This window comes from Passer montanus, unplaced genomic scaffold (assembly GCF_014805655.1).
Source record: "Passer montanus isolate IOZ18808 unplaced genomic scaffold, ASM1480565v1 scaffold93, whole genome shotgun sequence".
NCBI lineage: Eukaryota > Metazoa > Chordata > Aves > Passeriformes > Passeridae > Passer > Passer montanus.
Genome location: NW_024374701.1, coordinates 2,285,466 through 2,427,462, shown reverse-complemented (window position 1 = coordinate 2,427,462; position 141,997 = coordinate 2,285,466). Strand labels below are relative to the sequence as shown.

The 141,997-nt window shown below is 46.5% G+C and overlaps 4 protein-coding genes across 15 annotated transcripts in view; 1 reads left to right on the top strand and 3 right to left on the bottom strand.

The window, feature by feature from the left end:
* MAGI3 (membrane associated guanylate kinase, WW and PDZ domain containing 3) overlaps nucleotides 1-42,911 on the bottom strand; it is a 54,035-nt gene extending 11,124 nt beyond the window's left edge. For 2 of the 4 annotated variants that reach the window (XM_039695808.1, XM_039695811.1), the window contains exons 1-16: nucleotides 42,510-42,911; nucleotides 20,426-20,542; nucleotides 18,880-18,999; nucleotides 17,249-17,458; nucleotides 15,783-15,957; nucleotides 14,911-14,990; nucleotides 13,466-13,523; nucleotides 12,343-12,437; nucleotides 11,559-11,747; nucleotides 9,609-10,208; nucleotides 8,554-8,585; nucleotides 6,648-6,801; nucleotides 6,048-6,139; nucleotides 4,176-4,368; nucleotides 3,285-3,470; nucleotides 1,361-1,546 (exon numbers count right to left, since the gene is read on the bottom strand). In XM_039695808.1, the coding sequence (XP_039551742.1) occupies nucleotides 1,361-1,546; nucleotides 3,285-3,470; nucleotides 4,176-4,368; nucleotides 6,048-6,139; nucleotides 6,648-6,801; nucleotides 8,554-8,585; nucleotides 9,609-10,208; nucleotides 11,559-11,747; nucleotides 12,343-12,437; nucleotides 13,466-13,523; nucleotides 14,911-14,990; nucleotides 15,783-15,957; nucleotides 17,249-17,458; nucleotides 18,880-18,999; nucleotides 20,426-20,542; nucleotides 42,510-42,831 (2,809 nt within the window). In that variant the 5' untranslated portion in view covers nucleotides 42,832-42,911. The remainder of the gene's footprint in view (nucleotides 1-1,360; nucleotides 1,547-3,284; nucleotides 3,471-4,175; nucleotides 4,369-6,047; nucleotides 6,140-6,647; nucleotides 6,802-8,553; nucleotides 8,586-9,608; nucleotides 10,209-11,558; nucleotides 11,748-12,342; nucleotides 12,438-13,465; nucleotides 13,524-14,910; nucleotides 14,991-15,782; nucleotides 15,958-17,248; nucleotides 17,459-18,879; nucleotides 19,000-20,425; nucleotides 20,543-42,509) is intronic. The other 2 variants (XM_039695810.1, XM_039695809.1) reach the window with 2 other exon arrangements.
* A 20,498-nt stretch (nucleotides 42,912-63,409) lies between these two features.
* Nucleotides 63,410-85,705, bottom strand: LRIG2 (leucine rich repeats and immunoglobulin like domains 2). 3 transcript variants are annotated; one of them, XM_039695789.1, is made up of 18 exons: nucleotides 85,669-85,705; nucleotides 82,056-82,127; nucleotides 81,493-81,567; nucleotides 80,867-81,001; nucleotides 80,218-80,361; nucleotides 79,947-80,090; nucleotides 79,034-79,177; nucleotides 78,657-78,800; nucleotides 76,435-76,515; nucleotides 75,535-75,606; nucleotides 75,327-75,395; nucleotides 73,717-73,880; nucleotides 72,151-72,471; nucleotides 70,808-71,089; nucleotides 69,112-69,561; nucleotides 68,489-68,638; nucleotides 67,322-67,603; nucleotides 66,224-66,432 (listed from the first exon to the last, which is right to left on the bottom strand). In XM_039695789.1, the coding sequence occupies exons 3-18, from the start codon at nucleotides 81,561-81,563 to the stop codon at nucleotides 66,224-66,226; spliced, it is 2,862 nt and encodes a 953-aa protein (XP_039551723.1). In that variant the 5' UTR covers nucleotides 81,564-81,567; nucleotides 82,056-82,127; nucleotides 85,669-85,705. The 3 variants fall into 3 exon arrangements, 2 of the variants coding, with proteins under 2 accessions (XP_039551724.1, XP_039551723.1); XR_005626171.1 differs by lacking the exon at nucleotides 66,224-66,432 and adding an exon at nucleotides 68,262-68,366 and having other exon boundaries at nucleotides 67,473-67,603; XM_039695790.1 differs by lacking the exon at nucleotides 69,112-69,561 and having other exon boundaries at nucleotides 63,410-66,432.
* A 15,742-nt stretch (nucleotides 85,706-101,447) lies between these two features.
* LOC120495862 (translation initiation factor IF-2-like) lies at nucleotides 101,448-102,693 on the bottom strand. The gene is made up of 3 exons (XM_039695777.1): nucleotides 102,639-102,693; nucleotides 102,040-102,414; nucleotides 101,448-101,944 (listed from the first exon to the last, which is right to left on the bottom strand). The coding sequence occupies exons 1-3, from the start codon at nucleotides 102,691-102,693 to the stop codon at nucleotides 101,448-101,450; spliced, it is 927 nt and encodes a 308-aa protein (XP_039551711.1).
* SLC16A1 (solute carrier family 16 member 1) lies at nucleotides 101,594-117,186 on the top strand. Of its 7 annotated transcripts, none has more exons than XM_039695714.1 (6): nucleotides 101,617-101,635; nucleotides 105,849-105,951; nucleotides 110,178-110,433; nucleotides 113,795-113,938; nucleotides 114,401-115,264; nucleotides 115,677-117,186. In XM_039695714.1, the coding sequence occupies exons 3-6, from the start codon at nucleotides 110,217-110,219 to the stop codon at nucleotides 115,940-115,942; spliced, it is 1,491 nt and encodes a 496-aa protein (XP_039551648.1). In that variant the 5' UTR covers nucleotides 101,617-101,635; nucleotides 105,849-105,951; nucleotides 110,178-110,216; the 3' UTR covers nucleotides 115,943-117,186. The 7 variants fall into 7 exon arrangements, with proteins under 7 accessions (XP_039551651.1, XP_039551648.1, XP_039551655.1 ...); XM_039695715.1 differs by lacking the exon at nucleotides 101,617-101,635 and adding an exon at nucleotides 103,142-103,242; XM_039695717.1 differs by lacking the exon at nucleotides 105,849-105,951 and having other exon boundaries at nucleotides 101,594-101,635.
* Nucleotides 117,187-141,997: the final 24,811 nt, after the last annotated feature.

Sequence of the window (141,997 nt, the reverse complement as noted above, 5' to 3'; positions counted from 1 at the left end):
GTCCTTCCAACCCAAACCAGTCTGTATTTGATGACTAAAAGCTGCAGAGAAAACATATCTAATTCAACCAACTCAAACTTCAGTTGCTTTATAAACATCACCCACGGCAACTGCTTTTAAGTGTGTCCCTTCAAACTGGAATGAACCAGATTTGATAAAAATAAAAATCTTAATAGAAAAATAACAACTTATAGAGGTCTCTCCACTTCAAGCATTAACAAAAAAGAATATTAAGTCTTTGAAATTCTGTATTACAAGCTGAGATGGCATGTTAAATATTTGCAATAAATGTGAAATTAGAGAATCATCTGCTGACATTATTCACAGCCTGGCTCTAGGTATTTCTTATTTCAAAGGTGAAGACAGACAACTTTCTGACAAAATAATGATAGGGAGTTTAATTAAACCCGTAAGCAGCATTCAAGAAAATGCAGGGCAGGAAAACAGCTTTTCTCTCCAAATTACAGGATTGTATATATTTATACTTTTGTTTAGAAACAATACCACAGTGCATGCAGTGTTACATGGGAGTTGTCATTAAGTCACAGTCCCCAAAGACGGGACTTTGCAGTCCCCAGGACTCACTTTACTATTCAGGTGACACAGCACGTTTTGCAGGTGCAAGATTGGCAGGAAAACCCTGTCAAGGTTTTTTTCCCCATGTGGTGGGATGTGACTCTTTTGCAAAGGGGAGCTTTGGCAGACAGAACTGCAGCATGTTTCTGCCGCAGGGATGCAGCATTAGGGAATTTGTGTGTTTTAACATGGGAGAAAGCAAAAACTCATGGTTTATATTGAGAGATTTGGAAAGCAGGAGGCCCTGTGGCCTTAGAGCAGGGACAGAGCATCCTGGCAGCACTGGCCTCATTGGGTACAGAGCTCTGGCAGCACCTGCAGCAGCAGGAGCTGGGCCCCTGAGCTGGGGAGAGAAGATTTTCTCACTAAGCATGATCCTGTGGCCGCTGCAGCCCCCTGAGGGGTCATTTCTCTTTGGCTGGAGAATACAAGATCTAGACAGGATGTGTCCATGTTAGCAGCATTTTCTCTCTCTCACACATGAGACTTTCTCTCACTTTTCATTGCGTTGTTAATAATTTTAGCTCCTTTTTGGGTATAAGCACCTTGTTGTAGCAGCTCCTCTCTCTGTCCCACCTGCCTTCAGCTCTTCCAGAGCATACACATGAGCTTCCAACTTATTCAACTTCCAGGAGCTGATGATCCCCATGGGTCCCACTCAACTCAGGACAGTCTAAGATTTACTCTCCTTAATTTCCAAACATCTTCAAATGCTCCATTTAAGCCAATAAACTTCAGGAGTGATTAATACCCAACTTTGATAGTGTGGTAGCACCTTCCTTACCTTCCTCAGCCACCACTGTGAGGGTCACCACGTTGCCTGCATCCTTGATGAGCTGCACAATGCTGTCATGAGAGAGCTCCACAATGGACTGGCTGTTTACTGCTGAGATTCTATCACCCACCTTCAGCTTCCCACACTGGTCAGCTGGGCTTCCCTCGATAACCCGCCCGATCTTGTGAGGAATCACTAAGAAACAAGAACAGGCACAGCAACACCATAAGTATTCACAGAATTAAGGAATATCCTGAGTGGGAAGGGATCCACAAGGATGAAAATACAAATCCTGGCCCAGCACAGGGCAGTCTCAAGAATCTTACAATGTGCACATCAGATAAGCATCACATAGACCCAGAACTGCCAGTCACAGAATCACAAAATATGCCGAGTTGGAGGGACCCACAAGGATCATCAAGTCCTGGCACTGCAGAGGACATCCCAAAATCCAAACAAATCCCACCCTGTGCCTGAGGAGTGTTGTCCAAACACTGCTTTAGCTCTTGCAGCCTTGGGTCTGTGACCACTTCCTTGAGGAGCCTGTTCAGTGCCCCATCACCCTCTGGGGGAAGAACCTTTTCCTAATATTCAACCTAACTCTCCTCTGGCACAGCTCCAGCTGTTCCCTTGGTCCTGTCACTGGTCACCACAGAGCAGAGATCAGTGTTTGTCCCTCCTCTCCTCCTCCAAAGGGTGAAACTGCTTGTACAGGACAAACCAGCAAATAATGAAGAATGCTTCATTGTGAGTGAATGGAGACACTAACCCAACTGCATGGCCTTGTCACCTACAGAGTGCTGTGCATGAAGGAAAACATGGGAAGGAAATGGATCACATCTGCAAAGGAATGAGTGAGAATATGTGGCCCTGGAACGCACCAGAACAGTTGGTTTTACCATATATAATGTAGTTTTCCATTTCATGCATTGACCCTGACAGACAGTGTGGGCTCAGAGAGAGTTATGGACATCCACTGTAACACAGAGATTCGGATGCATGGGCAAACTCTTCTTACTTGCAAACAAAAATTAACCCTTAAACACACTTCAAAAATATATCAAACTTCTGCTGGGGACTGATTCAGAGAGGTGAGGACCTGAGAAGAGAGCCTGTGCAAGGCCAGCAAGGTGCTGCATCAGCTCTGCACAGACTGGACTGCTTTTCCTGGTCTCTGAGATGAATATGCACTTGTAATAATTGTCTCAAATTTCCTCCAGCTCTCCAGGCCTGGTTCCTTCAGTTCACCCCAGAGTGACACTGTGCCCGGCACAGACTCCTCCAGAAACCAAAGCTATGGGGCCAGAATGGACAGACTGGAGAATAGAAGAAATGTTATGAGAAGTAGAAGGAAAAAAGACCAATTTTAGTTCTTTCCCCAAAGACGAGCACAGAGGCAGAACTAGAGACAACTATTCCTGAGCCGTGTCCGTATCTCACAACTGCAATACCAGACCAGACTACTTTTTCATGTTGATGATCTTTCTAGACAAACACACTCAAAGACAGTTCATTGTTTTCCACCAAACACTGTACACTCTACTTCCTCAGACCCCCAAAATAAGAATTTTTACCTGATTAGGTAATATAAAGCAAAGGTTAAACTATGCTTCCATGAAAATGCCAATGAATTAATGCAACATCACTACAGCCTGACAAGTATCTGCATCCTAAATGCTGCCCTGGGACAAGTGCACACTCTTGGGTATGGGTGGTTTGAGATATAAATTCCCTTTTCCCCATTTATGTCACAGCTGGGTGAACAAGAGCATAAATATGAAGAAAGACAGACCAACACTCAACTGGCTGGGCTGTGCCAGTGTGCGTGAAAGCTGACTATGAGGGAAATGTCAGCACTGCACGGGAAGAGATATCTGTGGAGAAGCCCCAGTGAGGTTAGGCAGAGGCAGAGCCACCAGGACATGGCACTTACCCCCTGGAGGAGGTTTGTTCTTGGAGGTGAGAATGACGAAGCCAAATCCTTCATTCTCTTTCCGTTGCAGACGGACATCGTAGACCTCTGGGCATGGTTGGTTGGCAAAGTCGACACGGCTCAGCCGAGGAGAGCTGTTCTGTGTCAGGACAGGTTGTGGCTCCTCCTCCTCTGCTTGCTTTTCCCCTTGCAGGGAATAGACAAACAACAAATAAGAAACAAATCACACAAAGCAACTTCAGCATAACCATGAAGCTCAGCTGTCAGTACCAGCACGAGGTGGCAACAGCAGCTGCTAATGAGAGCAGGGGGCCCTTGTCAGCTGTAAATCCCACACCAGCTTTGTCATTCATGGAGTCAAAAACTAATCTCCTGTAAAGTGTTTATTTGGACACTGATCTAAAACTGCAGCATCTCAAGATCTTGCTCTGAAACAGCTCTCATTTGAATACAGTTCATCTTCCTACACACTAACGCTGAAAGACTTGAGAATACAGCATATGGAAGGTGTCCCTGCCCATGGCAGGGCATGGGACAAAATGAGCTTTAAGGTGCCTTCCAACCCAAACCGTTCTGGGATGTTGAGAAAACAGACTGCATTATAATGCAATTTCCATAGCACTAATGGCTGTTCTAACTACTACCTGCAAAAAAGTTTGAAGAAACCACCCTTGCATCGTAATTTTCAGAGCCTTACCTGTGTGAGCAGTGCAAGCTAGTGAGCAACAGAGTCTAAGCCTATTAAATTCTGCTTTTCTCCATTTAAGAGTTATAGCTGACCCTCCTCAATCTCAGGCTGCTCAGCCCCAGTGCAGTAATTAAGTTCTAGAGCAGCTTCAGCAGACTTGATTACAAGCCATAAGTGCTCTTTCTAGGCAAGCAGATACCTACCACTGAAGAAGATCTTCCTCCGGACAGTGAGCAGCACCTGCCCATTCCGAGCGGCACTGGTCATTAAATCCAGAACTTGCTTGTGTGACTTCCCTTTCACAGGGACTCCATCAATGCACATCAGCTCATCTGCTGCACGCAGCCTCCCGTCCTTTTCCGCTGCTCCCAATGGGATTATGGCTCCGATATAAATCTGTGAGCAGAGTCCAGGAGTTTGAAAGGGAACGTGAGTTGATCAGAACACACAGTGGTTGGAATCCAGGTGAAACTGTGCAGAAGAGGTCTTTTGGGGAAGACTCTTAAAGACTACCTCACTGTCCAGCTCTAGCAGAAATGCAGCCAGCAATTGTACTCTGCACAAGCTGATCTAGTGGAGACAATCCGGAGTTTCAAAGCATCCACTAAATACTTCAAAAATCTTTAATCTATACTTTTGTCAGTTCCTCTCTCTTGGGCATGTTTTCCAGTTTATTAGAAAGCTCAGTTTTTTAAATGAGCACACACCATGTACTTACCATATATATAATTTCCTAGACATTTATGACACAAAAACCTCTGACGTTCATTCTATTTTTATTTTTTTTACCAAGACTGAGGAAGAATTACTGGGGAAGAAATAAAAGCTTTTGAACAAACTCAAGTTTATTTCTGAAAAGTTGCTTATAAACAGTTCCACATTTCAAGATGCTTCAGCTCTCAGCTTTTGGTAATTAGATAATGAATTCAAATATCAACAGTTCTGCCTATCCCCCACCTCAAAAAGTGCTACTAAATATAATACAGAGAAGAACACGACACTCAATTTCACATGCTACAATCACTTTAAACTAAATTGAAGATTAAGGGTAACCACAGCTAGTACTGCTGGAGGTTAAGAATGGTGGGCAGTTCATCAGTACAGAGCACTCAAGACATCAGCTCCACACTTCCTAACAGCTGTGGGTGTTATGGAAACCAAACACCACAAATGCTATAAAGTGCAACAGAAGTAACATTCTCTGGGTTTGCTCTTTACTTTAAATGCATGTTAGTGAGGGAGGAAGAAAAAAAAAAAAGACTAGCACTGGATCACAGCTGGGAATGGTAAAACTGAACTCCTTCACTGTAATCATAAAACAATCTATGCAGATCTATTCCGAAAGCTTTTTCTCTCCAGTTAAACAGCTTAAAGAAAGGTTCCTGATATATAGTACAAGTCTTAGAGCTTCTTCCCAAAGAGAAATGTATGCATGTTTGAAAATAGAGCAGAGTCTCATAAAACCTGCCCTTGGAGAACAGACCATCCAGGGGTGTCTGCTCTGGCATTTGCCCAACACCGCCTCTAACACAATGCATGCTTAAAAATCCAGTGAGAGAAGCAGGGAATAAACGGGGTGTGTCACTATCTCAAACCTCGTTTCACTGGGCTGAAAGGAAAGGAACAGCCTAATGAAATTTTGACTGGAGGAGCAACTGCTTCCTTCCACTCAGCTGCTTCCCAGGATGCGCTGCTGTGCACAGCTCACCAGTGACTGATCACCACTGGGATCAGGTGACAATGGACAAAGGCTGGGGACCAGCATGGCCCTTCCAAGGGCTCCGAGACACAGCAAGAGCTGTAGAAACACCACCACTGTCCTTGGCCCGACAAAAAATGTGGCCAAGGATGGGCTCGGTAGTGGGAAGGGCACAGAACCTTGGAGACTGGAGTCCATGAAGAGGGGAAAAAATAAAGGTAATGGGGACAAATTCCTGATCTCTGAAAGGCAGGTAGCACATTGATCAATTTTGCCATCACTGAACTGCCTGGATGGGATTATGGGAAATGAGGATAACAGAGTAGGATCATTCCAACAGCAATACTATGAGATAACTGTGAGCAGTTTCACTTACAGGCTGATCTGGTCCGTCTCCACCAAGCACCCGGAAACCAAAGCCTGACTCTTGTTTTCTCAGGAAAACATCTAAATCTCTTGTGTTTGGAGCTAAGAAAAAAAAACAGTATTTCAAAATATGCAAGGAACTATCTTGGATTATTGAGGGATTCTTGAAGGCTTATGCTTTGGTGGTACACTCTTGAGTCTTCAAGTGACAAAACACAGTAATCAGAAATACAGTGATAGCCTCTTTTCAAAATGGTATCATTAATTTTCAAAGCAGAAATCTCAACTTCATCTGTGCAGCAGACCAGGATAAAAGCCACTCTGTAACACAACTCAGAACTACTTTTATAAGCAGGTTTGCTGCAGTTTACTTCAGAACCATCCTTGACATTATTTCTGCAATTAATTGTTTTACTGAAAATACGGTTGAAACATACTTTATTTTTTTTAATTTTTCTGACAGCTGTTTGAATTATGCATTACTTGAAATGTTTTATCCACAGCAAGTTAACAAACTTAGCAACAAAGTCCCAGTAGTCTTACTGCACATGCAACAAAAGAAAAATTCCTTCATAACTGAGTATTTTCAAGTTGAAGATGATGTACTTACGTTTGTCCTCATAAATTGTCTTAGACTTCAGGTATACTTCAGACGGGTCCAGTTTTGGAGAGCCTGGTCGCACAGCAGAGGGTGGGAAGGGCATCGGCTGCGGAATGGTATCACTGACAGCTTCCAAACTCCCAGAACTGTCCTGCTTGTCCTTCTGAAACAGCCCACAAATAAAAAAAACCACATTATATAAAGGCATGACTACACTTTTGGGTGCAAAGACAATGAACACCATGCAGAAGAAAGACATAGGAAGAAAGGAACAAAATTACAGCTTTTCCAGTGGATATGTCTGACCAGAGTACTAAAGTCTTTCTCACTGGTACATGAATTTCTACTGGAGACTAGGCTTGGAAAGAGTTTGAAGTGACTGATGCTCAGAGAGGAGTGAAGATGGGCAGATGCTGACAGTTACCAACACATGGGATGAAGTGGGGCATAAAGGACCAATCACATTTGGAGAAGACACCGAATCCTTGTCAGGGTCCTGCCAGGCTCTGGACCACAATCCAGCACCATAGGCACACACACTGCTCCACAGGCACTGCCTCCTGTCCTCTGCCAGGCTCCTCTCCACAAGCACCAGAGGTGCTCCCAGCATGAGCTGTTTGCTGGAACAATATACATATGGGGCAGGAGGACACACCTGGGTAGTGTGAGGTATTAACAACTTGCTATTTGCCTTTTCATGATCTGACAGCTGCAACACTCTTGTTCATGAGGCAAGGACACCAAACATCCTTGTGGTCCCTCATCTACATCCCCAATCAATTATGCAACAAAATAACTCTAAACATTTCTTCTGGGCTGCAACCCAGCCTGGAAAACTGGCACATGGCAGTGCATGCTAAACCACAGCAGGAGCAGAACAGACGTACATCTGCCCTTTCACCAAGAGCAGAAGAAACTGCCCGGAGCCATTCAGCAGTCTGACACTTCTTGTATGTTTATAAACACAAGAACTTGCCCTTTTAAAGTTAATTATTTTGCCACGCTGCTTAATGCCACTGAGCATCGAGCACTCAGTGGGCTGTTGCTGCTGTATATGTGCTGGAACAGAATGCCAGTCCCCAAGTCTAAACTATTTTTAGCACATTGCCCTGGGGTCCATGCTGACAGGGCCAGGGCCCTCCAACTGCAGGGATTTCTGCTCTGATTTATTCAGTGCAGGCAGGTGGATGCTTGCAAGGAATTGAATCTGAAGATCTTACTGAGCACAGTCATCTTTGAGCATGCTGAACATGTGTGCTTGTGTCATTCCACTGCTGGGATACAACTAAGGTTGCACTCAAACAGCAGGATAAAGATAGAAAGAGAAGTTACAGCTGTGTTCTGATAATGGGGTTTTCATAAATTGCCCCGATATGTTCTGTACAATAAGCAATTTTAAAGAAGTATCTGTGTTCGATCAGCCTAATTTACAACAGAAACCTCCAGAATAAACATAAGCATTAATATCAGCATTATTAAATCAGAGGTTGTTCTATAAAGACCAAGGATTCTTTACTGAGCTAATATATATTAAAGATGCCCTGACACATCAAACTTCCAAGAGCAATGAGTATTGAGCTAGGAACGTACAGCTCCATAAAGACTTGCTGAAAATATGGATCCAAAGATAAGCATTTCCAGAAGGGAGCACTAACCAGCCCATTAATTCTATGCGAGGATTGAGAAGAATCAAAGGATCATAAACTTCCTTTAGGAATTAAAAAAAGAGATGCCATATTTTGTTTCCCTTTTAATGGGTACTCTTAACAGCAGGTACTTTGACAAAGAATTTATGCCTACCAAGTAGATGTGGTTTTGCTAAACCATCTTGCAGGTTATCACAGGGACTAAAATCCAGAGGAAATGAGATTACAAAGCAGGTCAGAAACAAGTTAAATACATCACCAATACTCACTCCTTTGGCAGCTTTAGTAGGGGAGGGTGGACCTGAAGAAAATAGAAAGTAGCTTTAACAGCAGGTTACAAGAAGTTTCAACAACATTTCACCAATATAACTCAGCTGCCTCTGGGGTAAAAATAACAGCAGCTGATTCACAGTGCTTTTAAATGGCAAAGTGACCAAAACCATCACTTTAGCGAAGTCTCAATTAGAACTGAAAGCTGTACAACAATGAAAAATATCTATTTCTCTTTCTTCTAGAAGCTGGTCAACCAAGTCACCCCTCAGTTCATAGGATAAGGAGACTCATGAATTTGTCTGAAGGAATTTCACTTGCCACAAAGAACCTAATTATTTCCTTAGCTGACTAAGGAATAGTAGTATTTACACAGAAAAAGATCCAGAGATTTTTTGCAAATGCCAGTGGCTGAAGTCAGCATTACAATAAAGCCTGAAGGGACACTGAGCAGCCACAAGCTGCCTCATAATCCATTCAGATTCAGCTTCCTTTGAAAGACACACACTATCTACTACAGTTTTTGGGGAGAAGATGCATTCTGGTCTGTGACTGACCATCAAGGAAGAGGTGTGAAGATGCAAAGGAAAAACCTGAATTTTTTCTGCTATTCCCAGTGATCAGCCCCACCTCTTTGCTAATGCTTCTTCCCATCTCCTGCAATCCCCTGTTCACTACAGACACAGTTACTAGAATATATTTGGAGAACCCCACAAAACTCAGTCCATCATATGCTTTGCATTATACTGGAGACCACGTGTTTGCTTTAGCACTCCCCGGAGACTTGGAAGAGACAGAGCATAAACATGTCACCATATAATTGTTGAGGAAAAAAAAAACCTGAAGAAAAACCTAACTAAAACTTCGAACAAAACCCCAGCAACATGCTCTCACCCTAAATGGTCAGGGGTATAAATCAAACTTAGAACATAATGGCTCAGAGATATAATGAACTGCTGCTTAGCTGTCAAAACTGGACACTATTTAGATATTAGACTAAAATAGGACTTTTAAAAGCTTATAACCTATATGACAACTGCAATTTTGTCTGTACCTCCTCTTAAGATAAGCAGGGGCACCTCCGCTCCTACTGGAAACTGCTTGAGCACCTCCACCACCTGCAAGTGGGTCAAGTTCTGCACATTCTGATGGCAAATCTCCTTGATGACATCCCCTTTCTGCAGGCCTTGGCACCACTGGCTGTCCAAAATCATCTTCACCTTCTGGCCTGTGGGACTGTCTGCAATGGCAAACCCAAAGCCTTTAGGGCCTTTGACCAGAGGGATGGTGACCAGCTCTGGCTGAGAGCCTCCTGAGGAGGCAAAGGAGACCCTCTGCTCTGCTGAATCCACAGAAGGGCCGTTCAGGCGACCGTTGACCAACACTTTCCCATTCTGGTCCAACACAACTGTTGCTGCTACTAAATCTTGGCTGGACACGGAAGCATCTCCCTTGGCCACCGGTGGGCCATTAATGACAGGCGTGGCTGTCATGATATCCACCACGGGGTCTTCATTGTCATCAGGAAGAGGGTACCCACGACACAAAGTCATGTTCACATACTGATTGATGGGAATGAGCTGAAACATCTGGACAACATCTGCATGGGTATGGCCAAGGACACAGCTTCCATTTATGTCCACGATGACGTCGCCTGTTACAAAAGAAATTTTGACAGTGTCAAAAACAGAAGCAAAACCTTCAACAAAAGCCTACCTTGAAGAAATCACAGTGCTGTCTTCAAATTAATAACTAGTGTCTGAGATATTACCTCATGTCTAATATTGCCAAAAAGCATAAAGGATTTCCTCTTTGCATTTATTCTATTTCATCTCAGGACACAGTGCACTAAATATATAAAGTTTAATCTGCAGCAGATTTAAAAAATGATACTGTACAGTCATGGGAGATGAAGCAGAGCACGCACACTACAGCAAGCAGATGTCTTCTACTTTAATTCATATTGCAGAGCATCCTAAACCCAATGCAGAATAAATCGGATTTTTTTGGCCCCGTGTGTATTTTAGGACTGGCTGAACTTAAGCTAGGATTGTGCACACACACGTGCTCCATACTCTTACAGCTGCCACATGTGGCTGCGAATACATTTCCAAAATGAAATTATGTGGGCTTCAGATCCCAAAACCTTGTTCTGTGTTTTCATAATTTTGATTGAAACTTTGCATGTGATTTACAATATGTCCTGCAAACTGTCCTATCCCTTTAATGCCCAGGCATCAGTAAAACAGGATCTCTCTTATTCCATGAACTACAATCGGAATAGCTGCACATCTTTTTATTCCAACAGTTCTGCAGGATTGTTTTCATTTTTGCAGAGGTGGAAAATGAACCACATACAAACAAGTTCAAACAATACATCAGCAACAAAACAGGAAATTGTTCCATTTTGTAAGTAAAATACTATTTATCATTCAAAGTATGAATTCTTTTACCCATTTGAAGAGTTTGTGTTATACGTAAAGAAGCATTTTGCCCTTTCTAATATGCAAACCAGATGTTATGGTAAGGTTATAGGTAACTTAATTACACATGTAATAACTATGAAAAAATATGCAAGTCTTCATGGGTTGCTCATCCCTCTTCTCTCCTCACTTGTCCAGCTCACACAACTTTGCTTCCTCATTCCTGTGGGTTTTAATAATCGGTGTCATGGTTTTGGTAGGAACAAGGCAAAACAGACCAGGATTCAAACAGTATTTTTACGTCACTTACAGAGAGGAAAACCATTCTATGAATAAACATGAAGACAAGTGTCTTTGCTAAAGCAGAAGTACTGAAGCCTTCAGAAGGGCCCTTAAAGTCAATTTTCATCTAGAATGCTGCATCTTTTCCTTTTCAGCCACTGCTCTGCACAGATCTTTCACAAATATGAAAATATTTTATTTAGTGAGGATGTGGATGGAGTCGTCCAACCTCCTGTGCCTCAAAGCCATGTTCTCCAAAGTATCCCAGGAAACGGAAGTTTACAGAAATAACACTTGACCTGGAGCAATTCTTCCATCTTGTGCAGCGGGTCCATCTTTTAACACATTCTTCACCTGGAGAAATTCATCAGGCCTGTCCCCTCCGATGATTGTGAAGCCGAATCCCATGGTACTTTTTTTCAGGGATGTCCTTATAAGTGCTCCAGTAAGCTGGGATGGATCTTGAGTGAAGACAGACCTCCCTGGCCCTTTGGAATTATGGAATACAGAGTCAGGAGGGCAGGAAACCAGGGTTAATTCTGGTAAGTTTTTTGTTTATTTTTAAGGTGTCACAAAGGTTAATGATTTGTTTATTGTTGCTCAGCTTCTGAAGCAGTCTTAAAGGATAAACAAACAGACAGGATAGTGCTACACTCATTTTCCAGCTGAGTTCAGTGAATGGAAAAGAGTTTTTCTGAACAGGTTGCAACAGAGCTGTATGCAAACCTCCCACCTTAAATTCCCAATTTTTATCCTTGAATACCAAGCTTAAAGTAGATCAAAAGCATAAGTGGAGCTTTACCTGCACTTCCGGATGGCTCTTCTAACCCTCCATATATTCCAAAGCTGTTTATGACAACCAGCTTCAGAACAACCAAAATTATTTAAAAGCAGTCTTAGTGCCTCCGTTAAATTTTAACATGAAAAAATCCCTCAAAAAATCCAAAAAATAGTGGAGGGTAACACTGTAATGGCTAACACAAATACAAGGCTGATGCACTCATGAATTCCAGAACTGGATTTTTACAAAGCATACTTGCAGATAAAGATATATGTGACAAAGAATACAATATTCAGTGATACCTGATTTGGAAGGGCCAGCATCAGTCTGTCCTAGCTGCTTTTTCCTTTTGGCTTCCAATACTGGATTTTCAAACTGAGTTTTCTGGTTAATATGACTGCAGGCATACAAAAGGTAGATCAGGATTTCAACAGCAAACATTCTGACCACCTCCCAAAAAAGACAACCCCAAAAAATACATCTACAAACACTATTTTTTATTATGTCAGATGAATGCTCTGGAAAAATGAACAAAAAACCTCTCATAATCAATACTGAAAGTATGTTCATTCTTTCAGCAGCTTACTTACTTTGAGGCAAATCAAATTTTACTTCCTTTAATCACCAGGCAGAGTTGATCTGAGCAAACCTGCTTTTTCTCTTGACCCTTCTACCTATACTGTTTACAGACTCAGGCATCAACTTTTCCCTAACAGATGACAGAGAAATACAGCATATGAGGGGAAAACCAACACATTTGAGCATAATTCAAATACCTTGGTTGTGCTAAGTGAAAAATGTTTGCTTGTTCTCTGAAGCTACATTTTCAACTCTACCATTTTTCTTCTCCATGGTTAAGGAGAGATTTAATTTCCTCTGGCCTGAAGGAGATTCAAAAGAGCTCCTGTGGCAGTTTAGTGGTTATTGACTTGGCTCTTTGAAGACAGCAATGATCTACAAGTTATTTTTATTCTTTTAAAGTTATCAGATGCCATTCTTAAGTCAAGTGACTCTGTTTTTGTTAAGCTAAGAAAATGACATCAGCTCATTTCCATCTATAAGTTATTTTGGTTGCAACTTGCTTTCCTTCCCCAAATGAAAAACAGTCCTTAAGTCCTTAAGTCTGTGGATTTTCCCACGTGCCAGTGCTACCAGAAGTTTGTGCCATGAGTTTGTGACCCCAGAGCTGTTTTTCCTGCATACATTTAATAGTTTCACAGAATCACAGAATGTTTTGGACTGGAAGGAACCTGAAAGCCCATCCAGTTCCACCCCCTGCCATGAGCATGGATACTAGACTAGGTTGCTCCTAGCCCTGTCCAACCTGGCCTTTCACTGCATTACAATCTCTGCTTACTGGGGATCAAGGACTTCAGAATTTCATGCTCAATTTTTATGTATGCCAAATCAATAATTAGCACTTACTCAACATAATATGTCCCATATTGAGGGTCTTCTATTTTCTCCCATCCATAAGGAAGTTCTGCAATCAGAAAGACCGAATTCTCCGTAACAAGGGAAAACTATCCACAAATATCAGTTTTTATTAAAGAACACGTATGCTCATGAAATATATGAAGAAAATACAGGTCCCATTTTCTCCCCTGATGAAAGGTAAAAGCCTGTTCCAGGGAATCTGAAGCCCTGCAATTCTTACTTTTTCTTGCACTAAATGATGAGCCTTGTATTCAATGAAATCACACCACTTTAAACATATAAGAAACGTCAAGACCTGTTTGTACTGAAAATTACATCCAAAAGGCTCCTTTTCTTATGGCAAATTCAGCGTCTGGTAAGAAAGAGCCAGCAGCTCATGACTGAAGGTAATAAGCAGTTACCACAGAGGTCAGCTTATCAAGTTTATTGTTCTAGTTATCTTGACCATGGAAATTTAAATATTAGAATAATTAATATAGACAGACAGACATTTTAAGGATAAATTTGCCCTGCAATCTTGTTTGAGGCTGCCTAAGTTTGACAATAACAGGAATTTCCCCAGCATATGACAGCATATGACACCAATTACTAATACCAGTATTGTTCCACAGGGTCTGACTAAAGACACAATGGGTCTATTAATTTAACTATTGTTTATTTGGATATCCTGCATCTCTGTTTAAAGAGCTGCATGTATGTTTAACAAGCAGCAGTATGCAGCCAATGCTCCAGCTGGCTTCATTATGGACACACGTCTGTCAGGCTGGGCAATTTTGGAGGATGACAGGTCATTCTGAGCCTGCTTCAGCTTTTGGAACATGTCAGGCATTTGCTGAAGACAGACCTACCTGATACTTTTTTCTAGCAGACTAAATTGCCCAACTGTGTAGCAAATAGTTGCAGAAATTACCTGCCTGGAGGCTACTGACCTGAAAGTCTTGAAGGAATTTATATCAGTCAGATTGTTCCCTTAGCTTCTGCATTCAAATACTATGTCACATGCAATAGTTATCATTAGCAATAGGCATTTTGCCATACCTTCTTTGTTATTCCTATATTTTGTTACTTATGGACCTTCTCCTGCCATATTCCACCTATACAACAGTTTCCAGTGAGATCATCACTCATGTGGAGCTTTCTCCTTAAGAATGACACTTACTGGAACAAAACATCTCACATTCTGCTCAGGAATGCAGATAAACCTTCCATCTGGCCAGATTCCACTACTCCAGGGAAAATACACCACAGACTTTCCCAGTCTTACGTAAATTCCTAATGCCACCAAACAGGGGACACTCAGCACTATGCTGCCAGCTCCAGAGTCACATCTAGCAGGGAGAAGCTTCTACCACAGAAGTAATAGACTGTATCCAGCTGGGATAAACTCATACATTTAGCAGTGACAGGTGATAAATGCATTCTGAACATCTCACCTCCATCTTCACAATCTTCAGGAGCTTTGGCCTTCTTACAGAGTCGGGGATCAAGCCATGTGGTTGTCTTGGTGTTGTGACTGTGGAGCAGAACACATGCCAGTAAGAGAACTCCCTCACACTGAAGAAACTTTCCTTCAAGTATTTACTTTTGTAGAAAACTGTAGGCTTCAGATAATACAACCTTTATTTGTGCCTCAGTCACATAATAAAATGCTAAAAAGAAAAGGCACCAGCACGCTGGAGACTCTCCAGGGCATACAGGAAGTGTTAGAGGCACGGATCCTCCCCCCAGCCCCCAAAAGCTCATATGGGAATAACAGCTGTTTCTACCTGATAGGAAAAAAAATATTTTTAGCCTCCTCATATGCTAAATTCTCAGGAAGGTTTCTGTTTCATTTTTGCCTTAGGATTCATAAATGAGGCAGTTTTACATGTGCACACATGAGCTACTTCCCTATCCTGGGCTTTCATCTGGTCTATTTGTATTTTGAAACATCCATTCCCAGTCAAGGAACAAAAGCAGAGAAGAAAAGCTAAACAGGGTCTCAAATTTCAGAGAAATTTGACACAGAGAAGGTTTCTATGTCACACTTCACTTAGCAATACTCATCCAGCTTTGTATTTGTGAGATACAAAACTTAGAACAAACAAACTGAATTGCAGGTGGAACCATAAAATCTTCCTGCACAATTCCTGGCAATTGTATCGAGCATGCAACATTGAAGACTATGAGTAAGGAATGTAACAGCAGGAAAATAGTAAATTTCATAAAGAAATAGAAGCAGCAAGAGAAGAAGAGAGGTGAAAGAGCAACCTTTTCCAGAATGCAGCCACCAGCACTGCTCTCCTCCAAGGAGCGAGTTACTCACTCGATGAAGTAGATCATGCCAGTGTCCGTGTAGGCCATTTCCCAGTTCTTAGGTAGTGGTTCCAGGGTCTCATCCCTTGACAAATAATTTCTGAAGTCCATGTTGCTGCTTGTCTGGTTGTAGCTGGGAACAGGTTTCATCCAGTCAGGGGAATCTGAATGTTTTTCTTTGTTTTCTGCAGTTGTTCAGGGAAAGTGTTTGTCAGATGCTTATGTTGTTTCTCACAAAGAACCACCCTCTTAATCTGGCTACGAGTGGATGTCAAACACGTCCCTGTATGTGATGTGCATTTTTTCACCTTTTTTTTCAGCTGTGAACTTTGAAAAGCTGACATGAAAAGACTGAACTCTGCTCTTCCCCTGCCAAACAGAATTAACCTTGTATTATGTGTCTGAGCCGACTTTGAAAAATCAACACTGGCAGAAATCCAAGTTGAGTATGCTCTGTTGCCATTTCTACAGAGAGAACAGTGTTTGTAATGCCATAAAGCAATAAAAAAAAATCCCACTAATATTCCTCAAAGAATCAGAAGGAAATGTCGAGAAGACACAAACTGCCAGTAAAATAAACCACACCTTCCTACAAGCCACAACTAGAAAAAAGATCCCAAAAATTCCTGCAGGAATCTTTAAATAGAAGCCTATACCCTTCAGAACCGAGGTTATGCTTGATACCCTCTGTGACACGATGATGTCCGTGACCTTCACCCAACCACCAGCCTGACCACTGGCCCCTCTGTGGTGTTGCCAGCCCTGAAGATTACATGATTAGGTCAGGTCTGGTCAGTGTAACTCTGTGCTAAACAGTCATACACAGGATCAGCTGCAAATGCAATGTGACAGTTCCTCTCCACCACCAATTCTCCCCTCTCCAGATGAGTAACCATGACAAAAGGAAAGTAACAGCAACCAAGCAAAAGGAAAAGGGCATCTTGCCAATCCCAGAAAGGTCCTGGTGGCCACTGCTCCAGCCTCAACACACTTGGTTTTGTTTCTCTCCACAAGCTCCCCCTTAGGTGGTTGCAGGTTGTGTGATAGCTCCCCTATGCAAAATCATCTGAAAATTTTACAGAATGAGCCAATGTTGCTCCTTCAACCAATCACTTCCTTAAAATCTCCTGTGTACAAATACTTTTCCAGAGTAACATTTGCAGGGTATGAATTCTACTCTGTGAAGGATTCTGTTATTTCAAGAGTGGACAGATTTTTCCTTCCAGCTTGTGTAACTGGCCCATTTCCAGCACCACATGTTCTTGACCAAGCAGTGCATTTTATGATGCAACTGCACATCTGGCTGGGAGAACAGCTGGTTCTTTTTAAAAGGTCATCGCAAAATCAAGTAGAAGCACCAGCCTGAACAGAAACTGTCTTCATACTTCACCAAAACTAAGGAAGCATGAATGTTTTTTGTATAGCCCTTATCCATTCATACAATACTCCAGGGAATTTCTCCCCTTGTCAACCAACCTATCCCTCCGCTGCCATTAACTGCTTCCTTTTCCTCCTCTTCCTCCTCTTCAGGGAGAGAACTTTCCATCCTTTGCATTTTGCTGACAGATGTGGTTCTTTTCCTCTGCGATTCAGTATCAAAATCATTGTCAAAAAGAACTTGATCCACTGGATCTGGCTGAAAGGGGCTGGGCTCTGCTGGAGGCTTTGGAGTACCATAAAAATTACCTGAAAATGAGACAGAAATCAGGGTCACTGAAGCACTGATACTGCTGAAGGTTCTAGCAGTGGCTGTTACCAGTTTAGTGCCCACGCAAACGTATTTTGATGAAATTTTTAAGCCTCAAAGAAGACATCAGCACTACCAAAGCCCAATCAACAGTCAAAGCCTATTTATTCATACACTGACTTCTTGCTAATGCAGCACTAGTTGTCAGAAAACAAGAGGTTACCTGAAAACTTTTATCCTGCTATAAGTTTTCTAAAGAAAAAGATGGATTTGGAGCAACAGAAATACTGACGTCAAAAAGCAAATTAATTTTATGGAGACACGAGGTATTTATTTCCATAAAACCAGTTAACAAGTAACTTGCAATTTTCTACTGACAATACACTAGCAAAACAAAGATGTTGATATGGCTTAATATCAACACCTTCATATCAATATGTTGATATTTTTACTTCAGAAAAAGGAACAATTTTTTCCTTCAATATTTTAATCTAAAATACAAAGGAATGATCTGCTGTTTTCTGGAAAAGAATTTCAGCAACTGACCTTTCTCCTGACTGCTCATATGATTTTTATTAGGGAATTGAGCACAAAGCAAGGAAGCTTCCCAGAATTCCTGCTGGGCTAACTTTTGGAGCCTGGATATGGTTTTGACCATGTAAATACATATAGAAGGAAAACCCTTCTGCAAATATCAAGCAAGGGCAAGGCTCAGAGAGAGGAGAGCCAGATACAGTGCAGCTCAGGAATAAAAAAAAAAGAAACTACTAGTTTAGCCTAAATTTGCTTAGGAGATTTCCACAGACTGGACAATATTAACAGATAGTGTGGGATAAGGAAAACAAGAGGCACAGAGCCTTTCACAGGATTGTCTACTTTTGATATATGTTCTTCTTTTTTTCACCATCTTCATTACCATGTTTTTCCTCACCACAATTAACAAAACCAACTTTCATACAGATTTGGACAATCTGGTCTAGTGTTGTTCAGCTTTTCACTGAAAAATGCTTTTGATTCCCTGCTGGGACAGAATTTCTCTTGCGTTGTGTCTCTTGATGCACATCTGAGAGAAGAACATGGCACTGTTCTCTGACATGTACACAAAATTGACTAAATTCTCTTATATTTTTAACAGGCACAGACAAACCTTTTTAGAATGCTGCCCAAAAATGCAGCAGTGAAAATAATCTGGTGGGATTAAGAGTGGTTGAAAGGACAATCTGCAGATTATGAGAAAGCTTTAAAACAAGATCGCTCCTCCTCTTCACAGTAACCTAAAAATAGACTATTGTCTCTCTACTCCTGTCATGACCATCAAGTAAGCAAGAAAACTGGTACCACAAGGAGCTACCCTTGGACTAAGATCCTGGACACAAGTACTGGGTCCTTATTCCCATTCCATTAAACATCACTGACATACCATCATATGTTCCACTTTCTAGTAAGGCTCCACTTTCTTCCAATGCTTTAAACTGCTCAACAGGAATGAAATTATAGTCTACCCCAGGGACCTCCCCATCTCTGGGAGCCCTTGTAGTGCCTGCAAAGACAAAGAAAACACTCTTATAAGACACTTAAGTGCTGTTTGTTACCAAATGCCGCCTGCTGTACAGTTCAGTAAAAACAATGTATTTTCAAATCTTTATACAAAGATGATGTCGCTCCAGTAAGAGTTAAAACAACTGGTGAGCAAGGGAACAATAATGTATAAAAACTGAGCCAGTTTTTATACATTATTGTTCACTTTACACAGGAACAACACTTCTGGTATTGGGGGGAGGAGGAGAGAAGCAGCTAGGTGAGGTGGCAATTAAAAGAGAATTTTTTCTTATGGTCATTGAACCAAAAACAACATTTGTGGCAGCTGACAACACCTGGGCCACGCAATTCCAGTCTGGGATTCTGGGAACAGCTGTGGTATTTTATTTTAACCCAGCTGTAGGAGGCTGCATCTTTCCCTATTTCCACCAGCATCAACTCTCTAATTTTCAATGAGGTCATCATGACTAAGCACATTTGATTTTTGGCCCACCAAATCCATAACTCAGCACAGAATTTATTTTTTAACCTACAATTCAGTAATTCAACCACACTCCAACTCCTGGCTGTAAGTAAACTTCATCAGTAAATTGCTGTGTTAATGCAGAGGTTCTCAAAGTGTTTTGTATATGAAAACAGGCCTCCCATAGTTACAACAGCTTAATTAAAGCTCTCCTGACTGATTCATTACTATTCATTACTGCCTACAACCTAATAGCATTTTAAAAGCATGTATCATTTTTTTCAGGCAGCAGCATGAAAAAGAGCCAGTAAATAAAAGCTAGTAATAGTGAAATGCAGTTTAAGAAAGCCACAAACTGTCAGGTGTGCTCAGAAAGAAGACAGCGGAATTCCTGTAGATACAAAAACGTTAGTGCAATGAATATTTAAACAGCCAACGATGAGCCTCTTTAATCAGTCTTCTCAGGATGAGCAAAAGATCTGCCTGTACATTCTGCCACTGTCACCCCTTCTGCACCCAACCCCTCCTCCCACCCTCCTGGCAACTGCCCTGCTCTGCCAAATGCACTTGACACTCAAGGTCTCAGTTTGCTCTTTGTGAAGAAAAAACCCCAACACATTGACAAAATTCAGGATGTTTTGGCACGGCTTGATCATGCTGAGAAAGATTTATTTCTTGTGGTGGCTGGGATCACTCTAACAACTACTGACAAACTTGTGAAGAGCAACACACAGATATTACTGAAACAATCTGAACTTTGAATTCTCAAGTTTTTGCCGGTTTTCAGTCCATACTGGCTGCACCAATTCATATCAACTTCAGATGCAAAGCTACTGTTGCAAAGCCAGAAGTCTCCACTACAAGGTAAAACTAAATCATATTAAGAGAGAGGGCATTTCAAACTCACAAATTACGTGGGAGTTAGCAGGAACAGATGAAATGAGGCTGATCTTTACATACTTACAAGGGATGGTTCTCAAATAGAGATTGTCTCTGATCACTTGCTGCAGTTTGTGGTCTATCGAGCCCTTCTGGAACTGAAGGCTCAGGTAGTGGCGCAAGTCCTTGTTGATGACTTTTCCTTACCAAAAAAAAAAAAAAAAAGAATAAATTAGAATAATTTGTAAAGTGGGATCTCACAATAAGAATTGTGTTTCACTGCTATGGAAGTTTCAGAGAAAGCATGGAATTGGAAGAGTTGTGTTGTTTTAAATACAACAGCCTTGATGGAAAATACCATTTTGTGCTATCAAATCACAGAATCCCAGAATGGTTTGTGTCAGAAAGGAACCTTAAAGCTCATCTTGTTTCACCCCTTACCATGGGCAGGGACACCTTCGACTATCCCAGGCTGCTTCAAGCCCCATCCAACCTGGCCTTGAATGCTGCCAGAGATGGGGCAGCCACAGCTTCTCTGGGCACCCTGTGCCAGGGCCTCACCACCATCACAGGGAAGAATTTCTTCTGGCACAGTGGTTTTAAGCAGAGGTGACTAACAACCATTCCCCCTCATCTTCCGAACAAGACAGTGACAATATTCTGGAATTGTTTGAAAATCAATATAAAGTATTAAAATACAAAACCTATTACCAAAATTCAAAGTCTCTACAGACAAGAAACTATTTCACTGTATTTTGAAGTAGTTTCCATTCAATTTACACCTTCTCACCAGTCACCTGACTTCAATATTTTGTTACATGGGAGCTTGCATTCTTCAAATAATAAAAAGAAAATATTTCCTTTTTAAAAACATTGTGTAATAGTTGGGTTTTTTTACAATTATTCCTTTGCAATACTTCTGTCAGGTATCATTAGTGAATCTGTCAAATCACTGGAGAACCATGGCCCTCCAGCACACAAATAACTGAGTTCTTGTACTACTGCCTCATCCTTCAGACAGGAGGGTACAAACCAATCTTTTGTACCCTGTCAGCCTTCCAGAAAACACAGTAAATAGGGTTCAGTGACCTTGGTAAATTTAAGTTACGTACTACAGCAGAACACTCAGGGCTTTAGGGAAAAAGCTCAACCTTTGTCTCCAAACCTAGAGCAGGAGATGGGCAGCAGCAGATGGATACTGGTGTAGCACAACAGCAGGGAAAAAGGCTGGAACAGACAACTGCTCCTGTAAAATTACATCACCAACAGGTTATGAAATGCATAAACCTGCCTCAGAAGTATTGCTGATAGGAGCCTTTGAAGCCTGTGAGCTCAAAGTTGCTGAGGAGACCACCTCAAACAGATCACAGACCCCCACAGCAGTCCTCATACAAGGCCCATTCACCTACATCTTCAATCAATTATTGTAGTTACATATATGTCAAATTTGGAAAAAATCCCAAACCATCAAAACCCTCCCACGACTAACCAAGTTTTCCCAACATGTGTCACTTCTGCAAAACTGGCTGCATGTTTTGGTTGTGGCAAGTTTATACTTTCCCTTCCCTTTTAGCCAAGGTGAGGGCATTCCACATCTTGTTCTCAACTCCTGAACATGACCTCAGCAACCACCACTCACCAACAACAAACTGAATTTCAATCCACACCCTCTTCCCTCCAAACAAAACTGGGTCTTGATGAGTATTTCAAAGTGGAACCAAGACTACCTATCAGCCCTTCAGTGAGGTCAGTGATGTCCACAGATTAAGCAAAACACACAAAATCACCTTAAACTCTCAGATAAGGAGAGAATAAGCCCAGCACACCCTCTGAACAAGCAGCAGATCCTGTGCTGAACACAAATCCTGAACTCCAAATGAAGTCAACTTCTCACCTCCTTTAACAGCGTCATTTATTCAAAAATTACTTCCAAACACACAAAAAAAAATTTTGCAGTATTAGGACACCACCTCAGCATTGTCCTTGTGGCTGTCCAGCAGTCACACAAGCAACAGCAATTCCCACTAATGCAGTTCTCCACCCAAACCCTTCCTAGGAAGTCACAGCAACTCCACAGTCCATACCTCAATTCCCTGCTTTACCAGCATGAACTGTTCCTCATAAAACTTTGGATTTGCTTCCTGCAGCATAATGAGCACAACATGTCATGGAATACAGAAACAAATGGGGTAATCTCCAGAAAGAAAAGTATTTTCCATTTGTTAGTACAAATTACTTTATTCTTTGTAGACAAGATAGTTCCTCAACATTAAAAAAAAATTTTTGCTGCTAAAATGGTCCATTCATTTCCTTGTCAAAGCCAGATATGCACTTCAGCAATCGCAGCATATTTCACTTAGGCAGATCAATACACTTGCATTTTGCTGAGGCAGATAGATCTGTTCATCAGCTACTTTCAGAGTACTGCACATTGGAAAAATCAGACAATATGTGAGAATCTGTTCTGGGTGTAGAATTACAGACTTTATTTACTCACTGATCTTTCCCTCTTCATGTTTAAAATTTTAAAAGCTTATAAACCCTTTTCAATAAATATCAACTCAGTTTAAAGACAAAATAAAGGCAAGGCTGCTACTAAGGATACACCAATATTGAGGGGTTAATTTTAATATTAAAAGCTTAGAGACTACACTATACTGTGAGACCAAGATGACTAAATTGAAGACTGACAGGATTGCCTAGGGAAAACAGAGAAAAGTCAAACAAAATAGTGGGCAGAGGAAAAAGTTACAGAAATTCACATAGAGAATGGTGTGCATTAGAAAGCAAAAAATAAAGTAATAGTAAGGATGCTTTAGGCAACCTCTGGCAAAAGTCAGATTATTTTCCTGCCAGGAGCTGAACATGCTTCTTTTACATTGCTTCACGCAGGCTTTTAAGAAAACCTCATGTACCAGCCTCTCCAAAATGACCTGATAAATGATGGGTTGGTGTTTGCTGTGCTGCTGAGCCACTTCTAAAGGATAACACGGGCAACAAAGGGACCAGTCGAGAGGAATTATATACTTTATACCACTCAGGTTCTGCCAGATGAACAGGCACAAGCCTCTTGTTTTCAGTTTTAATTTAAATTAACCAAAATAACCTGTTTAGATGAGGATATGCACACTGGAGTTGGGGGAGGAGAATTAAGTGACTGCAGGAAAAAAAAAAGGCTCAAGTGCCACTGCAATAATACAGAGCATTGTGAGTTAGGGAGACAAATTAAGGGGAGAAAGGGGGTTGGGGCTATGGCTGGTTTCTGGGTCCCAGTGCACGTAGCCAGGGCATGTCCAGCCTCTCATCCACCAAAAAACAGCCCCCACAGGTCGAGGACCGGGCAGGGAGGAGCTCTCCCGGCCCAGCCCGCAGTGATCTGCTGCCATCTCCTGCTGATCCCCTTAATTCCACCCCCCAAGTCTCCTCACTCCCCTCCCCAGGGGAGTTTGAACAGCACAGGGTGAAAATTGCAGATATTACATACTGCAATGCAATTTTGTTTTCTTAGAACATAGCAGAGGAGAAATGTAACCAGAGTATCACCACATACATTCAGAATTCCACACTGTGAACAGAATCCCAGAATATCCAACAGCTCCGCTTAGCTCTATGATAGGTTACATAAGCTGTGGCAGCCATAGGCCACCGACTATGAAAACTCCAGTGAAACACATGTTAAGAGCTATAAAGCAGCTCCATGGCTTCACTCACAGTCTAACTAAAACAGGAATTCTCAAGGCTCATCAAGTAGAAAACAGTTACTGTTTAATTAAACTGGGCTGTCAATACACCCACTGAGATTAAGCAATTTTTGGTGTGACTGAGCAAAAGAAATGTTCAGCTCCACAAACCAGGGATGCAGTGTTAGGAAAACCAAGCTAGAATTAGCGTGTAATACATTAGCTTTATTATATTCCCCAGGAACTATTAACATACGATGATTTCATATAAGTTCCACATCTGAACACATGCATTCAATGAGGACAATGAATGATTTCCAAGCATGCAAGAGAATCACTGTATGAAATATGGAGAGGCTGGAAAGATCCAGTGGTGACACAGCTGTCAGTACCTGCCATCCTTCACCTGCAAGTGACACTGTGACCTGGCAAATACACACCTACACTCTCAGCACAAGGAGAAGGTGGGAGGTTCAAATTATTACAACTAACACAGAAAAGAGACTAGATCATTTTGAGAATGTCCAACCCAGTCAGCAGGTGCTTCCTCATTTTGTGGGTTAGAAGCATAGATAGATTCCTGTGCAGAAGCATGCTTTTTCTTCAGGAAAGGGGGCCCACAGCCCTGGGATTTTTGAGGAGAAAGGCTGAGACTAGCAGCAATGCCTGGCAGCTTGTGTCCCAAGCCACCAAGGGCTCCATGGCATGCTCACACTGAACACCTCCCAGTCTTCCTCCCAGGTAATGAAGGTAGGAATCCAAGTTGGGACTCGGCCTGTGGAAAAGAGGAGTTCCCTAAGAAAATCCAGGCCACTTTGGGAGGTGAGGTGACAACCATGCCTGGACCAGTGACCCATGTGGGAAAAGAGATCCTGGCCCCTTTATGGACTCAGGGTAATTTCTGCTCATTACAGTATTAATAAATCATTTACCAGACTGCTCAATATACTGACAGGGTGTTTACAATACTAGTGAAAGAAATGAAAACCTGTTTATCAAGATTAAGGAAATAAGGTTATACCACAAAGTCCATTACAGAATGTACAACCCAGTTGACTTCGGGGATTTTCTTACTTTTGTCAGTAAGAAAATCGACTCCAGAACCACCAATAACTATGAATTTTGACTTTTTAGGCCTCCGGATTTAGATCACTCATTACGAAAAACTAAGAGGTATTCAACACTGGCCTTGACAGAATAATGCCTACACATCCTCAGTTGAGGCGGTGACCAATTCAGAGAGACAAAGTTTCTCATTCCACATTCTTGAATATTCCAGCATTCTGTGCTGTTTCCTTGAAATCTTACAGGGTTGTAAAGATTCTCCCAATAATCCTAGCCACTCTAAGTAAACCAGTGGAAAACTAATATGATTGTGTTTGCTCATGAAATTCTATCATTAAAGCATTTCAAGTTCTGAAGATAACTAAAGTATCCTTTGAAAGGCATGTCACCAAAACGTATTTGAGAAACAAAAAGGAGTGGCAAGTCATGCACTGTTTATTTCAAAATACACCTGGAGCTGAGAGGGACATGTGAAATGTAAACAGTGGGAGCTTGGATGCAATCCTCCTGGATTTTAGTTCCATCTGTATAGAAAAAGTCAACCGTAACAGAAGGCTCTAGAGCATGAGTATCTATGGGTGGGTTCCTGATCTGCCATGAAAAAAAATCTAGCTAGAGCTGTCAGTGCCATTTGGGCGGTGTATGAAAATAGCACTTGGTATCCAGTTAACACTTGCCATTGTTCACAGATGTACCAGAACCACTGAAGCTTGGAAGTGAAGAATAAGCCTGAAGTGCAGGACAAGGGCAAATGGCTTCCCACCGCCAGAGGGAAGGAATTCCTCCCCATGAGGGTGCTGAGGCCTTAAGCACAGGTTCTCCAGAGAAGCTGTGGCTGCCCTGTCACTGAAAGTGTTCAAGGTCAGGTTAGACTGGGCGTGGAGCAACCCTGTCTAGTGGAAGGTGTCCCTGCCTATGTAATGAGACGATCCTTAAGGTCCCTTTCAACCTGAACCATTCTGGGATTCTGTGATCCAGCACTGCAAAACCAAGAGGTTCTTAACCTTTTGCCACCTACCGTGAGCTCATTTCCCTGCCTGCCCCAGTGTATCCATGGGCAGGGTGGGGGGACACTCTCCTGCACCCACAGAGGGCAGCTCTGGTCAAAGCACAAGCAGCAACAAACAGCTTTTCTTTAAAATCACCTAAACACACAAGCACTCAGCTCACATGTCAGAACACATTCTAAGCAGGGAGAGCACCAGCAGAGCTCCGGGCAGATGCCTGCCCCTTCCCTTCCATCTGCTCCTGGGACACAGCCATATCTCTGCAGGGCATCCCCAGCCAGCACATGGCCGGGTGTGGTCATTCACCACTTCAGAACTAAGGAAAAAGTAGGAAATTGAGACCAGCAGCATTTGGAAATCCCTATGTAGGGCAGCAATACTACTCAGTTACACATCTCTAGCACGGACCTCTACTTTTCTTCTCTGTATCTTGTTACATCTGTAACATTCTCAGCCTGTGCATGATTTTCACAGAAAGGCAGGATTTTAAGTTGGTTTTATGCCCTGCACTGGCAGCAAAAAATCTTGCACAGCCTAATGAATTGCCTACAACCTTAAGGATTTTTTAAATGAAAATGATTTTTAGTAAAGTAGTTCCAACTTTCAGACTCCAGCTTCACACACACTAGCATTAGATATTATTACAGTAATACATCACACACACACAAAAATCCATTAACCATGGGAATACAGTCAGGAGAAATACCAGTGACCAGGGTTTACTCTGATAATGCCAAGTATTTTAATAGTCTATTATTAAATAGGAGAACAGCAAGGCTCAAAGGTCTGTGCAGCTGTTTCTGATACAAGATCAGACACTGAAGGATATACACAGAACTCAAGTAATTTAAAGTAATGAACGGGTTTCAAATAAAATGCAAACATAACTATTTCCTTCAACTTAACAGTAGGGAAGAAAAATGCAAAAGAACTTTACAAAGGGGAAGTTTGACCTTTTTTATTATATACGGAGACTTTCTTCCCTTTAATTTGATATTTTCTTAAGAAGTGAAAAAACACTGAACAGATTAACAATGTTTTGCCTATTTATAAAGATTTACTGTATTTTCAAAAATGGGGTAAACTGGCCCATGATTTCCATTTCAAGTCAGATGCATTGACAGTGATGGTAAAGAACAAGAATCCAGATAAACTGCACCCTGTGAGCCTCTGCCACTGTCAGATTTGAGACAGAGAAAAGGATTTACAGGGATGCATGGAAAAATCACTGAGCCTGGGAGCTTGAGACCACTCACAAAAACCAAATGTGATTCGCAAGATCTAATTATGACTCTCGAAGTGACAAAGGGACATAAAGCACAAGAGAAAACAGGCTTTTGACACCACAACAGCAGATTAATCAAATACACTGACCAGAACATAACATGGAATTGTCAAGGTTGGAAAAGAACTCTAACGTCATCAAGTCCAACCATCAACCAGCACCCACTATGTTCACCACTAAACCATGCCCTCAAGTGCCACATCGACATGATGTTTCCTAGAAGGCTTTCAGGGATAGTGACTCCACCACTTCCCTGGGCAGCCTGTTCCAAAGCTTTACAACCCTTCCCATAAAAAATAATGTCCCAACACCTAATATAAACCCTGCCCCCAGTGTAATGCGAGGCCATTTCCTGATCATGATCTACTCAAACCACCATGCAAGTGATGGAGCTGGTACGGCAACACATCAATGGGTTCAAACATGTTAAAAAGATGTTACAACACTCTAAAAGATCAAAACAACAATCAGAACTTGTAATACAAAGACACATAAAAAAATTAAAACACAAAATTGTTTTAACAATAGCACTTTAGTAAAACTTCTTAATTATGCACTCAAGGCCTTGCTAAGTTTTAATCACTGTGCAGCTCAATACACTACAGAGGCTATTTTGGGTAAGTAGTATCTGTCACTGCTACACTTGTACTGTGAAGTCGAATACAGAGGCTTACAACCATGAAATGAGTCGTCTGTAGCTGTCACAGGTTACAGTAACACATAAATCATTTAGTCTACTCTTAATTGAAAAGTGGAGTACCAAAACAAAGACAAGTAACCTGAACAATGGAGATGATTTTCCTAGGGTTAACTATGGCTTGTTTTTCACAAATAAACTTCTATTCATTCCCTTAAATTTACAGTGTGAGATTTTAATTTATTCACACTAGAGAAAATGCTTTACTGAGACAGCAAACAAACCCATTTGGTCTGGAAAGCACAATTAACATATCCAACTGAACAAAATGTTACTTGAGTCCCCAGACTATTCTAATATTAATGCTTCCCTTCGGAAATCTCCAGCTTACGTGCAAATTCAATTTAATATTATTCCATGTCATACCACAACAAGGGACTGCACACAGGGCACCTGTGCAGGTTAACCTGTCATAGTGTTTGGCAGAAACTGCTAATCCTTCTGTCTGTCCAGAGAGTGCATCACGTTTCAGCAGTGACGTATGTCTAACATACCGCATCTCATTGCTTAAGCAGCGTGCAGCTCTACAGAATAACACGCTTCAATCACATCCCCAAAGAAAAATGTCCTTGCAGCTGCTCCCTGTTACACAAGCCATTTAATCTACTTGAGAGTTGGCACTGCTTTCCCAACAGAAGGGTACGTGTTCACATGCCAAGACCTTTTTTGAGTGTTCGGATCAGAACAGAATTTATGCAAATCACAGACAGGTTTATTTTTAGTCTGCTTTCAATAGGAAGCAAGATATGCAATTACACTCTGCATAATTTCTAGGCCCACTAACCTATTTCAGTACTGAGTTTGGCAGGCCAGGAGTCTGACAAAGATACTCTGTTGACAAAGATGCTGCATGCCTGTTCTCCTTTGAGCAGACAAACCTGTGGGGTGACCATCCACCATGGAAAACAGAAAATGTTCCCAGCAGAGGTGTCCTCTAGCTGTGTCAGTGAGCAACAGCATGTGGACCGTTGTAGCTGGACCTATAAACTAATTCACACAACAGCAAATTGGGTTTTTAAATACCAGCCCCATCCTGAACATCGCTGCTTTGCACTGCCTACAAGTGTAACCCTTTTGTAATACATCATTCCCATACAAGAATGTCACCCAAGGGCATTTTAGTGGCTTCTCAATGCCACTTTCCCATGAGACGCCCCCAAGGTCCCACCACCACAGAGGCCCCCTGAGCACAAGGGTAAAGGAGCAATTCCTGCTCCGACAAACATGAGTCATTATGCAACCTTTATGAAGGAATTAGATCTTCCTGCAACCAGCTTTTCAAGGAGCCTGGGAAAACCCAGCACTGCTGCAGGGTGGGCTGCAGCATTCCCAAGGGACAGCTGATGCTTCAGGCTGCAGATTGCACTGCTGTGACTCACCACACTCTGAAGGACTCACAGGAACCCGAAATCACCAAGATATTTGTGCCAGGGCAGCACTCCTCTGATCAAACCCACAGAAGTGCTGTGTTACAGCACTATTGATTAGGGACGTTTCACAATTTGGAAAACAATCCCCCCCACAGAGCTCACTGCACAACACAGGCAGTCAGTGAAATCACTGGAACTCCAGATGTGCATCAGCCATGACTAATGTCAGTGCTTGACTCACACAGTTCACATGGCAATTCTACCCCAGGGGATGCTTTACTCAGTCTAATGCAACACCCAAGAGCCAGGGGCACACCAGTGTGCAGCACAGCATCCCACAAAGAGCAGAGACATTGATCCACATTGACCTGTCACACCTATGAATCCCTCTGGTGTCACTGCATGAACTCCATTTCTATTATAACCCAATTTTGCAGGGAAGCGTCTGTTTACAATCTTTATCACAGGCTGTTGTTTAAGTAATCAAGTAAGAGAAAACCATTTCCATACGTGCTCAGTTAATCATCACATAATATAAAAAATGAAAGGAATTTCTCTTTCTGTTTGCACAAGATATTCTATTATTTCATCACTATTCATTTAATAAGACTTATTTTAGTTATGGAACCCAGGATTTTCAATTAACTGTGAAAGAGTGCTCTCTCCAAGGAGTACACATGAGGAGCTGGATGCCAGCAACAGAGGAACTGCTCAGCCTCTGAGATCCAGCTGCTTTCTAGTGAAATACAAGCACGCTGGACTTGCCCAGGCAGTGCTGGCACACCCCACCACAGCCCTTCCCTGCAGAAACCCAGGTCACAGCAACCAGCCTGGCAAAAATACACCAGAGGTGCTGACTCCAATGCATGTCTGGGAGTGGTGCAGGATCCTACTGACAGCCACAGCTGCCAGAGGCACTCACCTCACTATTTGGCACAGTCATTGGAATTTCTAACAAACCCAGCCAGCTGAGGCTGACAGACTTCTCCTCATTACTGATGCAGCACTTAAGTTGAAAATCCACGCGCTTCCCCATCATCAGTTTGCAGGAAAACATGTCTAAAACCAGTTCTAAAATCAGCTCGGCTGACCTTGGTGTAACTTACCACAATACAGTCAGCTCTTCAGGAACACAGGTGGTTGAACTGATGCTGCCAATGTTTAATGTTCAGAAATTTCTTCTTTTTTTCCCTAAATTAATATTATTATTTCCGCATGCTGTATTTACTGTTTTATGTATGCCTCTGCCTGCCAAGGAATTGTTAACTAATCACAATGATATTCATTTTGCTAGCACACAGCTGGGAACTTGGTTTTGCAACATCTGTTTCTCAGCATTTCTTCTTCTTATCTATCTGTAGTTAGCAACAGAAGTGTCTCAATGGAGGATGACAGCATGTGGAAAAAGAAGCTGGTAACCAACAGCTATTAAAACATAAACCTTCACAGAATCACAGAATATCCTGAGCTGGAAGGTACCAACAAGGATCATGAAGTCCAACTCCTGGCCATGCATACAACCACCCCAATGTAACAGCAATATGGTGATCTTCTTTCAAGAGATACTTTTGCAATAAAGTGTTCAGAACACCTGCGTTCAAGAGATTGGCAGATTAAAAATGGGCAAATAACCTATTCATTAAAAGGATAAATTTGATTTTCATAATCAGAATTTACTGAACATTAAAAGAAAACTTGCTCTTTCAGTGGTCAATTGTATAACGAATCCAGCTCTAGCTGGCATGTGTCAGTATTTCCTCACCTATGGAGAGGTCATTCCACACAGGGAACACCACAGCTGTATTTCCAATTATTTTTAACTTCAGAGCAAACTTCTTTCTCTACTCTATACAATAAACGAGAACTACTCAAAGCAAGAAAAATATCATGGGCAACAAATCCACAGTAACTTCATTTTCACTCTATGATTTCCAGCATAAGCCATGTACAAACATACTTCAAAAACCTAAACCATCTGATTTTAGAAAATCCTGCAGGGCCATGGCTGTAGTGAGGGTACAAATGGTACAATCACTCATGGCCATCTTCAAAGATACCTACTAGACCTTCTCCAAGTACAATAAATGACAAAATAAACATTTCAGCAGTGAACAAGAATCAAAGTCTAGAGAACAGGGCAGCAAACAACTGCTCCCCAGCAGATGTCTGTGACAACTGTCTGGCTGATACGCCATTAAATTAAGTGACTAACTTGCACCAGTTGCGCTGCTTCAATTAAGACTGCCCAGAGAACTGCTGCAGTCACCATCCCTGGAGGTGTTTAAAAAACATTTTTTAAATGAGGACATGGTTTTGCGGTGCTGGTTGATGGCTGGACTTGGTGACCTTAAAGGTCTTTTCCAACCTTAACAATTCCACAATTCTGTAACTTAATGTTTGTGTAACCACGTTTGGCACAAGGTGATTGCTGTAAGCAAAATAATAATGTTGTTTAGGTCATGAGGCAGAAAGAGTCCTCAGTTACAAGAACAGAAGTTCCAATGCATTCAGACTGCAGTGCATTCCACTAGGGAAACTTGCCAACCAACATCTGTATGGAGCTGTCTCCAAAGGCTGGAGTCATTTATATTTGCTTAAAGAGCTCCCTAAATTAAAGACTGACACAGAAATGGAATCCTCGAAAGAAAGCACTTCAAATAAAGAGACAGCTTTGAAAGCACATCCAAATCCAATTTCTGTTCACAATTCGCAATCAACCAGAGGCAGCTATGGCTGTGCACCCCAACAGGAACACCCAAACTAACAGCACAGAGTTTGTTCCTGTATTTATTGCATCATTCCTTTCCTATCATTCTTGTGTGACTGTATAAGTTCTGCAGTAATCTCTCTGAAATGCTACATGATCATTAGAGCACAGAGCTTGTTACCCACATAGACTTTTTAAAGCACTCCCTTTTCTCCTCACTTGCAGGACACACACAAACCTGAGGGTAAGAGTTTTAAAAGGTTACATTTTTGTCTGAATACCAGTATATGTTATATATCAACTGACCAATGTAATAAAACACTCAGCTAGGTGATAAAAACCCACCCTGAACCTACAAGCGTAAGAATTACATTGGGCAAATCTGACAGCAGGCACCTGTTCTAACCACATTAATCATTTCATAAAACTGCGACTGGAATGGAGTCAAGATCCTTCGCAATTTTACTCTTCATATTGAGTCAGAATCAGTCAGCAATTACATAGCGAGCACTTGATTGCTACTAAATAAATCCATTTAAATTCCCAAATTCATTGTTCAGTGCCCATTGGCAGATCTACAGCAACAGCAAAGAAAAGGAAACAGACATCTTGCTGTTCAAATAAATCATGGGATGAATAGAGATTAGCTTGTCTTTACCTGCCAGTTTAAATTCTTACTAAGAGACTTAACGAGGCTTTCCCAGAGGCACTGTCAGAGCAATCAGGTGAAGCCAAGGCAGCACATCCTCACCTGCCCAGTGCAGGGCACCCAGAAGGTTTACGGTGCCAGGAGGGTCTGACTGGAGAGGGCTAACTGCATCATTTGTTACTCTAAAAAATAACGGTGCAAGTCCAGCATGCTGGTTAAGAATAGTCTTTGCACAGAAAAATTCCAAATATTCTCTGCTTCTCAACATAATTTGCCACAGCACTGAGGTCCAGCTAAGTTTGCAGGCATTGGTCAAATTTTCTGCATTTGAACCAAGTCCACATTGTTACCTCAAAAAGCAGATTTTATTTTTACCTCCACTTATTCATTAAAAATAAGAAAAGCCTTGCAGTTTGCATTTAGAATTTGAGAAAAGCCTTGCATTCGGCATTTATAACTTAGACTGCCAAATAACAACAAATGCCGAATCTTTTCAGATCACTTCAGTCTGAAGTGAGCACCCACTTCTTGTGTCCCAATTTCAAATTCTTTAGGTAACACCAAGTTCTGCTGAAGAACTGGGTGGTTTTTTTGAAAACACAGTTTCTGTCCTTAATATCCAACATCTCTGCAGCCCTGCACACCAGGAAGAGCAGCAGACCTCTTAAGAACATAGTTCAAATAGAAAAAAAAAATATATATATATGCCAAAAGGCAGGAAATAAGGATTTCAAATGAATTTCCTGCCACCCAAAGGTAATTCAATAAAGCAGAAAGTGACTCAAGTCCTTTTTCTTTTTGCTGCATTACATCCACTATAAGAAACAGCTCATAGAAAGAACTTCCTCATGTAAAAGCTTTTTTACTATTCCTACAGCATGACACTTCACATTAGAGATCAGGTTTTGATGTCTGAATGGAAGAATACCCTATTTTTAGTAGATTTTTCACTGAGAGAACAACTGTGGACACACTACCCGCACTTGTGTACAAATACAGACTGATGAAAAGGTTCATGAATACCCCAAAGATGCCATCCTCCAATGCCCCCGACCGTCTGCCAATGTCTGATAACAAATAACTCCATTTTAAGCAGTGTCCAACACCACAGTTTAAATAGGGGCTCATCTACACAATAGTTTTCATGCTCCCTCATTTCAGGTTCCCTCCCTCTGCAAAGGCCAGAGAAAGTAAATACTGATTCATACCAGACACACCTGTCTCGCCTGTATTTTGTTACAGAATTTGTAGTAAAATCTGACTGTTGCAAAATCTATTAAAGCTATGCAAATCACAGCATGGTAACACAGTTTTCCAATATCCACAGAGTTCCAATCCTCAGTATTTCAGATAAGGAATTGCTGGAGTAACACAAATGCTTGCAATGCTTCTTTATGAGGCAAGTGCCAGCTCCAGTGTTAGACAGCTAACAGCTGGAAACGAAGAGCTGTGAAAATAAGTTTAAAAAATTTTCTAAGAACATTGTTTCAACAGTAAAAATACTTCTGATTTACAAACAGTTGTAGCTTCAGGTTCAAACCACAACATGAGTTTAAATAAACCCAGGGCAGACCCTGAACTCACCAGATCTGACCAACATCTATCAACAGGGAGACACCAAAGGCCAACCTGAGCTGTGGCCACAGGGCATCTCACCTGCTCTCTGGGCTGCTCTGGGGTTCAAAGTTATTTCCAACTCACGACACCCAAACCTGGACATCAGCTTACAGGTGATGTTATTTCTGCGCTCCTGTTGGCACTACGCAGGGGCCTGGGGCACAAAACAAGTTGTCATCACACTCTCCAACACCTTCTGTGAGCTATTTACTATGGCAGAAGAATAAAATGAAAAATTCAAATGAATAAGGCCATTTAGCCACCCAAACAAAGTCACAGTGAAGCGTTCCCAGTGTGGTACCTTACGGCTGAGCCGACATATGTAACTTTTCTCCTAAGTTCCTCATTTCCATATTGACAAAGTGACAGGAGGTTTAAGAGATTTATGCCATAAACCTAAACTTAATTTTGAATCTGGACACTTCAAAGGGGTTAAAAGACATCCTTGGCTGTGGAGGACACATATTCTGAAACATTTTGCAGAACAGAAAAATATACCACTCAGTACAATGTAAATAACATTCACTTCACTGCATTTATTTGCTACTCTGAAGAACATTACAAGTCCCACTCTAATGAATTCCTTTAGGTACTACCAGCTTCTCCTAATGAGCATTAATTAAATTTTTCCAGCATCTCTACCTTCACCACAGAAAAGTAATTACTCACTGCTGCCCTACAGAGAGGGAAATAAAATCCACAGGATTAGGTTTTTTTTTTAGAGTGAGTAACTAGGGCAGAGAGGACAGCCTGCAACTTAAGAGTCAAGTTGTGTAGTCCGTAATTCCACAACATGACCAATACTTCAGGCCCGGGATTGAGGAAAACTATTTTCCTGCTGCCTGCAAATAAACCACTAAATAGGGTTTAATAATAGTCCCCAGGTTTGTCAAGGACATAACTACTTGCCTTTTCAAAACGTATAAGAGGACACAGCACAAGCTATTACCTCAGCTGTTCCGCATGGTTTAACCCCCAGATGCACACACCCATCCACAGTTCATACCATATCTAGCAGGGCATACATTTTAAAAATATATTAGTTGTATATACGGCATATTATTGCCATGTAAAACAAAAAGTACATGCATAAGTGGCATCTGAATATGTCAGATCTTAAGTCATAGAACCATACAATCATTACAGCATAGTCTGGGTTAGAACAATTTAAAAAAAAAAGTGTTTGTTTTTTTTTAAACAAGGACCAACACTTGCTATGAAAGAAAAACACAGCAATTTTGTTGTCAAACTTATGTCATGAGTATTTTTTAATACACCAGACACAATTCATTGAAGTTCACATTTCAAACATCATCTTCCAAGGAAGCACTGTCAACTAGAAGGAAAACCAAGGCAATACATCTCTCAATACATTCCTTAGCACTGGAACACCACATTCGATTACTTACTGGTACTTTCCCTGGATGGCACCCACAGTACCAAGCAATTTTCACAAACAAGTCCTCCCTGCACCAAAGCATTTCCAATCTAATCTCACTGAAAGAAGATTAGTGAAATTACTGAGAGATAATAGTTGCAACAACAGAGGTAAAAATACTTCCCTGGTACTTTTGGTCAGCTGATTTTTGAGGATTCTTTAGAGCAATAAAGGATGAAACAAGCCATTAAACATAATTCCCAGGGCTCTGACTCTCTTTTACATAACAGGATTCTGAAATTCCTCCACTGACCCCCCCCCCCCCAAGTACATGCATTAGGAGGAAATCATTTCTACAAACCTAAAACTTTAAAGCTTAGTTATTTCCTGATAGTTCTGTGGTTTTAGAGGAAATAAACTGGATGTTAATCCTCTTGCATTTAATGAATAGTACCAGCAAACTCTGCTGCTTTTTGCTGCAACAAGGTCATGGCAAACCTGGTGTATAACCAAAGCAAAGTTGCATCTGCAGGCAATGAAATCTCAAAGAGGGGGATGGCTTAAGTAGTTTGGGTGTTATTATTGTCTATTTGGGGAAAAAAATGTGTCAAAATAATTTTTATATTCACAGAATTAAAATTGCAGAAACATTTCTTAGATTTTTCATAGAAATCACTTAGAGGAGGGAAGTACTTAATCAGCACATCAACTTACACCAAGTTCAAATTATTTATCAATGGGTTTATGCTTTGGTTTTTAACAATGTCGGCAAAATAAGTAAGTTACATACATGCACCTCTATACTCAGCTGCAGGACAAAGCTGGTAGGCAAAACCAGCTGCACAAACACCAGAAACATGCCAGACACAGCACATGGCCCTCACTTCTCCTTCAGTTACACTTTTGCTGTGATCTTCCAAAAATTCCTGTAGGGAAAAGGAAATCTTATATGAAAACAGGCACTTCTGCTTTGTGCTGCTAATTGGTTTTTAAGAGAGTGATGTAAGAGAGTGATTTTCCTGCCCAGACTCACTAAGTTTTATGCTGAACATCCCTCTTCTGATATATGTTGTGTGTCCAGAACTCACAGCACACACCCAAAATACCATGCATGCCATTTCCTAAAATTTGACTAAATTACACAACTACTGAAGAGACGCAATACTTTTACAGGGATTACTAAACTAGACAGCAAACCACCCAGCTCTTTGTATTTTTGAGTAAATTCTTTATGTAGTTCTGCTGAACAGAAAGTGAGAGGAAAAACACAATACGAAGATTACAGACTTGTGTTGATCTGCTACATCATCACAAAAATCAGAATTACTAGTAATTTGTCATCTCTGTTGTTAATTGGTGTTTGAATTTGTGTTAAATTGATCTTTTTTTTTTGGGTCCTCCGTGGATCATGATGGAAATGGGATCTTCTCCCAGGTGCTATTTCAGCAGAAGTTGGATAACATGGCTTCCAATCTGATCAGCTTTAAAAACAGGAGCAAGTACTTTAGGTGGAAAGTGTAGTATCTTAGGAAGGGTGTTTGTCAAGGAGATACTAAAGGCGCTAATGGTGACAAGGGAGTTGTAAAACCTGTGTAAAGCTGTCTCCAGTTGTTTAGGGTGCAGATGCAAGTAGTTACACCCAGTCATGTTCTGCCATTAGTCCAGGTGCAGCTTTCAATATGAAACACAATCACAGCAAACTCTTGTACAGGCTTATATCACTGTGCTTATGCAACCTGTTAAAGTAATGGTTTCGTGTGGAAATGTGATTCTGTTTGCAAAGCACAGGCAGGTTGTTAGTTGTAATTCTGACGGGAAGCTTTAAACGTGTGTTTTCAGGGCTACGTTTAAAAAAGCTTGCTTGAAGCTACTTTTCAATATATATGATTCTCAAGCCTGTAATTTTTATGAATTGGTGATTGTTCTCAGTTGAATGCAACTTCTTCAAATTGAAAATCCCTAGTGTGTTTACTATCCATCCTGTATCGCTCTTCACTTGCTGACTAGTGTAGTTCGTATAACTTGATCCATTGTAAACTATTTTCCTGAGATACAGTTAAAAAGTAAAATCATTTAAGTTCTGAATTGTCATGTCTCTTAGTTACATGTAAAAAAAAAAAAGTAAAGCTTGTAGTTCTGTCAGATCATGGTGTACTCGAATGGTGGTTCTTACTGTGTTCTACTTCAGTGCTGTTTCATTATTACCGTTGGTACAATCAGCCTGGCAGGTGGTGACTGAGTATCTGGCAACTCAGCCTGCAGAAAGAGGAACTTGTAGGTATCAGTAGTTTTTCTTACTTTAAGTCTCCAGTCTAGTTTTGGCGTCACTACTGTGAAGAAAGAAGGAACTCAGGGTTGTGCTGATGAGTATTTCAACAATCCCATTTGCACATACAAACATCTTTCTGCCTAATTCCGAATCATCATAGAATCACCATCCTAAAATGGTTTTAGGTTTTAAGAGACCTTAAAGACCATCCAACTTCAATCCTCCCACCAAGGGCAGAGATACCACCTCTAGATCAGGTTGCTCAGGGCCCTTCAATATGCATGCAATCATAGATTTTATGTAATCACAGAATCACAGACTGGTTTGGGTTGGAAGGGACCTTAAAGACCATCAAAGTTCTATGCCTAAACCACATTTCTCCAATCTCTGTCCAACCTGGCCTTGAACACTTCCAGGGATGGGACAGCCACAGCGTCTCTGGACAACTTGTTTCAATGCCTCACCAGCTTCACAACAAAGATTTTTTTCCTGATATCTAATCTAAACCTACTCTATTCCAGTTTGAATCCATTCCCTTTTGTCTTATCACAACTTGCACTTCCAAAAATATCCATCTTTCTTGTAAGTTCCTTTCAGGTACTGGAAGGAAAGTAGGCATCTATAGAGGATGAACTTAGCACTCAAATACCATGGATATGACTAGAACATTCTATTTCACTAATGGAAATAGAAGACCCTGCAGCAGTACTGGCCAGTTACAAGGCTAATGCCCTAATCCAAGTAATGCCAGACAGGGAAGGTCCTTGAGCACACAACAGCCGTTGAATGCATGTAAGCAGGCAATTAGCTGAAAACCAGCACTACCCAAGCATGGCTAAAATACAAATGGCCTGATTAGGATGAGCTGGCCCCTGGCAGCTTGTGTGCACATCCATACAGATATCCCACTGTACAAGCTGCCCTAGCTCTCTGTATGGCTGCTTTGCTCATCTAATCAAGATGATGATGATGAACTACACATAAAGAGAGGTATGGTTATCATCTCAAAGTTCATCTAGAATTTAAGTTTTATTTAGACAGCTTAGATCCCAGCATCAGTCCCAAGTGCCACTGGCAGATTATTCAACACTGGCCTTCCACAGACTATGCTGAGTCAATCCCTCTCCATAACGGACCTGTGGATTTTCTGGCTAGTCTGCACACACCTGAGACCATCCTGATGTGGGACATGATACTCAGCCTTGGCACACTGGTCTTGTTCTCCCTCCTCAGCTAATCAGGCTGGACATCAGGAAGAACTTCTTCACAGAAGAGGTGATCGAGCATTGGAACAGGCTGCCCAAGGAGGTGGTGCAGGAGGTCTTTAAGAAAAGACACTGTCCTTGGAGGTGTTTAAGAAAAGACTAGAAGTGGCACTTAGTGCCACAGCATTGGTTGACAAGATGCTGTTAGGTCATAGGCTGAACTTGATGTCTCAAAGGTCTTCTCCAATCTAGCTGATTTTGTAATTCTGTAATAAAGACATAACAAGAATGGGAAGGACAACAACAAAATGGTCCATCATTTGTGATGTGCAGTTAACAGATGGCATTCAAATTAACATTCATATCCTTCAATTGTCTTATCAAACAAGCCTAAACAGCATTTTGAAATTTCCATTTTAAATTTTCTATGAGCTTGCAAGAAGTATCACAGATTTTACTGCTGTCAACTAAAGCTGTTACTGCCTTTAATGAGGGAGTGACTATTTTATGACTTGAACTAAAGCAGTCCAGATCCTGCTGTCCAAGGTCACCTGCACAGACTTCACCTGGAAGATGGAATACCAAACTCACCCTTTAAAATGCACAGGCAGACAGTGAGCATCAAGACCTTAAAAACACCCTACAATTCAGATGCAAGGAGACAAATCCCTCACTGTCAACCCCTGACACTGGATCCCCTCAGACTTGTGTCCCAATAGCACTCAAGCCTGAAGAACCAGGGGGCACACAAAGGTCTACTGGCAGAGCACTCCATGCCTTTCAAATGATGGTTTCAGTTTTGACTGAGAAAAATCATGAACACAGGACCTTGAAATAAAGTAACACAATTACATGTCTTTGAGAATTCAGACGTATTATGTGCCTATCAGGGACCACCAGCTCCTGGCTCTCACTCCCTCCATCTCAACCACCCACATGGTCCCATGCACCTTCCCAGATGCCTTCCAAAACTTGGCAGGTTTGGATGGCTCTGGATCAAAAGGGAAGCCAAATTCAAAGTCACAGGTCTTCACAGAGAATGCCTTGTCAACAACTTTCCTAATAACATATACCCTGACTGGAAAACTGCCACTGAGCAGCTGTGGCAGCCTTGCAAAAAAACAACCAAAAACTAGTATGTTTTAAAATACTGATTCAAGGACACTACATCTAAAAGAGAGAACGACTACAAAAATCATCTGATGTGGTACATATGTTTCAGTATGGGAAAATTTGCTGGATCTGAAGATTCAGTTTGATCTGTTCCAAAAGTTACATAAAATCAGCACAAAAATGCTACTTCTTTTTGAACAACTCACCAGCAATGGGTTTACAAGCTCTGGATGACTATGCTAAATAGCACAGGTCCTTACAAGACTCCAGCAGCAGTTTTCCTTTGTTTAAAAAAACCTTTCCTCTGTTTTAACCAGTTACTAAGCCACAGGAGAATTCTGCTCTTGTATTTTGGCAGCTACGCTGCCACACCATGCTCACTCAGCAAGATCCTCATCCAAGTCAGTGATACCTTACTGAAAGCCTACTTGAAAATCCACCTCACCAAAATGCTCAGATTTGATTAAACCAGCCAGTGAAAGCAGCCCACTCTCCTCATTAAGTGGTATTGGTTCACATGCCCAATAGTCTCCTTCTCTTCTAAAACTCAAATTTTAATCAACTTGCTGGAATCACCAACCAGCCTGTGTTGATCTTCTGGACCCTTTTCTCATCAGTACTCTATATACCCCACTCCCATTCCTTCCACACCACCTAGAATTTAAGAAACAGGTAACACTACTGTTAACAGTCGATACCTGGAAGTCCTCATGAACATCATCTGGCTCTTGCCATTTTCTATTGCTAATTGCAGCAATTACTTCTAAATCTTTTCTGCCAGTTTTGATATTGCTGTTATAGAAATTCCCGAGCACAAGAATATTCCTATTTCACTCCACAGGAAATACAAGAAATCCCTCTGAACTATAGTTTCATCTTCCACAAGCTTTCTCTTTTAAAAAGAGATTATTTTCTATCTTAAACAATTTGTCCCTCTTTTTAAAATCCTCTTAGTTCATATCTGACTTGCAGCTGTTTGTTCTTTTCCATTTTCTCCCTTCAGAAAGGATTTACAATTTTGTAAATTAAGACCTCTTTCAAAACCTACCAGGCCTTCTATAGGTACTTTTAAGATGCGCGTCTGTTTCATTTTTTTGATTGTTGTTTTAATTTAGCAAATTATATGAATCAGGACCAACAGCACAGTCTCTATATGGAAGATGACTTTCCATTAGTGGTCAAACAGGGAAAACCTGACTTAAAATACGTATTATGTGAAGTCAAAGAGCACCCAGCAGTTACCAAAGAAGAACAAGAGAAGTGTTAAGCAAAGAAGCTCTATGAGAAATATTATAGACCCCAATCATAGAAATACTGATATCCACTGGGATTCAGAGAAAAATATTTTTTCTCAAGACACCTTCTTATAAGGCAGCAGGCTCACATCTGGGTTGCCTGACCAAAAAAGCAGTAGGTACCTCTGGAGCTCATGAATTAACTCATGCCACTATTCAGCATTAATCTGACATTTAACAGACACGTTGATAAATATGATTTCACCACAAGCATTAGTTAATTGAGGTGTACTCAGAAATAATACAAATCTGTGGAAAAAAAGAACAGCCGGAGTTTGTTCTCAGGGTTCTTTATCTCTGCCAAATGGGAAACCAACAGGATGAAGCGATGGCACTCCGGCGCTCCATCCCGGCCATTCTCCACCCACCCTCGACCTCTGCAAGCAGCGGATTATATAAACACCACGGAAAGCACCTCGGAGAGGAGGACGCAGGCACCGGACCCTCTGAAGGCCGTTGAGTCACCCGGAGGCCCGCGAGGGTCACACCCGCGCAAACACGGCATCGCAGCGGCGCGAAGCCGGGCGTTCCGGGCGGGGAGACGACCCTCGGCAGAGGCCACCGGGACGGGACGGGACGGGGGAGCGAGCACCGTCCCGGGGCCGCCTCTTCCCTTACATCACGCCGCTCGGCAGCGGCGCCTTCCCGAACCCGCGGAAACTTTCCCAGCGGGGCACCCGCGCCCCGGATTCCGCCCGGTTGCCTCCGGGCGCCGCTTCCCGCCGCGGCCCTCCCGCCGCCCCGCAGGGCGCCGGCGCGGCCGGGCCTACGCGCGGCCGGCTGGGCGGCGGCGGGAGGGCCTCGGTCCAGCTCGGAGGCGGAGGGCGCTCACCTGGGCGCACGGTCTTGAGGCGCACGGGCTCCCTGAAGTGCCGCACTACGGCTAGCGTGTCGCGGTGCGTGAGGCCGCTCACCGGGGTACCGTTCACCTCCAGCAGCACGTCCCCCGGCGCTGGCGCCTTGCCCGAGAGCAGCACGGGGCCCGGCGCGCCCTCGCCGCCCGCGGGCAGCCGGCCCGCCAGGTACGGGAACTCGCCGCGCTCGGCGCCGCCGCGCAGCAGATCGGGATCGGGGCCCGCTGGGCCGCCCCAGGACACCACGCACTCCTGCACCTTGCTCAGCCAGTGCCGCTTCTTCCGCAGCGTCTTGGACATGCCGCAACACGGGGCGACGCTACCCACCCCGCGCTGCCGCCGCTCCCGCCCCGGCCGCGGCTGCTGCCCGACTGCCGCCCCAGCCCCGCCTCGCCGGCCTCACCCCTCCACGCTCCGCCCTTCCCGTCTCCGCCGCGCGCCGCCGGCCTCACTGGCCGCGCCCCTCGTGGCCTGCTACGCCCTGGACACGCAGCTGGCGCCCGGGTGCTGATCGCAGGCCGTGTGGGTGCCGGGCCGGGCCGGGCCGGGGCATGTAGGGGGCTTAGAGCCGGCCCGCCGGGACCCCCTAGGAGGTGCGGCAGGTTCCGGATGTGGCCGCCTGGCCGGAAAGGGCCCCTCAGGCAATGCCTGCCTGGGCCGGGATATCCCCTCAGCCAGGAGTTCCCCAGCCAGCGCCTTTTGCCGCAGGGTCCACTCTCAGCGAGGGCTGAGGATCTCTCCTCAGGCAGGAGCTGCTCAGTCAGTGCCCATCCCAGGCAGGGTCTCCTGTCAGCCAGCATCTCTGTCAGGATCTCTCCTCAGACAGGAGCCCCCCTCAGCCAGGGCCTTACTCCAGTCAGCTCCCGCCTAAGGAAGAGTTTACCTTCAGCCAGGGCTATCCCTTAGCCAGGAGGCACCCTTGGCAGCTGGGTGTGAGATAGGTGTGAGAGCTGAGGTGGGGTGTCCATGATCCACTCTCATGTTTGCACTTAGTGCCTGCACAACCAGACAGGCAGAGAGACACACCACTCCTGTGTATTCCCAGCATTCCCACGGCTACTGCCGCTGGAACCAGTTGGTTCAAAGTAGCTTGAGCACCTCAGGCCAAAGCACAGCTCAGAACAGTGGGTACAATTTAAATATAAACAGATGCAGATACTTTTTCAACTGGAAAACACAAATCCAACGGGTTTTCTCTTCATATGAGCCTGTTTATTTAGCTGTGATTCACAGATCTCAGCACAGCAATTAACTCATGCCAGGTGCAGATTACACGCCAGGTATGTGACATGTACATCCTAGCATTTGGGAGCACAGCACAGCTGCTAAACAAAGGAAACACTAAAAAGTATGAACTACAGGAAAGTTCATTCAAAATCAGTGTCACTGCATATGAGCTAGAAATTAATTCTTTGAAAGCTTTCTGGTTCAAATTGCAAATTTCACTTTTTTTTTCTCTTAATCAGAGGCTGAATTTCCACCGCAAATCTCTTGTGATGTCTACAATGTTTTAGAAGTGTCTTGAAGGCTCCAGCTGTGCCCAGTGGGCTGAAGTCCTTAAGGAGCAGCAGGGCTGCAAAAAAAACCTGAGTCCTGAGAAAGTATAACCTTGCCACTGTTTGCAAATAAAGAGGTATGACTGGAGCTTTCCTTTCTGTAGGAGGAAGTGAAGAAGCTGGTGCCTGCAGAGCCTAAAGAATATTTGCTGAGTTGTAAAACAATGGATTTTTGTTCCCATTGCTGTGTCCCTGTGTTCACCTCAGTCAGGACAACACAGTGTGTTAGAAGTATCAGATTTCAACACTGCATTTTGCAACGATAAATAGCAGCAAGTGGAACCACTAAGAAACCTGCTCATAACAAAAACCAGCAGCTGCCAATCCACTCTGCTGTTGGCATCAGCGCACATAGAATGCCATAAGAAGAGGATGCTAAGCTCTGCCACATCAGAATGAAGGACATAATCTGCTTCAAGGCAGCACAGCTTTTGGTGAGAAAGGAAGCAAAGTTTGTTTATCATACTGCCAAAGTTCAAAGGCAATCAAAACAGCAAAAACATGTCAAAACACTGTTTAATTAGTGCATGAAGACATACTTTCTCAGAGTGGTTAGAAAAGGAATTGTGGTGTTGCGTTTGGACTCCTCTGAAGTCCTTTTCCTCATGCCCAGTGCCTGCTATGTAAATCTTGGTGTGATGTGTAGGTCAGTAGACTTGTGCGTACAGGGAAGAGACCCCCACAGAGGCAAAACAGTCACACAACATGTACAAACACAAAATAAGAACATCTTCATCCTCAGCAAGGATGACATGAAAACCAGTTGTACTGATACACAGCTGGCATTTGTTTATGCGGAAGGGTGTTATTTCCTATTTTCCTGGTGACTGGGCACACAAGAGGTCTGTCTGTCTCACAACACCACTACCTGACCACGATGTTTTTACAGCTTTTGGGAGAACCAACAAGTGATGGTTAACTCCACTGCATTAACTGAAAAAAATCTCAGTTGCCAGGAAGCAGCAGTGGGCAGTGTTCTTCCCTAACAGAGCCCTCATCTCAAACACAGGGTAACAAATTATTCAGGAACCTCCATATCTCTGAGGAAGCACAAATAAATCACAGTTGAATAAGAGTGCTTCAAAGCCAGGCACTTGCTGTTCTGTTGACAGACATATCCAGGACTGTCTATTTGAAAATTGTGTGACCCTAAGAGACATTTATCTGAAGACAAACTTTTAAACATGTCATAAATTAAATTGTACAGGAGCAGAAGCTGCCATGGAACCAAACCTTACCAGAGAATTTTGTAAAGCTTAGAGAATAAACCCCAGCCTCAAGAGAAGCTTCTGTCACCCTGGGCAGACTAATCCCTGATGTCTGCGCTCCTCACCTGAGAAACGAGAATGTATCAACCCAGCAGGCTGTAGATGGGGATCAATGCATGCTTCACTGATGCAAAGCTGCACCATAAATCTGCCTGTATTTCATAAACACATCAGCACAGCAGGCAAATGAGAGACAGTACAAGCAGGAATAGCATCCACGCAGTAGTATATCCTTCTTTGCTCCTCTTTCACAAATAAATAGCCACTCTTAAGCACTACTACAATGCTGAGAACTACTCATCATTGCATACAGTAGAATCAGAGAATCATAGAATATAATAATCAAGTCCAACTCCTGACCCTGCACAGGACAACCCCAAAATCCTACCATGTGCCTGAGAGTGTTGTCCAAACACCCCTTGAGCTCTGGCAGCCTTGGGGCCATGACAACTGCCTGTCCTGAGGAGCCTTTTCAGTGCCCAACCATCCTCTGGGGAAAAGAACCATTTCCCAGTATGCAGCTTAAACCTCCTCTGACACAGTTCCATGTTGTGCCTTCAGTACTACTGTCACTGGTCACCAGAGAGCAGAGATCAGTGTTGAATGTCTCCTCAGTACTTCTGTAAACAGCAAGAGTGCTGGGCTGGGAATTTTAGATGTTTCAACCAAGATTTTACAGTAAATCAGATAGTAAATACAGATCCTCTGTATGCCGCAATTTTCCAGCTGCATATTCAACATCATTTTGCACCTGAAACATCACAAATCCTTTTAAACTAGCACTCATGAAATGAAAGACTCCTCAGGTGAAGGAAGCTCTGTAATCCTGCGACAGAGAATATGGGAAAAAACTGACAGAAAATGGTTTGTTTGTTTGTTCGACACAAACAACTGCCAACAGGTTAAAAGCTTGGGCAAGGGACGAGTCTGCCCCTGACCTGTATTGTACTGCTTTGTACAATGACAGCAGTGTTCAGTTACCCTCAAGCTGGCCAAAAAAAAAAAAAGCGGGGGGGAGGAGAATGACAAATAAGGCACTTCTGAAACAAGGGGAATAATTTCCGAGAGCAGGTGTCATTCAGGGATCTGCAGGACATGCAGTCATATATTCTCAAGCACTTTTCATCTTTGCTGTTTCCTCTGTGCCTCACCCACAGGAGTCAAAACTTCCAGAGTAAATTTAAAAAGTAACTACAAAGATTGCTCCACATTTTAGAGTTAATGAGATGAACTAAGAGGACTTGTCAGTGTGAATAAAGAAGAAACCTACACAAATACCCCTCTGCTACTTGCTCTGGGACGCAGATGATGTGATCAAGCACCGCTGATGCCAATGAATGCAAAGAGGGGATAAAGACCCAGTCAAACACTGTGGGAAGAGTCACACAGTTGTACAGAATTACAGCATGTGTTTGAAGTCTACATTCACTTGACTTCTATAGAAGAGGATGAAGGAGGAGCAGTGGAGTGTTAGGAAGTGAAAAACAAGTCTCCTTCCCTGCCCCTACATTTGGAGGGAGCACTAGGGTTACCTGTATGTGCATCAGTCTTCTCCTGGGATCGCTCCCTGGTGTTTGAGGTGTGATTTCAGACTGACACAGCCAACCTTTCTTTGACTGCTATTGACATCACTGACTTCACCACTTTGTCAGTCTTCCAACTGCTTGTACCTTCCAGAAAGCCTCATTTGAGCAGATCAGCCTTGCCCAACATAAAGACAACTGCCTTCATTATTCTGAGCAACAGCTCATGCAGATCTGGTTACATTACTTGTATAAATCTATATGATTAATACATTCCTTGTCTTTCCATGACTAGTATTTAAGCAGCAGCATGCAAGGGTTTACACAGAGTTATTTAGAAAAGACTGTCCCCATTCCTCTTTTTGAATGTTAATAATATAGCTAAAGTCTCAGTAGATCTGTCATAAAAATTATTATCAAAGGAACCAAGATAAGTGCAGAATTATTTGCTGTTTAGAAAATCCAGACACATCACAGAAAGGAATAATAACACAAAATAACTTTGATAAAAGTTTTACAGAGAGCATTTTTTACAGCCCCAGCTGAAATTACAGCTATATTGAATAAGCTGCTTACAAAGGCTTTAAGTTAATTTACATTTTAGTACAGGAAGTAGAATAATGCACTCTGACAGAAAAAAGTTCACCTCAAGGCAGAGGTCACCCAGCTGTTGCTACAATAGAGGCAGAACTTTGGAAAAAATATATACCTGGGGTTCAGAGTTCCTTTGGGTTGGCAACTCAGAGCTCCCCATGCTTGAGATTTAAAAGTCTCCTTATTTTCTGTTGCTTCCACAACACTCTTGCTGAGAGGTTCCATGGCTGAGCATCCACTGAGAAATTGTCTTCCCACTGCACTGTGTCCAGTTCTGCATTGGGTTTCTCCCTTTCAGCATGGTTTTCAGCACATTGTAGAGGCAGTCTCAGAACCAGAGCTTATGTACCAATGTCACCCTTCCTCTGAGAACACTGGTGACACACCTTTCTCTATGTTATTTTTTTGTTATTTTTTCCTCCTGTATCAGCCAGACAAAAATCCTTCCACTACATTATGAAGTCCATAATTCTGGAGCTCCTGTCCTATTATAATTTAGTTATTAAATTATTGTTCTAAATACAGGGAAAGAGTTTTTCTAGATTCTTTTTTCTCCTGGCAGTGTTTGTACAGCAACACATGCCACTGTAGCCAAAACCTGATTAATATTGCTGAGTTTTATTAATAAGTTATTTACAAAGGACCATTTGGGAGTAAATGGGATCGAATAGAAGCTTCATAGGTTTACCATTATACTCCACCATTATAATTTAAAGGCAGCTTCTTTTGTAGTCATTAATGAATAATGACAATATGATAATCTTCAAAGTTCACCATTCCAGCACCAACCTTTCCTCTGATTTATAACGAAGATGTTAAAGTTAATTTCCCTCTCACAAGGCAGGGACTTTTCTTTCTTTGCTGATGCATCTGTTTTACAGATACCACTTCTCAACTCCCACTGCTGGGCTCAACCTCACTGAAGGATGAGGAGAGGGAGTACATGGTGCTTCATCTTTCACTGTCAGCCCTCAAAACCAGTTTTGCAATAAAAGAAAAAAAGAATGTGTCCTGTTGTTAGATGGCTCCTGTGAGTTTGGACACTATCTGTTATTGACATAAGGGTCAGGAATCATAAAATCATGAAATCATTTAGGTCAAGTCCAACCATTAACCCAGGACTGCCAAGACAACCACTAATCCTTGTCCTCAAGTGCCATATCTACATATCTTTTCAGTCCCTCCAAGGATGGTTACTCCACCACTGCCCTCAGCAGCCTGTTCCAGTGATGGACGACCCTTTTGATGAAGCAATTTTCCTTAGTATCTCATGTAAACCTCCCCTGGTGCAACTTGAAGCCATTTCATCTCATCTTGCTGCTTTACTTGGAAGAGGAGAGAGTAATTTAGGTTGGAAAAGACTTTTGAGATCCTTGGGTCCAATGTCAGGATCTTTCACTGGTCTCCAGAGTATGGTGTGATGCTTTTCATTTTTAGGTGAATTAAATAAGATCCCTTAGGCAAAGTTGTGCTCCCTGCATGTTAGACATACTGAAATGCTTCCATAGAGAAGCTCTTTGATATGTCTGACACCCAGACTCACACTGGGCCTGCCTAAGTGTCATCCTCAAGAATGCCCTTGTCCCTTTAAACATTCATGTGCTCTTGCTTCTGCTCATGCATTTTTATTACTAACAGGTTTCCCAGCTGATAACACAGCAGTGAATACATTATTCAGCCTGGATTGCTGACTTTACTGCTGGTTGTCTCCGTTACAGCAACATCCTCCAACACTTATGAGTAGGGATCTCAAGATTCATCTGAGTGTCCTGGCAGAATGTGGCTGAAGCTGCAGGCCTTAATGGGGGAAGGCAATGGGATGGGACCAGAGGCAGGGATCTCTGACCGGACTCCACTCAAACAGCGGAGCACACAAGCCCAGGTCCTCCAGTCCTCTGTGAGACCCAGGAGATGCAGGGGAAGCAGGAGAAGCTTCTTGGGGCTGAAATGCCACATGTGCTTCTTCTATTACGTTAGAGAGCTGCTACCACTGTGTGCCACATTCCTTTCTCTCTTCTCCCACATGAACCGTGAACTGAGCGATTACCTCTGAATTGCACTGGGGGGCTGTGAACCTTAATTAATTTGTGGGTTTCAGTTCTTTGTGCTTTCAAAATTCAGTGTGCTTAATTCCTTCATTACTTCCTAGTTAATAGCATTATTTATTTGAGTCAGAGTAGTCCCCACCAAGACTGTGCGATGGTGGGTTCCCAATTCCACATGATATGCTGGGCAGGTGCAGACTCTCTGTCCTCCCTAACACTAACTAAAACAGGAAACAATTAGGTTAACTATGAGGAAGTAGTTCTTTCCTGTGAGGCTGCTGGGGTCCTGGCACAGGTGGCCCAGAGAAGCTGTGGGTCCCCCATCCCTGGAAGTGTCCAAGCCTAGGTCATACATGGCTTGGAGCAGCCTGGGATAGTGGTAGAGTTTCCTACCCATGGCAGGGGGTTTGGAATGAGCTTTATGTCCCTTCCAACTCAAACCATTCCAGGAGTCTGTGATCACCCACCAGTGGGCCTGCAAAGGCCCTCCCCAGGTGGGTTTGTGTCCATGCATAGCTGTAGGTTGGGAAAAGATGCAGGAGCATGCACTGTCATCCACGTGGAAGAGGAATCCATGTTCGATGAGTGGGGTGATACAAGAGGAAGCTGAATTGCAAGCAGCCTTCATATCCAGCTGCTTACAGAGACCAAGCAAGACAAAAATTAAGCAGGCCATTAAGCAGCACCCCAGTGGATTAACATTGTCTGTCTCGCTTGCACTGCAGGATTTCAAAATTCCTTTGAAGTTTGCATATTAGAAAATCACTTTCCAAGACACATAACTTTGAGGAACAGCTGACTAATCCTTTAAGATTTAATGAGGTTAACTAACATGCACAGTTTTTAGGGAGCTATTGTTTGTATTTTGGTAGCAAACATGAAAAACATTGACAATAAGAAATGTTCTGTAAAGAGCCATAATGGAAGCATGGCATAATTTTGGTAACTTTTGTAGAAGCTTCAGGTCTCCATAGAGCACAGGTTGGGCTTCTGATCTTGTTCAATTATAACAATTAATAGTTAACAGAACTGTTTGCTTTTAACTCTCACTGAAGTCAATAGGATTACACTTTTCTGTTCTCCAGGTTAATTTATGGTTTTGTAGTTTCTTCTCTGACCCTTCGGGAACTCCTTCCATGGACTGGCAGAACATCAGCAGTGTTTTCCAACAGCTGGGGCTGGTGGCAGGGGGTGCCCAGCACTGGTCTGGCATTGGAGCCCACATCCCACTCTTTGCCCAGCAGAGCCCAACTCTGTCCCTGGCAAGGTCTGGCACTGAGCCCTTCCCCTCTAAGCTCCTGGAATAACTATAGAATAGAATCATAGAATCATTAAATTTGGAAAAGACCTCCAAGATAATTAAGTCTAGCCTTCTCCATTTGGAAGGTTGGTTGTGGACTACTTGCACCTCAGATGCCTCAGGATGGAACAATCAACTTAGTTTGATATTTACAGAACACCAAAGTTGCATGTAACAAGCTGACACATAAATTCATTAGGATGCAATTACAGTGATCAGAATGTAGGCTACTCAACTATTTTAGCAAGAACACGTAATTAACTGCAGGTTCATGTTGAATGCTGCCTGTGCCATGAAGCAGGTTCCAAAGATTGGTTTGCATGGGTAAACACACCAGCAGGATTTTTCCCAGAGCACAGCCTCTGGCTGAAATGCAGACTGATGGAAAACAGCAGTGGCTGGATTGGTGGGAGACAAGCCTGAGCAAGACAAGAGGAGCAGAGCATCTTGTCCATCACCTAGCAGCCCAGCTGACAGAGCTGGAGCCTCTAGAGATGTGAGCTCAGTGCATCAAAACTCATTGGGTATTATCACTGCTGCGCAGTTGCTGCCTCATGGTAAAACAGCATGAATATTAAAGGGTTCTTATAGCTTCTTTGGAAAGATCTGCATGCTATGGCTTATAGATCATAGTGGTGCTGGGAGAAAATAGAACGATGTCAAACTGCTTGCCTGTTGCTTATTTGTAACTCTCCCCTTCAGCTCATGGGAGCCTGGACACTATTCTGGAGAAATAGTTTCCTCAGCATCTCTTCCACTTATGAATTATTTCATGGGAAGCTTTGTCCTACTAATGAGTGGAAAATTCAGTGTGCAATTAATATTTGTCACCCTCAGGCCTTCACAATCCTTGTCAAAATATACATTACACCAATAAAAATTCCATACAGAGCAGGCAGAGAGGTGGCTGTTCAGGGGCTGTGCATGGGGAGAAGGAAGAGAAAAAAGACAATAAACCTCTTCAGGATTTACAGCATACATAAAGCAGGAGAGCATCATGTGCATGAGTGGCACAACAGGACCTGGGAGCTGTGGCATAGAATCCTGTGTGGTGAGGAGCAACCTGGCCTGGGAAAGGAGTCTCTGCCCATGGCAGGGGTGAGGGAATGAGCTTTAAGGGCCCTTCCAATCCAAACCATTTCACGATTCTATGAAGTTAATTTTGATAATTGCTGTCCCTCATTCCCAGGGCAGTGCCATGGGGTGCATGAGTTTCATGTCCCTGGTCCCATTCCATTGTTTTAAGAGGAAGCTTCTGCAAAGAGCCTGATCTTCCCTCAACTCATTTCTAACTGGAATTTAACAGACCCCCGTCTGCCAAATAATAAATAGAAACCTTTACATGCAACACTCTGTCGGTTAAGTAGAGCTATAAACAAAGCCTAAATAGGAGCTGATTTAGGGAACAAATTCGAGAAGGCAATGCTGCCATAGCTGCAGCACATGGGTGGGATGAACCACACATCCCCATATAGTCAGGTCCCCAAAAACCAAGCCTACTGCCAGACTTAAAGAGCTGACATCAAAAGCTTTCCCCTGTGGCAGTGAAGGGAAGGCTCTGAAAGATTACCGAAAATGCCTTATTACAGCAAAATAGTGTGGCTCTGGTTTTCACTATCACCACTCTGTGGGGAAAGCCCAATGTGGTGAAGCTGGTGGCACAGCAAGGGCAGGACCAGCACTGGCAGCTGTGTTGTTCCCAGAGAGAGCAGAGCCAGACATGCTCACAGACTTCCCAGGCCAGCCTGGGAACCAGCATGCACCAAAGCGGGACAGGAGCCCGTGCACCGACTTGCCAACAGCTGGAATGGGGCTGGCAGAGACAGGAGAGCCGCAGCACCTCCATGCAGTGGATCCGTGGGCTGCTCTGAGCTCTTTACACACTACTAACTCATGTATTTCCCTGCTGCATAATTCATACCTTTTTAGCAGAAGATAAAAACTTCATAACTGTTAATGTGCAACTGTTTATTAATGTGAGTCTGCCAGACAGCCCTTGGATTCAGAAGGAGCTCTTGAGAAAGAGCCAAAGTCTGTCCTCTGTAAGCAGATTTTTTTTGAAAGCTCCGAGGCTGGTGGGTACCAGTCTCTAAACATTCCTCCAGTGGCTGCTGAGCTGCTGCTTCATCCTGGTTCCTCTGAAGAACTTGGAGCATCACAGAAGCAGAAATAAATAAATAAATAAATATTTTCCTTTACTCAAGGTGAGGTGCTGAATGTGCTGTATCGTTCATGTCTCTCTCCTGCAGTCAACCAAGCACAGACAGGAGATAAGAGCATTTGTTCCCACAAGGAACAGAGAGGATGAAAAACAAGGTTTCTGTTGTGTTCTGTGCAAGGTTGTTTATAATGCCTGTGACTATTTTTAAGCCTGAGAAATGAAGGGCTGCCAGCTGCAGCCCGCTCTTGAGGGAAGGTGCATTGTGTTCTGGAGCACTGTCAGGTGAACCAGAGCAGACACTGGTTACCCGGCAGCCAGCACGGGCACATCGGTTACACCATCCTCCCCGTCCCTGTCCTTGGCAGGAGCCTGGCTGCAGGCACTGTCCTGGCAGGTGGCACCGCACACCTGCCACTGGGGTGACACCAACATTCACAGGGACAACATAATTTCAAAAAACCTTCCCAAAGACATTGCTGGGGGGAAAAAGGCAGTCTCTAGGTCTAGAGGATGATCAAGGTCTGCTGTTGCTGCTGTCTGTTCTGTAAGACCATGTCTGGTGGTATGGAGACATGGGCAGGATGAAGGCATGGGCAGGATAGAGGCACGAGCAGGCAGGAGTATCCTGCACCTGCTGGAGCAAAGCAAGGATAGCTCCCTGTAAGGCTGCCCCGGGGGCCAGGGATGGAGAGCAAAGCAGAGAACATAGGAAATACTCCAGCTCCTTTGGCAAGATGAACAGCTAGCCTCTTCCAACCTCTTACCCCACTGCTGGCACATAAGAATTCTTGGATGCTGACAGCAGCTATTTTCAACAGCTTCTGACACAGTGAAGTGAGAAATCATTTCCCAGAGCCAGAATCTCTCTCTTGAGTGCTTTGGAGAGATCTGAGGCTGCCCAAACTCATGCTATGGAGTATCATGGACACTGAAATGGGCTCCCTGGAGAAGTGGTCACAGCCTGACAGAATTCATTGAGCATGTGGACCATGCTCTCAAGCAGATGATGGGGTTTTGGGGGTGTCCTGTGCAGGGCCAGGAGTTGAATTTGATGATTCTTATGGATCCCTTCCAGTTCAGTATTGTATGATTCCAGGATCACTGCAGTGCCTCAAACAAGCTGTACCTCTGTAAGGAGCCTCCCCATGGCAATCCCAGTCACCACCAACACAGCTCTGCCTGGCTTCCCTGAGGAAGCTCTGTCATTTCCTGGAGGTTTGATGTGTGTTCATCAAATTAAGAGGGATTAAAAAGAAATGAGTATCATAAATACCCTAAGCAAGTCAGATCTATATTGCATACTGTCAATAAAGATAACATTATTTAAATAATAAGTTCAGAACTTTCACCTGTAAATTAAATCTTATTTAAATATATGCTGATTATGAGGCTTTGTTCTAATTGTCTTAATTATGGGCTTTTCATGTCAAGAATCTGTAGAAATGAAAACACTCATAAATGACAGCATGTAACAGCAATAGCTGCACCTGCTGGCACTTGGACTGGGCTGTCAAGGTGAGGAATTAACTGATTCCTGGGGAGGGCATGGTCAGTGGTGGGTGTGCAGGGAGGCTGTAGGGCTGAAAATGGTGTCTGCACACACCTGTCACATGAAGTGATGATGGGATCTTGGACAAACTCCATTCATCGTTCCCATTTGTATAGCTCCCATCCTAGGAGCAGCCACAGCTGCTCTGGGCAACCTGTGCCAGGGCCCTAGCACCCTCACAGCCAAGAATTCCTTCCCAATATCCCAACTACCCCTGCCCTCTGGCAGTGGGAAGCCATTCCCCCATGTTCTATCCCACTGGGTCCTTGTCCAAAGTCCTTCCCCAGATCTCTTGGAGCCCCTTTGGGCACCAAAAGGGGGTCTAAAGTCTTCCTGGAGCCTTGGAGCTGCTCCCTTGGAGCCCTTTTTGTCTCCAGGCTGAACACCCTCAGCTGTCCCAGCCTGGATCCAGAGCTGAGGGGCTCCAGCCGTTGGAGCATCTCAGTGGCCTCCTCTGGCTTCGCTGCAGCAGTTCCACATCTTTCTGATGTTGGTTCCCAGAGCTGGAAGCAGCTCTGCAGGTAGGATCTCATCTGAGCAGGGCAGAATCCCCCTCCCCTGCTGCCCACACTGTGTGATCAGCCCAGGGCTCAGGGTGGTTTCGGGTCCCAGCACATGTGGCTAGTGCATGTCCAGCACCCCCAGGTCCTTTTGTCCACAGCTACTCCATGATATTTTGCTGTGACATTCATTGGGATGATATGTCATTGGAGTGTCCTGCCTGATCCTCAGCACAGTGTGTGCTCAGCTGTCCCACTGCCTTTGGAAATGCCCCTGGAGAGGGTCTCTGCTATGCTCCCAGACTTGCAACCCATTTTGGAGAAAAGCAGTGAGCTGAAGGGTAGGCTGGCAGGCAGATTCAGGTTGTTTTTCTTTTCTAGCTGGACATATGGATACAGGAAATCTTTAGAGACCTTGAAAAGGAAAAGTACCTCCCTTTGCATTGCTAAACCGATGGCGTAGCTGAGAGCCTCTGAAGGGAGAGGGAAGATGAATGACATGAGGCATTCAGCACCTTTTCTTACTGTGCAATAGTCTTGAAATTTAAAAAGTGAAATATCAAGGCATGTGCAGGTGAAGGGGAATGGCCAGTCACGCTGAGGACATTTGGAGAAGTTTGTTATTATGTAAAGCAAACTGGGGAAAGGTTAGCAAATACCACTGCTTCCCTGGGGAGCCCTTCTCTTGCCAAAGTCATTAGTGCACTGGCAGGATAACAGATCCTCTCTGCTAATTCTCTAGGTCATAAGCAAATTAAGACAGAAAAGCTGATCTGCTATCAATCTACATTAGGCACAGGAGTCCAGCTCACCTGTCCAGCAGCTGCTGGTTTATGGAAAGTTTAAGGCTGAAATATGAAAGTCTTGTCATTAAACTGGGCCCATTTTCCTCTCATCTCTGGCAGGCTGGGCATGGAGCTCTAGGACAGGGCTGCACAGTTCTGGCACCCCTCGGGTGAGAGCATGGCACAGGCAGAGTGATTTCACAGAGGGTGCCCCAGGACCTCCACCAGTGCTGCTTCATCTCTTCAGGGAAATCCATGGCCATGGTGTTGTAGCTATGGTCCATGTCCAGGGGCTCTGGGGTTGCAGCCCCACAGGGAGGGCTTGGATTCAGCCAGCTTGTGCTCACCTCAGAGTCTTGGTGCCAGCTTGCAGTAATGCAGCTTGTGATTTGGAAAGGGACAGACCAGGGAAATGTTGCTCATGGGATGTGGGAAACTCCTTCCCTAGGCAGGAAGGGGTGAATGAGGGTAGGAGGAGGCAGAGTTTTTGTTAGAAGCAGCCCAAGTATCTCCCAGTGTGGGCCGAAAGAGCTTTTGATATCCTCAATATAAACTGTTTGGTGACATTAAAACAACCCACTCCCAGGGAGGATTCAGCCCAGGTCTGCAGCTGCTTCCTCTATGGACACACCACTCTATGGGTGAGTACCCTGGGCATGGCAGGTGCTGGGAGAGTGGTCCTCTCTGCCGGGGCCATTCCATGGGTGCTGTGAGGTTTAGGCTGGATAGTAGACAAAGATTTTTCCCCAGAGGGTGCTCGGGCACTGCCCAGGCTCCCCAGTGAATGGTCACAGCCCCAAGGCTGCCGGCACTGCAGAAGCATTTGGACAACGCTCTCAGGCACAGAGTGGATTTTGGGGTTCTCCTGTGCAGGCCCAGGAGATGATCCATGCAGGTCCCTTCCAGCTCAGGATATTCTATGCTTCCATGATTTCAAACAGAAATGGTGCCAGCAAAACCTCCAGAGTCACATTTGCAGTGAACAAAAACACCCACCTGCCCACAACACAGCATTCAAATCCTGCCTTTAATCTCAGGTTCCAGTAACAACTTTCTCACCATCCAATTACTTGTCTTACAATTGACATAGAAATATTAAATTCCTAAGAACTAAAGCGCTTTGAAAGTATAACCTACTTTTAAAGCAGAAGAGATTTATAGTGGAAGCATTTACTTTCTAGTCCTTGACATTATCAAAGTCACTGATGCCTCATCAGCAGCTCCATAAATGAGGCCTCCAAACACACAATGTCTGGTTGCCATTTTCTGGGCATTGTTTTCTGGCTGAGCCCCTCTGACTGTGTGGCAGGTGACAGCCCTGTCACCATCCCCTATGACTCTGAAACCACGTGTGGCCATGGTGTGCCCTTGGCATCCTTCTGCTGTCACACACTGCCTGGCACAGTCAGGTCTGTCCTGCACCCCTCTGACCATTGCTGAGTAGCAGAGGCAGCTGCTGGCACTGTGGACTCACTGCTGCCAGCCACAGCATCCAGAAAACAGCTCAAATGGAAACTGGGGAATCTTTGCACTGGAGCAAGCACCAGGCTTCTGGCAGCAGCAGCAGCAGTGGCAATGGTGCCCTGGTCCCCACGTCTGCCTGGCCCTAGCCCTCATCCTAAACTGCAGCACTAACCTACATGGAGAGGCATTAACTTTCACTCCTGAAATAAGGTGCGATTGTTTCAGTTGGGCATATAAGGACACCAAGTGATGCTAATTACCCTCTAAAATATGAATAGAATTAAGCCAGAGAAGCAGAAAATTACCTTTGTGGGAGATCTGCTGCAGTTTAACTGAACAAGGATGGTAGCTGGATTGGCAATGAAGAATTTGTCTTTTAACAGCAGTACACAAGCACCTTGACTATCACCCTGGAAATCATCCAGACTTTTAATTAGCCATTAACTCTTCTCTACACATTCAGCAGTGTTCAAGGAGACCATTGTGCTGGTTTCACACCTCTTCCACAGGCTCCTCAGACTGCCTCAAGGCACTTTGTTGATCAGTAATTGCTTCCGATAGCACATAATTAATCACTGATCAACTCTGCTCCTCGAAGCCTGCCCAAAGATCGTAGAATCACAGGACAGTTTGTGTTGGAAGCACCATCAAGCTCATCCCATTCCACCCCCTGCCATGAGAAGGGACACCTTCTGCTGGACCAGGTTGCTCCAAGCCCTGTCCAACTTGACCTTTAGCACTTCCATGGATGGGGCAGCCACAGCTGCTCTGAGCAGCCTGTGCCACTGCCTGTTCCAGAGATGAGCAGCAGCCTTCCTGGGAAGGCTGGCTCCTGGAGCTTTGCCACCAAACCAAGCTCCAGCCCCACTCCTGGGGTGTGTGCATTGGTGCTGCTCTGTGCCAGTGCTCCTGCTTTGCAGAAGGCCCCAGGTCCCCACCAGATGTGATGGTGACAGGACTCACGAAACACACTGGGATCTGGCCTAGGTTTACTGCCCTGCAGCCCTGAGGAAACCTGCTCTTCAGGACGTGCTCCTGCTGCTACACAGTCCAAGCTCTTTCTGACCCCAAATCCTTCCTTTGCACAGATCTCTTCTCTGGCTACTGCACCCAAAGAAACCTGAAACATCTGTGGAGGAACTGGAAGCCAAACAGGACAATTTTGGGGCTCTGCATGGCTAGCACGTGCACAGGGGTGTGCCACAAGCAGCCAGTGACAGCCCTCAGCACAAGTGATTTTCAAGACTGATGAGCCATGGCGATTTGAGGTTCTCACCCTTCAGATCACACCACTGAGCTCAGGGCTGCACCCAGGACACACCCCCCCAGCACAGCCCACTCGGGACTGGGCTTCCTCACAGAAAGCTGCAGGTAGCAGGGAGTTTTATCTAATGCAAAGCCACACGTATCCAAGACCTCAGGGAGTTTCTGCCCCATCTGTTCCAGGCAGGTAGGAAGTATACAGTACTGTGCAGCTCCTGGGACTTTTAATGGTGATTAACAATCTGTTCTACTCGGGTATTGGTGGTAAGAGGTTAGGAAAAGCTGTCTGTCAGGATCTGGAGCAAGAAGGCCACCAGAATGGCTCTGATGTGGCTGCAAATGCCCCTGAAATGAAAAAGAGCCATCTCTCTCAAGGGCTGTTGCCTCAAGAACCTCCTGCTTTCCCTATTGCTCTCTGAAGTTCACATATATAAAACCTTTTTGTTCCCATCAATGCTACTCCTGGATTTATGCTTATATGAAAAGCTCATGGAATGTGCTGTGGGAACTGAAGACTTTTAAAAGCAATTTGAGAAGCAGTGCAGGGAACGTGGTCCCGAGAACTGCTGCCACTTTTCTCCCTGCTGTGCAGGACTTGCTGTACCTGCAGCACTGGCTGCTTGTTCCAGCCTGGTTCCAGCTCTCTTCATTTACCAGATGCATTATTTACCAGCCTGACATTTAAAAATCAGCTCATTTAAAAATCAGATTTATCAACAAAAGAGTAGTGCTTGCTGTGGTGGCTTCCAACAAGAGTATTTTGCTGGGCTTGTGTTGACTTGGCAGTTTTCTGCCCAGTTCATCGCCAAAGGGCACTAGCACAGAGCCCTCAGCCCCTTCCCAGCCTGGGTGCTCTGCTCACAGCACCACTGAGATATGGACTGCCTTGGACTTTGGACTTCCACCAGCAAGCCAAGCAGGAGGAGGCCCGCACCAAGGGAATGACCTTCATGGAAGCACAATGAACTCAGTGCTGCAAGAGCCTGGATCCTGTTTGGGCAGCTGGATGATGTGCTCAAGGACCATCAGTCTGTCCTGCCCCACAGCACCCACAAAGCAGGGTTAACAGTTTGTGACATGTACCAATGGTGGCAGCAGGTCCTGGTGGAGGGTCCCAGGATGCAGCACCAGCACCAGGGGTGCCATCCCTGTGCCCACTGTTGGCAGATCCCTGTATGGCTGTCTGGGAGAAAGGCCAAAGGAACAGCTGATCATTGGCCACGCTCCTGTGCAGCACAGGAGGGTATAAATATGTGTAGGAAGATTCAGGCAGTTCTTGTAAAGCTGCATCCTGGAATGCACCACCTGCCCTGTGCCTCATGGCTCTCCGAGCTGCCACTTCCCACACCAGGGAGCAGGGTCTGCCCTGCTCCTCTTGCTCTGCAGCACTCCAGCAGTATCTGGTCGGTTGTACACAGCTTTGGGAGTAGGAACAGCTCACACCAGCTGAACCATGCTGCAGGAACTGTCCTGGTGCCAAGGAACTTTTAGCACATCATGGGGCTTGTCTTTGAGCCATGCCTCCAGGTGACACACTACTCACCTGCAACAGGGACAAGCACAAAGTGGGAAAGCGGTTGCCTTGCTCCCTGTGAGGTGCAGGATGAGAAGATGGGATGCTCCAAGCAGCATCAGACTCTTTCCTGCAGTAGGTTTCTCCTCCGTGAGAGGTGCCTGACAGGAGTTTCCCAGCCTCAGATCCACCTTGCTGCAGCATTGCTTGGTTCTTTTTGGCACCTGCTCGGGCCAGGGGCAGGCTGACTTCCCTGGGAGCACCCACGGGCACTGGCAGGGCTGAGCATTGCTCCCCAGCTCCTGCTCCAGCTCACAGTGGAGTTGTGTCCTCCAAAGGCAGTGCTGCCTTATCAATAATAAAAGGCAATTTCCCCAGACAGAGCTAGGAGATTACTCAGCCCTTCATGCACTTCATCTGCAGCTGACAAGATGGGAAGGACTTTAGGAAGATGCAATTTGACAGTAACACAAAACAACAACGGCATTAAGGGAAGAATAATGGCAAAGGCATCTGTCAAAAACCTTGTGTTCCTTAACCAGGAGCAAGAAATCAGAACAGTCAGACCCAAGCAGAAGCTGAAAGGGAGGGCAGGAGCACAGCAAGGAGCCAGGTACCACTGCCCATGGGGCATCCCGACTACTGTAGGATCTGAGCTTCAGGATGTGGTCACAGGGAGGATGAGAGGACCCTGGTGTCACCTCAGCCAGCTCAGAAACTTGCCAACTCCATGGCCACAGAGCCCAGGGGAGGGAAAAGCACCACTGTGCATGACACAAGTAATGTTCCACATCCATCAGGGCAGGACCTGGTGCCATGAGCCCACAGGATCAGTCCCATTCTACAGAACTGCTCCTCACTGAGTTCAGCCAGACCTTTCCCAAGCCAACATGCTGCCAGGGATACTCTCAGCAGGCTGCTAGCTATTAATGGAGCAGGGCACATTTATTTCTGCATCTCAAAATCCCCTTTGGCAAATCACAAATCACAGCACTCTGCTCAATAGATGCTCCTGCAGCACCCAGCATCAGGCAAATGGTGTCAGTGATAACTCTGCAAGGACAGAAGAGATGTTTCCAACTGCTGGAGCGAATTACATTCATAAGTCTTTAGAAGGTACATTAAACCTAATGTGAAATCAAACCCTCCAAGTAATGAGCAGAGCAGTTATCCTGTGTTACATGCAAGTTATGTGCAAGAGGATCTTGTTCAAAGAAGATCTGCCTTTGCCAAGAGATGAGCTGGAGAGAGGATGCCCTGATCTCTGCTCAGGGCTCCTGGCGTGGAGCTTTAACCATTTCCTCAGCCCAGCTCTAGCTCTTGTGAGAGAAATCCTGACGTGAAACCACCAGGAGATGGAGAGGGCAGAGCAGGAGCGACCCTGCGGCTGTGCCTGTCAGGAACCACTCAGAGTTCAATCAGTGCCACGTCCCTCACAGAGCAGATAAATGGCAACTCACTGGGAGAAAATGAGATAAACAGTGGACTTAATAGCGCTCCATTGCCCTCCAAATAGCAACCCCAGCCAGGACTGCCTCTGGGCACAGCAGGAAAAGGCCCTTGGATTAAAGGACACTCTCTGAGGTTGTCCCTTCTCTGCTGTGCTGTGTTTCAGCCCATTTCCATCCTGGTCAGCTCAGAGCAGATCCAGAACCTGACAGGCAAAAGGGAAGGTGCTTTAATGAAGCATCCAGTATTAAACCACTGAAGGATTAAAGAGAGGAAGAACTAGGATCCTCCACAAAATCCTAGTCGTTAGTGAAGCCCAAGGGTAAATGCAATTGTTTTCTGTTTTTTTCCTGTCTTTGATGACCCAGTTTTTTACTCTCATCGGCACCAGGCTTGCGTTAATTTTTAAATATGCTTGGGTAACTGAGAACATTAACTATTCATGATCTTATCTGCAATAGCTGTTGGCTCTGACACTGTGCTAGGGAGAGCTGAACTTGCCTGGGAAGGCAGTAGCTGGTTTTTCCTGAGCATCTTGTTGAAATGATCACAGGGGTGGGGTTCCATAACACTCCTGGTTAAATCAGGGCTTGTGGGGCTGGGTGGGATCATTGAGGCCGTTCTCCTGCAATTGAGGTGGTTTGGAAATACTTAAGAGGACACAAAAAGCTGGGATCTGGGGAATGCTGTGGACACTCTGAATGCTTCAACTTCAGGGAAACCCAATATGGTTTATAAATATAAGGGGGTCCTCCTGAGGTGGCAAGTGACTCTGCTGTCCCCTGCCCAGCCAGGTAGTGTCCTAGTCCAGGCAGAGGCTGAAGAAATCCTTGATTATCAGGAATGTGAGCTGATAAATCAGAGTCATGGAATGTTTTAGGTTGGAAGGGACCTAAAAGCTCATCTCATTCCACCCCCTGCCATGAGAAGGGACACCTTCCAGTAGACCAGGTTGCTCCAAGCCCTGCCCAACTTGGCTGTGGACACTTCAAGGGATGGGGCAGCCATGGCTGCTCTGGAAAATCTGTGCCAAGGCCCCAGCAACCTTGCAGGGAAGAATTTCATCCTAATGTCTAATCTAAGCCTTCCCTCATCAGTTTAAGGCCTTTTCCCCTTGTCCTGACACTGCATGCCCTTGTGCAAAGTCCTTCTCCAGAATAAACACGGAGGTCAGTGTGTCCAGGGTGGGGGGAAGAAGGCACATGCAGCTCTTGGGAGCCCGAAATTTCCCTGGGTGTAAACATCTCTGACAGCAGCAGCAGGGCATGAAGCAGCTGCAGGAGCTCAAGTTAACCTGGGAAAACCTAGACGGTGCTGAGATCTGGGAACAGGTACAAGAGTGAAGATCACAGGACAGCACAGGAGAACAAAGGTGATTAATTATCACATGAACCAGCAGAAGGCAGCGGGAGAGAGAGGGAGTTATTCAAAGGAATAAAAAGTTCATGCTGGTTTTCAGGAGGGATTGGGCTAGTAGCATCTCCTGCAGCTGGCATATGGGAGATGCTCCCACCAACTTGTGCTAACAGTTCATTGCTGGAAAGAAAATCTCCTTTTCAGAGGGTCCAAAGTGCAGGAGGGCAACACTGGAAAAGCAAGAGAAAAGTGTGGGGAGCACAGAGATCTGCAAGGCTCCTGGCCCAGAGTTAACACTACCAGGGAAGAACCACCCTTCCCCTGTTTTCCAAAAAGGGTACAGGTACTTTGTGCAGGAAAACTGAAATGAGAATCACAGATTCAGAGAATGGTTGAAATGGAAACACCCTCTGGAGATCACCTTGTCCAAATCTCAGAGTCTCAGGACCTTGTCCAGTTGGCAAAGTTTACTCTTTTTCCCCCTATGAAAATTAAATAATAGGACAAAATAGAATTACTCAATTTGCAAACTAACCGAGTTACACTGAATGGTCAATGTATACAGCATTTTATTGTTTGGACATATGTTACAATGGACAAACATATATTACATATGCTATACAAAATATACATTCTGCTGTGAAAAAAATATAAATAGACAATAGGAAATAGCAAGAGGGAACACAAGCAGCTTTGCTCTTGCTGCTTCTGACCCTCCTCACTTCCTGTACCGGTAGTGCTTTGGCATTGATTGAGGCAATTGCTTGTTTTTACTGAAAAAAGAAAGGCCACTCTGTCCCTCTGCAAAGGGAAAAAAAAGACACGCACGATTTTCTCCTCCAGGTCTACCAAAGAAGTTTTACCACAGTGCAGCAAAGCATCACCTACTTACAAGCATCAGCTATTTACAACCAGCTTATGGATTTTAAATGCTCATGGAAGGATGCAAATGTCTTAATTCAGGATTCAGCTTTTATAGGCCACTCTCTCACAGAAATCAGAGCAGCTTTAGCTGCACTCTCTGACAGCCAGCATAGTCCTGGTGCAGACAGCAGTGATTTTAAAGCCCTGGCCCAGGACAAGCAGGTCTCACTTACCTAAAGGTGAGGAATTCTCTTGCTCCAGAGAGTTGCACCCCAAGTACTCTCAGGGTCTGGACAATGCCAGCTGCACTGTGACAGATCTGTGTGAGCTCAGCTCCCACGAAGCAAGAGAGGAATGAAAGAATTAGGAACAAGCATTTGCCCAAATGGCGATGAGAGCAGCAGCAGGGATGCAGTTTTCCCACTGCTGGGAATCACAGATGCCAGCAGCACTTTGTCCCAGTATCCTGAGTGACTACTGGCTGAGAGAGCAGCACAAAATGACAAGATTTTGCTGCTGCTGTAGTTTCATGGCGTGACCTTTTTCATCTGGACTTAAACTGATTTAAAGTGCCTAGTCCCTGCAGCAGGGATCACTTTGGATTCAGAATAAGCACTGTGCCTTAAATGCTGTCTGGGAAGGAAAAGTCTGGAGGAAATAAAACCAGAAAGAAATGAACTGATAATAATTAAAAAAAAAAAATCACCTGTCAGAATCCCAAAATTTACAGACCTATGTTTCTCTCTATTTTACCCAAAGGTCAAGGACAATTGCATCCCCTTCCCACTAAAGCTGCTGTCTACCAAAGCAGCCATGCTGGCTTTGAGAGTATGGGAAGAGGCCTTAAAATATTTACTCATTTGCAACAATTTGACTATTATTCCTGTCCAAAGAGCCATGAGAAAAGCACCATTAGTCCCAGTGTTTCCCCACTCATGTACTCAAATACTTCACCACAGTCTAAATTCTGCTGTGATCCTGCACAACTAGACCTGACAACTGAGTTGCAAACCTTTCAGTCCAGGAATAGATCAATGGGAATTCTCACATACCTACAAATGAGCTGGGCCAAAAAGGGGTTTCTGTCTTTATAAAAATATCACACAGATGGTTTTACTTGGGTACAAATCCTACAGCTCCAAAGCAGGCAGCAGTGACCAGGAAGGAAGCAGCTCACTCTAAAGGTGTGACCACAGAGCACAATGTATCCGCTGAAAACCCATCCCTGAGGAGTCTTTTAACACCTTCTACAAAAAGGGGCATTTTCCCCCTAAAAGAACAACTTCCCAGGAAAACTTTATAATGTCATTGTTCTTCCTCATTTTCTCAGGCACATCTCACTGAAACTATGGAGTCTGAGCTTCCTCTGTGTCAGCAAAATTTTTCAGTAGTGAGGGGTTCCCTGCATTGTATCATTTCTCACCTGTCAAATATTTAAACATTTTGACCACACTAAGATTTAAGGGAACTATTAGTTCAACAATGTAGCCTGATATCTTACAACAGAAAAGGATCAGTGTTTTAAACTCCATATGCCTTTGGCTATGCAGAAGAAATAAGTATTCATCAAGTGCTCTCTCAATTTACCTCGTGCTTTTCATCACCGCATTCTTTTTAAAAGTTCACTTAACTGTCAGCTAGGAAACACATGGAGACCCTCTCAGCAGATACAATACAAAGGGGTTTTTATAGATAAAAGCTTAGATAAACCTTGAAATTCTGCTACTATCATGAAATGGATCAGCTTGCAGCCAGGTCAGCCAGGCACACAGTTGTAGGCAACAATGAAATTCATCAATATCACAGTTCTACCACATATCTGTAAGTAAATGCACTTTTCAAAACAGACAGCTCTATTCCCTCACAAACAAGCTTTCAGTCCCCCCAAGCTCCCCCTATGGCTTGATATGCAGCTGTCGAGACTAACAGTATGATACACACTTTGGCATAATAAAAAATAATTTACATTACAGTCAACACATTTATATGCTCAGTGTATACAAAATATTTATAAATGTGAGTTTATTTACAACTAGAGTCCATTATTCATAGACGAAAACAAGCCCCAAATTTAGACTGGCAACAGACACCTGCCAACAGTCTAAGGAAGGAAAAGCTGGCCAAGAGTTTTACACTTTCCGGGGGAATTCCATGAGGAGGCCCTGATGGTTTGTTTCCAAGCAGACAAAGCACTGTGAAATAGCTACACACGTTCTTGAGAGCTTTCAAAAACGTGCACCACCACAAAAGACTGCTTCCAGCATCACACAATCCATGTTTTAATGCTATTTTTGTAGATGGCACTAATATTCCATGTGTTCCCTGGTGCATTTTCCCATTTCCAATGGAAAAATTGCAGAAAAAAGGGCATGTGCCATCTCCTCCAAGAGACTCTTTAGTACTTGCAGATACATACACAAGCATCTTTGGCCTTGGGGTTAGTACTGAGGTAGTAAATACAGTCAGTCAATGTGGATTTGCTTTCAAGGCTGTGTGAGTGTTTTATGTGGTTTCAGTGTGGTCACGAATGTGGCGTGTCCTGTTAAAATCAAAGCTCTCCTCCCGCAGCCTGCGGCAGGGCCTGGGTGATGCCTGGTCCCGGTCGCTCCGCAGCGGCTGCGGGGCCTCGTGGGCCAGTGGATGGTGCAGGAACTGCGGGTGGGAGCAAGCCAGGTCTTTGCTGCCTCCCCACAGAGGAACCTGGAAGGGCTCTGAGGGAGAAAAATTAGAAGATGAACAGAAGCAAGTTCATAGAATTAAGGAATATCCTAAGTTGGAAGGGACCCTCAAGGGTCATCGAGTCCAACTCCTGGCCCTGCACAGACACCCCAACAAATTCCACCCTGTGCATCAAGAGCACTGTCCTAACACTCTTTGGGCTCTGGCAGCTTTGGGGCCATGACCATTCCCTGGGGAGCCTGGGCACTGCCCAGCCACCCACTGGAGGAGGGACCTTTTCCTGATACCCAACCCAAACCACTCCTGACACAGCTCCAGCTGTTCCCTCAGGTGCTGTCACTGCTCACAAAGAGCAGAGATCAATCTTTAAAAGATTTGAGCTCTGTGACTCGGCAATTACAATCCTTCTGAGCTGATTTTCTCTGGCTTTGAGAGTGTATTTTACTAGATGCTCTCCTTTTCCAGTTATCTCTTACAGTAACCAGGAGCACACAGAGCTTCAGTGTGAATTTTTAAAAAGGTGATCTGGAACAAAGTCAACATAAAAATAACTAATTTAGGGAGTTTTTTGAACTTCAGGCCAGCTCAAACAGAAAGGCTATTTGAATTTCATACATGAAGCTCCAACTTTTGGTTAATACATGTCCTTGTAGTATAAGCAAAGGCTCACATTCCACAAACTTAAACCTGCAAATTAAGAAATTCTATCTTTTTGACATCATCTTCTTCAATCTCAGGTACTGGCTATAAGCTGTTGCTTGCTGATGCAACATGGGCATTTGGAGAATAAGTGGTTAATAAATGTGAGTTATTCCACAAACTACTGGCACTTGAAGCTGTGTGTCAATAGTGAAGGGCCGCATAATGAAAGCCAAAGTTATCAGGGAATACAAAGCAACAAAAGGAAAAGTGGACACTCACCAATAATCTGCTGGGAAGAGATTTTCTTATCAGTTTTTTTGTCATGGTTGGTAAGGAAGACAGGCACATCTCTGTCTGCTAAGAGATTACCCAGAGCACTGGTTTCACTCTGGGTGCATGCTGTGTACGTTTCCTTGGGTATTTGCACCATGAGATTTGGGAGTGTTTGGTCCAAGGGGTCCTCCTCGGTGATGAAGGCATAGGGACAGTACTCTCGGGTCCGGGAGTAGATGTTGGCATTGTCATAACAATCTGAGCAGATCACTAATGGTGCTGCACCACCTAATGAACACAATGGAAAAATAAAATACTCTCAAAAAGGATGAGGATGCCAGATTTCCATAGGCTTTATGTCCTGGTATGATCATTTATTACAAAAGCACAGATTGAAGGGTCTTTTTACACTTAAAGGAGTAACAGAGTACTCTGCTTGAGAGATCACATGAGAAACCCCCCAGGTTCCCATCATCCAAATTCTCCACAGCAGTCCCCTTCTGAAGCTGGCATGGGGAACCACAGACATGTTCCCCTATTTCATGGGCAAAAAAGTTCAGCACAGATCCAGCCAGCTTGGGTGAAACAGCCTAGGGATTAAACCAGGATACCTGCCCACATCCATCTTGGACTTGGCTTGCCCCTGCCGCTTGCCCATACACATCAGAGCTGCTGATAAACCAGTCACTTAGATGAGCTGCTTCTCAACTCCTTCCTGATACAGACTCTAGTGCAGTGGGACTGCACTGGAGGGATCATGGACAGTAGTGAAAAACTTACACTGAGGATCAATTTTCAAGCCAGCCTATGTAATGAGTAATGAGTCCTCAGCATTTTGATGTCAAAGAAAGCATCTCTGTAAGCTCAATGACACAAACATCCAGAAAATTGTCCAAACAAGGTAGGAAAATAGTGCAGACCCCTTAGTTGCAACAAGCCAACCAACCTTAAAACAAACCAACCAACCAGCCAGCCAATTTTCTACCAAGGATAGGAGTCACAGCTAGTCATCTTCCAGTCAAAATCTATTTCCACCTCTTCTGCCTGGGCTCTTGTGATGCCAAAGGAAAGAAATAGGATAAAGATCTATTCTTGACACTTAAGCTGTGAGGATGAGACTGTGCATTGGCCTCCTGATGAGGCACTGGCAACACACCTGAGGCCTTTGCTTACCATCTGTGCCTTTGTGCATGTAGCTGCCAGCTGGAGGCATCAGCTGCTGATGGCTCCCTGCCTCCAAGTTACTGTAGCCTTCCTGAGGCTCAGACAGAGTTCCTTGGGAGGACAGGTAGCTGGGAATGTCAGCAGGTAGGTTCATCTCCTCTGCAAGGCAGAATTAACATTGGCAACATTAAACAGTGTGAAGATTTCAAGATATTACCAGCACTATTCCCCACATTAACAAGAACATCCAGAATTTCAACTCGCATGTAACTATCTTTTTTCTACCTCAGTAATTATACATCCAGACAGCCCATTCAAAGCTGACAGGGCCAGAAAGAAACTTTACACCTATTATTCCAGGCCCTGAAAACATTTCTAAGTTTATTAAAATATCTACTTCCAAACTTTACTGTTTTCCCTCAATGTAGGGCAAACCTAGTGTATAAGTAATAGAATTAGCACACTTCTGGTATTTAAAAGAACTTCTAAAATTGAGGAATTTGAGCAAAACCCTGAAGGGATTTTAGAAGGAAATCTTCAGTTCTTTAATCTTATCCATTTGTAACGAATCCATAAATTTCAAGTGTTTTGGACTAAAAACAAGACCAGAGACTGCTGATTTGACACTTAACCTGTGTTAGTGATGCTGTAGTCTTCATTCTTTCTCCTCATGTGATAGATGACGATAACCCACACCAAGGATGTTCCCACCACACAACACACAACCACAATAATCACAATCCCTACTGTTGTCCAGCCATCATCTTCATGGACAATGGCACTCTGGGAAGAATCACAGTTGGGGGATGCCAGGACATTTAGGTAAATATGGCCACGCTCAGTGCCCAGGGTGTTGGACATGATGCACGTGTACTTCCCAGCATCCTCCAGCCCTGCATCCACTATGATGAGGAGCTGATTAGCTGCAGCGAAGAAATGCCGCTCGGTGACTGTCAAGGGACCATCGTCCTTGGTCCAGTTGAGGCGAGGGGCAGGACTGCCACCAGCTATGCACTGCAGCACAGCAGTTTCACCTCGGGTCACTGTCCTGTCCTCCAGGGGCCTCATGAAGGAAGGAGTTTCTGGGACAAAAAGAGAAATTGTAAGATAACTTCAAAGAATCATGGGATCTAATCTATAATGGTTTGGGTTGGAAGGGACCTCAAAGACCATCCTGTCCCGTCCCCTGCCATAGAGAGGGACACCTTCCACTAGACCAAGTAGCTCCAAGCCCCATCCAAGCATCTCAAGCACTTCCAGGGCTGGGGCAGCTGCAGTTGCTTTGGGAAACCTGTGCCAGTCCAATTCTCCATTTGACCATAATGTTAAGTGCCAGTGTCTTCAAAAAATGCTGCACTCTGGAAGAAACTGACCTTCCATTATTACCCAGCATAGTTCACAGAATGGGTCAGCTTGGAAGGGACCATAGTGGGTCATCTGGTCCTACCTCCCTGCTCAAGCAGGGTTATCCCAGAGTACACAGGACAGGATTGCATCCAGATGGTTCTGGAATGTCTCCAGTGAGGGAGACTCCACTCTGGGCAGCCTGTTCCTGCACAGTAAAGAAGTTCTTCCTCACATTCATGCAGAGCTTGCTGTGCATCAGTTTCTGCCCATGGCCTCTTGTCCCATTGCTGAGCACCACCAAGCACAGCCAGGCCCATGCTCTGACCCCTCCCTGAAGACATGGACACACATTGATGAGGGCTCCTCTCAGACATCTTTTCTCAAGGTTGAACAAGTCCAGTTCCATAAGCCTTTCACAGAATCATGAAATCATTTAGTTTGGAAAAGGCCTCTAAGATTATCAAGTCCAGCCATTCACCATTTCCTTGTAAGAGTGATGCTCCAGTCCCTTCATCATTTCCATAACCTCTGCTGGACTTGCACCAGGGACTCTGCATCCCTCTTGTCCTGAGGAGCTCAGAACTGGACACAGCACTCCAGATGTGCCTCACTAGGGCTGAGCAAAGGGGCAGGATCACCTCTCTGACCTACTGGCAGTGCTCTTTCTCATGCACCCCAAGATCCCACTGGTCTTCTTCATGGCAGGTTTGTTAGTTGTAACAAAATTTGCTATAAGGCAACACAAATTACTTGCCTGATCCACACTGCCCCTCAGCTCCCTGCAAAGATCATGCTAACTCCAACTCCACTGGCAGCTCTGCAACTCAGCTTCTAAAGCTTCCCTGTGTAATCATCACAAAGTGCTGCTCTTCGTATTTTAACTTCATTCTCCACCATTTCAACTTGCTAGTTATAGCTAAGCTACACTTCCACTGCAGCAGTGCACGGATCCTTCAGCCAGCACAGGCCAATCACACTCACCCAGCACAGTCAGGGTAGCATTGGCTGAGAGTCCCCCTGCGATGTTCTGGGCCATGCAGCTGTAGATCCCCATGTCTTCCATCTTCACATTTGCAATGAAGAACACATCATCCTCAGGCATGACGTGCATCCTCCTCTCTCTTGCAGCAGGGAAGTCTGTGCCACCATCTTTCTGCCAGGAGATCTGTGGCGGGGGGTGGCCCTCAGCAGCACACTCCAGCCGGGCCATTGCCCCGGTGCGGATAGTGAGATCCATGGGAGTTTTCAGGAAAGAAGGGAGCTCTGCATCAAAGGGGACATCGAGTCAGCATTTTCATTATCAGGTAAAATGCAGCAAAAGCTCCAGAGCAGAGAGGAAATTTGAAAACATATGTGAAACACTCCGTAAGAGAGAGCAACAGATTCTTCTGAAAAACTGCACAAATTTTCAGTGGTTATTTCTAGGAGCCTTTCTCCCAGAATTTAAATACAGTATCTACAGTATTCATAGAATCACAGAATGCTTTGGGTTAAGACAATATATGTCCACGGGCAAGGACACCTTCCACTTCCCCAGCTTGCTCCAACCCCTGTCCAGTCTGGCCTTGAACACTTAGAGGGATGGAGCAGCCACAGCTTCTCTGGGCAACCTGTGCCACAGCCTTGCCAGCCTTGCAGGGAGAAATTTTTTCCTAATATCCAATGCAAACATACTCTATTTCAGTTTAAAGCCATTAAGTTCTCCATAGATGATGTGAAGATGATGATTTCTCATGTGAAGAATGAAGGGAAAAGTCTTTGCCACATTTTTCTTTTCTGCTAACAGGGAAGGTAAGCTTCCATCTCATCACTTCTGCTCTGAGGTACTGTGAGGACCAGTGGTCTGCTGACTGATATGAACATCATCTTCTTACCTCCCCTTCCCTCAAAATAAACAGAATTATGATGACTAAAAATAAAAAAAACCCTTCACTTTTGACTTTTCAGAGTTTTTACCACTTATTGTCTGATGAGTCTTCCCCAGTTTTACAAACATGTGGGAAAGGTGCTGAGTTCTGAGGAAACAGTAGAGGGAGCTTTTAGTTTAAAGAATTCCACCTCCAACTAATGAGATGAACAACTAATTGTGTTCTAACAAAGCACGGGAGATAAACTGCCACTTTCAAAAAGTGAACAGAGGCTTTTCATCCACAAAAAAAAAAAATCACTTCTTTGCAGCTTTATAAAATTATGTGTGATACATCTAAATCCCACTGATATTTGCAAGAGTATTTTGGGCCAGCTTTAGTGAAAAACAGACTAGTAGCTACTTAAATGGAGTTTCAGATTCAGAGTGTTTCTCCTTTTTTACCATTATCACTCACCATTGACAGTCAGCTTGGCTTTGTTGGAATAATTGGAGCCAAAGTGATTGGTGACAATGCACTGGTATTTCCCTTCATCAGTGAAATTCACATTGAAGAGATGCAGGACAGTGGTGTATTCCAGCACCTCCCCACTTTGCTGCTGGTACCTGGCAAAGCTCTCAACGTCAGCATCGTAGAGGACCTCGCTGTCTTTGCGCCAGGCCGTGGCCATGGGAGAGTCACTGCTGCTCACAGCAGTGCACATCAGGGTCACATTTGTGCCTCGCAGGGCCACCGTGGTCTCTGGGTGGACTCTGATCTGTGGTTTAGGGAAATTATCTGAAAAGAAAAGCACCAAGATTAGCTACTTTCCTCTTGAATTAATATTGCAAGAAAACTAACTCAAAAGACAATGCAAGCAAAACCAAAACTTTGGGAACAGGTGTTTGAGGGGCACAAATTCAGCTGTTTTGAGCTGGAAATCAAGCTGTGAAGGAGGCAGAGGAATCAGCATTGAAAACAATCAGTGTGGAAGTGTAGTGCCGAGCAGCCCTGCCTTTTGTCCAACTGTCTGAAACTTGCTATATTTAGATCACACTCAAAAATCCTGCTCAGTTGAAGAACCAGGCCACTTTATGAAGGACTGAGACTTACTTTCAGATAGTTTAAATACCCTGAAGAGCCTTGAAGTTCCACAAGCACAAAGCATAACAAGTTGGAACTTCACTAACTCATCCCACTCGATGAATCTGATTTCCATATCCACAAATTTAGCAAAGACACTCTCATAGACACATGCAGAGCTCTGTCAGATGCCACCGTGGTTGTACTGGAGTGGACAAGTGGGTGTGTGCACCTACATGGTTGTTACTGTAGCCTTTGCCACCAAAGCAATGAAAGAATTGCGCATACACAAATAACTGTTATAAAATTGCTCACCAGGAAAAGAAAACATCAGGCCTGCCACAGGCTTCACACAGACTCTGGGCAAAGAGTTTGAGACCACCATAAACATCACAGTTATGGAGCACCAGGAAATGTGCCAGAGCCTGAACTACTCTAATTCTTGCCCAGAGCTGCAGCTGTCCCATTCCTGGAAGAGCTTATGGCCAGGTTGGGCAGGGCTTGGAGCAACCTGTTCTCATGGAAGGTGGCCCTGTCTATGGCAGGGGTTGGAACTGGATGATCTCTAAGGTCCCTTCCAACCCAAACTATTTTATGATTCTGCCATATTCTGCTGGTATGGGCAAGAAGCAGGAAGAAAGTGTCAAACAGACTGTACAAAGCTAAAGGTAGTCATAAGCAAGGAGAACAAAAGCATAATTCCTTCTTACTAGTAAGCTAAATAAAAAACAATGCCCAACAGCACTACTCCTTCAGGTTAACTCCAGTGCCCAAACACCACAAAACAGAGTGAAGAGATGCAGAATTAAACCCCAAACCCACAGCAGACTCAGGGATGTACATGGGCCCACATGGGCACCACGGCCAGGACCAAGTACCTCCCCAGCAACTACAGCTTGATTTCAGCTACAAGACTTGTGTTACTGTGCTTCTGTATCAAAAGTCACTAAAAATACAAACCACAAACAAAGTCATCAGGGTCCACACTGAGAAGGCTTTGTCCTGCCAGCCACTCAGGGTGAGCACAGCTGACACTGACAGTCTGCAGCAAATGGCTCTCACTGAGCCACTGGGGCAGCCATTTCAGCTGGCAATCACAAAGCAAACTGCTGGTGTTCAGCACTCTGCAGAAACAGGGCAAAACAAAAGGGTGAGTGAAGTTTATTTCACATGCTGTGATTTCACACAGCAAAGCAACTTAAAGCATACACATACAGACACATCAGATTTACACTATTATTTTATACCTATGGGTATTTATCATAAAATCTTGGGTATTTATGCTCGAATCAGTCCCTCTGTGTCAGCATTAAAACCTAACATTTCATTTTAATCCTGGAGAATATAAACTCTGAGTTTCAACTTCTAAAAAAACAATCCCAAAATCACTAAACCTGTCTTTACCATTATCTCATCCCTCTTTAAAGCAATTAAAAGAACATAGCATAGCAGCACAGCTCCATGTTTCAAACTAAACACAACTGCCATTATGAAATTAGCAGAAGCCTCAATTCTCATTTTAATGCCAGCTGATAAATATTTAAGGCCAAAAGTGATTTGTTTCATACAGATACCAACTGCAGCTTGTTTTCTCTGCTCCACAGAAAACAATGATGGGTCTCTTCTTCCCCACCATCTGCTTTCAAAGTTTCCTAAGCGTTATTACTCATTCGCTGGAGTGCCAGACCACCTCTGAACTGACTTCAAGACATGGGGGGCTGAGTTTTGTTTGCCATACTCCAAGTATGAGTTTGACTGACTTGAGACAGTCATTTAACAAGAAGTGATCTGTCCTAAGATGCAGCCAGTCATAGGAGAAAAGAGGCACCAAACAAGCCAGGATTCCATCCTGCTCTTTGCCTGCACATATCAATGACTCATCACTTTTAAAATACATCAGAGAAGGCAACTTTAACACCTGAAATTCTCCTCACAGCAGCAGACCTTACAGACTAAGTCCATCTGGCCAAGGTTAACTAATGGAGTAACAGTTTTAGACCACATTACAACAGTCAGAGACTTTATCTCACAGAAAATACTGCATTACAGTAGTATCAGTCTTGGGTGTGAAGGTCATTTCACATTATATTACTTCAGACGTCTGAAGACCACAGGAGACCCTATCAGCTTAAACATCTGCTGAGCACATACAAAATCTTGTCTGGCTGTGAATTGTAAAGCTTTTCCCTAGCCGCCAAAATAGGAAGAAAAACACAGAAAAACACAAGGATTTGCTAATCCTCGAGAGATTCCTGATGAATTCTTTGTTTTGTTCACTGCCTACAGACAGCACTGAGCTTGCTGCAAAATCATAGGATAGGAAAAGCTTAATGGTTCAGTACTGCAAGAAAAAGTTAACTCCTCCTAATTGCAACTAAGGAAATGCAGCTGAAGATTTTATCAAACATTAAATCAAAATATTCTGCTACCAACTTCACCAGCATTGCTGCAAATATTTCATGATGAAAGCAGACACACTTCAGACAACTTCAAACAACCCTACAATGGCTGAAGAATTCTTTCCAAGGTAGGGCTTGTAAAGAATCTCTAAATAATTGTTATGAACTTACAGCTCCTTCAGCTGAGCATGGGCAAAGGCATTTTCTTGGACGGACATTATTGCATTGTTGCTTAAATCTCTGGAAGTTAAGCAAAGAGAACAATGAGGAGTCAGTGTGATTTCATACGCTGCCTTCAGTTAAATACTCGAAAATCTCTCAGAGAACACAAGACTGAAGTTGACAAATAATTAGGAGTTCTACAAATTAAAATACTTACAGATGTTCAAGTCCCTCGAGACCAGAGAATGCTTTTTTGGTAATTGACTTAATTTGGTTTCCTTGCAAGATTCTGAAAGTAAAGGCCCAGAAACCAGTCTGAATGTCAATATGAGTTCACAAACAAGACCCAAAAGAAATATCCTGATGCTTAACTATATATTTTTTTCTAATTCTAGCTGAGATACAGAACTAAATACTATTCTTTTCAGCTTAAAGGCTCAACTAATTTTCCCAAGAACAGCGCTTCTTTTCTATTTTCAACTTAGAGGTTTGGGTTAGAAATGTGTCAGAAGATAACTTAAGTCAGGAGGATGAAACAGCAATAACTAGAACTTGGGAATAAAGCAATAAGTTTCTACTATCAACCTGCTACCACCACACAACTTCCTGGACTGCACCCGCACATCAGGCTATTTGTTATAAACAACATTTGTAACTACATGGGATGGAGAGTCCTATAAAACATGTGGCACTGGATGAAAAGTGCACAGTCCAAGTATCATGAAGTTTGTTAATGCAATAGTGTTTCAAATTTGCTCAAAAATACTTTGTATTTTGCACTTGTTCTTTTGATAAGTAGTAACTTTTACCCAAACCAAAGAAGCAAAAAAAATTACACCATCACACAGAGGGAGTGAGGCATTCAATAATAAATGCAGTCAAATATTTATGCTTAATCTCGTCAAATTGGTGCTATAAGGAAATGCAGTGCTACATGGATCTGGTGCTCCTGAACAAGGAACCCAGGACTACATCAAGTGGTTGTTGCACACAAGTGGAAACACTGCGAGAAAGTCAATGACATGAGGCAGAAAGCCTGACAATTACTTAATATTTTGCACTCTCCCTCTCTGCATGCCTGGGAAGTGCTGTTGTTCCCCTAATTTGTAATACATACAGTTTATCCAGCCTGCTGAGTCCCACAAAAGCTTCATTTGCATCTTCTATGGCCCAGGAGATCTCATTGTTCCGCAAGTCCCTGCAGGAGAAGACATTTCTCAGAAAGAAGACTTGGAACATCATTATGACCAGGGCTAGTGGTGAGCTAGGGAAGGCAGGCCAGGTATGGGGCTCTGGCACACCTGGAAAGTCTCAAATCTTTTACCAAACTAAACTTGTCAGGAGACGAATTTCTGACTTCAGAGAAGCAAAAGGGAAAACTTCATGATAAGTGCTGCAGTAAGCACCACAAACAAATTCTGCAGCACAACTTCTTGATGTGGCATTTAAGGAAAGCCCCGGTCTGACCAGCACTCTTCATGTGATGGATTATTTGCCAGGAGCTGGGAGAGGCTCCTGAAGCAAGTTGGGTCATGTAAGGGAGTTAACCAATACACCAGCAGCATTAATCTTCACAAGTAACAGGCTTATATCAGTATTAGCATATTAAGCAATTACACCCAGGCTACACTGTAGGCCTGCCAGGCACACCTCGGTGGCTTTTCAAAATGAAGTTGATATTCTGCTCACAAATCTTGTTATTAGCTAATGGTATTTCTGACTGACCTCAGCATAGCACTTCAGCCCCTCATGGAGAAGAGAGGTCCAAACAGCAAAAGCAATAGAGCAATACAGTTTGGAGAGGATTAAAAGCTCTTCAGGAAGAAGATTAAATAAATGCACTTGCATTTTTAGCCTGAATGGCATGGACTGTGCCAAAAGCATCTGTTTTGATACCACTATGCACAGAGAAGAGTGTATTTAAAGGAAATCACGCTAATAAAAAATAGTCCACCCTGTGTCTTACCTGATATTCTATGCAACAGCTAGATGAAGCTTCCAAATGAGCCAACTGACACAAATCTAGCTGCATACACAGGCAACTGTATATATCACTCATATAAACACCTCTTTCCCTGTATTAATGAGGGAAAAGTGATCCAGTTTCCCATTATGTGAGACTGTAAACTGTGCAGAACACCATTGTGGAAGAGACTGGGATCAACCTCCAGGATACCATCAGTGATAACACAGTTTTCTTGTTTTTCTTACTTTGAAATATAGAGGTCTTGTTAAAACCACACACAGAAATATGTACACCAGCTGTAGCACCAAACAACCAGCACACAAACAACAATGGAACTAAAACCACATGGTATCTCTTGTTTTTTGAGATATTTTTACACTCCACTACTCAGACCACTCAGCAAAATGAGTGAGCAGCCCCAAAGAAAAACCCTCATTGTGTGAGAGAGGAATTGGCTCCTCATGCCTGGCTGGGCACTAATGCTTGGAGCCTTGTTAATCACCACTGCTCTCTACCCTGCACATTCCAGTCCCAAGGCAAAGGGCCAGGCCCTCACTGTTGACACCCCTGAGAGCCCAGGACAACCTGCTAATTAATCTGCTCTTGTTCTTTTTCATGCTAGTCTAAATCTAAGAAATTAGGTTTAATTATTTCATTAAAAGGTTGTATTAAGGTTAACAGAGTATGACTGCTTACATGAATCTCTCTGGTGAATTTGCTTATTTAAGCATTTACTTAATGAAGTGACAGAGGGGTTAGAAATTTTCACTCCTTTCTCAAGTACTGACTTTTAGGACAACTACAACTGTTCAAATCTACTTGGGACAGGACTGGGTCTCTTCAGAACTATCCAAGATCTGCCAGAAAAGGTTCTGGCAAGCACAAAGCTGTGCCTTCAACAGCAAGAAGAAACTCTACATCCCCTGTTATGTTTGTGAGGTCAGCACATGAGCAAGATGGGCTAAACCACATCTTCTACAACACAAAAGGGCTCAGTCCTTGGTTTCTGAGGTTCCAAACCTAAGGAAACCCTCTAGAACAAAGAGCTCCAGGCTATTTGCTCCACAACTGGATACACAAGGTACCAACACCTCTCAGAAGCCGTAGGACACACATCTTAGCACTTAAGGTCACCAAGTCATTGTTTCTTACTACCTCTACAACTAAGTGGTTGGCTTGTTTTAGCTAGGCTGGAATTCTGTCATCTTGGCAAGCCAAAAGATTATCAGCTCTACCACACCTGCAGGCAAGACAACACCAGCAATGATCTCAGGCTCCCACAATGCAATATCCATTGTCTCTACTTACAAAAGCTCCACTTAAACTAAAATTGCATTAAACTGAAACTTCTGTTTGAAGTTTTCTGTACTTACAAGGTTTGAAGATTTGTCAGACCTCTAAAGACACCATCAGCAATGTGATTAATGCGATTGTCACCCAGGTTTAGCTTCTCCAATAAATCAAGTCCCACAAAGGCAGATTCCTTGAGGCGAGTGAGCTGATTGTATGACAAGTCTCTGAAAACATTCAACAAACATTTTAAAGGCAAGCAGGGGGATTAATTATTAAGATACTATCTGACTTGATTAACTATTGTGTTCTAATTTCTCTAACAGAATACTTATAATTAAAATACATCATTACCATGGGCCTAGCAAGGAAATTGAGTACTTCCTTTAGTAATTCATTCTTGCCAATCAATAATTGCAACATTTCAAAAATCCCCAATGAATAGCAGCCCAGGACTTACAGCTCAGCAAGTCTTTGGCAGAATTCCCATGCATCTGGGCTGATCCTGGTGATGGCATTCTGGCTAACATAGAGTTGTTGCAATGTCCGCAGCCCATACAGCCAGCCCTTGTTTACTTCTGTTAAGTTATTATGTTCCAGTTCTCTAATGAATTAGACAGAAAAAACATTTGCCAAACAGATAATCAATGAAACATCTACTTACAAAATTTCATCTTATGGATCTCAAATTATTTACTAACTTTAACTTAGACAACACAAAATGCATGATTCTTTCAATCCTGCTGAATTTTAAAAAACGACCTGAAGTATATGAAGAACTGAGTAACCAAACACCAGCTTCAGGGATCGAGTGGCAGAAACAAAACTATAATCTTTATTCTCAAAAATATTTTTTTAAAAAAGAAGTCTTTTGCTAACATTGCATCATACATCCTTGTGTTCACACTGTCAAAGTCATAGAGGAAAGAACAACCCCATGTTATGGTGACTGCAAATGAAAACCAGCAAAAAGCAACTACAGAGGCAAACACTCTTGATCACCATGTATGAGGAAGCTGGAAAGAGGACCAATATAAAGGAATCACAAGACTGGTTTGTGTTGGAAGGGACCTCAAAGATCTTCCAATTCCAACTCCCTGCCATGGGCAGGGACACTTTCCACTAGACCAGGTTGCTCTATTCAACCTATTCAGCCCTATTCTACCTCGCCTTGAACACCTCCAGGAATGGGGAAGCGTATCTTACCACTTCTGAAGTAACCAGATATGCAATAAAAATAATGGGGAAATACTCTTTTCCTATGATTTCATCAATATCTCAGCACAGCTTTGATGTAAGGGAAACGATACAGGACACAACTCCCCAGATCCATTTTCTTTATGCTAAAAAATTCCACAACCAGGCATACTCACAATTCCTCTATATTACCCAGGCCAAAGAATGCTCCATCCATTAGTCTGCTAATCCCATTGCGCTGCATTTTCAAGGATTTTAAGGATTCCAATCCTTGGAATGTAAGACTTTCCACTATTTTAATCCGGTTCCTTTTCAGTTCCCTTTCATAAAGATGACAGTCAAATATTAAGACACCTTGCAACAAGCATCACTGCGTGAAAGTCAAGAACATGCTGAGATTAACAGCCCAGCTGTAAATGTTTGGATGATTTCAAGACTGTTACTTACAGAAACTGCACATGAGGCAATCTGAAGATCTTTGGTGGAATCACACTAATCCTATTTCTGTTCAGTTTTATCACCATTAGTGAGCTAGATAAGTTATCAAGGCAACCTGCTTCTAGAGTAGTTATTCTGTTGTTACTCAGATTCCTAAGGAAGAAAGAAAGAAGGAAAGAGGACTTTCAGAACACAAAGAATTTGATAAACAGAATGGCACAAGCACCTCAGAGCAACCACTGATTAACAGAACCCAAGACCCTTGTGAAGTCACATGGGAAATCTAAATCACCAAGCTAAATCCTTTTTCCTAAAGGAATTGGTGGAGGAGCTGATTTTTACTGCATTTCTATGTTTTAATAAGCAGTGGTTAACACAGTGATCTACTCAAACAGGGCGGAAATTATTCCCTGTCCCTGATGGCTTACGTACCTGCACTCTGACAACAGCAATTGCTGTTATCCGTGTTATTTGGGAAAATACAATACAGATTGGTATGAAAACTAATTTATTTCAAGGACATCTGTAGCTCCATTAAGCACTGCTACCAGTTCAAAGCTGTGTAAGGATGCCAGCTTCAGGACACTAATTATGAGTAAATGAGGTCTCCAACATTTAGAGGCAGGAATCCCAGAGACAGCAGATCACTCATACTTACAGGTACTTCAGCTGCATTCGTGGAAAGGAAGAGGCTTTAATTTCTGAGATAAGATTAGAACTAAGATCTAGATTTTCCAATGAAACGTAGACCTGGAGTTGCTCAGCATTTATTTCTGGAATGGTATTGTGCACCCTGAAAAAGATCAGTAGTAAATATGATTATCACAACACCTCACTCTTCTGGATGCACAGCTGAAACAGCAACAGGATTCTGTATATCAACAGTAGTAGTGAGCTTCATGAATGGGACATGCACAACTTGCTTCCAAAAGTGTTAATTCCTAAAGCAATACTGCAAATCCAAGAGCTATTTGCCACCATGACATATGAACAGATTCAAATTCTGAGGCCTACAGATGAGCTGGTCCTTGTGGGAAGTTCCTGGACTGAATCCCGCCCCTTCAAAGCTCCCTACCTTGGTTGACTGCATTTTATCGGTAATTTAGGGTGATTTGATTGTCTAACTGATTTGTATTTCTTTAAAGAGTGCTTACATATTCCCTGATGCTCTTTACATGAGCAGTATTTCAAGAAAAAAGATGTTTTCCTACAATTTGATAGCAGAACTCTAACATGGTTCTCCCATTTGTTAAGCAAGAAAAAGGCAGATGAGCTATTACTTACAATGAGAGAAGAGTTATATTGGAAGTTGTTTCTCCAAAATATGGAATTTCACTTAGCTCATTGTAATTCATTTTCCTTAAATAGAGGGCAAAAAAAAAATTACTGACGCTTCAAAGAAGAAAAAAATCCTTCTGTACACAGCAGAAATAATTCATATCAATGCATTCAGAAGTTTTATTGTATTAACAATATTTAGTAGCTGACAAAAAAGATTCCCCAAGAGCTTAAATACCAATAATTCGAACAATTTGAACAGTGAAACAGGCTAGCTTTTCTTATTTTCCTTGATACTATTACTTCTCTTTCATTTAAAATCAGCTATAGCCAAAACAAATACTCCTCATTTCTCTTTAAAAATACTGGTCCTCTGATCTTTCATGGGAAAGATTTCTGCTCACAACACAACAATTTTATACATAAGATGTGCTGCCGCCATAATTTTTTAATTAACTTACACTGAATATTTCTGCAAGACAGACCAGGTATCTTGACATGCAATGAAATACTCTAATTAGAATTAGGTAGGATATCTTTAGACTTTATCCTCATAAAAAACAACTTACACTTCTTGGAGAGTATGGACAGACAAATCAATGCTCCAGTTGGATGATAATAAATTATTATGACTTAAATCCCTAGACAACAGAGAAAAAAAGTTACTTAATTCCTGGAATAATAATAATAAAACCTCAGTAAACCCAAAACATATATACTTTATGCAATCTCAACTCTGAAACTGCATTTATGTATTTTATACTGTTGCTTCTTCACTAAAGAAAAGAGCTTGTTTTAGTGGCTATTCACAATTGAAAGTTTAAACAGTTCTGTTTCTCTGTTTTGAATAAAAAAAACTTTGGTTAAAGCTTCTTGATAGGAAGATTGTACCTGACCAGAGAATTATGGCTTTAATCCCGAGCTTTATTAACAACACTTGTCTACTGCAAGAAGGAAAAACTTTGCAGGGACACGAGAATAATTTCTTACAAAATGCCCGTTATTGAACTGCTTCCTGCAGCATGATCCCCATTTTCTCAGCTTTCCAAAGATGCTGACTAGCCAAGGCAGGCTTATTTTAAAGGATCAACATACACAAAATTCCCAAACAAGCTGGAGCGGAGAGAACCCTGAGGCTGGAATCTTACAGACAGATGCTTTAGCACCAGTTGGTTTTACCAGACTACAGTATAGTTATAGTTGTTAATTTTCACTCAGGTTCAGTGTAAAAATTCTGCTGAATTATTAAAATTCTGTGTGTCATGGCAAGTCAGGCAGTTGTTAATGTATTCTTTTAATTACACCAAGATGCAAATTATACAGATATAGCAGTGTGGGTTTGGAAACAATTAAAAAAAAAAAAGAATCAAGAGAACCTGGAGAGGAGAATAACTGCAGCCAGTTGCAGAACTATTCTGCAGCTCTGCTTCCTCAGTACATGTGGTAATTAAGCCAGCCCTAAACACTAGCAAAAACACAAAAACAACCAGGCATGAGCTGCTCCTCAGCAGGCTTCCCACCTCAGGGGGCTGAATGCTCAAGACAGGCTCTCCAGCTGCCCACATTCCCCTAAACCCCTCTCAGCGCCAGCCTCTGGGCATCACAGGAGCCTGGCACAGACAGGTGGAGGGAGATATGATCCCAAACCCCAAGAGCAGACTTTCCTGAATTTTTCAAACATGCAGGCACCCAGCCAGTGCTGGCAGTCCAATCCTGGAGCAGAGTTTAACCAGAGCAGGAAGTACTAAGCCATGCTGTTCCCAAAGAACCAGTGCACAGCAGACAGAGGAAGGAGACAACGGACATGGAAGATAATGCACTGCTCAAGGTGGGCAGATACTCCACTAATGAGCAAAACCAGGCCATGGCTTCTGAGCCAGGCCAACTTGTGCGTCAGGCACAGCTAGCGGGCACCGACATAGATCTTGGAAGCAAGATTAATACACATAGAAAACTGAAACTTGATTTTTCTAAGGCTTTCAGGAAAACTATAATAGAATAATTATGTTAGCTGGGAAGGGAACCTACAACAACCTTCTAGTCCACCTGCCTGACTACTTCAGGGCTGACCAAAAGTTAAGATTATTCGGGACACTGAATTCCTCCAAATTCCTCCTAATCACTGACAGCCATGAGGCCTGGGTGATGAGGATGAGCTAACATCCAGCTACCCCCCCCCCCCCCCCCCCCAAGCCTACTGTCTAATTACTGAGTTAGAAATTAAGATTTTAATTCAGAAAGCACAGGGAAGTATTTTTCTATTATTACTCAGATTTGGACTACAACAAAGTTTTCATTACAATAAGTCCTCTTTCAAGAAGTTGAGTAGAGTTGATATTTATAGTGATTCTGACATTATTTATAACTACATTCTGTTACTGATGGTTTTATTTTTCAAACAGACCAACTGATCACAAAATACAGAATGAAATACATTGGCAGATTTTCTGTGTTTAGAGATCATTCACAGAGCTAAGACTCCTGCTATTCTGGAGAACCAGATGCCATTCCCTTGTTCTGGAAGAGCCAACACCAAAGAACCCACCCTTTACGCAGCCTTTGTAACTGGGAGGCCGAGGCTGTTCAGAATACAGAGCAAATATGCAAAATTTGTATTTTAGAGATTCATCTGGTATTGTATATAACATCATCTAAACATTCATTTTGAGCCTAAGTGGTACTCATCTCTTAAGTAAACAAAACAGAACACACATACCAAACCGATTATGGATCATGAAGAATGATCCTAATTCAGCCAAGCAGAGCATACTGTGGCACTGTAGAGGTGCTGATACAGAATGCAGGCAGCCAGTTGAGCTCACCCAAAAAATCTACTGTGAACAGAACTTACTGAGCTAATTAACTGATATCTGAACTATTTCTATTCATCGTCTCTCTGCTTACCAGGATATATAAACACACCTACCACTATGGGACTAGAGGCAGCGACCACCATCATTGTGCTTCTCTCTGCCCCCACACACAGGGCAGGCATTCCTTGCTCTAAAGAAACTAACGTTAAGGGGCAGACATACAAAAAAAATTCTCCTAAATCACTAACTTCACAATGCTTTTCATCACCTACCAGGTTAGCCACAAAACATATATAAATTCATAGGAAAAATGAAGTTAGTTGCCTGAGTCCTTCCATCATGAAAACCAAGTTCTGCTCTGCTGGCTTTATTAAAAACAAAGAGTGAAAATAAAACCAAGCTGCACACACACATACTGGAAGCACCACCTGCAAGTAATTTGACAAATAGGAAAAAGAAGAATTTTTAGTCCTCAGTGCCAGCTGAAATGGTATCACAGAACTAATAGAGAAAAGCACATGAGGGACTCAATCCTGTGAGAAAAATTAGGCTTTGATTAATTTTAAACAGCTGGTATACATTACAGCTCATTTAGATTCAGAACTGCTAGAGTAGTACTAGTGAAGAAAAAACATCACCCATGCTTCATGTGCCAAAATCCTGAAAGCCACAATAGAGGATAGACACAGAATGGATTGAGAGCAGCTCTGGGGAGGACTTGGGGATGTTGGAAGATGAGAAGCTCAACAGAAATGTGCATCTGCAGGCCAGAACACCCCTCTGAGCCCTGGGCTGATACCTGAGCACGAGCAGCAAAGGAGGGAGCGATTCTGCCCCTCCACCCCGCTCAGGTGAGACTCCAGAGACCTCAGGGCTGCCTCCCACCTTGGGGCATCACTGCCGGGGCCGCCCTGCCCGTGAGAACACCCCGCAGACAAAATCGCAGAATCAGTTAGGTTGGAAAACACCTCCAGGATCACTGAACCCAAGCTATGACCAAACAGCAACTCGTCAATCACACCATGGCACCGATGCCACGTCCAGCCGCTCCTTGGACGCCGCCAGGGGATGGCACTCCACCACCTCCCTCGGCAGCCCCTTCCAACGCCCATCACCCTTTCTGTGAAGAAATTCCTCCCGATGCCGAACCTGACCCTCCCCTGGCACAGCTGAAGACTATGTGCTCTCGTCTTAGCGCTCGTTCCCTGGGAAGAGCGCCCGTACCCGCCTGCACCCTCCTGCCAGGGAGCGACCGAGCGAGACAAGGACGCCGAGCCCGAGCCCTGCCGGGCCTCCAGCCGGGGCCCGCCCCGCCAGGCCGAGACCCGGCACAGCCCGCCGCCCGCCCGGCCCCGCCGCGCTCACTCACAGCCCCGTGATGCCGGCGGGCAGCGGCGGAATCCTCCGGCGGCGAGGGGCGGGGCTTGTGCCGGCCCCGCCCCTCGCTGTCTTCCGGCCGATTACCGCCCCGGGCTGGGCGGGGCCAGGCAGCGAGGCACCACCTCAGGCCCCGCCCAGCGCCCCCGACAGGGCCCTCGGGGCGGAGCGCGCAGGCGCGGGGTGGGCGGTGCTACCACAAGCCCCTCCCAGCAGGGCTGCCGCCTCAGGCGCTGCTTCAGGTGTCGCCTCAGGGGCCGCTTCAGGTGTCGCCTCAGGGGCCGCCTCAGGTGCCGCCGGCGGTCGGAGCTCTCGGGCCTTCGCTCCATCCGCCTGCAGCGGCGGGTCCTGCCGTCTGAGTGCCGGTGTCTGCAGGGAGGGGCAGATCACCGTCTGCTGTCCGTTCCTAGCGGACCCACTCCGTCTCCTCACGAACTAGGTGCTGCCGCGAGGGTGTCACGCTCCCTCGGGGCTGTGGGTGCAGCGCGCCTGTGCTGAGGTGTCCCCTCGCAGGCACCTCACAGGTGTCCCCAAGGCTGTGCGGCTCCACTGGCACCATGGCCTGGCTCTGTGCTCCCACAGCCAGCCTGAGGGCAAACAGACCTGCAGGGCTTCACCTGGATCACACCAGCAGCGCCAGCGCCCGGCCTGGCTACCAGCACCTGGGCACAGACAAACCACTGGCCGTGTGCCCAGTACTGTGTGCCCCTTTCTTCCAGAGGCTGGTTGGTCACTGAACAGGCTCTCCAGGGAATGGTCATGGCCCCAAGGCTGCCAGAGCTCAAGGAGTGTTTGGACAATGCTCTCAGGCAGAGGGTGGGATTTTGGGGTGTCCTGTTCAGGGCTTGGAGTTGGACCCGATGATCCTTGTGAGTCCCTTCCAGCTCAGGATGTTCTTTATGACCTGTGCAAAAAGGGCTGAGCAAGGACAGGGAAGATGCCAGGTGGGAATCTGCTGTCTGCATCCTGGGGGGGCACTGGCAGTGCTGCCCCCGGCTGCCACAGGCTCAGGAGAACTCAATTAGGAGAATCTGCTTAGACAAAATCCAGGGCCCAGCACAGGTCTCTCTCCAACAATAGTTCCCAGTGCAATTTGCATTTATAAGATTATCGCCATGGCAGCAGAAATTTGCATATTAATAGAAGCCAGTCTTAATTGCTGAGCTGCTCCTTTCATCTTGGAGCAGAAGGGAGCCTGCTGTGATTCACCAAGCTACAACTGCCACTGCTGGGGGCCCTGCCTCCTCAGGCAATTCCCTTAAAACTCTCTCTCCTGCTCCCTCTGCCAGTCCCAGTCCAGCACAGCTCCAAGATCTTCGCAGCTGTCCACAGTATCCATTTAGATGTGACATCCCTCTGAGGGTCCTCTGGGACGATGCCTCTGGAATCCGTTTGGGGCAGAGCTAGTGCTGTACGCAGATCACCTCCTGTGTGCCTAGGACTGCCACAGGTGTTTCAAAGCCCAGTCCTGCTGACCACGCTAGAGTGGGCACGAGCCCTTGCAGAGCAGGTAGCTGTGGCACGCCTGAGGGTACAGCTGGAACAGCCCTGCTGGAGGCAATTCCAGCCCAGCCATCAGTGTCACTGTGGTTTAAAATGGAGGAGGCCCTCGATCCCTTTACTGCTCCTGCCTGGAACAAGACAGATGGAGTGGTCAGGGGCTTGCCATGGAAGGACTTAAGCATCTACCTGAGATGAGGAGTCTCCCTACTCCCCAGCACAGGTCGATCCTGGATCCCTCGGGAAGGTGCAGGAGGCTTTGCTGCAGCCCAGCCCGGCTCATCCCCCTCGGGCCACTGTCCCCTCCCAGCACCTGGACTGCTTCCCTGAGCATTTCAGGGGAAGCTGGGATCCTGCTACAGCAGCAGGAGCCTCCCGCCCCTGCCAGGAGCATCGTTGGCCCGGGCATGCCTCCCCGTCTGGGTGGCAGTGGAGACTCAGCGCATCCCGCTGCTGTCTGCAGCCTCCACAGCGACATGCTCTCCAGGCTCCAGCCCAGCATGGTTCACTCCTTCGCGGCGCTGAGCGGCAGCGTGGGAAGGCTCACACTGTGCTGGAGCTGAGCCTTCGCCACTGGATGGCACACGAGCCCCAGCAGAGAGCCTGGGTGGCCTCGGGGTGCTGAGCCCAGCTCTGCGGGCTGGGGGTGCCGGAGGCTGCTGAGAGGTGCGGTGCCTGCCAGAGGTGCTGGCAGGTGCTGGGCTCCCAGCCCCTCGCGTCTGCTCCCTCCACGCCGCCCTCGGGACTGTCGCTGCCGCTGGTTCGGAGCCGGACTCTGACCTTGGCTGAGCGGTATCTGCCGCACCTCCGGCTGGGCGGACAGCTGCTCCTCAGGAGCACAGAGTTTTCTTCCTGACCAGCACTCCCTCCAGATAAGGCTGAGCTTACCTCCCTGCTCCTCGCAGGCTGGAAATTCAGGGAAGTTTTTTAACCTGCTGGCCTTGACAAGCACGGCCTGAAACGAGCTCTTTATTTAATATCTTTGTGCCAATGACACTGCCGGAAGACAGAGGATGCCAGCCTGGCCAATAACTCACAATAAAAACACTTCTCTCCCCCAAATCTGTGACCAGACACTTTTCTATCTGCCCCTGTTGCCCTCTCAGCCCTGTTCTCATCAGCACAGAGGTACCTCTGCATCCCCTTCCTCACTGGGACATCTCCACCAGCATCCAGGCAGTGCAGGGTGGCCTTACCCTGTGGGATGCCCGGTGCTGCGGTGCTGGGATGGGGCAGCGCCAGACTGCTCAGGCTGTGGCCCCCCTGTGGGGTCACCCTGCCCCAGCTTCTCCCTGGTGCTGCCACCTCATCAGCTGTGCCACAGGTCCCTGTGGCCCAGCTGTGCCCAGGAAAATGAGTGGACAGCCAGAGGAACAGACAGGTTGTCTCTCTGCTGCCCTCAGCCCCATTGTTCTCCCAGGGCCAGTGTGTCAACAGGAGCTGGAAGAGGAAACAGGGGCTAAGGAGATGCCAAGACCCCTGCTGCTTAGGGAAAGATAAGGAGGGAGGGGGCATTTATGGACTGTCCAGGGGTGGCGGATGCAGGAGGTTTTCCTGTGGTGCAGGAGAGGGACAGCATTGTGTCCCCAGACAGCTTTCCATGTACCATGCTGAGTGTGGGCAGTGACTGGGGATGCATGGGATGCTCGGGTGGTGGTTTAAGCCAGACATTTAAAAAGATTGAAGTGATTTGCCTGTGAAGCTTTGGAGAGGGCTGGCACTGTGCGGAGAACTCCATCACCCACAGACCCTCCTCATGGCACAGAGATGGCTGAGCTCTGGCTGGGGTTCTTGGAATGTTCCTGTCTCCTCCAGTCCATTCCCAGGGTGTCTGCACCATCCCAGAGCCCTGAGGGATGGGATGCAAATTGGTGATCCTGTCAGTGTCTGCCCATGGCCCCAGTATGCCCGTGGCCAATGCACTTCTTGGGAGGAAGGGATGAGTGCCAGGGGGCTGGTGGCACGGCTCCCTCCCCTGGACACATTCACAACATTGTCAGAAGCCCCCAACACCCCCACAGCCTTCCGGGTGCCCCGAATCCACACCCTCCTGGTCATCAAATGCTTCCCAGGAACAGTAAGGAGATCTCCAGGCCTGTTTTTCCAGGGAAATCACTGCAACACAATAGCATCTTCAGCTGGAATCTGGCTTGGCTCCACTGACATGCGGCCAACACCTACAGCCCTTCCTCTCCCTCCCAGCAGTTTGTTTTGTTTCCTTTAACATTTATAGGTCAGCCGGAGTCAAGAGAGATAATGAGCGGGAGCATGGCCCCAGGAACTTCCCAGGCTCTTATGGAATAGGAGCAGGGTGGGATGGAGATGGGGCATGCTTCAACAGCACACAGTTGATTTGGGAATCCCTGCATTTCAAAGGTAGTGCAGGTCCAGTTCAAGAATGATAGAATTCTGCGAAAGGTGAAGATCTTCATAGAGAAGGCCTATGAAAAGAAAATTAGGAACAGTTCAATATTTATCACATCAAGGAGATTAAACACCATTTTATATTAAACAATAAAACAGAACGGTTATTTTGTAACCTTTAAGCTATACTCAAATTTATGTTCTCACCATCAGACCAGATCAAAGGATTTCCTGGGGAACTTATTTAAGGAAGGGTTTTGGGACATACACTTGTGATGCTGCTCTATTGGGGTACTCAGACTATGACACCAATCACAGGTCTTCCTTGTTGTCACTCAATATTATTTCCAAAGTGGGAACCAACCTGCACATCCCCTTCTCTGGTGTGGAAAAGCAACAGATCAAGGCAAGGAGACTGTGACCTCTCCAGCATCTCTGGTAGACCACTGGATGTGCCCACTTCAGGGAGAGGTGAAATGCGAAAGCCACCTCCTGGTCTCTTGCTGCTGGTAGGTCCCACTCAGAGGACACAGGGATCAGGCTCAGGAGCCACAGCCACACTGGTGCAGCACGTGAGCACCAGTGTGAGCATGAGGCCTTTGCCTGCCACCCGTCTGCCCTGCAGCTGCAGCAGCTCCCAGCACTGCTGTGGCAGGAGCTCCTGGAGCCAGCATGGGATCCAAAGAGCACACCGACGTCAGAGCCAGGACAAAGTCTGGCAGGACACAGAGAGGTGTGAAAGGCAAAGCACTGTCATGTGTGACTGATCCACGTGAGTGTCAGTGCAGAATGTCACCCACACTGTCTGCCCAGTGCTCCGCACTGGCAACACACATCGAGCCAAGACAGGGATGTCTCCCACCATGCACGTTTCCTGAACAAGCACAAGAGCAGGGAGAATCATCCATTCCTGTGACTATTGAGTACCTGGGACATGCTGTGTGGTGTGTCCCAAGACAATCCCAGTCCCCTGGCATGACCGTGCCAGTCCCTGGTGGGGTGTGGGGTTGAGTGGGTGCGTGTGAGGTGCCTGCACACCCCGGCCAGGGCATCGCCTTTCAGGGGGCTTTGTCCACGCCGTCACTAATAATATCAAGGTGTTCTGCCAAGTTCCTTCCAGCAAACCTATGAGTTCATTCAAAGTGACAGGGGACCTGATTTATTATACTAACGAGCCAGCGATAAATAAACATGACCTGAGAGAATCCCAATCCCACAATTCCATTCTTGTTCAGCTCCTTGGGGGAGATGAAAGGTTTCCTACAATTTCCCAGTGCTACCCAGAATCTCCCCTACTTGATCTGCCAAAGCTTTCTCCTGCTGTCGAGCCTGGCATTTGATTGAATTGACAGCAGCGGCTTATTAATTGTACTAATGAGGGGCTCAGCAATATGGAGCAGTGGAGAGAGTCCAGTGTGGCTAATAAAATGCTCAAAGCTGAGCAGAGCATAAGGTCACCATGTTGCCAGGCTACTGGCTAAGCTGCCTGGAAAACGAATACGTGAACCAGTAGGTGACTCTGGGAAAAATACTGCTCCAGAACTCACATAATTAATAGGACAGTGATGCTTTATATTTTTTAGGAAGAATACAGAGCAGGGAGGGTGTGAGTGCACAGGCGTTGCAGCTGAGCAGCTGGGGTGGCTGAGGGCTGCGGGGGCTCTGCGGGGAGTGGGATAAGAGGGTCTCCTCCTCTCCTGGCCTTTTCCCATTTACTCCTCCTCACAGACGTGCAGGAGCCCAGAGCCAGGCTGCAGGAGAAGCCTGAAGAAGGTGTCCACATTGTGACAGTTTGGTGTGGGCTGAAGGGAGATTTTTGGATATCTGGTAACAATAAGGGAACTGCCCCGTGTTTGACCTGAGCTAGTTCCCCAAATACCACTGCAGGGAGAGATAAACAAGGCTAATTAAAACTAATGATAACTGTAAATTTGGCAAGGGGATGTTCTCAGGATCTCTGATCTCTTGAGACAGTAATTCCCACTGGGAGTTTACCACACAGCCCCCAAGGGTTTATAGCAATAAACAGGAATATTTTTGCTCCATTAGGAAGGAAAAAGGAAAAGAAAAGGACAAATACTGATCTTAATCTCTTTATTTGCAGCTAGTTTTGTAGCCCCTATTCAAGTTCTCTAAATTGCACCTCACCAGGGGAGCTTATTCTCATACCGACTGTTATCTGAGCAAAGCCCTGGAGCACGAGCGTCTGCCTAAAGCAAACACTGAAAAAAGGTCATTAATCTTTCAGGCTCGTGTGGGACTTGCAGCTGTGGCGCTGGGGGCTCCCACATGCCCCCTGTGCTATTTGTGAAGCTTCATGGGCTGCCAGCTCTGTGCTGGGAAATGTCAGCAGGGTCCCTGCACACAGAGGGATCTCCAGGGTTCTGGAATGTCCCCCCAGCACAGAGCTGCAGGCCACTGTGCCATGTACTGGGTGGGCACTGACATTTTCCCACTCTATTGGCAGGAACAGCCTTTCAATCTGCCGTCAGGTGAGCTGGGATTGCCTTTGGAAGAGACAGGTTGATGTGGCTGCAGTGGCCAGCAAGTGGCCACTGCTGAGCCACAGGAAAGGCACAGACAATTTGGCAGAAAGGTGTCTTACAAAATCCATTACAGTAATGTCAGGAGAATGAGGCAATGTAACAGAAATGGCTTTGCCTGGAAGGGAGAAAAGACAGCCTCTCTCCATGCTGTGCCTCAGCCCCAGGGCTGCCAAACAATGGCTGGAAAGGTGATGGGAAGATGGGAAGTGTGGGGGGAATGACAGGACACGCTCTAATTGCCTGTGCGCTGTCCCTGCCAGATCCCAGCAAGCTCCCTCCTGCTGGCACTTCCCTCGGGCCGCAGTCTCATCCCAGTCCCCAAGGCTCTCTGCCCCACAGTTTCCTGTCTCACAGCTCCCTGCCCCATGGCTCTCTGCTCTCCCAAGGACCTGCCAGCCCTTCCCTCCCAAAGTCTTGGTTTCCCAATCTCTGGAAGCCAGAGACTCAGGTTTCCAGGGTAGAAAAGCAATTTCTTCTCCTGCAAATTGCCCCTGTTTTGTTTTGTTTCCTGTCTCTCCTCACACAGCCTTGGAAGCCAGGGCTGTTACCACTGGGACAGCTCACAGTGGTGGCTCTCCCTGGAACCCAGGGCCACCGCAATAAGTATGAGCTCCCTGTAAACTCTGCCCAAAACTTCACATGAATAGGTGTGGGAGCCAGGTGCCTTTTACAGCAAGCTGCCTGCAACCCGGGCTCAGCAAATGCAAGCTGGCCAAGCACAAAACAGCAGCTCAGTGCAGCTCCCCCCACACCAGAGAGTGGGTGGACAGCATAGCGGTAGAGAGCAGGGCCAGAGTTAGAGTTCCTGGCCTCTGATATCCAGATGGGACACAGCCCCAACCTCAGTATGGCCTCAGCTCTGGCTCAGGTGGGATTCTGGTTTTCTTGAGACAGAAATGGATGATATTAATCCCCTGCTCACCTCAGGGATCCACACCTGGGGCCACAGCTTCTGAAACCTCACCAAGACCCATGTAGCATTAAGGATGTACAGAGGTGCAGACTCTGTACTAAGCAGGCTGGTCCATGGATTCCACCCTGTGTGTGTTTTGTCTGAGTTCCCCCTTGAGAGAAGTGAAACTAAAGATTTCCTGGTGTGAAGGCTCTGCCAGCACTGAGGCAGCCCGCTGTCCTGCTGTCTGGGGTCTCTTGGGCAGGGCAGAACACTCCGCAGTATCCTGCCCGCACTCCCACTCCCCCTGCATTGAGGATACCGAAGGCCCCTCTGCCAAGTTCCTCATCCTGGCTCCTCTGACCAGCTTGAAATTCACTTGGGAAAAAAATACTTAGACTAACAAATAACAACCCTGGCAGCTGGCCAGTGATTCAAAGGCTCCAAAAGTGAAGCTGAAATTTGCAGCTGGCCACACTCCCTGCCTGACCTGGCAACAGCGCTGGTGTCTGAACACCTGCCAGGGCCAGGAGCACGCCGAGCCAGCCGCAGGGCATCGTGCGTGCCCTGGCACTGCTGCTGGGCCGCCGAGTGTGGCTGTACCTGTGCCCCGGGCTTTATTCTCACAGAAAGGGATCTTCTGGCTCTCGGGAGCAGCTCTGCCAGGACAAGGAAAATGACCTGGAACAACAATGTTTGCAAACAATGCTGCTGCTGTGGAAGGCAGGGTGCACGCCGGAGCTCTCTGGGTTCAACACCGCAGTGTGCCCAGCACTCCCGCATACTGTGGGCCCGCGACCAGCCAGACTGGCCCTTTGCCCCACTCCAGGCAGGCTGGGATCGCTGCCTGAGCCAGCTGAGCAGCAGCTCAGCCGGGACGGGTGCTGCTGGGCTGGGGAGGCAGCTGGGGCTGGCTGGGCGGGGGGGCAGTGCGGTGCTGGGGAGCGAACAGGCGTGTGTGAAAATGCAGCAGAGCCTGGCAGAGGGTCAGGGCTCCTGCAGAGAAACACAAACTTTGATAATCCTAAATGACAAGGACGCAGAGAGGTGCAGGGGGGTGGAGGAGCTGAGCAGGAGGCTGTTGGAAGGGCAGGGCACTAGGCTGCAGCCTCTTGGCCTCCCCATGCCCAGGAAGGGGTGTCATGTGGAAAGGTAATTGGATCCTGGGATTTACTGAATGATACTGTGGATTATTTCACAACAGTCATGTCGCAGTGTAATCTCGTTATGGCATTACACAGCCATGTGCACGTGCAGCCCTATTGGGCCCATGGCTGGTGACACATGAGGACCTGCCTGGCATGAACGTTTGCTGAGACTCAATCTGAGAACAGACTGCAGAGGAGGGCTTATTTAGTCAAGGGTGGCTGGTGACGGCTGGGACCTGGGATTTTCCAAGACACACAAGAGGCTGGGACAGGGTGCCATGGCTTTGTGGCAGAGAGCTGAGCCCCCAGGTGCAGGAGGGAACACTGGCAGGTGGCAGCATGGCCATTCCTGCCCTGGCAGTGCTGGGGCTGAAGTTCTTGCCCCCAGCATGAGCTCCTGGGGCAGAGGCAAGAGGCAGCCATGCAGATTGGAAGGCTGCAGAGGTGCTGGGCTGGTTCTAACAGAGCTCAGACACTTAGAGGGAAATTCTGCATCCTGGGAGACTTTATCATCCTGGGCATTCTGGGCATCCTAGGGGAGCATGATCAGGGCATTTCACAAGGCAAAGGGGGCTGGGATGCTCCAGGAGACCTGGAAGCGAGGTCTGCAGCTGCTGCTAGCCCTACAACAAATATCTGTTGTGAGCCCAGACCACGTGCCTTCCCTCCCGCTCCCTGCACCACAGTTGGCTGCTTTTCCAAAGCATAACAGGCAAATCCCATCTCTGAGACAGTGAAAACACAGCTCACCCCCGCAAGGTAAGAATAGCAGATGAGCTGGGGCAGGCAGACAGCCTTGACCACAGCTTCCTGCCACAGGCCCAACAAGGTAGAGCTGAAGGAGTCCCTGAATCCCTGCACTGGGGCATTTGGAGCCAAATGGGGACTCAGGGGGACTCACGGTGCTGCTCAGAGAGGAGGGTGGCAGGTGCAGGGGTCTGAGACTTTGGCTCACCCGGGCTAGTACCTGAATCCCCAAAGACAGAGGGTGTAAGGAAACTCTGTCATCCTCCTCCTCCCTCGTCCCTCCAGCTCAGGACAGGGAAGTGAAAATCACAGGGCAGCATTGAGAGCTGCCACCACCCAAGCCATGGCACTGGGCACTGTGTGATTAATCACATTTGGTGCTTGTGCCCTAATGAACTTCCACCTAGAAAGTAAGTATTTGTATCCGTCAGCAACAGGCTTAATCAAAAACAAGCTTTTAAATTTTTTTTTGTTTGCACCCAACTGAAACATGGACGTCTGAAACACTGCAGATCAGCCAACTCTCCCACAGCAGCTTTCCAGCAGGTTAACTTTGAACTGGGATGATAACAAATTATCTGCTAAACACACATGTGGAGGGAGCTCAGTGCCAGTCTGTCTGACTTGTCTTTAACTGTTCCTGCTCGAAAATCTAATTTTCTCTGACATTTTGTATCACTCAATTTTGCTCCTTTAAGCTTGTAAACCAGGGAAAGGGGTAGCAGTGCCTTTATCCTAAGAGGAAGCATGACCTCCTGCTTTAAAACAAGAGCTAGCTTTATTTATCCTATCCCCAAGCTGGGCTTGGGGAATAACAGAAATGTTTGTTGTCCCACAAAAGACTAGTTTATCAGCTATTATTAGAGTAGTAATGGCACTTTAGAATGAGCTTATTAGGCACATTTAACCCTATTCTCTGATTATGGAAGATCAGGGATTTGTAACTGGGGCTATTGCAACTATTTTCTGCTGAGAGTTTTTAGAGCCAGCATGGTGCACCCACCCTGTGCCTATGTAACTGTTCAGCCATGGGTGGTTGTGCTGCCACAATGGGTCAAAAGTCAGTTCATGGGGTACCTGCCCAATTGAAGAAGTAGTTCTGGCTTGCACAAATGACTAATTAAATTGCTTTATGTAACTCCTCCTGCCTATTGAGCTCAGTCAGAGCTCACCAGAGTGTGTGCAAACCCAACACAAAACAGCACGTGGAGGAGGTGGGACTGAATTGGCTGGTGAGAGCTAGTTTTGATGGACACTTCACGGTGTCCAAACCTTATCTCCAGTAACGGTGACGTGGAAGGTAGGACTTGGGCTCTGTAAATATTTTTTTTTCCCCAAAACAACCTTCTTTCTGGTCACCACTATGGATAACACTATTTCAGAGAGAGAAGAGTGGGACCTGATCTAGTGTGTGGCATCCCTGCCTGTTGTGGGGAGGTGGAATGAAACTATTTGTAAGGTCCCTTCTAACCTGAATATTTCTATGATTCTATGATTCTGTGATGACCTGCAGAATGGGCAGAGCAAGTAGGGTGGGTGGGCAGAATGGGGAGACCTGAGCTTCTCTGCTGGCAGGGCATGAAATCCCATCTCCATGGTATCAAAAGGCAAAGTCCCCAAAACCTGTTCTGGGGCAAGGGCTGCCTCCAGCTGTTAGTGTACTTTGGTGGTGTTGGACTTAGGCCTGTGTTTGTGCAGGGAGGGCACCTGACCACTTCAGAAAGAACCATCTCCAAGCGAGCCAGGCATGGGCACTGCTCCTTGCTTCCTTTTGTCCAGGGTCAGAGATGATGCTGGGTTGGGCTCTGTGGGGGAACAGAGCCTGCAGGGTGTCCTCCCTGCTCAGAACTGGGGCCCACTCTCTGTGTCGGGGCACGCAGCAGCAGTGAGCTCCTCTCCAGGGATCTTTCCTCCAAACAAGCACGGTCAAACAAAGCCAGGGGGACAGAGGCTTTCCTGACATTGTCAGTCCAGGCTCTTTGGGAACAGAACAAGAGGGGTTTTGGAAACAAGCAGCACAAATATGTATTTACACATGCACACAATAGGTTGTGTGCTCACAGTGTGGGATGTTATGGTGCTGTGGGCAACCCTGTGTGATTGGGTGGTGGGACCAGCATGGCCAGGGACTGAGAGACATCTTCACAGGTGTCAGGGTCAGCTGGTCAAACCTCTTGGCTCTCAGGCTGCCTGCAGTCCTTTCCCTTCCTCTTCAGACTTAGAAGAGTGCCCCAATCTCTCCTGAGATGATGCAGGATAAAAAATGTCAAGTAGTACAGAGAGAAGCCTGGCTTTGTGTAACATTCCAAGAAAACAGCTACTATAGATGGTGCAAAGGGGAAACAGAACCGGAGCACAGCCCCAAGCTCCAGCTCATCCCCATGGTGATACCACCCCAAGCTCACTGAAGGTAGCATCCTCCCAGAAGCAGTCCAGTCAACAAACCCATCAGCAGTGGAAATTAATCCTAAAGATGCATTGTGTGGAGAGGGAGAAGTGCTGAACCCTGTTTGAAGGTGAAGAGACATGGCTAGGAACGCCAGCAACCTCTTGACAGACAGGGATCACACAGGGCAGGCTGGAACCAGGGGGAAACAGCCTCTCTGGGCAGGGATACAACAGAGAATGGAAATGCAGGTGAGCCAGTGTTATTGACATGTGAAGTTATTTGGTGCAGGATATGGTTAAATTATTTGCTGAGCCCCCACCTTTTCCTCCCCACCCCAAGAACAGGAATAGAGTCATTAAAACAGCATGTTCTGGGACAGTGGAGGTCTCATGGGAGAGCTGGACACAGCAAGAAGTACACCCACTAGCGTGGCCTGACCGACTACCCTTGCCTCTTGCCTCAGGGGTCCCCAGCTCTGCCAGAAGGTTTTTGGATGAAGATGATCCCAGCATCTGGTGTATGTAGTAGAACAGGATCTTGTGCTGGTCAGACTGGTTTGGATGACCCCAGTGTGGCTGGGATGCAGTTCAGTCTTCATCCAGCAGCCTCACCTTTGTGTCTCCTCTGTGACGATGCTCCATTCCAGTGGGCTCTCACTCCCTGGGGTGATATTCACCCACCAAGCCCCATGCCAGAAGAAGCACCAGCCCCTTCCCCTGCCTGCCTGGAGGCACTGGCGGCACTGGCTACAGACCCTAAAGGATGAGTTACCAGCTTGAGTGAGGACTGGTGTTGCCAAGACATGCTAGTCAGGCAGCCAGCACTTGGGAAAGAAGGAAGGAGAATGTGGAAAGAACTAGTCACTGCACTGGGAACATATAGGATAGCAATCAGACTACATACTCATTGAAGAGAGAGTAGAGACCCTCATGAGTGAGTCCTCACAGAGCGTTCAATTAGTATTGGAAAAAGGACACTGAAGAGCCTTACTTTCCTCTGGTGCAGGAATGGAGGGGCAGGAGGAACAGAGATACTATTTCTTGTGCCAGGTAAGTTCCTTGGCAAAAGGTGACATGCTTGTGCAGGCTGCAGCATGAGGGGCTCATTGAACAGAACCAGGGAGCTCTTACCCCAGAACATGAGGAAGAGGCACAGTGCAAGGGATAAGGGAGGACTACAGCCATGGAGACATCTCAGCTTTTGCCATGTGGTCAAGATTCACTTATTTCTAGGCAAGCTCTCCAAGGAAAGGATGCTTCTCCTGGCAGCAAAGAGCAGGAGTGGCAGCTGCCAGGATGCAGCTGGAGCCAGCAGGGCCTTCTCTTTCTTAGCCAGGTCAAATCAAATGCAGCAGGCAAAGCTCTCTACAGGGCACAGTTACCCTCTTCCCATCTGGAACAGCAGGACCAGCTGACTTGCTGCCACTTGCCTCTGACTGCCACCACCCCACAGCATCCTCCTCGCTCCCCTTCCCCTGGAGCTCACAGTGAGGTCGCAGTCCCTTTTGGTCAGGGCTTCTGATAAAGACTACCGGGGATTATCCTCTTTCTGCTAGCCTCACATCATCTCATAAGCCAAATCACTGTCTGTCTCACCACTCACTGGTAACATGGTGCCCCAATGCCAATTTTGATAAGGAATTATCTCCAATGGCACTAGGTAGAAAGTATGGGGTTCTTCATGCTGGCAAATGCAGGTCTCTCTGACATGGCCACAAGTGTCAGGATCCAAGGGGGATCTTTGGGGAGACATAACCTTGTTAAGTGCTGGTCTGCATCACTGGGGGACACGCATGTGAATGGGTGGTAACAGAGCAGCAATGGGAGTCCAGACAGGCAAAAAAGTGTTGATCTAAATGAGCATAAAAATGAACACAACCACAGAGGTCTTCCATGGCAATAGTGGCCATTTTGAACATCTTAGCAGGCCCTTTCTTTCTAAGGCAGATTATTTTCTAAACAATGGCAGAGGCTGTTACACCAATACAGCCCTGGACAATGTCGTACCTATATCATCCGTGGAGGAGAACTTGCACATTCCGTAAGGACAGTGATCGGATGCCTTCTCTTCTGCTTCCATTGTCATGGGGTAAACTCAGAGCCTGGAAACCCAGTTGAAGTGAAATGTCAATCCAAAAGCTCAGAAAACCGTTTTCCAAAGCCTAGTCAGGAAATTAGGATGGATATCTCAATGGAACAGACTTTCCGAAGAGATTTCCAAGAATTCCTGGATTTGGACTCACGTTGTTACTTCTCTTATCAAGCAGGACATGCGTATTCATGGCCGATGAGGACTAGACTTCTACATCTGCTACAGACATTAATTGCAAGAGAAATCAGAACTAATGATTATGTTTTGAGATTACTAGAGGTCCTTAATGTTTACAGTGGAACACAGAAAACCTGAATTTGTACTGCTGTGCTGAGGCCTCTCTCACATTCTGGAAATGAAATGGTTTGGCTGTCCCGGATGCTGAACTTGATTAGTGTCCACCAGAAATGCAGTCAGAAACAGGACTGCGAGGTTGCTTAGTGTTGCTTTTCAAGGACAGCTTTGTTGCTCAATATCCTGAAACAATATCCTGTTTTCCTCACAAGAAAAAAATTCCTAATAGGATTATTATTAAATCCGTCTTTTAAAGGAGACAAAAATGCAGCAACACAGAACAGGAAAGACTCCTTCCCATTTTCAGTAAGATGGAAAAGCAGCAGGAACAGCAGAAACAGGAACACCAGAGATGTCCTGCAGCTTCTCACCTGCCCTTCCAGTCCATCACTGTTCTGGCAGCTCCCTGTTCGTTTGAGCTCTGCCATCCCTGGCCTCTTGTTTTGCACATTGCTCTAAAACCCACACACTAGGGCATTGCACATCAGTGCCAGATGAAGGACATGCTCTCTGGCTTCATTCATCCCAGCAGCACTGGGTCTTCTCAAAGGAAACTGGAAGACCATGTCCCACCTGGGATTCACCACAGCACTTCCCACTGCTCATCCCCAGCAGAGCAGAGCACTTGAGCCTAGGTAGTATCTTAACAGCATAGCCAAGTGGCACTTTGAGTTTGATCCAAAATTGCCCCTTTGAATTGTTATTTATCTTGTTGTTTAAGCAAAACAGAGCACAGGCCTCTCCCTGCTCAGTCACACAAGAACAGATGGATCAAGAGATCCTCCCACCCACTCACTCTTTGGGTTATGGTGTCTCACCTCAGAAGTGGGTGAAAGAGTTGGTTGTAGTCCCTGGCCTTTTACCGAGTGCACCTGGTCTATTCAGTGCCTCAACACGCTCAGAGTACGCCTGTGACCATGCTTGCTGTGATGGAGGAGCAGTGGTTCCTTTGAAATGGAGGAGCTGGTACCTCCCCACAGCTGCTATGTCTCCATCTGTGGAGCGTCACTGTTTATTCCTTTCTTTCCCTTCCTTGACTCACAGTTGGACTACACCACTCTTCTTTTGGCTGTGAAACAAATCAGAGCATTACACATGCGACCCAGAAGTAGCATCATTAGGCTTTGGGAGACAGCAGCCAGAGAAAAACATGTCCAGGTAACAGTCCCTTTGGGCAGGACTTGGGACATGCAGGGAGCGAAGAACACGGGATGCACGGCTGCCACAGGCTGGCTTGCATCCAGAGATGAGGAGCTCTGCTTGGGATGGGAACGTGCTGCCAGCAAGGACCTCTCCCACGCATTTCTCCCACGCACCGTTTGGCATGCAGAGCCTGGGACTGTTCCATCCTGCAGGACCAAACTGTGAGTGCTCCTTCACATCTCTGGGTACATAGGCCCAGCTGAAATAACTGATCCACCACAAATGCCCCCCTAGCAGTGTGTCCTTACCTTCATGGGAGCACAGCTGCGAGGGAGGGCTGCCAACGCTAAGAAATGTTGTGATGAACACAAAAGCACAACCATCAGGCAGTGTATTTTAATGTTAATGGCTTTTTAGGGGCTGTTGTGTCTTAATACAGACACTGTGCAGCACCCTGCACCTGAAGGGGTCCGGGACCACCAGGAGCAGGGCCAGGTCTGCTAGGATTGGGGCCAGGATCCCAGGAGTGGGGTCAGGGCCCCCAGGAGCCGGGCCAGGATCCCCGTGTGCGGGGCCAGGACTGCCGGGAGCGTGTCCAGGACCCCCGGGAGGGATGAGGGCGCGGCAGTGAGGGGCAAGGGGATTCTCTGTTCCTGCCTAGCGAGTGGAACTCCTGCGCCGAGCCACCCGTGGGACAAGTTCAGGAAAGTCCCGCGCTGCCGCTGCGCCGGGCAGTGTCATCCGGGCCGGCCTCCCAGCACACTCGGCCCCAAAGCCCATCCCGCCGCCAGCGGGGCCCGTTAGGGCGGGGGCGGCCGCACTCGGCGGCGGCGGCGGCACCGCAGGTAGGGCGCGGGCGGCCCACGTGGCGCGGCGGGACGGGCGAGCGAGGAGCTGGGGGGGCTCGGGGTCAGGCCCCGGGTCAGGCCCGGCTCCGGGAGCCCCATGCGCTCTGGCGGCTCTGCGCTCCCCGCGGCCGCCGCTCCCGGCCCGGCTGCGAGGTCCTGGAGCCGGTGATGGTCCTGGGCCGTTCCTGGGGCGGGGGGCCGCCCCTGTGGCCGGGCGTGCAGCCCGTCCGTTCGGTGGCCAGTTGGTTCCGCACCGGCGTTGCTGGTTGTGTTGGATCCGCCGCTTGGGTCTCCCCCGCGCCCGGGCTGAGGGGGGAGCCATGTTTTGTTCCCGCTCTGGTATGGCCGCGTGGTGAGGATCCCTCAGCACCCTGCCCTGACCGCCCCCTTCTCTCTCTCACCGGCAGTAGCACCCTGGCGTGGGGTTTCCCCGGCCTCCTCATCCCGGCGAACGGTGAGGATGGATGGTGGTGGCCTCAGGCGGCCCGGGTAGCCCAGTTGCCCCGAGGTGGGGTTCCCTGTCCTGGGGAGCTCCTCCTTTCCCCTGCCCGGCCCCTCAGGCTGCTCCCCCACCGTGTTTGTGGGGCTGCGTGGGGGAATCTCCGCACCATTTGAGGGTGCTTGATAAACTCTGGGGCGCAGGGAGGAGGTGATCACTGTGTGTGTTTGGCCTTTGATAAAGGCAGGGAGGGCCTGGAAGCTTCGTGGGAGCCATGTCCTCGGAGTGGGTCTGTGGTATTGGGGTACACGCTCCCATGGGGAGCACTCCTGCAGCCCTCAGCGTCTGGTTGAGCTCTGCATCGCAGTGCCGCTTATTGGCCTTCAGGTGACTCTTGGCAGGTGCTCAGAGCTGGACCTCGGGCCTTTGAGGCTGCTCAGGTGGGTGAGTCACCCGAATCCTTCAGCCCCGTGTTCCCCTGCTGGCTGTGCAGGATAGACTGCAGAACCGTGCTCCAGCTCCAGGAAAGGTGCCTTTAGCGCTTGTTTCTGCCTTGCTCACAAGGAGGAGGTGGTAGTATGGTCTTGATGGCCCCATAAGTGTTTGGGGCATGCATCCCCCCTCTGGCGTGGGAATCACTCAGCTGGCCAGGCACTGCGATGGCCAGCAGCTGAAAGCTGGGGCTGCTAGAACTCAGTGCTGGCTGCTGGTAGCCTACACTCGCTGGGCAGCAAGGGGCTGTCAGAACACACCTAGAACCAACACCTACTGGCTCTGGTCCTGGGGTCTGCTCTGGTTGAAGCCTGTTGGCCCCAGGGTGAGATGCTTGGGGAGCTTAGCGGGGCTGGGCTCCATACATGCTGCTGGAATGCTTCAGCCAGGGTGGGTGTTGCAGGTCAGGCAGGAGTCCTGCAACTGAAGGGTGCACAAATGCATCATGAAAGTGAACAGTGCCGGAGGGTTTGAAAGCTGACTCAGGCAAAGGGGATGAGTGTGAACAGGAGGATCATAAGGAAATTTGGAATTGTATCTTTGGCAGGAGAGGTGGAATTTGTGTCCTGAAACAGTAAATGACCTGAGTGCTCACACCCTGCCCCTTAAGTGTGGACCTTTTGCACAAGGGTTATTCCTGTTCTCCAGCTTCAAGCTTTTTCTGAGGAAGAAGGTGGGTTTTCTTACCTGCATCCCAAGGGAGCAGGTATAATTCTGGTTTTGTGCCTTTCTGTGAGCCTTAAGTCTTTTTGTGGTGCACAGGCATCCCATTTTCATGCTAAGTGAGGTAGTTTAGCGCTGCTGGATTCTCCTGGGTGTCTTTGCGCTGAGGTTTCCTTGGCTGTGTCTGGGAGGAAAGGAGCAGTGCTGATAAATGGGCCAGGGCAGGGAGCAGCTGGGGGTGTGCTGGGTGTAAGGAAACTCCCCCAAGCTCCTGCTAGTGCCTTTGTTGGGAAGGAACTTCCTTGGTCTTAGATGAACCGCTGGGGTGAAGCACCTCCCAACTAGGAAAAAGTTCTGCTAGTTTATGGCAAATCTCTCGGTGGGGGTGCCTGTGGCTGTCCTAGCTCCTTGGGAAGGTGTGAAACATTGTTCCCTTGCAGGAGGTGTCACCTGGAAAAGGTGTGAATGGTCGCGTGTGCTTTCGCTTGGCTCCTATTTGGCACAGTTGGCCTGATTTATCTGGCAGCTAAGGTGGAAAATACCCAGTGACTTTAATGCTGTCATTTTAGATCTCCTTTATGAGGAGTTGAAAAGCTGCACGTAGGCTTGGGAGGTGCATCTCATTAAGCCCTGTAGTACAAATCTACTGTTGCACTTTTATGGCTTTTCCCATTTCCTCCTCTGGAATCAGCCTATAACAGACCCTTAAGGAGGTGGGAGCCTCTCACTAGTAGTATCGGTATGACTCACTGTGTCCTTAGAGCCGCTGCAGAGTAGTTTTGTAGCTAGGGAAAATTCACGTGGGGGCTGTAGTTAATTACTGCAATCACCGGAGTGCTACCGGGCCCTCAGGTGTGACCTCCTCTCCTGCCTCCATCCCAGTGCTGCCTTGGTCCTGGTTTGAGGGCTGGGTTCGTGGTGTGAGTGTCCCACTTCCATTCGTGTACTCCTGGGTCCTTGGTGTGACTTCCACCTCCACCTTTGTGCTTTTGAGTCCTTGGTGTGCATGTCCCACCTCCGTCCTGGTGCTTACTCATCTGTGGTTTGAGGGCTTGAAGGTACCAATAATGTGGCAGTGGCTGGGATCAAAATTCAGACTCCTGCTCTTAGGGAAGGGACAGTTTGATGGTAACCGCTGTGAGTTTTTGTGATTTTGCAGCCCCCTGCTTTGCCAAGACACCCGGAGCTGTCTCTGGCTGGCATTGCGGGTCTCTAATGAAAGAATGCTGATGCTATTCCATACTACATTTTTCTCATTCTGAGGATTTCTGGGCGGGCACAGGGTGTCCTGGGAGCGTTCCTGAGCACTGCTAGTGCAGGGAGGATCAACTCTGTGTCCTGGCAGAGCACAACTTGTGCTCAGGGAACTGGGAAACCCTGTGCAGGGGCTTGAGCACCCCCTGTCCCCTTCTGAGACAGGGGCTTGGCTGGCAGCTGGTGCCGTGAGAATCCCTTTCCCTAGGGATGGGGGGGCAGTTAGAGAGGGGACTCTAGGTGCTGTGCTAGGGGCTGAAGCTGATGTGAGCCCAGACTACATGCAAGAGCTGCTTGCTTCACGTAATATTCTTTTAACTGGTCTGTAAACCCCTCTGGTTGCAGGGTTTTGGGTTAGCGGGCTCTAGAAGAGCCATGACCACAGCCAGGCTCTGGTGTAGAAATAAGCCAGGCTTTCTCCCTTGGACTTGTTGGTAGCTTGCTTAAGCTTGACTTCATGCTTTCTCACACCAGTAAGATAGTCGGTCCTTATTGAGCATTCCTGATGCTAACAACCAGGCAAGCTGCCCCAGATGGGAGCTTCTCTGGTGGACACAAATAGCTACTCATCGGTTGGTTGGCTGCCCTCAAAGCTGCCAACAAACTATCCCAGCATCTCACTTTGCAGGGCAGCTTGCAGCCTTTCTTGTCCTGTGCCATGCTGGGAGCGTTTTGGGGGCTGAGGAGCTGTGTCCACCAGAGAGATCAATTGTGCGTGTCCAGGGAAAGACCGCGGTTGTGCCCGGTGGGGTGAGCAGGATGATGTGTGCCTCTGCGGGCTGAGGCTTGTGCTGCAGTGGGGGAGCTGGAGGAGGGTAGCTGCCAATGCTGTGCCCCATGGCGTCTGTCTGTCTGCGTGCCGGTGTTGGCTCACCGGGCCGGCAGACCGGGGCATGTCTGGGAGTGCGTTGGCCATTCCTGGTGGGAAGAGGCACTGAGTGGGCTGAGCTGCTTCTGGCCAAAACCTTGAGCTTGCCTGTGCGGGCCGCTGGCCTTGAGTGAGCCCTGCCTGTGCTGCTGACCTTGGCTCACCCTGGCAGCAAAGGCTGGGGCTGAGCAGGACCTCAATTGACTATTGTCCTGGTGCAGAGCCCTTGGAAGTGCTGGGGAGTCACGTAGGCCATGTGCTGCCAGGTTAAACCCTGGCTGTATGTGCCTGCTAGAATTAGAGCTCTATGCATAATGCTCTAAACCTGCTTAAAACTGGTGCAAGTGGTGTCTCAACTCCTGACAATCTCTATTTCATCTCACTTCAGGCTAGAAAAAGGCCAGACTTGAAGCTATAGAGTGTTCTTTGCTGTGAACAGCTGGTGATTGCCAGCCCCTTCATTTCCCCAGCAAGAGATCTCACTTTACTTTCAGGTATCAGAAGGAGAGATTCTGGGGTCCTGCCAGCTCCCCATGTTGGGCAAATGTCCCATGGATGTTTATGACCCTGTGCTGAGCACTGGAAGAGCTTCTTGTGGTGAGCTGGGCTTGGGGGGGATGGATGTTGCTAATTCTTTGGGCTGGGTTGATGGGAATGAGGGGAACAGCATCCCCCTTTCTGCTGGGGGTTTGAGGGAAGAGGTGTCTCAGGGAGTGCAATCTCTGCTGCTGGCAAGGGGCAACTTTGTGCCCATCCTGCCTAGCCTAGGTGTTTCACTGCTGGCATTGCCAGACCAGAGGCTGGGTCCAGCTTACAAGGGCACAAGGTGCCCAAATGGCCATTGGATAGCTGGGACATCCCTGGACATCTTTTTGCTGTGGAGATCCTTCTCTGGGCAATGCTATGTCCGTCTCAGAAGCTGGGGAAGAAGAGGAAGCAAAGACAGCAGGGCTGGGATGAGCCACTGTGGATTTCACACCTGCTAAGATGCCAGATGAGCCTCTGCTGGCTGCAGCACAAATCTGTGTGGGCACTAGGCTGATGGTAGGTTGTGGGAGAAAGATACGGGTCTCTCAGCTTGTCCCGCTCCATGGAGCGAGAGTTGAGGCTCGCTGCCTGCCCTGCTCCAGTTCCCAGGTACTCTGAGAGCCCTGCTCCAGGGGAAAGGCTTTGTGAGCTCAAAGAGCAGCAGATGCCACTGAGTGCATACCCACTGTAGGGAGCCTTGAGTTGGAGAGATGTATGAGTAGAGGCAGAGGTGTGTTGTGCCTGGGCAGGGCCTCTGCTTGGATGGGCGAATGTCCCTCTTCCTTTGACCCCAGAAAGGAGTGGTGTGAACCACTATAAAGGCTTTGCCCCAGAAATACTTTGGGGCATTTGCAGTGCTCTATAAATGTGAGCCTCTGTCTTTCTGTGCTGGAGTCCTGCCAATCTGAGCTTTCAAAAGTGCAGCAATTTACTGCATTATGTAACTAAAAGTCTTGAAATCATACTGTTCCAGGCCCCTTTGGAGAAAAGAGAACTAGTTGTGCGTGGGACCTAGGAGATGGCAGGGCTTTAGTCTCCTGAGGGATCTGTTTTGAGGTGATACCATCCTCATTGTCTTAATTCCTGCTCTCACTATTGCTGTGCAGAGGAGGGTGGCTGTAGGCTACCCGTTCCTGCAGATTAGTCAGGACTTTTATAGGGAGCAGTTATGATACTCACAGTCATTACTTGGTCTCATCAGTCTTAATTACTGCAAATATGGTTATTTTATTTCCTAATAGGGCAAACTGCAGCTGGCTGCTTGGCAGCTGTGAATTTGATTTCTAATCACATCTTACATGTTGCAGCTCTTCCAAAACAGAGCTGAAAATGTCATAACTATCTCTTCTGGTTGTTTTTGGTTTTTATTTCTCTTTTTGCAAAAGGGAGGGAATCTTTCCAGTTGGGCTGGCTGCCTTACATGTGCTTTATTTTTTTTTTTCCTTACTTATTTGAAACTGCTTATGTATGTGGGCAAGGAGTAAATCGTCAAGAAGCCTAACACAGTTGAATCCTTATTTCTTAATAAGGATTTTCAGTGAGTCAGGGAAGAGTGTTGTGGCATGCAGAACTCTTTGTGTAAACTCTCTGGCATCAGACTTTGGGAATCTTTGGTCTCAAAACCTTGTTCAGCTCAAGGTTTTTCATTGTGCCTCAGCAATGCAAGAGAGGTCATGTCTAACCGGCCAGAAGCCTTTTATTTTACAGAGAGATGCCACCTCAGCACCTGTAGGAGGAGAAATGCTGCTTGTAGGGGAAGAAAAAATAAATTAACCAAGCCACAGTCATTTTGGAGCAGTTGAGCTCCTTGGGAGCAGTGAAAGAATTAAACCAGTGTATATGTCTTGGGAACAAAAGGGAAAAATCCCCAACACCTCATCAAAACCTCCTCAGCCTTTGCCTTGGATGGCTTTTATTGCCTGTAGTTTTAATTAGTGCTCACAAGTAGATTATATTCCTTGCTGGGAGCTTTTATAGCCAACACCTGGTAGCTTCAGCTTTCAAAAATGTTTTGGATAAATCATTGTGGTTGGACGATGCTTTAGGGTTCACTGAAGGCTGTGAAAGCTCAGTGTGACTCAAAGCAAGAGGTGGCGGAAGCTCCAGTGTGCAGCTTGTGCAGGGAGGGCGTGTTCAGCAATTCCCAGTGCTCATGGTGGGTGGGCGGGCTGCTCTGTGTTCCAGGAGACCAGACTGCACTGGGAGTCTCTGTGGAGCCTGGCCATTCCTGCAGTGGCTGTTGGTCCCATGTGGGTGCCTACAGGTATGTGTTGGCCCAGGCATCTGCCTGCTGCCAGACACCAGAGATACGGGCTTATCCTGTTGAGTCCCAGAGAGGAAATCAGAAGAAACGGGCTCTGGCTCCTGGGCATAGTTCAGCTGTGGACGTGCCAGGGGCAGCGTCTTGTCAATGATTCCTTTGTTGGAGCGGCGGGTGGCTTGGAGCTGCTCATGATGGTCATGTGTTGCACTGGCCAGGATGCAGGAAATTACCCTGCCAGTGAAAAATCATTGTCTGGGTCACACTAAACTGGTCTTAGCAGCTTACAGAATCCGACCTCCTGTGCTTTTCTTCCTCTGGCCCCGTGTGGGTCTGGGGCATCAGCGCAGCCAGGTGTCAGATGGCTCTGGCAAAACTGGTGCTGTATCAGATAACTGCTGCCAGTACCTCTGGTGCCAGGTAGGAAGGAGCAGGATCTCCTCATGACTCTGGATCACCAGCTGTGCTTCAGCCAGGACTCTGGGATCCCAGGCTTGGATGTGCACCAAGTGACACAGAGTGAGTGAGTGAAAAGACAGGAGCCCGTAGTCCTGTAGTGTGTGCTATAGGGACGTGCCAGGTAGATGCTGGCATGTCAGCAGCCATGGATGAGATAGTAATCGCTGTGAGCTGGGGCGGATACAGGCTATAAATAGGAGGCTGCACCTCTCTGAGCCAGCACCACACTGCTTTGAAGTTGTCACTCTGTCTGGTATGACCTCGGGAGCTCTGGAAACGACTCTCCTGCTCGAAGGTGGCTTTTATCTTGAGTGCAAACCTAAACAGCAGATGGCTGTGGAGTGAGGGGTGGGCTCTGGTGAAGGAGCCTAATGCTGTCCCCTTGGCTGGTGGTGCTTAATATGGTGGGTGAGGTGGGGGTATTTCTGGCTATGAGGCTGGGGAGGGCTGCAGCCCATCGGAAAATGCCTTCTGAAATCCCTGGGGGTACACAGGAGTTCTGGGGCTGGTAGTGATTTCTGTTGCTTTGCATGTTGTGATCCTTGTTTGTGAGCAGCTGCCCTTGCTACAGTTCCTTGCTGTGATGCCTTGTGCTGCTCTCAACTGCCTGGACCAGCCTTCATTTGGAGTAACAGCGGCTTTGGATTATGATCTAGTTCTGCTGCTGTGTGGGCCCGTGCATGAACAGCCTGATCTTGACTTCTGAATTGCTCTGAATCGGCCTCTCTGAGGGAATTCCACAGTTCAGCAAGCCTGAATGACCTTTTCCTGTTTTTTGTTTTCTAGTCACTTCTAGTTTTGAACTTTTTAGGTGAATTGTTTGTATACTTGGGTGCTTTGTGAAACTGCTGTAGCCTTTTTGATCAAGGTCAAGGAGGAGGGTTTGGATGCAGTTGGGTCCAGAGGTGCCCTGCCAGGGCCATACCACAGGGAGAACCAGGTTCTGCTGGGACTGCTCTTTGTGGATTCACCTCCCCCTTCTCTGGTGGCATATGGGAGCCTTCCTTGGTCACTGCTCAGGCTAAATTTAGCCATAGCTCCTGACCTTTGGGGATGGTGGGTGTGCTGTGACACCCAGCTGCCCTTTTTCAGCAGAAATAGAGGTGTCCTGTTCAGCTCGTGCATAGGGACTTACTTCCCCTCAGTGTGTCTGCATTTAAAAACCTTGCTGTGCAGCTCCTGCTCTAGGTGGCCTGGGGCTTACTGGGATTTTGCAGTGCTGGGGCTGCACTCCTGGAGATGCTGTGGGAGCTCTGCCTGTGAAGATGAGTCCTGGCTGCTGTCACAGACACTGCCTGCTCTTTCCGGCTTAGGTCAGGGTATCATGTCTTAAATTTGTCACTTAAAAATGTGTGCTGACTGGGGTCTTAAAGGCCAGCTGCAATCTGAGCGTGTGCTTTGGAGTGGCCCACTGTGCTGGTGATCCTGGGGTGTTCTCACCTCACGGATCAACTTTCCTTGTGGTGGTGGGGGCACTGGTGTAGTGCCAGCCTTGCAAACAGAGCTTGAGCCGTGCAGTTGTATGCCAGGAGCAGAGATTCTGCTTTCAGCTGAGGCAATGCTTTGTCCTTTGCAGATCTTTGATCCCCAACCGAATCATCGCTGACGATTTAAGATGCCACCGGCCATCGGAGGCCCTGTAGGATACACTCCTCCTGAAGGAGGATGGGGATGGGCTGTGGTCATCGGAGCCTTCATTTCCATTGGTTTTTCCTATGCCTTCCCCAAATCTATCACAGTGTTCTTCAAAGAGATTGAGGTCATCTTCAATGCCTCCAGCAGCAAAGTCTCCTGGATCTCCTCCATCATGCTGGCTGTTATGTATGCAGGAGGTAAGTGGGGTGGAGGCAGTGGTACTTGTGCTCCTGCATCACAGCACAAGATGCTGCTCTCCTGCTGGGGCTGGTGATTGTAGGGACAACATCCAATATTTTGCTAACACTTTGAATTCCGTCCTTATCTGAGAGCAAAACCTCCCTTAATGAGTTTTCTTTAAGGAGGTTGCTCAGAAAGTTCAGTTTAATGCCCAGAATGCAAAAACCGGGTTAATCTGTCCTCTTCTGCAAAGCTGTAAAATCTTTCCGGGGAATTATGACTTGTGTAATTCTGCCCTTGTCCTTGTTACAGTGGGTTGCAGATGCTGTGTCTACTCCCAGCATCCTCCTGAAGGGCCAGGGAGTTGCTGTGGCTACATGTGCTCTTAGAGGCACTTTCAGATAAGACATTGGGGTTTTATTATTTTGGTTTTTTTTTTCCAATTCAGGGAATAGTGGGTGTATGTAGGGATCTGTCCTCAGTTTCTCGTCAGCTCAGTTGTGCTTGGAGTGCACTGAAGCCTCGTGCCACATGTTACTGCTTGCTGGTGTCAAGCAGTGCCATAGGCAGCTTGTGCTGTTTGAGGATGGTAGTGTGCCCTGGAAGTACAGAGACATGAGCAGAATAAGGCAAACCCACCTAAACTAAAACAGCTTCCCTCTCTCCCCTGTCCTTCAGAAGCTGCCTTTTGAAGGCTTTTCACTCTCAAGCTGGGTACTTTATGCATGTTTTTAGTGGGTGAGGAGCATGCAGAGTGTTCCTGGTCTCCAGAGCCTGGGGTCTTGTATGTGCCTGCAAACACAGTGTCGTGCTGTGCTGAAAGAAACACTGTGAGCCTGCTGTTGTGGCCACTTCAGAGGCAAATGGGAGCTTGTCCCTGCTGCCAGTCCCCAGCTGGCGAGTTGCCTGCAGCCTTGTTGGATTTGTGCATCCAAAGAAGCTGACGTCAGCTCCCGGCTGAGCACGAGGCTTTTCCTTTGCAGGGAACAGGCTCTGCTTTGTCCTCGCTCAGCTAGCGAAGCGACCAGCACATTTCCCTGCTCCAATGTTGTAACAAGCTTGTAAACCGTGTAACTGCCTTAATGAGACCCAATCTGGGCCATTCCTCCTCTCCCAATAGTTCAGAGCTGGTTCTTCTGGGGGCACTGTCTGGAGCTGCCTGGCAGCAGGGATAAGAACTCCCTCCTCCAGTACGGGAGTAGTGGTTGTCCCCATGTCCCCCTCCTTCCATGTGATACTGTCTCTCCTGCTTCCACTGAACTATAGCTGTTAAATTCCAGCAGCTGCTTGCCTGCTCTTGAGCTGCTTGCCCATATGCTGGTGGCAGGGATGCTGAAAGTACCCCAGATCTACCTGGGTGCATTTTTCCCCCAGAAGGTGGTCAGGTACTGAACAGGCTTCCCAGAACAGTGGCCACTGCCCCAAGGCTGCCAGAGCTCAAGGAGCATTTTGGACAATGCTCTCAGGCAGAAGGTGGGATTGTCCTGTGCAGAGACAGGAGTTGGACTGGATTCTTGAGAATCACTTCCATCTCAGGACTTTTTAGTCATCCCCCAGCTGCTGAAGCACAGGAATCGCTGCTGCTCCATTCATTCCTGTCTGAAACCAGACCCTTTACAGAGTGTGAATTGTGCTGGAGCAGTCCCAGTGTGCATCCCCGTGTGCTGATTTCCCTGTGTCCTAGGACACCTGCTTGCTAGGAGGCTGAAAAAGTAGTTCATCCTCTGGAATCTCACAGAGCTGGGGCAGCTTCTCTCCTGGGTAGTGCTAGGTGTGAGGAAGCAGCACATTTCCCTACAGCTGCCCTGTGCCATCGCCATCAGGATGCATGGATGTCACAGTGTCAAATGCTCCTTTGTCAGCCCCACATTGGGATTAGATTCCATTACTTACGTGGTTTTGGCAGCTTGAGCAATCAAGTTAGATCAGGTAATGTTTAGTCAAAAACACTTCCAGTGAATCTAGAAAAAAGGCATGAGTGTGAGTTTTTTTCCTTTGAAAAAGGGGGGGGGTGGGGGCAATTGCCCCTAGAGTACCTGGCATTGCCCAGCTGGGTGACTTCCTCCTGATTGCTCTTTGGACCCTGCTATTTCTAGGTGGACTTCCCGGAAGAAGAGTCGAAAGGCAGCCACAGCCTTTCAGGGGCATCACGTTTGCTGAGTTCAAGGTTCAGGTTTTGCAAAGTGCTGAGTGCTCTGTGGGACTTGCGATATGGCAGCTCCCAGGTGCTGCTGCTGCTGCCTCTCACAGGACCAGAGCCATGGGCCATCCCTGGTGGCATTGCTTTGGAGCCTCTGGTAGCAGAGAGCAGAATGCTGTGGGGCTGGGAGCAGCTTCTGCAGCACCAAGGCTTCTGTAACCTGCTCCAGGCTTTGTTTAAACTGGGCAAAAAGGTCAAGTACCATCTGAGGACCCATGAATAACATGTTGACAACCTCTCTGTCTGTTAATGGCAAAGCAAGGTCTGTTAATATTCAATGGATGTTCATTCAGTGTATTTAAATACATTTTAGTGTCTGTAGAGCATGCTTGGCAGTCTCTAATCACTGTTTGCTTTGGATTAAAGCACCTGATACTGAAGCACTTAAAACGGCAATTGGGCCCTTGTCTGCATTAGGGGTAGCAGTGAAAACAGAAGCACCCCTTGTCCTGGGGCAGTGCTGCTTCTCCCCAAGCCCTGGGGAGCTTCACCTGCACCCAGAGAAGGTATTTCCTCACAGCTTCATCTAGTCTTGATCAGAAACCTCTGGCAGGAGATGTGCAGTTGCTTTGTGGCTGAGACCCCAGCCCATGGTGGGTGGGTGGCTGTAAGTAGGGCAAGAGCCCACAGCACAGCATGAGGCAGGTGGCTTCAGCCTGTCCCAAAGCCCTGTCTCTGAGGGAAGCTGGTGGCCAGGCAGCTCCTATTTCAGCCCACAGAAGGCAACTTGCTCAGAGAAGTCAAAACTTTGTGTTTCAACAATTCTCTCTTATGGTTAATTTAGATTAGATATTTAGGAAGAAATTCTTCCGTGAGGGTGATGAGGCCTGGGCAGAGAAGCCTAGGAAAGCTGTGTCTGCCCTGGAAATGTTCAAGATGGGGTTGGGATGGGCCTTGCAGCAACCTGTTCTAGTAGAAAGTGTCCCTGCCCATGGCAGGGAGCTGGAACAAGATGATCTTTAAGGTCCCTTCCAACCCAAACCATTTTGTGATTCTCTTATCTCCAGCTGCCTCCGAACCTCCTGTCCTTTCCCCTTACCTCAGTTCTCTCACTGGGAGAAGCAATGCTGTGTGGAAGCTGGAATCCTCTGGCAGTAAAGCTGCATGTGCTTGCATGTGTGTTTGGTCTCTCATGCAAAGATAACTCCTGTCTGGATGCATCTCCTTTGTTTGCCCAGGTCCCATCAGCAGCATCCTGGTAAACAAGTATGGCAGCCGGCCCATCATGATCGCAGGCGGCTGCCTCTCTGGCTGCGGCCTGATTGCAGCCTCCTTCTGCAACACGGTGGAGGAGCTCTACTTCTGTGTTGGGGTCATAGGGGGTAAGTGACAGCTCTGCCCTGGTGGGGCAATGAAAGGAGCAACTTCAACCCTGTAATTATTAGTTGATGTCTGAATTTGCATAAATTCTGGTTCTTGTCACTGTCTGGGTGCCTCTTTAGCTGGCAACAGGGGCTGACTCCTGTTCATGCCAGCTGGGAAGTGGGTGGATCAGGTGTTAGGATGCACTGTCTGGGGTACTGGTGGAATCACCATCCCTGGAAGTGTTCAAAAAGCTTGTGGATGTCACACCTGGGGACATGGGTTAATGGGGACCTGGCAGTGCTGGGGCAATGGTTGCTCCATGATCTTAGAGGGCTTTTCCAACCTAAATGATTCCATGATTCTAAATTGGAAATGGAGCTGTGAACTCCCCAGAATTGAAACCCCACTTGTTTTACCAGCTCTTCTGACAGTGCTGCTGGAGGCATCCAAGCCTTGAGCCCCTTGTCTCTCTCTTGCAGGCCTTGGACTTGCCTTCAACCTGAACCCTGCCTTAACCATGATCGGCAAGTACTTCTTTAAGAAGCGTCCACTGGCCAATGGGCTGGCAATGGCAGGCAGCCCTGTCTTCCTCTCTACCCTGGCACCCGTCAACCAGCTCTTCTTTGGCATATTTGGCTGGCGTGGCAGCTTCCTCATCCTGGGTGGCCTCCTGCTGAACTGCTGCGTGGCTGGATCCCTGATGCGGCCCATTGGTCCCAAGCCGGATCAGATGAAGAAAGAGGCCAATAAGGAAGTGCAGCAGGAGGCTGGGAAAGCAGGGAAAAAGGATGATGGTGACACCAGCACAGACCTCATTGATGGAAAGGCCAAGAAAGAGAAGAGCTCAGTCTTCCAGACAATCAACAAATTCTTGGACCTGTCTCTATTCACACACAGGGGCTTCCTGCTCTATCTGTCAGGCAATGTAATCATGTTCTTCGGGTTGTTTGCTCCCTTGGTCTTCCTCAGCAATTATGCAAAGAGCAAGAAGATCGCTAGTGACTCTGCAGCCTTCCTGCTCTCCATACTGGCCTTTGTGGACATGGTGGCCAGACCTTCCATGGGACTGGTGGCAAACACCAAGTGGGTCAGACCCCGCATCCAGTATTTCTTTGCCATCTCTATTATTTACAATGGGGTTTGCCACCTCTTGGTCCCCATGTCCACCAGCTATGCTGGCTTCTGCATTTATGCTGGCTTCTTTGGCTTTGCCTTTGGCTGGCTGAGCTCAATCCTGTTTGAGACCCTGATGGACCTGGTGGGAGCTCAGCGGTTCTCCAGCGCTGTTGGCCTGGTGACCATTGTGGAGTGCTGCCCTGTTCTTCTGGGACCTCCTATGCTAGGTAGGGTGTGCTGTGCCTGGAAAACTCACTTGAGGACATGGTTTTAATGGGGTGGTGCTGGGTTGGTGATTGATGATCTTGAAGGTCTTTCCCAACCTTAATGATTCTATGGTTCTTTGACTTTGGCTGTCCTGCCTGGACTTGCTGAGTGGTGGTGGGTTCCCTTGAGCCATGGGCAGCCCATGGCATTGGGACAGTGGTCAGGAGACCACCCCAGCATCTGAGGAATGGCCAAGGAAGTGGGATCTGAACCTCTGGCATAGGGTAGGGGAGCAGGGAATTTAAGGAATGTGGGACAGGTCCTTGTCTGAATGTGAGGATGGTGGGCTTGGGCTGCTGTTGGGAATATCTCCATGACCTGGTGCTGCTTCTGGGGGCTTCTTGCTAATCTGTATCCTCTCTTATCTTTTAGGGAAACTCAATGACATATATGGTGACTACAAGTACACATACTGGGCTTGCGGGGTTGTCCTGATCATCTCTGGGATCTACCTCTTCATTGGAATGGGCATCAACTATCGCCTGGTGGCCAAGGAGGAGAAAGCGAAGAAGGAAGGGAAGGGGGATGAGACCAACATTGATGAGGCTGGGAAGCAGAAGGAGGCAAAAAATGATGTGGCCCCCTCATCTCAGAAGAATGTGGAGGGTGGTGTCAAAGAGGAGGAGAGCCGCATGTGAGGGACCGGTGTCAATCCCGGAGTGTCGGGGAAGCGCTGCTGCCCTGGTGCGGCAGCCGGGGCAGAGCTCTGCGGGTGTGGGGGGCCGTAAGAAGTGTTTAAACCGGGTGTTCATTTTTAAACAGGCTCTGAATTGTCTTTCCATCTGTGTTAAACAAAGGTAACAGGACTACACATGCAGTATCCTCGTGTGTCCAGGGGCAGGGGGGCTTTTATAGTCTGGCTTTTTAACAGTAACATGAATGTACTAATATGTGCCTTACAGTCTCCATATCTAGCTGAATCTGAATGAGCCTTAACTCTAAACTGTGCTTTAGCTCTGTATTCTGCTTGGGGTTGGGGGGTGGGGGGATATGTGTGTGTTTTAGGGAGTTTTGTTGTTAAAAAGCCATAAAAAGCAGGATACTGGATTTGTTGAAGCACAATGGGCTTCAGGGCCGGCCCTGGATGAATACTGCTTCACACGCTTCTTACTGCAGGTCCTCTGCAGGGGAGATGCAGGCATGGGGCAAGGTGCTCCTTAGCCCCCATGCTCAGTGCCTCCTGGCTCTTTAGGTGGTCTTTAGGTATGTTTTGAAAACACTTTAGCTACTGTAGTTCTTTAAAATCCCTGTTTTTGTAGCTGTTCTCATGGGATATTCAGGTTGAAGAAAGAAAGATGGCTGTGGTTCTTGCTGGGCATCACCCACTCCAGGGCTGTGGCAGCCCTGCTTGCCCAAGCCTTCCCTGGGGAGTGTTGGGGTTCCCTCTGCCTCCCCACTCTGCCTCAATAGTGCCTCTTCTCAGCCCAGTGCTGGGTGGTGTGAAATGGGCTCAGGTTGTGGTGCTGGCATTCACGCTGCTGTTGGCTGTGCTGCCCCATCCTGCCCCTGGGGTGGGCTTCCACCAGAGCATCCCATCCAGCCAAGTTTTGGGTGCCTGACCTTGGGCGGAGTGGTGAGGTGGGTGGAGATGGTACATCCCTGAGACTTTTTCTGCTTTTGCTCTTTTATCTGTTAGAGAAACCTCTTTTACTTGCTTCTGTTCAACTGAGATCTTAAGGCGGTGGATGCTGAACCTCTCACATCTAGGACACGGAGGGGGGAGGAAAGAATTTGTACGTATTTATTTTTTATTTTTTAGTGTTGGAAAATATCTCAACGTACGTGGAGCAGGTTAATGGCTCTCAAGTTCTAGTAAATGTTGATCAGAATTCATGTTAAGAGGCTTGAGTTTTTTCAAATAAACTTGTTTTTTTACAATTTACCCATCAAATGTTGAACTTCTTTCTTAGAAGTGAGATTTCTATGTGCCAGATCCCCTAGATTTAGGGTCAGTTTTGGGGACAGGGTGAGTGGGGCTGTGGTGGGCCCTGGCTCTCCACTTGCTGCTCCAGCACCCTGTGGAAACTGGACACATACTGTGAGGGTGAGATGCCCCTTTCCAGCTGGAAGAGGAGGCTTTGGTTGGCAGTTAGGATGGCAAGAGCATAGTGTCCTCATGCACTGTGGTTTTAGAAACCTATAAAAACCCTTGAGAACTCCCCTGATTTATGAGGGGGAGGGACATGCACTTAAAAGTCTGAGTAATGTGCAGATACTCCTGAGTCTATGGCAAGTTCAAGCCCTGCATTGCAACTGTTCTCCTTGCTCTCCCTTGTCTCCAAGACCCCTTTTGCCTTTTTTTTTTTTTGTAAATATCTTATAAAGCAGCCTGGGTTGTTGTTGTTGGGTTTTTTTTTCTTTTTCCCTTTTTTTTTTAAGACTGTAGATTATTAAGCCAGGGGAGTGTTTTGCAAAAGAGGATGTTGTACACTTACTGAGCTGTGATATTGTTAAGCCAGGTAATTGTATTTTTATAGCTGGGGTGTCTGGTGGACCACAGGGATGGGCTCACATCACAATAACAAACCTCTGGGAAACTTGCCCTGTTATCCAAGTTTTTGTAGCTACAGACAAGATCCCCTCTGTGTGTGGGATGGTCTCTGGTGGGACTCAGGGCTGCAGGAGGGCCTGAGCTCTTCTGCCATACCAAGCATTAGTGATATCTGTTGAGAAGAGCATCTATCCTCTGAAATGCAGAATGTGCTCAGCCCTTTCTGCTGGTCCCTACCCCTTGTGGTCATTGGAGGTCCTGTCTGGGCTGTGTCCACAGCTGACATGGGTGTTCCTGTAGCCAGAGCCACTGGGAGAGGCTCACACAGCTAGGGCAGGAAGCCAACCTTGCTTCTAAGGAAAAAAAGTGTTTAAATAATTTCCTTTCTGCTTGGATATGGCTGACTGGGAGCACTTCAGTGTAAATCCTGGTTGTTCTCTACTGGTGACTTCCATGCCCCATCTGGAGCTGAGCATCAGTCCTGTCCTTGTTCCAGGATCTCCTGTGGGACTTGTTCCTCTGATCCAGTGCTGTGGAAATGCAGGTGAGAGAGGAAGGGTTGGGAGGAGGAACTTGCTCTTGCCCAGAATTAATAAGTGCCCTGACTGGAGTGGAGCACAGTCCTTGCTCCGGCAGGTGTGGCTCCCCTTCAGGGCACAGCCTCTGCCCTGGGCCAGCCTCCTCCAGCAGGCAGGGACTGTCCCCGTGCCTGCTCCTGGCTCAGCTCTCAGCAGCAGCACAGCTATATTTAGTCACATTATTTCTGCAAGCAAAGTTATCTGCAGTGCTGGGAAGTACACAACCTGGGCTCCCAGAGCCTCTCTGTGTTACATACCTGTAAAACAGGAGCTAATATTAGGCACAGGGCTCCAAAAAGCAGATGGGAGCCCTGGCTTTACCCGTGATGACAGTGGCAGCTCAAACCAGCCCCTGTGTTCCAGGGATGCCCTGCAGGCTGAACCCATTGCACTGCCTGACGAGGAGATGAAGATCTGCTGGATGTGGTCCCTTTGCAAATCTGTGGGGACATGTGTGCTTCCCTGCTCCCCGTGCCAGGAGCTGTCAGTAGTGGGAGTATTGCTGGCCAGATTCCCACCATTCTTCCACAGGTTTCCTCTGTGCACCTGGCCACATTGCCTTCCTTCCTCTAGAGATAGCAAAATAAAATTCTCTTCATAGCGGGCAGAATTGAGGAAATACTTGGGAGCTAATTCCCTGGAGTTTGTTTTCCCAAACATCTGAAGCTGCCAGCCAGGAATGCTCAGCAGCAGCTGGAGGGTTTGGGGGCTCCTAGAGGAGCGGGGTGTGCTCCAGCTGCTGGCTGGGAACTGCTGCCTGCTGGTGGCAGCCAGGGCTGTTGGTGGGAGCTGGGATGAGGCAGGCAGACCCCAGCTGTCCTCCCTCCTTTCCCTTCTTCTCTCTGTTGGGGAATGTGGGGGCAGTTCAGCTGTGAGCCCTCTGAACAGAGTGGTTGTGGGCTGGGAGGCTGCTGCTGCCTCTGCTGTGGTGTGGGGCCATCCTCCATTGCTGGGGGGTGCCCAGCTGCACTCCAACCCCATGGCTGCCTCCAGCCCATATTCCCTGCTCTGTAGGGCTGTGGTGCTGTAAGAGGCCTGGCAGCCCTACAGCCCTTCACCCACAGACATTCCCAGCCTCCTGAAACAGAAACAGCCTAATCCTCACTGCAAAGCATCACAATCCCCTTCCTGGGGAGAGGGGAGCCTGGCTGCAGAGCTCATTCATGTGACAAGCATGAGGAGGGGATCTGGGTCCCTGCCTGCTCCTGCTCTGCCCAGGGACTTTATTCAGTTATTTTGGGATATTTGGTTATGCTGAGTGTGCATCTCTGTCCAGGCACTCTGGGCTGCTGCACTGCAAACAAATGCTGCTGTTCCCAACTGCTGCCAAGGTCCTGGTGGGGCCCGGCAGGGCAGGCATGTGCTGGCAAAGATCTGTCAGTCCCATGGCCAGCACTGCTTCTGGCTGTGGCTGGCTGCCCTGGCTGGGCCAGGGACAGAGAGAATTATAGAATCATGGAATGGTTTGGGTTGGAAGAGACCTTAAAGCTCATCTCATTCCACTCCATGACAGGGGCAGGGATGCTTTCCACTAGACCAGGTTGCTACAAGCCCCATCAGCCTAGCCTTGAACACTTCCAAGAAATGGCAGGGTGATCAGTGTCACCCACATTGCTTCTGCTAGCTGCCACCTTCCTGCTGCAGGTGGGTATATGGGGTGACCACAGCTGTGCTGTACCTGTCCTGACTCCCACAAGGGCTTTGAGATGAGCTGTGGCTTCAGAGACACTTCCTCCAGCATCACATAAACAATCCTGCTTGCAGCTGAGGAGCAGGAGGAACCTATAGGAGGAGCTCCTGGCCTGTGGGGAAGGCTTCCTCTTTCTGTTCTTCCAGCCTGGGCTGTCTGAGGGCCAGAGGCATGTCTAGGTTTGTGCCCTGGCACAGACCAAACACCCTTGCGCAATGAGCGACCTGATTTAGCCCTGATGGAGAGTCCTATCTGTGGCCTGGCACGGCATGGCACAGGGATAGAGGTACAGGAGGGGGCAGATGGAAAGGGCCACAGCTCAGTATTTGCTGCCTGGGCTGGGCTCTGGGGAAAAACAACAGCCCCTTAACAGGAGCAAAGCTGAATTACAGGAGACAGAGCATGAATAGCTGCAGGATGATCAGTTATTTTCAGTGCACATTATATTCTGTTAACGAGAGCCCCTTGCTGTGTTAGGGTGCGGGGCTGAGCAATGCCCCACTGTCACGGAGCTATTCCAGAGGAGCTGAGGTATGCCCCAATGCCACATGGAGATGGGGCACAGCACATGCCCAGGGTGGCTGTGGGGCACAGACTGTGTTCACTGCAAACACTGCCAAGGACAAACTCTGCTGCACTTTGCTCAGGCTTTTCCCCTGGGCGGATCCAGGACCTTTGCTCTGCTTCAGGCAGAGATTTTGGCATCCCCATGTTGCTCATGTGCAGCCTTGGGGAGCAGCCCTGCAGTCTGGGCTCTGTAGTGATGTCCAGGCAAGGCTGGGGTGTTGCTACCGTGTCCCCTGGAGGGCTTGAGGTGGTCTAGGCCAGTGAGCTAAAGGAGGAGAAGATGTTTGGAGGCACACCATGGGCAGATTGGTCCTGTCTATGCTGTGAGCTAGAGTGCATGATAGGAAGAGGCTGCACTGGCCCCACGATGGGCTCAGGCACACCCTGAGCATCCCAGGTTTTTGGGAAGCTTGTGTGTTCATGGGAGAACTGCAGCAGTTCTGGGCAAGCCTCCCATGCACCCCAACCACCATGCTGTTGGTGTTCCTGCCACTGCCATGGGTACATGGGGCTGGCATGGAGCCTGTTTATCCCTGCTCACCATTCCATGTGCTACCTACACTACTGTGTCCCTGTAGACTCGTAAGCTTCTAGTCACTAGAGCATCTCCTGCCTTCACTGCAGACCTCAGGACCCTGATGAGTGCCAATCCCAGAGCGGGTCTCTGACCTGCCTGCTCCAGCAGGGAGCACTTTGGCCTGGTGGGCAGAGAAGCAACTCCACGATGCTGGAGGCCAGAGGGGAAGCAGGGACGCACAATTCCCCCAACCAGCTTTTTGGTGCCGTGGCTGCACTTGATGCCAAAGAGAGCATCCGTGCCTCAGCGTGGGGGATCCCCGCATGGGCGGCTGGAACGTGCTGGATGCTGTGCGGGTGCTGAGGGCTCTGTGCGGGTGCTGGGCGCTCTGCGCGGGTGCTGGGTGCTGTGCGGCTCTGTGCGGGTGCTGAGCGCTGTGCGGGCTCTGCGCGGGTGCTGAGGCCTGTGCGGGTGCTGAGCGCTGTGCGGGTGCTGAGCGCTGTGCGGGCCCTGTGCTGGGTGCTGAGCGCTGTGCGGGCTCTGTGCTGGGTGCTGAGCGCTGTGCGGGTGCTGAGCGCTGTGCGGGCTCTGTGCGGGTGCTGAGCGCTGTGCGGGCTCTGTGCGGGTGCTCGGGGGGGCCGAGGCCAAACCCCTGCGGCCGTTCGCGGCGGGGCCGCCAGAGGGCGCCCCGGGCCCTGGAGAATTCCCGGGATGAGAATTCCCGGGTCATTCCCAGCCCGCAGCGTCCCCAGCCCTCCCCAGCACCGCATCCAACTGCCCTGGACAGAGCCACGCCATCCCCCCTGTTCTGCCACTCCCCGCCTTTGTCCAAAGTCCCTCTCCAGCTCTTCGTGCCCCTTTAGGTGCTGGAAGGGGCTCGCAGCTCTCCCTGGAGCCTTCTCCTCTTGGGCTAGAAAGGGAGGGCATGTCCTACAGCTAAAGTGAAACACTTGCTGCACACCGTGCTGTGCTGGTCCTCTGGCTAGCTCGTTGGTAGAGGTAATGGACTTTGTCTAGAGAAGAGGAGCTCGGGGGGCATCTTATCACTCTCCACAGAAGGCTGTAGTGACAACAGAGCTGGTCTCTTCTACCCTTAGAGCAAGAGGTCCAGAGGAAATGGCCTTAAACTAAGGCAGGGGAGATTCATATCAGACATTAATTAATTTTTTTTTTTAATGGGTAAGAGTGGTTGGAAGACCAAGCCTGAAAAAAAATCCATTTCCACTTTGTACTATCAGGCAGCATTTAGCCCTTGTTTCTTCTACCTGTCTGATTTCCATATATCCAGGAGTGAGAACTCCTTTGTACTTTGCAAATAGCATGGAGTTCCAAGCAGTGGCTGGCTCTCACTTCATCCTGTTGGGATTCACAGTGAATGCCAGATGCTGTGGTAGCAGGGAATTACCAGGCTTTGCTGTCCATCACAGGGAGCTCCCCTTTTCCTCTCTTCTCTCCATAATTACCTAAAGCTGCTGGGTTTTCTTTCATTGTTAATGTTACTTAAACCCAGATGGATTTACAGACTCCCAGTCCTGGTCCTGGGCACAGGCTCCTCTCCAGCACACACTCCAGAGGGGAGTTAATTAGACAAGAGGGGTGTTAATTAGACAAGGGTGCAGTGGCAATAACACATGGTGAATCCTCAGTCCTCCCACTCTCTGCCTGTGAAGTGGATCAATAAGCAATTCAGCCATTAGAAATAAAGCTACTCCTATTATCTGCTGATCAATAATTCATTAGTCTTGGATGTACCTGCCTTGGAGCACCTCTGGAAGGAGAGAAGCTTGCAGCAGGCAGACCAAGGGCAAGGCAGGGGATGCAGCAATGTTTTTCCCTTCCAACCCCCCTGTGAACCTTTGGTGACTGAGGACAGTGGGATTTTCTACACCCCGGGTCTGTATCTATGATTAAAATGCAATTGTAAACAGCTTTTTATTATTGCACACGCCCAACCTCCCCACCCCCCTGCCCTCCCATTGCTGCTCCCCACTGCCCTGACTGGAAATGTTGACAGTAATAAATGGCTGGCAAAGCAATCATACACATTAAGCTGGGAAGTATGAAGCTGAGGTCAAAACTATTTTCTTTCTCTAATTACATGGAGAGTAAATTAATTTTCCAATAAAAGTGACACAGAAGGTCGTGGTGGGCAGGTGGTCACGCTGTCCCATCAGGAGCTGCCTCCACAGCCTGTGCCCCCAAACCAAGGTGTTCAGTTGGTGCATTTAACTAGAACACTGAGCTGTGAGAAAGCCCAAACCTAGGCAAGGGCTTTTTGCTTCATTTATGGTTCTCTTTTGACTCTCAGACCACTTCCCAGCTTCTTGAGTGAGCTCTCAGCTGGCTGTCCTGCTCCTTGAACGCGAGCCAGCCCTGAAACAAGGGTGTTCAGTCTGAAATCACGTTTATGAAACTGTAACAGGGCTTGTTACTCTGTTAATGCACCATATAAAAAAAGCTATGAAAATCAACTGCCAGGTGTAACAACCTGCTCCCTTCCAGCTGAATTGTCTTGGCTGCTTTATGACTGACTTTATCCTCTGCAGAGGGGGAAAAGAGCCTCGTTCTGCAGAGCTGGGATGTTGTGCCCATCCTGCCTCGTGCCTGCTCCTGCCTGCAGCCCCACCTGCAGCTGGGCTGACCCTGGGTGGTCCCAGCATGGGCTGGGGAGTGGAGGTGTCTGCAGCACCCTGCACGGGCCCCTCGAATGTGTGACCCCCTGGGGACAATGCTGGTGCCATCAGAGGTGACCTTGGTCTTCCAGAACCTGAGCAGGTTCAATTTTTCCTGGGTATTAACAGAGTTTCCTGGGGAAAAGCATTGGCTTTCCAAGCACTGGTTGCCTTTCACTGTAGGAGTCAGCATTTCCCCAGCCTCGCTGGAGGAGGAGGAGGAAGAGGGGACACAGGAAAGGAAGGAAGCATTCCCAACCTTTCCAGGCACCCTGCTTGTGCCAAGGCCTGGCACAGGGCAGGAGCAGTCAGAGCAGCTCCAGGGCTGTGCTGGTCAGGGTGGGGGTCCCTGTCTCCTGTGCTGCAGACAGAGCCCAGCGTGGCCCCTTCCCCTCCTGCTGCTCTCAGAGTTAACATCTGGCAGTACCCACTGAACTGCAGTTTATTAATGACTTCCCTTCAGCATTTACAGGAAAAGGGCATTTCCCACAGCTGTTTAGATTTCAGCAGAGGCGTGTGCAACCTTTCTGTGGGATCCCCAGGGCCCCACTACGGTAACAGCATTTGATAAGGAAAATTCAAATCAACTCCTTTCCATTTTTTCCCCTCTTTCTTTTTTTTAATTCACAAACCATGAAGGAAACAGATGGGAGTTAAAGAGAGATTGAAAACGACAAAGGAAGTCTAGAGACACTTATTTCCACTCAGAACAAATTAATTAGCATGTCTGGGGACAACTGATTAAAGTCCCTGACAGAGGAAGGGAGCTAAAGCACCGTTCCCTCTCTGTACAGGGAATGCTTTTGCACACTCCATCCCAAAGCAGAGTGCCTGGGACGAGGGGACCCAGCACAGGCAGGGCCAGGCTCACTGTCCACTGGGTGGGATCTGGGAAGCTGTCCTACAACCCTGGAATGGTTTGGGCTGTGAGGAACATTAAACTCATCTCCTCCCCCCCGCCCTTGCCATGGCAGGGACACCTTCCAGTGTCCCAGGCTGCTCCAGCCCCAGTGTCCAGCCTGGCCTTGGGCACTGCCAAGGATGGGGCAGCCACAGCTGCTCTGGGCACCTGTGCCAGGGCCTGCCCACACTCACAGGGAACAACATCTTTCAGCCACTCTGCTTTCCAAGCTCCCAAGGCACCTAAAGACTGGTTTTTTTCTGCTGAGTTATTCTGGAGTTTCTTGTCTATATTATTTAGAAAGAAAAAAAAAAGAAATTTAAGTTTTTAAAGATAATTTTTCTTTTCCTCTTTGATATCGGGCTTTCTTTCCTTCCCATTTATTTTGCATGACTGCCAAAGGGGAAGAGAAATAAAGAAATAAAGTGTTAGAAGAGTTAAACCTGAAGTCCTAAAAGGAGAAACAGTAGGAGAAAGACTGGGAACAGCCTTTAATCTTAGAGGTGTTCCAGCTCAGGGGCTCGCCCTTCCTCTTACCAGGCAATTAAAGCCTTTATTAGGGAGCCCTTCATTAAGACCCATCTCCTGGGAGCTGCTGCTGCACCAAACGCCTCTGAAGCTGCAGCAGTGACTGGTGTGACTAGGAGCAGAGCAGCATGAACACCATCAGGTCTTAATAATCACCTTTAATGGGAGTCCCTTATCTCAGTTAGGTGCTAATTGCGTGTGACACTCCGGCTCCTGTCGCATACAGCAGCAACTGTTCCGAATTTTGGGAGGCAGGTCAGCACTGAGAGCTTTGCAGCTGGCTCTGATTTCATTCAGCTTTATTTCATGTTCATTTTAAACATGAAATAAATAATTTAGTATTTCCAGGCAATTTCTGCTTAATGTGCTTATGGCTCAGACAGAGCCAGGAAGGGTCAGGTGTGCTCCATTGAGGATGTAGGTGGCAGTCACATGCTGGGATGTGCCACAAGGATGTCAGGAGCTAAATGGGGTTGTGGAGAGCTTGGCATGAGCCCCTTGTGCATGCTGGATATCACATCACCACCCTAAATTAACTCACTGCTCAGCTCCAGACTGCCCTGCAGCAAAGAGCCGCTGAAGCACCAAAGGTTTGTGTTTGCAAAACCAGGCAGAACAAGGGCTTCCTTCCATTCCTGCAGGCTGGGATGTGAGATCATGGCTACACAACAAAATGCAGCTTTTCAGGATTCCCAGTGTCCCTCCTGGTGCTACTGCAGCCAAAGGAGGAGAGTGGTCCCTGACCTGTGGCAGCCCCTGGGGCCATCACTCCCACAGGGTGATGATGCTGATGCCAAGGTGTGCAAACTCCTCACGCCTACCCTGGAAATGACAGCATAATGAGCCATTTCCATGTGCTGTCTCCTAATCTGGCTGGAAACATCACAGCACAAGGCAGCAAAATGCTGTGTTTAAATCCATAATGACTCCTGGCACTTTTCCTAATATAAATCAAGGGGGGTGCAGTTATGGAGAGAACGTTTTTATGACCCTATCTTCATATCATCTGTCAAAAAGACAATTTGGCCTCTGCAGTATTCATCTATTTTTATCTAGACATGTGCAGTTGTTACTTCTATGCTATCACCTTCCAAATGGTGAGATTTATTTTTTCCCTGTTAGCCTCAGGAATTGCTTCCACTCCCCTGGATGCTGTGGGTGGGTAACTAATGGATACACATTTATGGCCTGATGTAAAGTGTTTGAAAAGCCCTTTGAAACCCACTGAGTGGGCTGAAGATGGCACAGAGTGCCACAGAAGTGGCAAAGTGTTGGTTGCACTTCCCTTGGCTCTGGCAGTTCCCGTTCCTCATGCAAAGTGTGACGAGACCCTTAAGGGGAAGCAATCTCTGCTTGGGCCTTTAAAAAAGCTGTTCCAGCAGCCCAACAGCCAGAAGCTGCTCTGTTCTTTCCCTCCCATTCTGTGAAAATGCCCTTTGGGCATCACATCATCGAAATGGAAATTTGCCCATTTTTCCTGGAATAGAATCTAGTAACAGTCCTGGCAAAGCTTCTCTGTGCCTGTGTGTTTGCAAAGGGACACAGGATAGACTCATGTCCTTTACCTTCTGCAGCCCCTGCTGTTGGATAGCAACATAGATATGGAAAGCATGAGGGAATCACAGAAATAATGATTTTTGTTTTTCAAAAAATATATAATTTGGAAACAGCTTTTCTATTTCCACTTTGTTGGGTATTTTTAGTTGAGCAGCTGTTCTCTTGGTGTTGATCTTAAATCTGTTTCTTTCATTCCTAAAGAAAGAAATTTTTTATTTTTGTGGCTGTAGAATTCAGCTTCAGAGGTCACTGTTTCCAAGTTCAATGCACTCTGAAAGGAATATATATTCTTCTCCTATGGTTCCTGGGCAAAAAAGCAATCTCTAAATACTCAGAGGATGAAATGAGGTCAAACCTGCAATTCCACACGGCTACTGCTGAGGGAAGCCAGCACTCCAATACACTGCTTTGTTTCTGTCAAAGCAGTTTAGAAAACAGCAATGGGAAATTATTTCGCAATAAATAGAAACTTACAAGCACAGATGGGCTGCAGCCTCAGGTTTTCCTTCAAGCTATTCCCCTAAAAACAGATTGGGAATTGCAATTGGCTGCATTGAATTGGTAGGTGAAGGACAAGCTGTTTTACATACAAATGATTACAATTTCGTCATTTACAAATCCCTCTCATGCACTGAAGCCTTCAGTGTCCACCAGCACAGGGCTGAAGCCTCAAGATTTCCCTTTGCATGTGGGTTAAAATGGTGCTCGGGGCGGGCCACCATCGTCCAGCAGCTCACAGCTCCTGCAGAATGGACACTTCTCTCTGTGTCTCTGAGGCAGGAGCTCAAGAAGTGCTGCCAGTGTCTGCCCAGAAGAGCTGAGGCATTTCCAGGTGAGCTGGGAGGAGATGCTCTCCAGTGCATCACCGGGGCTGGCTGGGCTCAGCAAGGCCAGACCCACTCTCCATTTCCCAGGGGAGGATCACAGAACCGTTGTCAGCAAGGCTGGAAGAGATCTGCAAGATCATCCAAGCCAGCCTTTGGCCATCCCTGCCTGGCCGGGGGTGTCCCGAGCCAGGGTCCTGCAGAGACCCCTTCACCCAAATGCTAGGGGGCCGCACCCAACCCTGGAACTGCATTTCTCTCTTTCTTCTCTGCTTCCAAGCATTTCCTTTTCTTCCCTGAGCTGTTCATCTGAAGCCTCCATTGCATCCGAGGCTCAGCGCGGGTGTTAATTACACTGTGCTCGTTTCCAAGGTGGGTATTACAATGCTTTCCCTGCTGCAGCTGGGGGAATTTTACAAAATTGTTAATACCCCATTCTGGAGAAAATTGAGCATTCTGAATGTTCCCCAAAATATGTGTAAAAATTTCACACAATTCAGCATTTGCAGGGGCTGCAATTAGCTAAGCCAGCACAGAACCTCCCAAAATAACCAGCTCCTTTCTTTTCTAGTGCTTGTTATAACACACAGAGGTTGTTAGATGTTTTCTCACCACCAGATTGTAGTTACATTCAATTCATATAATAGAGGATATAGAACCAATATAGAACCAGTTTCTTTTTAAGCCTGTTCTTCCCAAAAAAAAACAAAAAAAAAAAAAAAAAAAAAACCAAAAAAAAACCACCCCAAAAACTTCCTTTCCTCCAGCCACCTGCATTTGAAGTAGCCTGAAATAGACAGAATTTTGCTATGTGAAATCCAGGAAAATTTCAACATTCATGGAACATACACCTGCTTAAGTTGTCCCTTTATGTGCTCAGAAGCTCAAACCCTCTATAAAGTTAAACTGATACACAAACTAGAATTTATGTATGTATAGATATACATACACAGTCTATCTTATCTCCTGCATTTTCTATTTCCTGTGTCAGCAACTTTGTATAGAAAAAATATTATGTGTATAAAGAATCTTTTCTCTGGCTGTAAAGCTGCAGGTGTCTGTGGGTGAGAAACATTATCTGTTTAACTGTGCAGAGCAGCACTACAAATCCATACAACATGAGGCAACATTATTGCATTGCTATTTCCCATGGAGTTTGGGCAGCATCCTGTCAGCCAGGATGCTACTAATTTTCTGTATGAAATGGAAGGATTTGGGCATGGATTGGATAAGGTTTCATTTTTTCCACAGTCTTCTGGAAGTGTTCAAGGCCAGGTTGGGCTTGGAGCAACCTGATTTAGTGGCAGGGGTTGGAATAAGTTTTAAGGACCTTTCCCACCCAAACAATTCCAGGATTCTATATATCCCTTCTCTTGGAGAAAGTGTTATAAAACCTTTAATTGCCCAAGCAACTGGGTTTTTTCCTTACCTGGAGGAAGATGTGGCTTTCTGTGCCCTCAGACTCCTGCTGTGCCATGCTGATATAGCCCAGCAGAGCTGTCTGCTGAAATCATAAAGTTTGCTTTCAGGAGCTGCCAATCCCTTTTTTTTTTTTTAATCTTTCAGCCCAGAGTTTTGACCAACAGTGACAAATAAGCTGTTTAAAAATAAGTTTAAGCAACTCTGTGTGTGTAGCTCATTGAAGTAAAAAAATTGCCCACTGCAGCTTCAAGATCTTCGTAATTAATACACATAAGTGATTGATTGACCTCAAAACTTTGTGGCAGAAAATCTATTCACTTGTCAATCATCTCAAGAAGAGCTGCCATTTAAAAAGGACTAAGACAGATGGCACCAATGAACTGTGCCACAGTGAAATGAAGCCAGGAATGCAACATCATTTTTCACTTTCATCTACACTGGAGTGTCACCATGTTCATTTACAGAACCTGTGTGCAGGACCATGCACCGTATGTAAAACAACTGACTGAGGTTGAGGGAGGGGTAAGAATTTGGTAACAAATTACAGCAGGAGATGGAAAAAGAATGAGAATGAGAAATGCTGTTCCCAAGATAGGGTTTGCCAAAGGCCAGGTCTAGAGTGTCTGATGGAAAGGAGGAAGCTCAGGGCTGCTTCCCAAACCTGGTGGCTCTGAACTTCTATGTTCTCCTCTGAGGAGCTGGATGAAGCTCTGCAGAACTTTGTGAAACTATGGAAAAATGTGATTTGTGAGCTCAAGTTACGTTCCCCAGTGCTACATGTGTAGGGGTGTCTCAGTGTGGCTGCAGTGGCAGAGGCTGGTGAGGTGTGACCAAAAGTAATTTTGGCTTGATAACAAACGGTGAGGCTGAGAAGTGCTGCTGGCACCCACCAGCCTCCCACCTTTGCTGGAACACGTTGCACTGTAACCTGTGCTTCCACTGGTGCTGCTTTTAGGAACAGACACGTTCAAGAGCTTTGCAAAGTCCTGGTCTACACAAGCAGGTCCCTGCAACAGCTCTGCCACACCTGGCAATGCAGTGGAGGTCACACAGCCATGGAGTAGTTTGGAAGGACCTTAAAGCCCATCTTGTTCCACAACCTGCCATGGGCAGGGACACCTTCCACTACCCCAGGTTGGTCCAAGCCCCGTCCAGCCTGGCTTGAACATTTCCAGGGCTGGGGCAGCCACAGCTTCTCTGGGCAGCCTGTGCCTGGGCTTCACCACCTCCAGAGGGAAGAATTTTTCCCTAATGTCCAATCTAAAACTCCTCTCTTTCAGCTTAAATCCATTCCTGTCACTCCCTGCCCTTGTAAAAAGGTGTAAAGAGATGTTCAGAACTTGCTGGGTGATGGCAGAGCCGAGCACCATCAGGACTCTTTGACTGCCACCTCGTTGCTGAGACCCCTCTTGTTCTGTGTGCCAGTGCTCAGCTGTGCTGGAATCAGAAGGGCAGGAAAGTCATCCCACTCCATCTGGGATTCTGAAATAGCAAGTAATTTTTCCTGGATTTGTATCACTGAAGCTGCTGTCACCCAGTGATGAACCACCCAAAGGTTTTTCTGTTACAGACAGCTGGGATAGGAAAAGTGGCACAAAAGATGGGGAGAGATTTATGGGAAGTTACTCCAGAGTCTAAACCAAAGCAAAATTCCTTTCAATATGACACTTGGAGTTTCCAATAAAAACACTTTATCCCATGAAAGCAAGAACTGCATATAATTAAGAAGTGCAAATTAAGGTGTTTAGCAAAGTGTTTTGCTGCATTTCAAAGGGACACACATACACAAAATTATCCTTCAAAGACTTCCAGTGCCCCAAGCATTTGGGAATCTGTCTGTGCCACCTGCTACCCACCCAGCACAGAGCAGAGGATGTGCATAATTGCTGTTAGGTATGCTGGCTTTTTTTTTTTTTTTTTTTTTTTTTTTTTTAGTAATTCCTTCTTTCTCATTTAAGCTTTTTCTCTTTCCAGATGAAAACAAACTGCATTCATTTCTTCTGATTTAGTGGAACCTCAGCTCTGTTTACACTGACTCAATGCTTCTTAATTTAAACCCAGGACAACTGTAATTTCAGCTCTATTTGCAACTGTTCAGATTTTAATGTGTTAGCCTGAACATTTCTGCAGAGGATGCTGAGCACTATTTTCATTATAATTAGTGTTGCAAAAGTTTTGGTTCTGTCAGCTCCACTTTTAATATTTTATAATCAATAGCCATATAAATAATAATGCAATCAGGATCCCCTTTGCCTGTGATAGAGTAGAAAATATCCTGAGAATGCAAAGGTATAAACCAAGTGTTCAGACACTCAGTGGAGAAGATATTCACAGCTTGTGCTGTATTTTGTGCTGTGATAGAACAGAAGAAAACAAAGTAAATTAATTAAAAGGCTGCAAATTTTTCATGCAAGGGTGTGCAATGATAGGACAAGGCAGAATGGTTTAAGCTGACAGAGAGAAGGTTAACATTGTTATTACATGTTTTTACATATTAGGGAGAAATTCTTGACTGTGAAGGTTGTAAGGCACTGGAACACGCTGCCCAGTGAAGCTGCCCCATCCCTGGCAGTGCCCAAGGCCAGGCTGGAAGGGGCTCGGAGCCACCTGGGACAGTGGGAGGAGTCCCTGCCCTTGGCAGGGGGGTGGAATGGGATGAACTTTTAAGTTCCTTCCTAACCCAGACCATCCCTGGATTCAATAATAAATATTCCTAGCATGCTAGTTCAAATCCTTGCATTCAAATTATCTTCAGTTTGAGATGGTGTGGAATATTTAATATCAATTACATGCTCCTGCTGCTCCAGTTCACTTCTGTAGGAACCTGCTTAAAATTCGGAGCTGATGCCTCCATGTCAGCCCTGTCACTCCCAGGAAGTTCCCATCTGAGCACAGTAAGCTTCAGTGGAAACCATTGATTTTCTTCAAACCAAACCTCTATTTCAGGTCATGAGAATCATCAAAAGATATTTGGACCTTGAACAACCTTTTGAACAACCTATATTGGTTGTTCCTTATACCGGAAAGGTGTGGAGGAACAGAACTGGTCTGGCTTTTGGGTGTATTATTTTCCATGAGCAACATTGTGCATGTTTTCTTGTTTAAACAATTTAGACCCCTTAATTTGTTTCAAACTAGTTACTTCTTCACTATGACAGCATGTGTACTATGAGCACAATTTCAAACAATTTTAAAAATTTTATATGCAATACAGTCCTTGAGCTTTGGGCCAGATTTTTGCTTAATAATTTTACTTAAAATTCATGTGGATTCCCAAAGAATCACAAACTCTCTCTGGGAGTCTAAATGGGTTTCTGTCTGAGCATCACTTGCATCACCCTCAGTACCTGAAATGTAATGTAATGCCCCATGTGCTATGAAAATGCTATTTTCTCATCAAGAGCACAATGTCAGAATTATTTCCACCCTGTTCTTTAAGATACCTGTGCTTTCCCATCCTCAGTTAAATGTCAGGTCACACTGGGTGTCCAATCAAAGCTGAAGGTGTTTCAGATCCCATTTCACACAAGCACGGTGAGGAATGTTGAATTTTTACCACCTTAATTTTTTGAATTGAAACATCTAGATATGTCTGGAGACTATATAACCTGAGGAACAACCTGACATATCCAGCCCATGGAAAAATGAAGCTGGGGCTGTCTGCACCCGCCACCACATCCTGCCCCAACAAACCAAGCACAGCTCCACTGTGTTCCACTGAATTAAGCTCCAAGATTAAAGCAATAAAAAACCAAATTTGAATCAAGTTGATGAGAATGCAAATAATGTCATTTGTAATTAGATCTTTTGTCTTCTGTTTCATTCCCTGCTCTGTTATAGTCTTTCCAGCTTTTGTGTCTCCTCCTCATCCTTCTTTTGATTTTTTTTAATCCCTTGCTAAGCTCTGAATAACACATCTGCATTATGTAATCCTCAGACAAATAATTAACCTGGAGAGGACATGGCATCTTTCTCTAGCATCACTGCTGCCTTTTCCTCTCATTTCTGACAGTGACATCCCACAGATCCTGAAGGCACCAAACCTGCTCCTCGCAGGGCACTACAGGCAGAGGTTTTGCCCCAAAATTCCAAATGGGAGTGTCTGGTGGGGTTGGAAACCAGCCTGGATTGTTGTGCCAAGGCTGCAGAGCAGGCTTCAGAGCAGCTGTTTTTATTGTTCTCTGGTGCAGGCAAGTTTCTGTGGCGTCAGGGAATTTGCTGTCTGTGCCAGGCACTCACATGGGTGAGAGATGGTGTGGAGCTCACTGTGTAAACGGCCATTAAAAGTGCCTCCAGGAGTCAATAAGCTCCCAGCTTCCGTTGTGTTATCAGTATTGATTCAGTTAAAAATTATTTATCTTAATCCCAGGCCTGTGGTGCTGTTGGTTTAACCCTTTGGAGAAGGCACGTTGTGGAGGCATCTGCCTGGCTTCCAGGCTGTGGGAGGCTTTCTCCATGATGGAAATTCTCAGGGATTTTCTGCTGTCCTGACCCAGGAGCTCTGGAAGCTGAGATGGGTGGCAGAGTGACTGGCACCTGGCTGGTACCTCGCTGGGGTGTGATATTGATCCCACTCCGTGGGGCTGGAAGGGACTGGAGCATCTCTAAGCCAACCCACTGTTCCCTCCTCCCCATCCAGGGCTGTCCATTACTGCAGTGGTTTCTCCTAAGACATTCACGCCATTTCTTGGCTTCACTGTGCCCCTTCACTCCCCTTCAGCTCCCTTACACCTTTCTCCTTCTTTGACACTCCAGTATTAAACACTATTTTCCTGTTTATTCTTAAGAAAAAACATCCTTTAACTCCTAATAGCTTTCCTAAAGCCATAACCTGCTTTGTCTGCTGTTTAATAGGGAATCGATATTGTTGTAAAACAATGAAATTTACATTGATTTGTCTCATTTTAACTGGCAGCTAAACCAATAAGGTATTAGTCCATGTGCTCCTGCCAGGAGGCCCAGTTGGCTTCTTCGGGCCCAACGTGTTTCTCTTTGCTAATAATTAGTTACAAAAATCTGGCATAAGGTTTGCAAAGGGGGTTAGGCACAATTACTACTTGCAGCACTTTTCTAAATTAATGGAAAATTGGAACCTGTCAGACTGAGATGTCTTTTAAATGTGCTCACACTGGCAGGTGCAGGCTGGACAAGGACACCCACCTTGCCAAATCATCAGAGAATCCCAGAATAATTTGGGTTGGAAACAACCTTAAGGCTCCTCTCCTTCCAGCTCCCCTATTACAGGCAGGGACACCTTCCACTGTCCCAGGGTGCTCCAAGCCCCATCCAACCCGGCCTTGGAAACTTCTGGGGCAGCCACAGCTGCTCTGGGCACCCTGTGCCTCACCCCCAGGTGGGTGCCCAGCATCCTGATGATCTTACACTTACACTGACTCCCACTGCAACCATCTCATTGCCATCATTTCAGCTCCCTGGTGCACACCCTGTTCTTCCACTAAAACCGTGGTTTTAGGATGAACTGCTCTGGAGATGGGGAAGGTCTGTGTGAGCAGCAGTGCTCCTCTGGCAGCCTCAGCCCTGCTCTGTCCCTGCCACAGCACAGGTAGCAAGGTGTGGGCTGCAGATCCGAGCCTGAGGTGTCCATGCCATGCTCTGAATACCTAATTAGCCAAACAGCTTCTGTAATTACAGCAGCCCAGCCTGCTGCAGGAGTATTCCCTGACTGGCAGCTTCAGGGAGTCCACATCCCTGAGGATCAGGAGGAGCTGAGATCACCCCCGGAATGACACGGGCAGGGGGAAAGGGCAGGGCTCTTGTTGCTTTTGTTTCAGGAGCCACTGTGGATCAGCCAACAAGAAATCAAAAGGTAAAATGGATTTCAGGCCAAGGGAAAAGGATGTTTGGCTCAGGGGACTGGGAGAGCCATTTCTCATTCTAACAAAGCAGTGATTAACTCAGAGGCAGGAGGGACTACTCCTCTGAGACAGGAATGCTCCCAGCTGCAGTTTACATGGGATCTACAGTAATTCTGTTGTATTAATAAAATTACCAGACAATCCATTTCAATAACATAATCACAACCCATATTTCATTCCTCAATTAGAATTCTGATGAGAACAATTTCTAAGCCATAACCTCCTCACAAACCCACCACTAAAGAGAGCAATCCAATAATTTGTCTCACTATGTTAAACCAATTAGCCAGTTGCTACGGAGCAGAAGGGATTTTTCTTACTGGCTCCTCATCAGCAGTGGAAAGAGAAGTTTCAGGAGACAACATCTGTCTCTTCAGAGGCCCATTTTTAAGACTGAGTCATTTCTTCAGTCTCTCAGTTCTGCCTTGGTTATCCTTTTCAGTTCAGCTGTGGGGTTTTCCGCTGTTTTTCCTGCTTCACCTTCCTGCACTTCAGCAGTGTTTTCATGCTGATGATGACACCAGGCTTGGCCAGCTCCTCTTTCTGCACCCAGCGGAGGGAAGGGGAAGGGTGAGAGGCAGCTGAGGACTGAGAGAGGACTGAGAAACCTAAACTCAGAATTTCTGGGCTCTCCCTGTCTCAGAGCTTGCTCTGTTCCCAGCTGGTGATGCAGCAGGTCACACCACCCTCCTGCAGGTCCAACAGCCTCCAGAGCCTGCACTACCTCCTGCTCCAGAGCTGCTTCAGACATCAGCTCTGTATGTCCTAAATTTAAACAAATTGCATTCCCACCTGTCCAGGAGATCACAACAATGTGCATGGGATGAATCCTGCTTACCTCAGCACCGGAATTAAGGAGCAGAAATGTGATTGTTTGCCACAGGAAAGCAGTTCAGAAAGCTGCATATTACACATTGTCATGTTTTACATGATGGCTTTGCATTGCAGCCCTTGGAGATTGTAATGAATAAAATCTTGACAGCATTTTCTCCTGCATTAATCATTTTAAGCTGATCCTACAGGATACAAGGGCAAATTAAATTCTATTTGCAATTTCATGCATGGTGCCCGGCACGGCCGATGCCTGAGCCAGCAGTTTTTCAGTAAGACAAGCGTGTAAGTTGCAATTATGCAGTTACTTTCTCCCATGTGCCAACTCTCTTATTACTGACAAATTTATAAATGAAAATGTACGAATGGTATTAAACTCACCTTCAAGGATGGAGCAAATTAAAACAAATGGTTTGTAAGGCTGCATTTGAAGAAAAACACTACTTTTAATGGTTAAAATGATAAATGGAACACGTGTGCCTTCACAGCCTGCTGGGAGCAGCACCCAGTCTCACACCTGGAAGCAAGCAGAGGCACAGCTGGCTCTGCTGGGATCGTTGTGCCCTGTCTGGGCTGCTCTGACCAGGAGTGCTGGGTGGCACACCCTGTCCCCAGGGCTGGGCAGCAGCTCTTAGCCAGCACAGGGATGGCTCTTCAGCCAGCTGGGGTTTTCCAGACACTTCTGGCTCCTTCTAGTGATTCCAGCATGCTTCCTTCTTCCTTTTAAACTTTCTTTTGGTCCCTTTCCCAGAGGACTGGTCCTGTACCATGTACCTATGGTTACATCCACAATAAGAATCCCCTGCTCCAGGGAGAAAGGCCCCGAGGGTGCAGAAGTGTCCTGTGGGGTGGGATCATCCTCAGTGCCAGGGCACCGGGGCTGCCTTGGCAGTGGGTGAACCTTCCCAACACACAGAACCTGTGGGGCCTCAGAATGAACCAAATGATCAGCATCACTGAGAAAAAGCTCTTGCTCTTCCCCTTCTTGTTTGGGTAGCATTATGAGGCAGGGATGAGACAGCCCAAACCATTTCCTTTTAATTCCAACAGCTTCATTCTCCTCTGCTCTCCACCCTCCAGGGGTGGAAGTGTGACTCCCTTTGAAGGCATTAAGGATATTTTTCTGATTTTTGGATAATCTTCCTGTCAAGAAAGCTGCAGCAGTAAGCCCAGAGCCGCTGTTGAGTGAGGAGGCAGGTCTTTCATCTAAACAGAAAATTCAGAAAATAAGCAGGGAAAGAGCTATGCTTAAAAACTCTGAGCAAACTGCAAATTATTCTGTTTAAAAGAAAGGAGCCTGTTGGAAATTTCCAATCGGACAGTTTGGTTTTGAGCGTTGGTGGATCAAAAGCTGCTTGGCCTTGGTGGCTGGAGGCAGTGGAGTGTCAGAAGCAATTCCCAGGCTCTGTGGGGTCCCTGGGCTGGGCTGGTTATTTGCCCAGTGGCTTTAACAAGAGTTCACTCGGGCTTATCTGTGATTATTGGGTCTTTAGGCTAGTCATGGTGAAAATGAAATAAGAGCACAGCAGAGGCAGACTGAGCTCCCTTTGCTGGCAGACCTAGAGCCCTCTCCCTGCTGGGCCACCAGAGCACAGAATGGTCCATTTAACACTGGAACCGAAGCCAAACAGGAAGAAATTTATTCATGGCATTTTTGCAGCTTTTGTTTGGGATCTGCAGGGGGGAGTTCAGTGTAAATGTGCCTGGCTTGGCTTTTCCTAACCCTTGGTTTTCCTTGAGAGAGGGAAAGGGAAAAGCAGAGCTTCAGACAGACTGTGCGGCTTCTGGAGTCCTGTGAAAAACAGGAATAAATTCCTGGAAAAAAATTCCCTTGAAATGTGACACAAAAGCAGACAGTGGAACAAACAGTCTCCTCCTTGGCTCATGAGCTTGCTGCTCTAACTCAGCACCATTTGTGGCACAGGGCTCACCTCTGCCCTGACCTGGGGCAGGGCTTTGGGACCTGGTCCTGCAGGTTGGTGAGTGCTCTATTCAGCCAGAGTCCCCTGGAGTCTCCTGCCCTACGAGCTCTTGCTCTCACTACAACACTGAGGATTATTTTCCTGATATTTTTCTCTTTTGTTAATTTTCTCCTGAATTCCCCAATGTGTTTGGAGCACATTTGCATTTGCAGCATTTATGCCCCATCCCTGGAAGTGTTCAAGGCCAGGTTGGATGGAGTTTGGAGCAGCCTGGTCTAGTGGAAGGTGTCCCTGCCCATGGCAGGGGGTGGAACAAGATGAGCTTCAAGGTCCCTTCCAACCCCATCCACCTTGTGATTCTGTGACTGCTCTTCCCTTGCTGTTCCACTCTGACCAGCCTGCCTGAGGCTTGCCTGGAGGCTCCTCAGAAAATCCCAGGAAAGGGCTTTGTACCAATTTATTCCATTGCTGATTTAGGCTTAGGAATGTGTATTGTCCCCTCAGTTGTTGCACGTCCTTTGTGGCTTGGCAGTGCAGCTGCCTCCCCTGGCCTCACATAACAGCAAGGTGAGGAGCCTGGGAGGCTGAGGCAGCTAAAGGCTTGGAATGTGACATTCTTCAGAAGAGGTCTGCAATAAGCATTTCCTCCAGGGAAAGGGGACAGCATCCCTGCTCCAGCCAGCACAGCAGGGAAATAGGAATGGTCATGGTGGTTAAAAGTAACCTGATCGACAACATTTTTTACCCTCATGGGTAAACGTGTCACTTCCAGAACAAGGTTAGGGTGTTCAGCCCTGCGGAGTGGCAGTCAGCTGGTGTTTGAAGTTCTGTACATTTGCATTATAAAGGATCAGATTCAGATGCAAATTATATCTCTTGTTTCAACAGAAGTTTTAAGCAAGTGAAAAGTGTCCTTTGAAGAGCTGATTGCTGTGATAACAGATCTGTACCACCCTTGTGAGGAGCTCAGTCCCTTGGCAGAGCAGGGATGGCACAGGAGTGCCCCCATGAGCTGGTGGGGTACAAACAAAACCAAAATCTCTTGCCGAGAGTCACAGCAAGGTAGGAACCAGCACCCCGATGCATGGAGCTCACCTGGCACTGCTGGACACAGACTGTGTGAAAGCCTACAGGTTTTGGCATTAAAACCTCTAAAAGTCTAGTGCTGCCCTCATCTGCTGGAGGGACAGAGAAAACTCACTGTCATCATCCCAGGGGCATGCTCAGGAATTTCCCAGCTCTGTGCCCATACCTGTTAGGGTGGCTCACACGAGTGGTCAGGAGGAGGCAGAGGGCAGGCAGACCCAGCTCTGCACCCCCCTCATCCCTTCCCTGGGCAGCCTGCGATGGAGTAGACCTCTCCCCAGGTGGAAAAGAGAGAAAAAGCGAATGTGCAGGCATGGGCTGCAAATAAATGCCTTTGCTGGCAAAGAGTTCCCTTGAGATGGGGTGCAGGGAGCTGTAAGCCCAGCTCAGCTCTGCTGGTGTCCTGCAGTGCCCCTCAGCTGCTCCCGTGCCCTTGCATCCAGCCCTGCTCTGCCCCAGAGCCCCTGGCAGCGTGTCTGGAGCAGCTCCTGGCACAGGACAAGCCTGGGCACTCCCACAGCCCCTGCCCACACAGAGGTGTGGCTGTGTCTGAGGAGGTCCAGAGCTGCTCTTGTGTCACAGCTGGAATAAAACCTTTTTCTGTGTCTATGGGGAGATGAAGAAGTGGTTTCCACCCTGGGAGCCACAATCTGTCATGTACATATTTCTGTTGTCTCCTCGGAACATATTTAGAGGATTAGAGAAAACCCACATCATACAAGGGATTTAAAGGTTATTAAGGGAGAAATGCATTTTTCAGCACCTGCTGCCTGAAAAGTGTGCAGCCGAGTATTTTAAATACCCTGCTGCTATTATTCATAGAAAACGCTTTTCTTTCCCCCCCTTTTTTTTTTCCAGTGTAGCTGTAGTCATCACTCAGCCTTATAACTATAATGGATGGTTGCTAGAAGCTTTCCAAACAAGGCAGCACAATAAGATACAGACAGTTAACCCACATCAATTCTCAAAGGAAATTTCATGTTGGGCCCTTTAATTCGCTCCTTTTGAAATTATTCTGATCAGTCAGTGCATAGGGCATTGCTGTAGGGAAAAGATTGAACATGGAACAAAGTGGAATGAGATTTGAAATAATAAAAATAAAGAAAAAACACAGAGGAGAGATTCAGGTACACTTCCAAAATTCTAATGAACTCATTTGCAGAGCTAAAAATTTCTCAGGGACTTCAGTTTATTCAAAGAGAAATGTATTTAATTTAAAACAACTCACTTCAGGGAGCTCTGCACTGGGATGAAGTGTATTTAATAATTGATCAACCAGGGAATAAGAAAGAGGAGGAAAAAAGAAAGAAAAAAAAAAAAGGGGAAGAAAGGTACCTGGGTTGTGTGTGACCTGGAAATGAAATACACCTCTACCTCGGGGGTGGGTGACACACAGAAGGGGTGACAGGGTTCCCAGAGCCACCACACTGTCTCCAAGCCTTGGTGGCACATCCCTGCACCACTCCAGCTCTTCACCCCATTCCACTGGAGCAACACAAGTTTTTATTGCATTTCCTTCCAGTCCCAAAGTCACACAGAGACCCTGGGTGGCCTCTGCTGTGGGGTTGGTTTCCTCTCTTCACTGGGTGTTTTACAGAGTTCAAAATAAAACAAATCTACTCCGTCCCTTCTCCCCAGCAGCTCTGAGGGCAAATTACGATGGAGCTGATATGAAAACACACACGCTGATCATTTTTGTGCAGTGGCTTGGATGTGGATGTAAAATGGAAATACACATTTAGTGCTTGGCTGTGGCACTGCTGTGCATGCAAACAGCAATTAAAACCTGCAGCCAAATGCCATAAATCCACCAGTGACAGAATAAATGCTGTTAAAGATGGAAAATGAAAAGGAACTGCAGCTCATTTGCAAGAGTAATTTTGTTCAGGCTACAGTTGTTCTGAATGAAATGTAACTTCTAAGTAAAGTTTCACTGCACTGAGGCCAGTCTGTAAGTGCAAGAGGCTTCAAAACACAGATGGGCTGCTCTGGGGACTTAAGAAAATCCCTGAAACACCAATTATTTTTTGTCCAAGTATGTGCATATGTAGCATCGTTCAACAAGTGAGCTAAACCCTTGGGGTGTAAAGCACACATTAAAATACAGGACTGCAGTCAAAGTGACAAATTAAAGGAGATTATTTCAGTAAGTGTGAACGTGAATTTTCAGTCCTTTTCTTGCAGGAACATTTTTATCCTCTCCGCACACCCAATTTCCATGGCAAGCTAATTGTTGTAATTGCAACCAATTTTTTTTGTATGTAAATTTAATGAAAGACTGTTTTCAATGTTTAACCAGCTCATTAGAAGGTTTTGCCTTTGTGGAAAGGAAAATAATAAAACATGTAGTGCCTAGAAACCCGGATGGGATGAGGATCAGCCCGAACCCAAGGATCCATTTCACCTTCCAGGGCTGAGGGTCCCAGGACTGGCTGAGCAGGAGGGACACCGTGGGATGGGGATGCTGCTGAGGCCAGGCACTGCTGCTGCAAGGAGGGACCATGGGTCCAACCCCGAGGGGTCTGTCTGGGCTTTGGGGTTGGAAATGCCCCCATTGTGCATCTGAACTTCTCTGTCAGGCTGTCCCCAGAGGGGCTGGCGAAGAATGCTGTTAGCAGGAGCATAAAGAGGTGGGAACTGAGGAAAAAATTTGGGCTGGAAATAACAAATTGGTTTCTGAGCTTGTAGCAGGGTGGGTCTAGGCTGCAAAACCCTTCCAAGAACTGTGTGGGGATGAAATCCACTCTACTTCTCCTACATCTAAGGTCTGATGAGTACACACAAAGACTTGCAGGGAGCAGTTCTGATGGTAGGACAGGACTGGGCTTACCAGGCATCCTCCAGCTCTGAGGAGGACCAAACCAAGGAACCAAAAACCAAACCAAAAACCAAAAACCAAACCAAGGAACCAAAAACCAAAAACCAAACCAAGGAAGCAAAAACTAAAAACCAACCAAGGAACCGAAGAAAGACAGACAGCAACAACAACAACAAAAAAATCTTCTTGCACTCTCTAGAAAACGCCAGCAGAAGGTACCCTGTGCCTAGCATGGCTTTTGCACTGTGCTCCCTCCCGGAGCCAAATGCATCCCTTGGAAAAATTACTGACTACATGGAAGTGGATTAGCAAGAGCAGGCAGCACCAATGAAAGCAGTTAGCTGCTTATTGCACTTTCCTTTGCCTGGTCCCTGGTGATTTTCTCACCAATGAATAATTCAACAGCCACTGAC

Bases quoted from the DNA above. Each gene is read 5' to 3' on its own strand.
- LRIG2 (XM_039695789.1), bottom strand. From the start codon at position 81,563: ATGAATTACAATGAGCTAAGTGAAATTCCATATTTTGGAGAAACAACT. The intron at 80,362-80,866 runs GTAAGTATGAGT...TTTCTTCCTTAG, and splicing joins CGAATGCAGCTGAAGTACCT to GAATCTGAGTAACAACAGAA. The intron at 80,091-80,217 runs GTAAGTAACAGT...TCTTTATGAAAG, and splicing joins TTGCCTCATGTGCAGTTTCT to GGAACTGAAAAGGAACCGGA.
- LOC120495862 (XM_039695777.1), bottom strand. From the start codon at position 102,693: ATGCATGCCCCAAACACTTATGGGGCCATCAAGACCATACTACCACCT. The intron at 102,415-102,638 runs GTGAGCAAGGCA...CCAGACGCTGAG, and splicing joins CATACTACCACCTCCTCCTT to GGCTGCAGGAGTGCTCCCCA. The intron at 101,945-102,039 runs GTGAGAGAGAGA...CTCCCCCCTCAG, and splicing joins ACGCCAGGGTGCTACTGCCG to CCCGGGCGCGGGGGAGACCC.
- SLC16A1 (XM_039695717.1), top strand. From the start codon at position 110,217: ATGCCACCGGCCATCGGAGGCCCTGTAGGATACACTCCTCCTGAAGGA. The intron at 110,434-113,794 runs GTAAGTGGGGTG...TTGTTTGCCCAG, and splicing joins GGCTGTTATGTATGCAGGAG to GTCCCATCAGCAGCATCCTG. The intron at 115,265-115,676 runs GTAGGGTGTGCT...CTTATCTTTTAG, and splicing joins TCTGGGACCTCCTATGCTAG to GGAAACTCAATGACATATAT.